Below are 111,178 nucleotides of genomic sequence, written 5' to 3'. Positions count from 1 at the left end.
CCAGCCACCCGCTGTGTGGACAACCCACCTTGAGTTTATCCATTTACCAGTTGGTGGTTATTACAAATAATGCTGACATGAATACTTATGGAAGACTTTTGAAACATACCTGAAAATACATGTTTTCAATATTCTTTTTTTTTTTTTTGGTTTTTTGAGACAGGGTTTCTCTGCGTAGCTTTGCGCCTTTCCTGGAGCTCACTTGGTAGCCCAGGCTGGCCTCGAACCCACAGAGATCCGCCTGGCTCTGCCTCCCGAGTGCTGGGATTAAAGGCGTGCGCCACCACCGCCCGGCTTCAATATTCTTTTTTTTAAGGTTTATTTGTTTTTTCGTGTCAGAGTGTTTTGCCTGCATGTATTTATGTGCCTGGTATCTGTGTAGGCCAGAAGAGGGCACCAGATCTGGAACTGGAGCTACAGATGGTTGTGAGCCACCACGTGGGTGCTGGAAGGGAACTGGACCCAGCTCCTCCAGATGAGCAGCCAGTGTCTCTAGCTTGTTTTCAACATATACTTTGTTTCAGTTTTTGGAGACAGGGTTTCTCTGTGTAGCCCTGGCTGTTCTTAGACGAGGCTGACCCCAAACTCAGAGATCTGCCTGCCCCGGTCTCCTGAATACTGGCATTAAAAACGTGCGCTACTATGCCTGGCCTTGAGTTTTCTCGAGTGGATTTGCTGGGCTACTCTACTATGTTTTGAGGGGTTGCCAACATGATTCCCAGGAGCAACGCACACATCGTAGCTCCTCTACACCCTCACTACCCTCTGTTAGCCCTCCCAGCAGGGACAGGTGTCCTTCATAAGTTTGAGGTAACAGGACACTGTGGCAGGGAGTGTCGAGTGCTGGTCACATGGTATTTGCAGTCTGGATGCACAGAGACAAATGCTGTTCATCTGTTCCTTCATGATGGTTTTGAGCTGCTCGTACTTGGCGATTCCCGAAGACCATCTCAGAAGACACCTCCTTCCTTGCGCGGTGCTCTTTGGGAGTGTCTTCGTTTTGTTGGCTGCTCCCCTTTTGGACACACCTCACTGGTCTGGAATTCACTGTTGCAGCCTTGCTGAGCTCCCTCTAGGGGCAAAATCCTCCTGCCTCTCGAGGGCTGGGGTTCAAGTGCGCCTCACTACAGGTCTTGAAAATGTCCTTCAGAGCACCATTTCTTAGGCTGGTAAAGCCAGCCTGCCTACTCTGCTTTGCTCTTTATTTCCTAAAAAAATGTCATGCCAAAGTAAGGAAAAATTAAGTTTGTGTGTGTTTGTGCAGGTGTGCGCACATCAGGGTCTCGTGTATATCAGGGTAGCTTTGCACTTGGTATGTAGTTCACACAAACTTCTGATTCTCCCGCCTTCAGAGTGCTGGGACTGCAGGTGTCTACCACCACCTGGTTTCATGCAACGCAGGGAATCAAACCCAGAGCTTTGTGCTTCCTAGGCAGGCTCCCTACTGAGTCCTTGCCCAGTCTGTTTTCTTCTAGAGTTCTATAGTTTCTTTTCTTTTTATTTTGATTTCATGAACCTTTGAGTGAATTTCCCCACCCCAACACTGGGACGACTAAGGCAGGAAGACCACAAGTTCAAGGCCAGCTTGTACTAGGTAGTGAGACTGTCTCCAAAACCAGCTTGTGCCTATGGCGTAAGACAGGCGCCTGGGCTTCAATGCCATTCTTAGAAAAGTGTGAATTTCCAGTTTTTCTCAGGACCATCTACTGAAGTCACCCCCCCCCCCTTTCCCCATCAGTGCTGAGGATTCAGCCTAAGACCCTGGGTGTAGTAGACAATCACCCTCTGAGTTTTGTCCTTAGCCCCCCGGGGCTTGAACGTGGTGTGTAGCCAGGGCTGGTTTTGAATATACTGCCTCTCCTGTCCCGTGCTGAAATGCCTGGATTAGAATACTTTTTCTGCTTGCTAGCACTTTGTATTTAAATTTCTGATACTCCCACCCAGGGGCTCAGCCCCTGTATCTCAAACTGGGCCTTGGAAGTTGGCAAGGACACTGATTAACTTGAGCTTATTAGGGATTGTTACCAGGCGAAGGAGTGTGGGGTGACATGTCTCAGGGTCGGGTGCAAGGGACGGCACCAATGGAGTCCTGTGATGACCTTTACAGCTTAGCTACTGTGACATTTCTCCATGTGGTATGTGTGGCCGAGCTCGTGACTCTGTGTGTGTGTGTGTGTGTGTGTGTGTGTGTGTGTGTGCAGGAGCGCACTGGTCCTGCAGCGGGACAATGTCAGAGCTACTTGGTGAGTGTGAGATTTTTAATGACTGTGCATGCGTAGAAACTAGGATCCTGGAATATGTCACTGTCACCCAGAGCAAGGCAGCACTTGAAGTTTTTACTGTGACATGTTAAGGGGGAAGAGGCTTTGAGCGAGATTGAATGTGACAGCAAGACAGATACTGAGTGACAGAAGGGAACGGAGTAGAGGCAGGCAGGCTGTGCCAGGAAAATGTGGGGGCCCAGGAGATGCGGCGGAATGTCAGGCAGGTGTGTGCTGTCTCCCCCTCCCCACACAGGCCCCGGCAGCTTCCCGAAAGCAGAGACGCTTTCTCCATGGCAAGGGGACTTGTGGCTGAGATGGTAGGTCCAGGCTTAGGCCCGCACCAGTGGGAGCCGTGTAAATGGGTGGATGGCGTCTGGACTGGGCTCTCCTCAGCCTGAGCTGCTCGAGTGGCCAATGGAAACAGAGTCAACCTAAACATTTTCCCTCCTCTGTCCCCCGGGGTGAGAAGAGAAAGATGCCACATCCTCCACTTGTACAAGCCTGGGCGGGCAGGCATAATGGGCATGTGCCCAGGGCAGGTAGAAGGCTGCCGAGGGATGCATCCCCGAGTTCTCTGAAACTGCACCCCAGAACTTGAGGGCTGTACCACAGGAGGTGACACGGGGGTTAACAGATGTGGGTTAACACCTGGCTTTATTGAGAGGAGGTTTAGGGGGCAGAAAGGGCAAGGAGCTGGGAAGGGTGGGGCGGACAGAGTGGCAAGGCAGGCCTGCAGATCTATGGGAACCACCCAGAAGTCAGCTCTGAGGTGACAAGATGGTAAGACTGCCTTTGTCCTGCAGAAAGCTGAGACAATGAGCTCTTCCCTGCAGCCAGGAGCTTCCAACTCCCTGCTCCAGCCCCAAGAGACATGAATATAAGGGAGAGGAAAATGGAATGGACATTAGAGGAGGAAACGAGAACTCTTTTTCTGAGTTCAAAAGTGAGAATTAAAACCATGATTAAGGCTACACAACAATCAGGCTGGAATAAATACCCCACGGACACACATAAGAAACAGACCATAAATGGAGGAATGAGATTTGAGGTGAAATGAAAAGACATGAAAGACACCAGCAAATGCTGCCCCCGCGTCACTGGGATGTGAGGAGGAGAGGCTGTGGGGGGCACAGCACAGAGGTCCCGGGCTGCAGGGGACAGCAGTGCCCAGGGCTTATTAACGGGAGGCGGGGCAGACTGCCCGACCCGGCCTTGGAAGTCTGTGGAAAGGAAGGGAGATCGTTTGTTCGGCAGTGCTGCAAAGACCTGCAAATACTGGGATGACCCCTCGAAGGCCTTTCCAGGAACGAGCGCAGGATTCTGGTTCACAGAGACGGGGCCAGATGTGTGGGAAAAGCCACACAGCTGGACCTGGAAGCAAGGCCCACTTCACCTGGGTAGAAACACTAGTGTTTGTAGCCAAGCAGGACAATTCCTCTTGGGCAGGAAGGGTGGGGAACTGTGAGTCAGGAGCAGGCCTGAGCCTGGTCTGCGGGAGCACAGCAGGTTAATGCGAAGGCAAAGCAGCCTGGCAGCTGAGAGGCCGGGCCGGGCAGCACCATGCAGCCATCACTTCCGAAGGAACTTCTTGTTGAGGAGGAAGATGAGAAGATTGACATTGACTTTGGCTTTGTTAAAGAGCTTCATGACAGCCACGCCCTCATACTGCAGCTGCAAGAGGTCCTAGGAGGGAAGGAACAGGGAGAGGGGTTTATGAGCTTCTGGGAGTGGCCCAGGCAGCCTATGAAACACTTGTGGAGAAGCCTTGGAGCTGCCAGGAGCACCGGCCACTGAAGCAGGGCGTGGAAAAGCCCACCCTGCAAAGGAGGAAAACAGGCCCAGTGGCTGGACCAAACGTCAGGCCGAGGGAGCCGGGACTTGAAAGCGGGTTTCTTGTTCACAAGGCAGACAACAGAGATGGGTACTGAAAATCCCTGCTCTGAATCAGGTTGTGCTGGCACACACCTATAACCCCAGCACCTGGGACAAGGAGGCAAGAGGACAGTGACAAGTCCCTGGCCGGCCTGGGGTCTAGAATAGGACCCTTTCTCCAAAGCAAACAAGAGAAAAAACAATAACTAGGTCAGGACAGACGGCTCAGCAGGGAAGAGCACTGGCTGCTCTTGCTGAGAATCTGGGTTTGATCCCAGCACCCACATCCAGGTGGCTCACACCCATCTGTAATTCTAGTTCCAGGGGATCCAACACCCTCTTCTGGGCTTCCTGGGCATCTGAATGAGTGTGCACTGACTGCTCTTCCAGAGGTCCTGAGTTCAATTCCCAGCACCCACATGGTGGCTCACAACCATCTGTAATGAGATCTGGCACCCTCTTCTGTATACATAATAAATAAATAAATCTTTAAGAAATAAATAAATTAAACAAAATAAATCTTAAAAAAAAAAAAAAAAAAAAGCCAAGCAGTAAATAGGCCTGGGCATGGTAGCATATGACTTTAATTCTAGAACTTGGGAGGCAGAGAAGGCAAAGCTCTGTGTGTTTGAGGCTAGCCTGAGCTACAGAGTGAAACCCTATCTTAAAAAAAATAAAGCTAAAGCTAAGCAATGGTGGTGCACGCCTTTAGTCCCAGCACTCAGGAGGCAGAGGCAGGTGGATCTCTGTGAGTTTGAGGCCAGCCTGGTCTACAGAGCGAGATCCAGGACAGCCAGCACTACACAGAGAAACCCTGACTCACCCCCCTCACCCCCCCCTACCCCCCCCCCCCCCCCCCCCCCCCCGCTAAATAAATAAAAATAAGATAAAACCACTGATTCACTGGATGTGGTGGCACAAACCTGTAAGCCAGGAGGCTGAGACAGGAAGGTTACCTAGAGTTTAAGACCAGCCTGACCTACAGAGGGGGAATTCTACCTCAACAAACAAACAACAAAATATGGACTGGAAAGATGGCTCAGCAATCGAGAGTACTTGCTGTTCAGCCGTGAGGAGCAAAGTTCAGATCCCAGCATCCACGTCCCACAAGTGCCTATAACTCCAGCTGCGAGGGATCCGATCTCTCTTCTGGACTCTGCACACACATAGGTGCAGGCACTCATCCACCCACAAATCCGTCAAATATACTTTTAAAAAATAAGGGGGGGGGGCTAAGGGTGTGGCTCAGCAGAGAAAGCGCATGCTGAGTGAGGACCTGAGTTTGGATCTTCAGCACCCGTGGAGATATGTGCTATATAACCCTGGCATGGGAAAGCCGAGACAGGTAGACCCCAGAGGCTCACTGGCTAGCCAACGTACTCAAAACGGTGACCTAGCAGGTTCCAGGTTCAGGACCCCGCCTCTTAAAAAAAAAAAGGAGAGGAAGACTCCAAATGTCATCATCTGGTTCCCACATGTGCATGTGAGTACACCTCCACACATGCACCCCCAAACACCCCAATAACAGCAACAGAAAACAGGGCCGGATATAAGACAGTTGGCAAAGTGCTTGTCAAGGACCTAAGCTGGGTTCCCAGAACCCATGTAAAAATAGCAATTTTTTAAAAACACGGGGTTGGGGCTGTAGCTCAGTTGGAGTAGTACTTGCCTAAAATGTGTGAAGCCCTGGTACCCCAGAAGTCAGGTGCTGTAGTGCACACTGCAATCCTAGCATTTGGGAGGAAGTCAGATAAAGACAGTCATAAATTCAAGGTCACCCTCAGCTAGCGAAGGCCATTCTAGGCTACACGAGACATTTCAAATAAAAATGAAATCACTGCTTCCCTGAACATTAGCTGGGACTGAGGTCAGCTTCTTAACCTTTTAGCCTCAGAGCCCATAAAACGGGTAAACACTGCAGAGTGGCTAGGGATTAAACAAGGCAGCCAGAGCAGAGCACTGTCCCCTAATTAACGCCTGGAGGGCACGCCAGTGGGAGGGGCGTTTTGTTTTTCAGGGTTGGGATTTGACCTAGGGCTTCATGCATGCTAAGCAAGTACTCCACCACTGAGATGTATCCCCAGCTCTCTCTTTAATTTAATTTTTATTTTTTTGGTTTTTTTCTGAGACAGGGTTTCTCTGTGTAGCTTTGGAGCCTGTCCTGGAACTCACTTTGTAGACCAGGCTGGCCTCAAACTCACAGAGATCCTCCTGGCTCTGCCATGCTAAGATTAAAGGCGTGCGCCACCCGCTGCCCGGCTTCTCTTTTTAATTTTAATCTTACACTTGTCTCTTTAGTTTGACAGATTCTCAAGACGTAGTACTGGCTGGCCTGGAACTCACCTGCCTCCGCTCCCCAGAACTGGGATTAAAAGAGTATACCGCCATCCCAGCTTTAGTTTTTGTTTTGAAACAATGTCTCACTAAATTCCCCAGGCTGCTCTCGAACTCTGTGGTTCAAGTTTGGCCTTGAAATGAAAAAAAAATTTTTTTTTTTGTTTTATATTTACTTACTTAATTATATTTGTGTGTGTGCATATATGTGGTTACGCACACCAGAGTACATGTCCAGAGGTCAGAGGACAACCTGCAGGAGTCAGCTCTCTACCTCCACCATGTGGGTGGACCTCAGGGATCAAAAGGCAAGTCACAGGCTTTTTAGGTAAGTGGCATCATGAGCCGAGCCATCGCCAGCCCTGGGCCTTGAACGTTTGACCCCTCTGCCGCAGCCTCCTAGGTGCTTGGATTGCAGACCTCCACCCCCGGGCCGAGCTCCAGCAGGGGCTGCAAGGGTCTCACCTGGTAGTGGAGCTGAAACTGCTCCATGTCCACACCCAGGAACTTGGCATTTACGGCAAACCTTCCTGCCTCATCTCCAGGGGTGATGTCAAAGATGACGTTTCTGAAGCTGTCGGGAACAGGAGTCAACACAGGGCTCCTCTTTTCAGAGCCCCCCACCCCCAGCCGCTCACTGGGTGGGTCCTGTGCACCACTGACAGCCCCGGCTTCTCCTTGCGCCCCTTGCTGGGGCCCGCTCCCTGTCTTCTCCTAGTTTGACTTCTGCCTAATTCATCTCTTCTTACTCGCCTGGCCCTCCCAAGCTGGTCCCACCTCCAGGAAGCTTTCCTGGCGTCCTTCCCAGTGCTTGAACACGTCTACTACCCTCCCCCTCTGCTTGAAGATGTCCCATCTCTCCACCTTTCTTCCAGCAAGCAACATCTCCTTCCTTCCACCCTGGAGTCCCGCTCAGAGCTTCATCCCAGCCTTGTCCCTCCCAGGAGACGGGAAGGGTCTCACATTCTGCCCCCCCCCAAGACACATACTGAGAGACAGGGAGATCTTCAATTTCTACCAAGACGCCCTTTTCCAGGAGCTGGGCGGCTGTATAATGAAGACAGGGCTGCTTCTTCCCCTTCCCAGAACTCCTGTTTAAAAGAAGGCCCCAGACAGTTTGTCTGATAACCTCTCAAGACCGGCTGCCAGCTCTTGGCGGCTGGCAGGAAGATGCCAGGCCCCGAGGAGCCTCTCTGCTGTGGAAGGTGAGGAGGGAGCCACCAATGCCAGAGTTAGCGGCAGGCAGTGCTGTATTGGGGGTGATTCCTAGCCAGGGTTGGGAGGTGGCGGGACCAAGGTGGACAGGTGGTGGTGGTGGAGCCAGGGGTTAAGGTGGGGGTTCACAACACCTACTTGGCTTTGGGGGCCAGGTGGTCGAGGCAGGCCTGGATGTACTGGTTGTAGTAGTCTCCCTGTTCCTCATAGAAGGTGGTTTTTGCATCCAGGCCCTGCAGGGTGGCCCGGAGCCTCAGGATCTCTGCCTTCCGCCGCTGCCGGTGCCTGCGCTGGTTGCAGATGTCCTGCAGATGGGGATGCGGGAGTGGGTCGGCAGCCTTTCCCAAGTCCTAGAACACCTCCCCAGCTCACCCTGAAGATGCTTGAGAAAATAGGAAGAGGGCCTGGGGCCGGAGGGGCTTAGGGTAGAGTGTCTGCCTAGCATGTGTTCCATTCCCAGTACCAGGACGGCTGTTCTACCTAGGAGACAATCCAAGGACACCACACCTAACACCCAGGGCACAAACTCAGCGCTTCTTTCTGGGCTACCATATCTTTTTGTTGCTGTTTTTTTGAGACAGGGTTTCTCTATGTAGCAACCCTGGCTGTCCTGGAACCCAGTGCTGGGATTAAAGGCATACGCTACTACATCTGGCTAAGGCCACCGCGCTTTAGTGGAAGAGAGCTTGGAGGAAATCTGCCCACTTAACCTTGGGACCATTCCTTGAAAAAGAACCCTGGGCCTTCCTCACATTGGTGGCAATTTGGGGTTGGCACCCAGCAGGGAAAAGCCTGCCTTTGCAATGCCAGCACAGTGGCTTTGCATCCGGCCACGTGTAGTCCTGGCCTGGGTTATCACCTTGGCCAGCTCATCCACCAGTCCCTGATAGCAGTCACCGGCCCTGACCAGCCCCAGGCCCTGGAGCCGACGCAGGTTCCGCAGGACGCGCCGCTGCTTCTCCGCCAGGGGCAGGAGGGAGTGTGACATCATCGAGTGGTGTCGTCGAAGGGACTCTGGTTTCTGGGTGTCACAGGCCTGGCGCCAGCACACCAGCCGATGATGGGCCTCTTCCTGGGGAGGGGGCAGAGATGCTGAGGGGGTCCCAGGCCCTACCAGCCCACTGCAAACCAGGACAAACCCCCGAGCCCGGGGGTCCTGTGCACACTCCTGTGTGCTGTCAGAAAAGGTGCCACCTTCCCAGCCTAGCTTCTGGGGTGGGGGGGGGGGGGGAGGTGGAGAACACACAGCGATGACACACGGAAGTGCCTTGTGGACCCCAGGTGGCCCCAGGACACGTACAGACACAGGCTCCTGACAGCCTCCCAAACCCATCACGGCATCCTATGGGCATGAGGTGTGTGTGTGCAGCCTGCCTAGCTGCTTTGGGACATGCCTCTGCATGCCATTGCCACCTTTACTTAGGGGACTCCTGGCTTTGCCCTTATTCCAGACCCAGCAAGGAACCCACCTGTCATCCTTTCTTGCCTCCAGACCCTCCGACACGCCCTGTTTCCAGAGCAGTTCCTTTATGTGGTTCTCAGAACAGCCTGCCCCTCGGCACTATCCGAACCCCAGCATGTGGAGGGGGCAGGAAGAGAGCGGGCTGTCTAGGCTTTCCCCTCAGCCTGTGGCCTCTGGGGTCAAGGTCAGAGGCTCGGCTTTATGAGCCCCAGGGCCTCTGTAGCAGACTGAGAGGAACAGGCAGTGCCCAGGGAGAGGGAGGGTTAAAGACTTAGCTGTTATGGGCTGTCCTGGCTACTCACCTGCTCTCTGGGAGCCGAGGACGACAGGATCTCCTCCAGGGAACCCCCAGGGTGGAACTGGATGAGGTCGGCCAGCATCTGTTTGGTGCTGAGGGAGGGCAGGGTGAGGTTCAGGAAGGGTCCAGACAGGGTGGCCAAAGGACGGAGGGAAGCGGACCCTGCCCCTGGGCTGTTAGGGAGGCCCACGCTGAAGTGTGAGAGGCTCCAGGGGAGGTGCTATCCCCAAGAATACCTTCCCTGAAGCTGGCCTCCGCAGATCCTTCAGCCCAAGTAGTCACCTCCTCCTGCTAGCCCCACGACCGATTCTCAAGGCACCTGACCCCTCCTCTGGGTAGCGTTCTGCTGTGTTACCCACTCTAAGACCTTTGCTGAGGGAACAGGCGCCTCACTGACGTGTGTGACTGAGTGGAGAAGCTGCCGCCGGTGCCGATGCCGGAGCCGCTAACTGGCCCAGGCGACCAGCCCAGCCCTGTGTGGTCTTCCTGACTGGCTTTTGCAGAAATGTGAAGAGTGAGTTCCTGGTCTAGGTTGGTAAGATGGCTGTCGGTAAAGGCCCTTGCTTATGCAAGCCTGCTGATCTGAGTTCTACCCCCAGAACTCATGTGACGATGGAAATCTTTCAAAAGAACTGATTCCACAAAGCTGTCCTAAACTCCATACATGTGCTGGCCTAGTCATGCACATACATACGCAACAATAAGTAAATCAGAGAAAAAAAAAATGCCAGCTTTTCTTCTGACCATCATGAGGGCAGGCATGACCACCTGGTTCCAGCTCCCACGGTCTGTGGACTTTGGGTCGTGGACTTTAGAGGAGGCTTCCATCGGAGCCCCCTCCTTCACCCAAGGTGAAACGCTAACCTAAAAAGCCTTGTGGTCAAGCCAGGCACGGTGGCTCATGTCTGTAATCTCAGCTAAGACAGGAGAGTTACCTGGAGTTTGAGGTCAGCCTGGACTACAGAGCAAATCGGGGCCACGGGAGGCTACAGTGGGAGATCCTGACTCAGAAGGTAAATAAACCAAAGTGCCGGGGCAGCAGCAGAACCTGCAAACCCCAGCTGCTCCAGGATCGGATCCTCCCTGTGCCTTCAGCTAGGACTCCGAGGAAAAGGCTGAGAGGCTGCCAAAGAACAGCTGATGCTATTCTCAGTGAGACCAATGTGACTTAGGCTTCCGGGAGAACTTTTAGCAGAACAGGGGGTGGGTAGGGCAATAAGAAGGTCGGATGGCCGTCTCTGAGTGGGACCACCGTATTGGCAGCAGAGGACACTGAGCCCTGGGAGAGCCGCACACCCACCTCAGAAGCAGGCTTTGGTTGCTGGTGTGGTCGGTATCTGCCTCCAGCCCTTCGAACTTGTTGGCGAGGGTCAGGGACACTTCGAGCCTGCTCAGATCCACCTGCCCATCCGTGGCCATGTTCTCACCTGAGATGGGGAAAGAGATGAGCGGGACAGGCCCACAAAGATGGAGGTCACGGCAGAAGAGGTCCTCTGTACACATCTTTCGGGAAGCCCTCCCACCCTGTCCCGTGGGACCACACCATGCCCTCAACCTTGACACTCGTGGAAGGACTTGAGGTACTCCTACTGGGATTCTGTATGATCTCAACCGGGGTGCCAGCTGGGCCTTGCCGTTTAGAGGGCCTGGCATCCCGCTGACACTGCCAGAGCTCTAGAGCTAGACATCTAGACCTAGCAGGACCCCAGAGGCTCTCTCTCTCTCCCTCCACATCTCTTGTGCACTGGTCATTGTCATAGTTGGGTCTCCTCAAGCATCAGTATCTGTGCACTGTCCACACAAGGCCGCGAGTCTGTGCCCATCAGAGTCACAGAGAACGACAGAGGGGTCCCTATGATGAGCTGCCTGTTGACGGCCATCCTTGAAGGCCTAGCTGGCTCCACATGCCAAGGAGGCACACACCGATGAGGTCAGAGGTGGTGGGTGGCTCCCCGAGGTCCTCCAGGAGCTGGTGCAGAGGGTCTTGGTGATCCGGGGCCAGGTGGTCTTGGTGTTCCAGCAAGAGCTGTGGATGGCAGAAGGAAGGAGGTGCAGGCTTGAACCAGGCCTGGCTCTGGGGGTCAGGCATCTTCTCGGACTGTCAGCCTCGCCCTCCGGTGCTGACCCCTTACCTTGTGCGTGCTGATCAGCTCCCCGACAGTGATGTACACCACAGGTTTGGCCACGGCTACCATATCTGAGTACTCATCTACGGCGAAGCGCTCCTCTGGCTCTGGTACCCGGCAGGCTCTGTAGATGAACTTCCTATCCCAGAGAGAGGGTATGTCAGGGCGGACTAGGCCAGCAGTCCTGGCCCTGTTTTTATCTGGCCCTCCCTCTGTCTCAGTGTGCCATCCAAACTAGCTTTGGAGGGTCTTCTTTGTCCCCAGGGAGGCCTATGGCTGCCCCCACGCTCCCTGTTCCTTGTACCTCTGGGTTTTTCTTCCTCAGACTCTGGAGAGGAGAGCAGGATGTGAACCATGAGGAGTGGAGAGAGGGCCAGGGAGGGGCAGGGTGCCAGGACCCAGACCTGAATTTGAGATGCATGTCCTCCAGGTAGCCATTCAGGACTCGAAGGTGTTGGCTCTCCCCGGAGAAGACCTTGCCGGCAGCAGCATGCTGAAGGAGTTGAGCCACGGCCCCTAGGGCATGGCGCTGTGGGGCGGCCATTGCGCTGCCTGCTGCCATGGCCACAATGTCGAAGGCGTCGGGGGCTACCACAGCTGGGTTCAGGAAGCGGTAGTACAGGAGGTTCCCAACCACCTGAGTGCAGAGGAGAACCTTCTAGAAAGTTCTAGAACCCACCTCGACAGCCATAGCTCCAAAGTCCACAGTGGTAGGCCAGGCTCTATTTACAGGACGGGACCCATTTTTCTTTCTTTCTTTCTTTCTTTCTTTCTTTCTTTCTTTCTTTCTTTCTTTCTTTCTTTCTTTCTTTCTTTCTTTCTTTCTTTCTTTCTTTCTTTCTTTCTTTCTTTCTCTCTCTCTCCCTCCCTCCCTCCCTCCCTCCCTCCCTCCCTCTCTCTCTCTCTCTCTCTCTCTCTCTTTTCTTTTGGTTTTTCGAGACAGGGTTTCTCTGTGTAGCTTTGTGCCTTTCCTGGAACTCACTCTGTAGCCCAGGCTGGCCTCGAACTCACAGAGATCCGCCTGGCTCTGCCTCCCGAGTGCTGGGATTAAAAGGCGTGCGCCACCACCGCCCGGCCCCATTTCTTTCTTTGGATGTTTATAGCATAGTTTGTCATCCTGTCTGTCTGGGCATCACCGGCAAAAATGGGGCAAAGGAGGGTCTTGGAGGTGGTAGAGGAGACACAACACTTGCCTTATAGACTTCGCTCTCCGTGGCACGGGGGAACTTCTTCTCCAGGGTTGTCTTCAGGACTTTGGCCATATACCGCATCCCATACCTCAGGAACAGAACAGCAGGTGTGGCCCTGCCCTTCCCGACCCAGGACTCACCGTATGAGAGCCTGGCTGCCTCTCTCAGCCACACCAGGGCGGAGCCCACACATTCCCTCTTCTTCCTGGTGCTCCCCGCTGCAGTCCTCGCCCCTGGGCCTTTGCCCTTCCCCCACCCTTGTGTCCAGACCAGGTACAGGGCCCTGCTGGGCCCCGGAAGCTCTCCCTGCCTCCAACTCCTTGTTTCTGAGACAGGCTCTTGCAGTGCAGTAGTGCATGCATGCCTCACACTCAGGATCTCAACCTGTGCCTTCCAAGTGCCTCTGCCACCGTTGCGTGCTAGCACATCCCGCTGAGGACCCTTTCCTCTGAGGCCTCTCACTTCCTCACAGACCACCTCTGCTTATAGCATTCTCACCTTCTCTACAGACGCATGCTATTCTGTCTCTTGGGTACCTGACGGCCCAGGAGCCTCCTAGGCAGCCAACTTTGCCGGCTCCCAGAGGTCCTGAGTAGCGTGTCGGGGCTGGGGCAGGGCCGGCCGGCCTGCCAGAGATCGGCGCTCGGCCATTGCTTTGCGATCTGCACATCTGTCCCCTGGCTGGGACGACTGGAGTGAGCTCTGTCTCGCAAGGTTTTTGTGAAAGTAGCAGTGTTATTCCAACGCACTGAACTTCTCTGTCACTCCTGTGATGGGTTTGCTACCGCAAAGCTAACCAGACTCCGTTAAAAGCTATTTCCGCTACCAGCTACCAGCAGATTTATATCTCGCTGTGTATTTCCCTTCTTAGACGTCAGGCAATCTTTTCTTACTCCCAGTTGCCAAGCCTCAGTCCAGCTCTGCAAGTTTGGGTCTGTTTCCCCTTTGGTACCCTCGCTGAGAACCGAGGCTGGTGGCTGGATGCTGGTCTAGATGACACCTACCTGCTCACATTTTCATTAGACAAGGTTTTTTGTTTGTGTGTTTGTTCGTTTTGTTTTGAGGCAGGGTTTCTCTGTGTAGTCCTGGCTGTCCTGGAACTCACTCAATAGACCAGGCTGGCCTTGACCTCAGAGATCTACCCACCTCTGCCTCCCGAGAGCAGGGATTAAAGGTGTGTGCCACCACTACCTGGCTTCATCAAATATTTTTCAACAAAACATTTATTCAACGATTTTTATTTGCTTGTTTGTTGTGATACAGGGTTTCATTAGGCTGGGCTCAAACTGAGAAGTATAAGGCTTGATGCCTCTACCTCCAAGTTAGTGGCCAGTTCTTAAGAAAGAAGAGAACTGGGGGCTGAAGAGGTGGATCAGTGGTTAATAAGCGGCTGCTCTTACAGAGAAAGATTCCCATCGCCCACATGGCAGCTCACAACCACCTGACTCCAGTCTCAGGGGGATCTGTTGTCCTTTTCTGGTCTCTGAGGGCACCCAGCACAAACACAGTGCACAGATATGCATGCATGCAAAACCCTATACACATTTAAAAAAAAAATCTACAATAAAAAAGGGCCAAGCCAGGAGATGGTGGTACACACCTTTAATCCCAGCACTCAGGAGTCAGAGGTAGGTGGATCTCTGAGTTTGAGGCCAGCTTAGTCTCACACAGGAAACCCTGTCCCAAAAAACCCAACCCCCCAAAAAATAAATAGATAGATAGATAGATAGATAGATAGATAGATAGATAGATAGATAGATAGGAAGAAAGAATTAAAAAGGGCCAGGCATGGTGGTGTATCCCTTTAATCCCAGCATTGGGGAGGCTAAAGCAGGTGGGCAGGTGGATCTTTGTGAACAAGTTCCAGGACAGCCAGGGCTATGTAGATAGACCTCGTCTTAAAAAAAAAAAAAAAAGAAAAAAAGAAAAAAGAAAAGAAGAAAAAGAAAAAAAAGAAGAAGAAAGCATGGAGGAAGGACTGTAATTACGAAGTAATTTAGTAGTCTAAAATATTACCCTTTTTTGGCTTTGTGGGCCAAAGAGCCCCATCTTTTCTTCACTTGTTCTCAGACAATAGTATTTGTCACCATTTTGGGTTTCTCTTTGACCAGTGACCAGCCACACAGACCCGCCTGTAGCATCCCAGCTCAGTCCCCTGGCAAGGGCTTCGACACATCTGACCCCGACCGACCTGCACCTCTGTCTCCTCCTTGCTATCCCCCGCCTCAGAGGTCACTTGTCTGCTCTCCCCCTCCAAACTGGTAGCCCTGGGGGAGGCAGGGACACCTACGGGATGTGATCCACAGATGAATTGATGGCGACAAAGAACTTGTCAGTCATGGCGAGGAGATTGCGTAGGGAGATGTCCAGCCGTCTCTGGACTTCAGCGTGGCTCAAAGCCTGCTCAGGAGTGACATCATAGGGGAGAGAGCTGTGGGCAGAGAGAGGTGGCAAAGCTGGCGTCCCCTTCTATTGCCTCCCTTCCCAGACTTGCCTCATCAACTCCTCTCTCACTATACGCTCTTCCACAGCGAGGCTCGAGACACACCCATGCACCAAGAGGGGCCCGAGACACACCCATGCACCAAGAGGGGCCTGACACACCTGTGCACCAAGAGGGGCCTGAGGCACACCTGTGCACCAAGAGGGGCCTGAGGCACACCTGTGCACCAAGAGGGGCCTGAGGCACACCTGTGCACCAAGAGGGGCCTGAGACACACCTGTGCACCAAGAGGGGCCTGACACACCTGTGCACCAAGAGGGGCCCGAGACACACCCATGCACCAAGAGGGGCCCGAGACACCAGAGCACCAAGAGGGGCCTGAGACACCTGTGCACCAAGAGGAAGAGCCAGAGAAAAGGGCAGAACCTGGAGGACTGCAGAGGTGAACACACACGGGGTGGGGGATGGGGGGGTTGGGGGAGGACTGCAGCAGTGAGGACACACAGGGGGAGGAGGGGGGAGGACTGCAGCAGTGAGGACACACAGGGGGAGGACTGCAGCAGTGAGGACACACAGGGGGAGGGGGGAGGACTGCAGCAGTGAGGACACACAGGGGGAGGAGGAGGGAGGACTGCAGCAGTGAGGACACACAGGGGGAGGAGGAGGACTGCAGCAGTGAGGACACACAGGGGGAGGAGGGGGGAGGACTGCAGCAGTGAGGACACACAGGGGGAGGAGGGGGAAGGACTGCAGCAGTGAGGACACACAGGGGGAGGAGGGGGGAGGACTGCAGCAGTGAGGACACACAGGGGGAGGAGGGAGGGAGGACTGCAGCAGTGAGGACACACAGGGGGAGGAGGGGGGAGGACTGCAGCAGTGAGGACACACAGGGGGAGGAGGGGGGAGGACTGCAGCAGTGAGGGCACACAGGGGGAGGAGGGAGGGAGGACTGCAGCAGTGAGGACACACAGGGGGAGGAGGGGGGAGGACTGCAGCAGTGAGGGCACACAGGGGGAGGAGGGAGGGAGGACTGCAGCAGTGAGGACACACAGGGGGAGGAGGGGGAAGGACTGCAGCAGTGAGGACACACAGGGGGAGGAGGAGGACTGCAGCAGTGAGGACACACAGGGGGAGGAGGGGGGAGGACTGCAGCAGTGAGGACACACAGGGGGAGGACTGCAGCAGTGAGGACACACAGGGGGAGGAGGAGGACTGCAGCAGTGAGGACACACAGGGGGAGGAGGAGGACTGCAGCAGTGAGGGCACACAGGGGGAGGAGGAGGGAGGACTGCAGCAGTGAGGACACACAGGGGGAGGAGGGGGGAGGACTGCAGCAGTGAGGACACACAGGGGGAGGAGGGGGAAGGACTGCAGCAGTGAGGACACACAGGGGGAGGAGGGGGGAGGACTGCAGCAGTGAGGACACACAGGGGGAGGAGGGAGGGAGGACTGCAGCAGTGAGGACACACAGGGGGAGGAGGGGGGAGGACTGCAGCAGTGAGGACACACAGGGGGAGGAGGGGGGAGGACTGCAGCAGTGAGGGCACACAGGGGGAGGAGGGAGGGAGGACTGCAGCAGTGAGGACACACAGGGGGAGGAGGGGGGAGGACTGCAGCAGTGAGGGCACACAGGGGGAGGAGGGGGGAGGACTGCAGCAGTGAGGGCACACAGGGGGAGGAGGGAGGGAGGACTGCAGCAGTGAGGACACACAGGGGGAGGAGGGGGAAGGACTGCAGCAGTGAGGACACACAGGGGGAGGAGGAGGACTGCAGCAGTGAGGACACACAGGGGGAGGAGGGGGGAGGACTGCAGCAGTGAGGACACACAGGGGGAGGACTGCAGCAGTGAGGACACACAGGGGGAGGAGGAGGACTGCAGCAGTGAGGACACACAGGGGGAGGAGGAGGACTGCAGCAGTGAGGGCACACAGGGGGAGGAGGAGGGAGGACTGCAGCAGTGAGGACACACAGGGGGAGGAGGAGGACTGCAGCAGTGAGGGCACACAGGGGGAGGAGGAGGGAGGACTGCAGCAGTGAGGACACACAGGGGGAGGAGGAGGACTGCAGCAGTGAGGACACACAGGGGGAGGAGGGGGGAGGACTGCAGCAGTGAGGACACACAGGGGGAGGAGGGGGAGGACTACAGCAGTGAGGACACACAGGGGGAGGAGGAGGACTGCAGCAGTGAGGACACACAGGGGGAGGAGGGGGGAGGACTGCAGCAGTGAGGACACACAGGGGGAGGAGGGGGGAGGACTACAGCAGTGAGGACACACAGGGGGAGGAGGGGGAAGGACTGCAGCAGTGAGGACACACAGGGGGAGGAGGGGGAGGACTGCAGCAGTGAGGACACACAGGGGGAGGAGGAGGACTGCAGCAGTGAGGACACACAGGGGGAGGAGGGGGGAGGACTGCAGCAGTGAGGACACACAGGGGGAGGGGGGAGGACTGCAGCAGTGAGGACACACAGGGGGAGGAGGAGGGAGGACTGCAGCAGTGAGGACACACAGGGGGAGGAGGAGGACTGCAGCAGTGAGGACACACAGGGGGAGGAGGGGGGAGGACTGCAGCAGTGAGGACACACAGGGGGAGGAGGGAGGGAGGACTGCAGCAGTGAGGACACACAGGGGGAGGAGGAGGACTGCAGCAGTGAGGACACACAGGGGGAGGAGGGGGGAGGACTGCAGCAGTGAGGACACACAGGGGGAGGAGGAGGACTGCAGCAGTGAGGACACACAGGGGGAGGAGGGAGGGAGGACTGCAGCAGTGAGGACACACAGGGGGAGGAGGTGGGAGGACTGCAGCAGTGAGGACACACAGGGGGAGGAGGAGGACTGCAGCAGTGAGGACACACAGGGGGAGGAGGGAGGACTACAGCAGTGAGGGCACACAGGGGGAGGAGGGGGGAGGACTGCAGCAGTGAGGACACACAGGGGGAGGAGGGAGGGAGGACTGCAGCAGTGAGGACACACAGGGGGAGGAGGGGGGAGGACTGCAGCAGTGAGGACACACAGGGGGAGGAGGGAGGGAGGACTGCAGCAGTGAGGACACACAGGGGGAGGAGGAGGACTGCAGCAGTGAGGGCACACAGGGGGAGGAGGAGGGAGGACTGCAGCAGTGAGGACACACAGGGGGAGGAGGGGGAGGACTGCAGCAGTGAGGACACACAGGGGGAGGACTGCAGCAGTGAGGACACACAGGGGGAGGAGGGGGAGGACTGCAGCAGTGAGGACACACAGGGGGAGGAGGGGGAGGACTGCAGCAGTGAGGACACACAGGGGGAGGAGGGAGGACTGCAGCAGTGAGGGCACACAGGGGGAGGAGGAGGACTGCAGTAGTGAGGACACACAGGGGGAGGAGGGGGGAGGACTGCAGCAGTGAGGACACACAGGGGGAGGAGGGGGAGGACTACAGCAGTGAGGACACACAGGGGGAGGAGGAGGACTGCAGCAGTGAGGACACACAGGGGGAGGAGGGGGGAGGACTGCAGCAGTGAGGACACACAGGGGGAGGAGGGGGAAGGACTGCAGCAGTGAGGACACACAGGGGGAGGAGGGGGGAGGACTACAGCAGTGAGGACACACAGGGGGAGGAGGGGGAAGGACTGCAGCAGTGAGGACACACAGGGGGAGGAGGGGGGAGGACTACAGCAGTGAGGACACACAGGGGGAGGAGGGGGGAGGACTGCAGCAGTGAGGACACACAGGGGGAGGAGGGGGAGGACTACAGCAGTGAGGGCACACAGGGGGAGGAGGGGGAAGGACTGCAGCAGTGAGGGCACACAGGGGGAGGAGGGAGGGAGGACTGCAGCAGTGAGGACACACGGGGGAGGAGGAGGACTGCAGCAGTGAGGGCACACAGGGGGAGGAGGAGGGAGGACTGCAGCAGTGAGGACACACAGGGGGAGGAGGGGGGAGGACTGCAGCAGTGAGGACACACAGGGGGAGGACTGCAGCAGTGAGGACACACAGGGGGAGGAGGGGGAGGACTGCAGCAGTGAGGACACACAGGGGGACGAGGGGGAGGACTGCAGCAGTGAGGACACACAGGGGGAGGAGGTGGGAGGACTGCAGCAGTGAGGACACACAGGGGGAGGAGGAGGACTGCAGCAGTGAGGACACACAGGGGGAGGAGGAGGACTGCAGCAGTGAGGACACACGGGGGGAGGAGGGAGGGAGGACTGCAGCAGTGAGGACACACAGGGGGAGGAGGGGGGAGGACTCAGGAGCCACAGAGCAGCTGGAAAAGCGCAGGGAGACATGTCAGACTCAGAAGCAGACTCCAAGGTGCTGCTGTCAAATCATCCTTGGCAGCTGGGGGGACAGAGAAAGCCAGGGCCCAAATCTCCCGCAGGACTGCGTCATGTCTGCACAAGTCCTTTGCATGTCACCTTCAAACACACCCAGGCTCCTCTACAGGTCCGCAGAGTGACCCGACCATAGCCTGTGCCCCGCTGCGGGCTCACCTGCGCTGCCCGGTCTGGGCCTCCACCTGGTTGATCCAGCTCTTATAGATGTGGACAGGATCTGTGTGGATGCTGACTGCCCTGTCCTCCAGCACACCCTGGACCACCTCACCCAGGATCTCCCGCAGGGCACTCTGTCCTCGGCCATTGCGGTAGAACCTCACCACCAGCCTCACCACGGTCGGGTTGCCCGTCACCACGTCCTGGGGCTGTTCCACCTTTGACCTGTGGTGCAATAGGTTACTGGCCTCCTACTTTAAGGAGGAGGACGTAGTGTCTTTCCTTTTCTGGAGTTTTGTCTTTTCAAGCCGACTCTAGTGTCCACCCCAAGGGAGGTCCCTGTCCGGGTGTCGTCCAGCTAGGCCAGCCCACCCCCTCCCACCATGCTGTTCCGGAGCCGCCTTACATTCCTCCTATAAGCTGAAGAGGAGAATGGCCTTCCGATGCCATTCTAAGGTGTATACAGCTGCCATCTTTGATGGACCCACCCTCCCCACCCCTACCCCTGCTCCTGAGTCAGGAGAACCCACTTGATTTCCTCCTGGAGCGCCGTCTTGAACAGCTGGAGCAGAAGGTATGCCTCCCGGCGGTTGGAGGCATAGTTGTACAGACTGAAAATCACGGCCTCCATGAACTTGGTGGTTCTGTTCTGAGGCATCTGGAAGATCAGCTTGGCCAGATAGATGGGCTGAGTCTGCGAACAATCGGGGAGACAGAGGGCTGGGAACGCTCTTGGAGAACTAGCGATCTGACCAGTTGCAAAGGTTTTCCTGACATGGAGAAAATATGGCCTTCCCAGGGCGCTGGAAGTAGCCCATACAAATGGGGAGAGGTAGGCTCTGTTCCTGGGGATGGCATGACCCAGGGCATGGAGAAGGGTAAAGAGAAGGCCTCAAGCTCAGGAGGTGATGGAGACTTCTTGGCTTTTTAAATTGCTTTTTTTTCTCTCCCCCACTCCCCCACCCCACCCCCGTGTTGTGTGTACAAGGCAAATGCTCTACCACTGCGCTACCCCCCACCAAGGCCTCTCCTCCTCAGCGAGTCCTGCTCACCTGCAGTAAGTAGAAAAGGTGCTGGTAGGCTTCCAGCTTCTGCCGTTTCTCTCTGCTCAGGGACTTTAATCCCTTCTGTTTGTCCAGGATCATCAGGTCCGACAGTTGCTCCTTATTCTTCTTCGTCAGCTTCTTGCAGTGGGATACCACCTCCTGGATGCGGGAGCAGGGGCAAACCGACCAGTCCAGACTGGTACCAACCATGAGATATATGGTGCAGACTCAGTCTGGAAGAACCAGGGCTCACGAGGGGAGAGCGCCCCTACAACTCCATCTGGCACCTCTGCTTTCAGGGGTGGGTCTTCAAAGAGCTCTGGGTCCCCAGGCAGAGGCACTGTGTCCTACTTGGGTTTGCTACTCATTCTTATTGACTAATGTCCAGTCTTGGGGGTGGAGACACCACAGCATCATTGGCCTGCTACTCTTTATCTGAATGCAATTTATAGAGCTTTCATAGCTGTCTCTGCATTCTGTGTGTGGGGGGTGGGGGTGGGGGTGGGCGATGGTGATAGCAACTCCTTATTCCAGCGAGTTAAAGGGGAAACAGACTTCAAGGTTAATTGACCACCTACAGCCCCTTTGATGGAAGTCAGCAGATCCAGTCACTCCCATTCTCCCCACGGGCTCTGCACTACACACACATCCAGCGGCTGATCACAAGGGCAGAGGGCCACCGTCACGGGGACCTGAGCCAGGTGGAAACTGACACATGTGGAAAGGACTGAATTACTAGTTGGAGAATGGTAGGGATGCTCTCTCAGGAGCAGCTGGATTGGGAAAGGGGCGGCCCAGGGGGCCTCTCACCTGCAGGGTGATCCGGTTCTTGACCAGCAGGCCAATCTTGATGTCCATGAGGTTGAGGTCCTGCTCCAGCTGCTGATTAGACCGGATCTTCCTGACCACTTCTTCCTGAAGCTTCAGCAGCTCCGCTTCGGCGGAGAAGTCCTCCTGACTCTGGTTCAAGAGGTGGGCGAACTTGCGTACCACACAGAGGGGAGGGTGGCGTGCGTGCACTGCCGGGAAGGGAGACGTCGATCAGGGGGGCGTCATAAAGCCTCTTCGCCGGTACCTGCCGCACGAGGACCCCCTGTGCCCGATCCCAGCCTCTTCTAACTGCCAGGTCGATCCCTGGGCTCTTGCCTCCCACCTAGGAGCGACACAGCTGTTCCTCTCTGTGCCTCATGCACCACCATGTGGGCCTCCCAAGTGACGTCCCCCACCAAAACCAGGTCCCCCCCCAACACACACACACTGTTTTCATGCTCTTCAAAGGCATCCTCATTCTATCTCGCCCATTCCTCTTCCTGCTGGGCTGACCTGCCCCTCATGCCCCTGACCTGTCAGTCATAGCCCTGACAGCTTCATGTAGCACTTGTGTGGAGTGTACATGGCTGGGGTGGGGTATAGGTAGCTAAGGTGGTCACTTTTTAATGGAGAAGTCAGAAAAAACAGAAACCCCCAAAGAAGCCTCTGAACTAAGCTTCATGGAAACAAGACAACACATGCAATGCTCACTGAGACAGCCAGGGTTCCTTGTGTCTTGGTTTGGTGCTTCTCGGGCAGTATTGCTATGCAGCCCAGCTGGCCTTGAACTTAGGGTAACGCCACCTCCCCAACCCCGCTTCCCAAGTGCTGGCTTACAGGCAGGTGCCACCAGGCCTGAGTCTGAGTGTTTTTGTTTTGATCTTATTTTATGTGTATGGGTGTTTTGCCTGCATGTATGTCGGTGCACTATACGAAGGCCAAAAGGCATCAGCTCCCTTGGGACTGGAGCTACAGTTGTGCGTTGTCATGTGTGGGTGCTAGGAATCGGACCTGGGTTCGCTTGACGAACAGCTAATACTCTTAATCACTGAGCCATCTCTCCAGCCCCAAACCTAAGTGTTTTTAAAAAAAATTCAATGGGCCAGACACTGTAGTATCCAGCTTACTGACGAGCTTCCAAAGGCGAGAGAGGGTAGGTAACTTGGCCTAGGTTAACTAGCTGGAAATGACTGAAACAGTCAGATTTGGAGGCTGAACGAATCTAGACCCCGTGGCTAGGGGGAATCTAGTGAGGGATCTAGGCAGATGATGGCTGTTGCTTTGAGAGGGACAAGCGTGAGGGAGCTTTGCTCCTACAGGAGAGCAAAGAAACACTGCCAGAGGCTGTGGCCCCGCCTACTACGTGAAGCCCCGCCTACTATGTGAAGCCCCACCCACTACCAGGTGAGAGGTGAGAAAGGGCAACAGCAGAGATCAGGAGAAGCTGAAGGTGCCCCGTGGCTGGAGTACGGCACAATGAAGGCACGCTTGCTTTTTGTAAATTTGACACAAGCTAGAGTCGTCTGAGAAGAAGGAACCTCAACTGAGAAAATGGCCCCATCAGACTGGCCTGTAGGGAAGTCCATGGGGCATTTTCTTGATTAATGACTGATGTGGAAGGGTCCCATCTGCTGTGGGCAGGGCCATCCTTGGGCAGGTGGTCCTGGGGTATATAAGTAACCAAGTGAGCAAGCCAGGAGGAGCAAGCCAGGAAGGAGCCTTCCTCCGTGGCGTCTGCTTTAGTTCCCGCCTCCAGATTTCCTGCCTCAAGTTCCTACAGTGACTTCTCTTAATGCTGGACTGTGGCATGGAAGTGTAAGCCGAAATAAACCCTTTCCTTCCAAGTTGCCTTTGGTGATGGTGTTTATGACAGCCATAGGAGCCTAAGACAAGGTGTGAGAGTTCAGGGCATCGAGGGCGGAGGGGCTGGCGGGTGCTGTGGCTGGACCTCAGGCAATGGGAGCCTCAAGGGGTTAGAGGAAGAGACGAGAAGCAGAACTACTGGGCTGGACAGCCCGCTCCAATCGGCACCGAGGAGCAGGACCCGCTCCCACGGACACCAAGATCAGCCACCGAGAATCGGCTCAGACTCGGGATTCGTAGATAAAAATGGCTGCAGAAATGATGGCAGGTGACCGCGTCTCTCTGATGGGAAGGAATCCTCAACACAGAAGCCACCAAGCCACACAGGAAGTGGCCGATTCTGGGGGCTGAGGAAGTCGGAGGAGGCATTGGAAGAATACTTCCCCCAGAAACACTAAGAACCGAAGGGAAGGAAGGAAGGAAGATAAAGGACAGGCAGAACCGTGAGCTCCGGGTCACAGCAGGGGAGAGGGTGGGAGGGAGGGAGGGAGGGCGGAGAGCAGCCGTGCTGAAGGCCAGAGGCCACTGGCCAGAGGAGGGCTAAGAAGTGAGAAGCTGCTCCAGGAATCCAGAGTAGGAGATGAACATGGAGATGGACCAGTGTGCTAATTCCCACACAAGGCTGGGACTCCGGACTTGCAGGACAAGGACTAGGCTGGGAAAAGGACTCTACTGCACACACAAAAGGACCTGGAATCTCAGCCTTGTCTCAAAAGATAAAGTGGAGAGCAATAGAGGAAGACACCTGACATTAATCTCTGGCTTGCACGCACGCACGCACGCACGCACGCACGCACGCACGCACGCACGCACGCACGCACGCACGCACGCCTCCTTAAGACTTCACATGTGTGCCCAGCTGTGGAAAACAGAGGGCAAGGAAGCTGGTGACCCTCTACTGTTCTAGCAGAAAGATTGCCAGGCTGTGTGTCTGTGCTACAGAGGCCAGGAGGTGGGAGTTCAAGGCAAGTGGCAAGGCTGGAAGCTCAGGGAGGGAACAGAGCCTACCACAGGGGGATGGATACGCTAGGCCTGCTCAGAAAGTACCTGGTGAGAGGAGTCTTCTTATCTATGACAGGACTAGCTGGTACTGGGAGGAGGGGGCTCAGCACACCTCAGACAACTTCTGATGGCCTTGCCCTTGCCTGCATCCCCCAGAGGGATCCCGCGGACCCTTCTGGCTCCAGGTCTCCATCTCCCCAGCTTACCTAACATCCTGTAGTCATCACGGGCTTTCCTGGCTCGGAAAAATGCTTGGATCTTCACAACGGAGTCAACCTGCCATGGACACAAGAGAACAGGGTGGCTGTCCTGGTCACCTGGCTCTGATCTGTGAGTAAAGACCGGTGGGGGCGGGGCAGCACTCACATTCTTCTGGAAGTATCGCAGGCGCCTGAGGTATTGCCTCCGGGCTGCCCACATTCGGGCCCAGGCCTGGATCTGAGAGAAAAGACACTGCGTTCAGGACGTCGTTGGGCTGAGACCCACCCTCAGACCCTGGCCAGCGCAACCAAGTCCAGGGCGAGGTAAGGGAAGATGGCAGTGCTCTGAGGACCATCCCGACCACGGTCGTTACCTTGATTATCGCAGCCAGGTTCGCTTTGAAGTACCGCAGCCGCTGCTGGTAAGTCTTCCGTTGTCTATGACCCCGCCAGTGAGCCTGCCAAGCAGAAGAGGGACGACTCCTCACAACTCCTGTCCCAGGGAAAGCGTTCGAATCCCCCTTCCCTCTCCCCCAATGGTGACGATGATGCCAATAACTGGCGCTCGTGTCCTGCTTTTCTGTACAGAAACACTCTAGACATTGTCTTATAAATTGTCCTCGCTACCCCGTAACGTGGTACTGCCATTCCCATTTTTGGCGGGGAGCAGGGAGTAAACTGAGGCACAAAAAGAAAGGACAGCTTATGAGGCCACATGGCTAACAGGTCAGGGAGTTGGGTTTCTAACCACAGAGGTCTGGCTACAGAGCCCACACCTCTCATCACTATTGCTCAGAGGTCCAAGAATCATCCCAACCCCAGCCAGGGGGAGGGGAGGAGGGTGGACACCCTGTGTTTCCAATCTTCCCAGGCATGGGACAAGCCACGGCTGCCACCTGAATCTTGATGATGGCTGGGAGCAAGGTCCTGAGGAAGTGGGATCGCTCGGCAAACTTCTGGCGGACGAGGAAGCCCCGGAGGCGGGCCTGAAGCCGGATGACAAAGCCAACGTTGGCCTTCCAGAGGAGCTGGCGGTCATGGGCAGCGGCGACCTTGGTGATGACTGACTGTGGAGACAGGGAGTCCTTTGGTGTGAAGAAGCCTCTCCCCACGCACAATCCCCGACCCTGGCAGGAACCCTGCCAACCTGGATCTCCTCCCAGGTTAGATGGGAGGTATTGAGGTGGCAGCTGGGGGGATGCTCCCAAGTCCCCTGGAAGGTCTGCAGATGGAAGTAGTAGGCCGTGCCATCCTTCATGTCTTGTTGGACCCAGAAGGCTGTGTCCCCTGAGGAGAAACTCAGGTAAGCCAAGAGGGCTCCGAGGAGGGGGGAGGCAGCAGAGGAAGGGTGGGCCAGGGCCGTTACCAGGACGTCGCTTCTTCGCCGCGGCTTCTTCCAGGGCCTGCTGGTATCTGTCAGCACAGCCGGGAACTATCCCTCGGAGAGCCACGTTGGGGTTCCTCAACACCCTCTCTGTCTGGGCTGCCTTGCCCTCCTTGATGGCCTGATTGATGGCAGCCACACCCAGGGCTACTGATGGGCATCAGGAGAGAAAAGTCAGTCCTCTGGGGTCCCTCCCATGAGCCCTGTCCTGTCCAGTGGGGTCGGATTCAGAAGACACACACAGCTGCCATGGCTGATGGAGGGCACCGGGAGTGCCAGGGGTGGCACAGCTGTACTTGGGAAGCAGCAGCAGGCAGCTGCCCTGAGGAGAGGGGGCAGTTAGGGACGGGCTCCTGTGGGTATTGCCTGTCCAGCTGTGTGCCAGGAAATCTAGCCTGGGGTCAAAGAACCTTCCTGCTCCAATTCTGACCTGCCCCCCTGTGCTTACTGGTTTCGGTCAACTTGCCATGAATCTAGGCATATCTGGGCAGAGGGAATCTTAATTGAGAACATGCTCCCACTGGATTGGCCTATGGGCAAGCCTGTAGGGCATCTTCTTGATTAATGATTGATGTGGAAACCCATGGTGGACGGTGTTACCTGTGGGCTGGTGGTCCTGGGGTATATAAGAAAACAAACTGAACAAGCCATGAGGAGCAAGCCAGTAAGCAGCGCTCCTCCATGCCCTCGGCTTTGGTTCCTGCCTCCAGGTTCCTGTCTTGAATTCCTGCCCTGGCTTCCCTTGGTGGCGGACGGACTGGGATGTGGAATTGCAAGAATAAATAAGCCCTTTGCCCCCGCAGCAGGGTGCTCTCAGCCACGGTGTTACCCAGCAATAGAGAGCAAGCAAAGACACTTCCTATGGTTACGGACAGACAGGGCTGGGCTCCACTCTGCCCTCCCGGTGCCCGGCTGTTTACTTCTCTGGGCCGTGTCTGTGTCCTCATTGGCCCTGGCCACTCCCTGGCGGATCTCCTCCAGCCACAGTACGGCCTCAGGATCTCCTGTCACCTGGCAAATTGAAAAAGAAGATGAAAAAAAACACAAGACCCCAGACTGGTATCTCCAGGCTCCCACAAGCCCAGCAGGGAACTGAAGTGGAGCAGACACCCGGAAGCGGCTGGCTGGGAAGGCTCTCCTCTCCCTTCCCCGTGGAGTCATGACCCCGTGGCCCCCTCGCCTGGCTGCCAGGCTCAGAGGCTCTTTTCTTACCCTGCTTTCAGAATCTGAGCATCGGCGGCGTGGCGTGGCCGCAGGGCTCTCTCCAGCTTTCGTGCCCTCAGTACCCAGCACCCTCTGACGGCTCTTTTGCCAGCCTCTGTGCCTCAGCCACGCCTGGGGACGCCTACCCTGCAGCCCTCCCCGTCTCCCTCTGCCTCGGTTCACAGCCCTTAGCCGGATCCCGGCTCTGACTCTATGGCTCCTGGCTCCACATTCCTTGTCACCAAAAAGTAGTGGGAAGACTGCGTTCCCAGGTCAGGGAAGCCTGTGCTTGCTGTGGTCAGTCTGAACCTGAGCCAACTCACTGCGCTCCTCTCCTCCTCGGAAATGGACTCTGTAAACCAGCATTTTATTGAGCACTGTGTGTCAGGTGCCTGCCTGTCTTTTTTTTTTTTTTTTTTTTTTTTTTCTCGAGACAGGGTTTCTCTGTGTAGCTTTGCGCCTTTCCTAGAACTCGCTTTGGAGACCAGGCTGGCCTCAAACTCACAGAGATCCGCCTGCCTCTACCTCCCGAGTGCTGGGATTAAAGGCGTGTGCCACCACTGCCCGGCCCTGTCTTTTCTTTCTGAGAGGGTCTGTAGGCCAAGCCAGCGTCAGACTCACTGCAGGTGTGAGCTATCAGGTATTGTTCCTAGAACTTTTCTTGTGAATTCATTTTTTTTAAGAGAATTTTATTTTTAGTTAGGTATATATGTATACATCTGTGTGGAGGTGTGTACATGTGAATGAAGTGTCCTGGAGAGGGGATCAGATAGATCCTCAGATCCCCTGTATTCTGGGGTTGTGAGCCACCTGAGGTGGGTGTAGGGAACTGAACTCAGACCCTCTGGAGCAGGATCAAGCACTCTTAACCACTGAGCTCTCCAGCCTCATGAATCAGTACCTGTGTGGCACATCAAGCAACACCAGGCACAGAGTGCAAACTCAATCAATGCCGGCTGGCACTCCTGCCATGGCACCTTACTCAAACCCAACAGCCATGAGAGAAGCTTGTCCCGTCACGGGTTTGCGGGGGTGGGGTGGGGTGGGGTGGGGTGGGGGACGGCAGCACAGGGAGGCTCCGTGATGCTGCAGCGTGAGCCTGCAGGATGCGAGCTCAGTCATCAGGTCTCAGCCTCATTCTGCTGCCACACAACCCAGGGGTGTGTCAGTTCGAATTCCCTGCTCCACTGTTAGCTCATGGGATTCGCAGCACTGGGTGCAAGGGCAGAGCATGTAGGAATCTTACAGATAAGTACACACCCCCCAGGGATACTGAGGGACTGCTCAAGATGAGGCGATCACTGGGGATCAGAGTGGGGACTCCCGTCACCTGATCTCTAGGCCTGCTCTTTTCCCTCACTGTCCTGGAATGAAGTCCCACTCTTTCCCATGACAGTCAAATCCTGCCTGGGCCTCACCTGGTTCAGAGTCTGTATTCACGAGGCTGAAACAGTTTCAGCGTACATACATGCCGGGCAGTGCCCGAGGCTGATCCCCTTACTATAGTGTCTAACCCAGCCATCTATCCCTAACCTTACCTTGGCTTTCTTCCTCTTGGCTGCCACGAGGAGGAGATGATACCGAGGTGCGACATGAAGGCTGACGTCTTCCAGGCCAGCTGCTGGAAGCAGCAGGGCAGACAGAGTTTTTTCAGGATAGCCTTGGTCCAGAGCCTCATTGATGAGGCTGATGGCGAGGACCTCTGTGGAAGACATCTAGATGAACAGCAGTCCCAGACTCAAGACTGAGGGCAAGGTTGTCTGAGGGGGACACTCACGATCTGTTTCCTCCTGGACCTGTGCATTGACCTGGCACACGGCGGCCTGCAGGTCATTCCAGCTCAGGAAGGCTCTATCCAGTCCTCGCAGCTGCTGCACCTTGACCAGGGCGTCGAAGTAACTAGCAGCAGAGAAGAGGAGTGATGTGAGCAGCCATGTGAGTGGTGTGGAACAGCCACAAGTGGAGAGAGCTTTGAGTAGGCTCCTCCCCAGGCCACCATCATTTCCAGGGTGTCTTCTCCCTTCACAGGCTGTTCTGAGCCCCCTGTGTGGAGCATGGAGTTCCTCAAACTTCCGTCCTCTCTTCCCTCTGTGCCCTCATGCCAGATCTCGGCCTTTCACCAGGCCTTTCATAACTTACACTAACGAATCCCCAAAGCATACGTACATCCCTCATAGGCCCTCGGGACTGCTGAGGATCTCCCCCTGGATGCCAGACAGGGTCTTAAACACCCCAGCTCATATCTGAACCCCCCACCCCCTCCGTCTATCTTTGTGCCTCGGCCTGTCCCTTCTGGATAAACATCTGTTGACTCATCTCCCCCTTGTTCCCTCTGCTTTCAGAACACATTCACATTGCCGCCTTCTTCCCATTCCCGCGACTTTCCCCTTGGGTCTAGCAGCGCTCCTAAAAGGCATCCCTGCTGCTCTGCCCTGGCCCGGGCCCTGTGGTGGAGTCTCAGCACACAGCCAGAACCATCTTGGTAAGCAGGGCCCATGGGCTCCTTCACTGCTGCACACCCCTTGGCTTCCTTCCATGCTTGAGGACATGGGCTCGTCTCTGCTAGTCCACTCCCTTCCTGCGGCACTCCATTTGGCCACTCTGGCTCCCTGGTAGTCTTTGTTTTTAGTTTTCTGGAACTTTGGGAAGTTAAACCATGGGACACAAGCACCCAACCACTGAGCCATGCCCAGGCTCTTCCTCAGGTCCTGTGAGTGCATCAAGGATCCTCTCCTGTCCTGACGAGCATCCCGGGAATAACTCAGGCTCCGCAGGTCCTTCTCCATGAACCTCTCTCAAAAGCCATCTATCACCACCTTATGTGAGGAGGAAAACTGCCCCTCCCCCACTCTGCCCTCTTTCCATCATGACTCCTGCTTGTGTGTGCGCTTGCCAAGAGCAGGGGTTTGGTTTAGTCACTGTTTTCCACACCTAGGGTGGCATCTGGCAGTGTGTGGGCACTCAAACGTTTGCTCTGAAAAAGTGGAGAGGAAACGGGGTGACCACGTGCTCCCCCACTGGGGATGAAGCACAGGAGGGGCAACTGTGAACAGGGCCAGGGGCTGGGGCCAGAACGGGTGCCGGACCGGAGGCTGCCGTCCAGTGCCGGCCGCACTCAGGCTAGCCCTCACTTCTTCTGACATGCGGCTCACCGTTGAGCATTTTCTTCTTCGACCTGGGCCAAGCCGGTAGCGGGGTTCACCAGATTGGCCCAGAAGGCACAGGCATCTCTAGTTTCCAGAGCACGGTTAATCAGAACCACAGCTGAGAGCATCTCCACAGCCACAAAGAGCTCCTCCTGGCCCAGCTCCTGTAGAGGGAGAGAGCTGAAGGGAGTTGGGGGCGGGGGGGGGGGGGGGGGGGGGGCTGCTGGAGCCAGCCTACCCCAAACTCTCCAATATCCCATCTCCATTCCCAAGTTCCAGGAGCTCCATTTACTCCACACCACCACTCATGTCAACACCTGGGACACATCTGGGCCACATTCAAGCAATGACACTACTCATGCTCAACACCTAGGATGCATTCACTCACCAACATTTATTCTTTACACCGGGGGATGGACGTTTACCGTGAACACAACCATGAAGACCACACACAGTGTCATTTTAATTTCCATAACTAAACCAAACGAGGTACATACCATTGAGAGTCCCGTTTCCCAGCCCAGCTCATAGCTAGTAATGTGGGTTAAATGGGGGCTGCCTGACTACAGAGCCCACCCTCAACGTGTGACCTCTGCCAACAGCCTTCTGGTCCCATGTCATATCAAGAACTACATGAAACCAGTTGTGGGGATGAACGCCTGTGGTTCCAGTACTCAGGAGGCAGAGGCAGAATAATCAGCTCCACAACAAGTTCAAGGCCTGGAAAAGCCTATCTCTCGAAAAGCCAAAAAGGACCCAGAGAGAGAGAGTCAGGCAGTCAGACAGAGACAGACCCGCACAGGGCCCTGGGCAGAGGCGACCAAGCGGCCCATCTCACACTGTGCTGCACACCATGAGGCCCTGGCCCCATTTTCCAACCCACTTTCTTTCTGGCTTCCCTTCAAATATCTGCTTAGACTGCTCCCTTTTTCTGGAGCATTCTTCCTGCATTCTACAAGGAGAGCTGCAAACAATAACGATGGCTGCTAAAACTTACTTCTCTAAGGAATTTCTCTGAGGAACATAGGCTAACTCAGAGTCCTTGAACCAATCCCGTGAGGTTGGTACCATTTATGAAGAAACTGAGAAGCAGAGGAAGTAATGACCCGCCAGTGTCACCTATCTAAGAAGCAGCAGAGCTAGATCTGAACTCAGGCCTCTCAGGCCAACCTTCAGTACGATGCCTTCACCCCGTATCTCTGTGGTGCTGTCCTGTTCCCTTGCTGAAGACACTGCTGTGTGCGGCTCATGTCTGAAGTTAAGTGTTCTATAAACACCTGCTGTTGGGGGAATTCACTACGGAGTCTCTTCCAGGAAGCCTTCCCAGACTTCCCCCAGCACGGCTTGCTCCATTTTCCTGGTCACTGCTGTATACAGTCTTCTTCCACCTACATCTTCTGCTCTTCTCTCCACCTCTGCCCGGCCCCTCCCTCGGGTGGACCCGAAGCAAGGCTCGTGCCTCACTCTCAGAAGGAGCTGAGTGGGCAGGAGTGAGGTGGGGCAGCCTCGTGGTTAGAGCATGTCCTGCAGTGTACTCAGCTCTGAATTCAGCCACAGCACTGCCAGTCAGCTGAGCAGGCAAGCACTCAACGTCCGCGACCCTCTTCTTACCTCTGAAGTGGAAACCCAGCACTTACCTGGCAGGGCTGCCGCCCACGCCAAGTGTGTGTGGCGCTACTGGCCGCCGTGATGCTCCTAAGGAAGCGGCCCTGCCCATCCCACTGTCTGGCCACCCCCACCCCACCCCCCTGAGCTGCTTGGGGGCCCCAGGACTCACCCCCTGCTGCTGCTTCTGGAGCACAGCCAGCTCCTGCTGGTACACAGCAGAGGCAAAGGGGAACACTTGGGGCAGCTGGGCTTCTGGGCACATGAGCTCCTTCACGGTGTCTGCGGCCACCCCCCTCTGGATGGCTCTGTTGATTCTCCACACCGCCTGGAGCACTGCAGAGGAGGACAGCAAGAAATCCCACAGGCTGAGTGCTCCCTGTCATCTCTGCTCTCCTTATTAACCAGGCTCTGCTGGGATCTCTGAGGGAAGTGGCTCTGTAACGCTTCTAGACCGCCATTCTGCTGCTAGATTCAAAATGCATTTCTAAGTGTTCCGGAGGAAAGGCGGAGGGGGTACTTTAAAAGAGAGGCTCTGGCCAGGCAGTGGCACACGCCTTTATCCCAGTACTCGGGAGGCAGGGGCAGGCAGAGCTCTGTGAGTTGGAGGCCAGCCTGGGCTACAGAATGAGTTCCAGGATAGCCAGGGTTACACAGTGAAATCCTGTCCTGCAAAACGGGGAGAGAGAGAGAGACAGAGAGAGACAGAGAGATAGAGACAGAGAAAGAGAGAGAGAGACAGAGAGAGACAGAGAGAGAGAGAGAGAGAGAGAGAGAGAGAGAGAGAGAGAGAGAGAGAGAGAGAGAGAGAGGTGCTCTGTGAAAGGCAATGTGTGTCGGGCCCAGAAGTCGCGTAGGTTAGAACACAGCAGGAAGTTCCCAAGGCAGCGGGCGCAGACTGACAGGTGGTAATGGTGCATAACTAAGATGAAGTAAGTCAAAGGGCCCTGGGGACCAAGCCTTGGTGACAGTGCAGAGACACAGAGCCAGCTCCATTTATACCAGAGCGAAGCTAAGGGGCCACAGCACACAGTGTGGTGAGTGGACGTACTCTGGGGCCAGTGAAGTGCCAGCAGAAATGGACACCCGCTCTGAGGAGCACGGAATCGTGTGGGGAGGAATAAGGACTCGCGAGGACCTGCTGTGCCCAGCCGACGACGAGGCCACGCTGGAAGTGGGCCCACCCCAGCTCTGGCCGCGCTGAGGCGGGGCTTCTGACTGGGAGCAAGCAGACAGTTTTACAGAGAAGCCCTGGAGACAGCTCTGCAGACATTTCCACCCGCTTCTGACAGGTGAAATGTGGGAGGAATGTCACTCGCAGGCCTGGAGGCCAGGGGCTGGGAAGGGAGCGAGGAACAGCAGCCTGTGTGGCTCAGCTGCACTGGGTGAAATGTGAGCTGAAAAGCAAGGGGGGGGGATCACCCGGAAGGCCTCACCTGCCAGGCCCAGGGGGTGGACCCAAAGTGTGAGATAAAGAATGAAAGAGCCAGGGCTGGAGAGATGGCTCAGCCACTAAGAACACTCGCTGCTCTTGTGAGGGCCGGTTCAGTTCCTAGCACCCACACAGTGGCACACAGTCACCCATAATTCCAGTCCCAGGCCTCCACTTCTGGTCTCCATGGACAATGTATGCATATGGTGCAGACATACATGCAGGCAAATCACTCATGGACTTAAAATTAAAAAAAAAAAAAAAAAAAAAGAGCAAATCTTTGTTGTTTGTTTTTCAAGACAGGATTTCTTTGTATAGCCCCAGCTCTGTAGACCAGGCTGGCCTCAAACTCACAGAAATCCACCTGTCTCTGTCTCCTGAGTGCTGGGATTAAAGGCGTGTGCCACCACTACCCAGTGTAAAGAAATCTTCAAAAAAGAAGGAAGAGCCAGTTGGGTGTGGTGGCGCACATCCGTGACAGAATCACTCAGGGTTACCCCTGGGAAGCTAAGTAACTATCACATTGTGCTCTGGGCCAGCTTGAGCTACACAGTAAGACCCTATCTCAAAAGACAAAAACAAACCAAGAGTGGAGAGCCGAAGCTTTTCTACTAAGAGATCTGCACCAAACTCGCTCTGGCAACAACAATCAGAAATGAAGTGGGCTCCCAGGGCGGGCAGGCAGGCAGGCAGCAGCCGGGGGAGGCTGTGAACTGACATTTGAAGGCTGTTACTCAGAGGTAAATGGTGACTGAGTGACTTCAAACCTGACGTGGAGGCCAGACTACAGACCTGGTAGCTGCTGCCCCAGGACTCTGCCTTCATCCACACCCTGAATACACGGTTATAGTTGCATATCATTTTGTTTTGTTTTGTTTTAAGTTTCTTTTATCGTCCATGTAGGGATTGTTCTGCCTGCATGTGTGTGTACCACATATGTCTCATGCCTGCAGATCCAGTTTGGATCCCCTGGAACTGGAGTTACAGATGATTATGAACTACTATGTGGGTACTAAGAACTGAACCCGGGTCCTCTGCAAGAGCAACAAGTATTCTTAACCACTGAACCATAACAGACCTACATATAATATTTTGTTTTGTGATTTTTCGAGACAGGGTTTCTCTGTGTAGCCCTAGCTGTTCTGGAACTCAGTCTATAGACCAGGCTGGTCTCGAACTCACAGAGATGAATCTGCCTCTGCTTCACAAGTGCTGGGATTAAAGGCATGCGCCACCACTGCCTGGCTCATATAATGTTTAAGACACTGAATTAGAATGTGTTTTGTCCTTACCTGAGAAATCATATTTCAGAAGCCAAAGAAATATAAACAGGAAGCAACAAAATTACAGGCAAACTTCCCAGAAGGAGCCTGGTCCTGAGTGGCAACAGGACATCATTATCTTTCCTTTGATTCGTCCCTCTGGGGGAGCAGAGCGCAGAGAATGTGAAGGGTAAAGTTCCTTGTTAGGCCTGGGACTGGACGGCCATTTGCCCCATCCAATACATATGCCAGTAAAGGAGCCGGCAGACCCCCCCCCCCCCCCCCCCCCCCGCCCCCGCCTGGAGATGACTTACTGGCTTGCTCTTGATCGCCCTTCTCATTGGCTGCAGCCACCCCAGCCTGGACCTCCTCCTTTTCTAGAAGCCTCACCAGACCCAGCTCCTGCAAGAGGGCAGAGGTGCAGTAGAGGAGAGTCCCCAGGCCATGGACGTGCATCAGGAGCTGCCAGGACTCAGTCCTGCCTCTCCCTTCAGGTGGAAGGACCTGGCCTACCTTTCTACCTCTCTCTCTCTTTTTTTAAAGCCAGCATATGTCTAAAATAACAACAGACTAGAGTATAAATAACATCAAACAGAAAGGCAGCGCATTAAGGGCTAGAGATGGCTCCCTGGTTAAAGTGCTTCCCATGTAAGCACAAGGACTAGAGATTGGATCTGCAGAACCCATGCAAGTCTTCCTGTAATTCCAGCCTTAGATGTAGAGACAGGATTCCCAGATCAGCCTGGCTAGTGAGACTAGCCACATTGGTGAGCTCTGGGTTCAGTTAAGAGAACCTGCCTCAGTGAATAAGGCGGAGTGGTTTCGGATGATTCTTGACATCAAAGTTGGACCTCTTATACACGCGCCCACACATCCGCCCTCCCCTGTGTGAACACACATAGAGACATACACTTATTCCACAGACATCTATGCGTGAAAAATGTGGGAGGAGAGGGTCAAAGCATTGAAAATAAAGTTGATAAATCAAGACCCCGATTCAGCAATGAGAAGCATATTGTTACCTAATGGACTGGCCTGGTCCTTCCCTCCCAGTCTGAGACTCTAAGCAGAGCAGACAGCCTGGTCCACTATGCTTTGGGAGATGATTCCGCCATTTAAACATGGAGTCAGTGATGATATGCACATAAAAGGCATTTCCTACCCTACGGGCAGACAGGTGCTAGTCAGAGCCTGACCTGTGACTTCTGCTCTCTGTCCGAACTCAGCTGTTCCAGGTACCAGTCAGCCAAATCTCTTCTCACCCCTTGCAGGGCCAGGACAGGATCTTGAAGGGCCTCAAGCAAGGCCCCAGGGCTTTGTCTCTCCAGAGCATCATCAACAACTTCTAGAGCCCCCTGGACTGAAAAACAGCAAAACTCCAAGTGTGTGAAAGCTACCTCGTACCATCCCCAGCCAATCCTGGGAATTTGCCTTCTTCTTGCCTCCCAAAAGTTGCCTCTATCCTTGACAGCTGATACAGTGAGCTCCTGTGGTCCAGCCTACATCTTCCTCTTGGTCTTCATAGCCTTCCCATCTCACTGTTCCAGACCCTGTGCACACCCTGATCCTAACAGGCAAACGGACTCTCGTTGTGAGCCTTCAGATTGCTCCTCTGCCCACCACCTTCCCTCTTCCATCTATCCCCTTACTTCCTTCTATTCTTCCTGCTTCCTTTTCTTTTGAGAAAGTCTCACAACATGGCCCTGTGAGTCTTTGAACTCTTAATCTTCCTGCCTTAGACAGCTGGGATCACAGGTGTGTGGTATTACTCCCAGCTACACTTCCTTCTTGAGGGACCCTAATCCAAACATCCACCCCCAGCACTGGGAGCTGAAAGGCCTGTCCATTTGCCTCTGTCTTAATAATTTTCCATTCCCATAGGAGCTCCCTGGTATGAACCTCTTTGCTGTGGCCAGAGAGCAGGGCATAGAATCCCTGGCCTGTGAGTTTTCCCTAGGGCAGGCTCTAGCTCACACAAGGTCATGGGGCTTATTAAAGCAGCCATCTCCCAGCTTCCCGGGCTCTCCCAGTCATCTCTTACCATTGGCAAGGTTGATGTGGCCCTGGATCTCGGCCTGGGTGAGGCAGGACTCATAGATGTCCTGTTCTTGACCATCATCCTGCAAAAGCAAGATGGAGAGACTTGGAGACACTGCGAAATCTGCCTCCCTATCCTTGCCACACTCACTTGGGTAGACCAATGGCCAGGCCAAAGACCAGTCTGCTTAGGCCTCTGAGGAGAACCTGGGGGCTAAGCCCTGGCACCAACAGTTACGCCAATCAGCCTGTGGACTCCCCAGGCTAGGCTCATCTCGTGCTTCATTCCAGAGCCAATTCAGCCATCCAGACTCTTCTCCAGCCTTCTTGCGCGACAGACATCACTCCAGGCTCCTCCCCTGCTTCTCTAAGTCATGGGCATATCTTTGGAACTCGAGGCAGGACAAACTGAGTCCTCACTCTGCTTAAGACCCCCCAGGCCTCTCAACTTATGCCCCCCTGCATCCCAAGGCTTCTCCTTACGTGGTTCCTGGCATTAGCAGCCTTCTCCATCTTGGCTAGGGCCAGCAGCTCTTGGTAGACAGCTGCCAGAGGTTCCCGAAGATTCCCCAGAAGAGCATTAGGATTCTTCAAGGCAGTCAGAGTGTCCTCCACCACCCCTCGCTCCACGGCATCGTTGATGGCAAGAACAGCTGCGTGGACTTGGAGGGGCGGGAGAAGAAGGTCAAGAAGCCAGAAAGGACCCAGGCCAGAGCATGGCTAGCTGTAGCACCAGGAGGCCTGACCCTTCTGCCTGTGGATATAGGAGATGCCAAAGCCCAGCCAAGGGCTACGAGGTTGCTGTCGTCCCATCCCATGTCCTCACCCCCACCCCACCCCATGCTCCCATGTCCTACTCTAGGGCAAAGTCCTACCTGCAGCCTCATCGGCTGAAAATTCATTGGCTAGGATGCCCCCGATCTTGCTGAAGGCTGGTAACTGGAGGCCATATTTGGCCAGTTCAGAGGCGATGTTGCTGAGTTCCTCAGCTGCAATGGTACCAGAGGTGTTCTTCATTAGGCTCAGAATCCCCGTGCCCCTGCTTAGTCAGTCTATGGACCAGAGGAAGGAGCTGGCTTCTTACCTGTGAATTTCACCTTCCCATACAGGTCATGGATCTGAGGGGCCAATCCCAGCCGGAAGAGGAAGAGACTGGGAAGAACGGAAGGCATAAGGACACACTGGGATCTACTGATTTCCACACCCTGTCCACAATAGGTATGTAAAATTGCAATGGAGGCCGAGAGGTGAAGAGCACTTAGCACTTGGCCCCGAGTCACTCTGGCATACAGGGATAACCAGCCAAGACAAGAAAGAGCTACAGAACGGAAACTTATTTCCACAGGGAGCCTCTGTCACTGGGATGGCTCCACAGAGGACACACTGCAGTGGAATGTCACAGGTGGACAAGAGGAAGATACAGCAAACAAAGCTGCTGAAGCCAGGGATGGAGGCAAAGAAGGGCATGGGAAGGAGAGGCATAAAGAGATGACACAGTGGACACAGGCACTGGACGGTCCCATTCTATGATTCAGCCAACTGGTATACCTGCCTGTGAGTAGAACCCAGTGGCCTTCCCTGCTTGTAATACGTGGCTTGCATGTGATGCTCTTGATGGGTCTTGGTTCTGATTCATTCATGTCCCAGTCACAAACTAAGGACTTTATCCTGCTGGTCCTTCATTTCCAAGGCTCACACATGAATGTGCCCACATACATATGAATGTAAACACCCATGCAGGCCTAAACTCTCACCCTCCCCAATACTGCCCTTTTGGCTATCCTCCCTCCTTTCTATTATATTTATTGCTATTGATTGATCCATCTATTGATCTGCCTAGAGCAGTGGTTCGCAACCTGTGTGTTGCGACCCCTTTAGGGGTTGAATGACCTTCTCCCTAGGTCACCTAAGATGATCAGAAAACACAGATATTTATAATTCATAACAGTAGCAAAATTACAGTTATGAAATAGCAACAAAATAATATTATGTTGGGGGTCACCACAGCATGAGGAACTGTATTAAAGGGCCGCAGCATTAGGAAGATTGAGAACCAGTGACCTAGAGGAACCTGGCTGACTAAAGTTGGGGGTGTCTCACCTGAGAGCATGAATGCAATAGATCACCCGAGGCATATTCTTCTTGTCGTAGATGTCTGTGGTCTCTGGGAGGAAGATCTAGAGGAGAAACCGGACAGTTGAGGTACAGGGAAGGTAGTGCAGTAAGGCTCCCAAGCTGGTGCGGGACAGGTTTGGGCTGAGCAATGCACCTCTCTCTCTCTCTAACCAGAGCAGTGAGCACCACAGCCCAGGCTTCTCAGTCAGTTTCTATAACCATCCCCATTCAGTCCAGTGTGGAAAAGGCTTACCAAACCAGTGACATAGTCAGTGTCTAGGGTTAGCTGACCTCAGGGCTAGAGTATGCAGGCCATAGCCTCCAGGAAACACAGGCCCCAGGCACTCGGTCTCCATGAGCCCGGTCCTTGACCTGAGATTTCCACCACATACATGATGTGCTGGGGAGTTGACCATGCTCCCAGGGAAGGCCCAACGAGGCATTGATTGCCAAGGCAGAGGCCTCTGATCTGTAGAAGCCCCTTTAAGAAGTGAAACCTAGCCGGGCGGTGGTGGCGCACGCCTTTAATCCCAGCACTCGGGAGGCAGAGCCAGGTGGATCTCTGTGAGTTCGAGGCCAGCCTGGACTACCAAGTGAGTCCCAGGAAAGGCGCAAAGCTACACAGAGAAACCCTGTCTCGAAAAACCAAAAAAAAAAAAAAAAAAAAAAAAGAAGTGAAACCTAAACTCAGCACATCCTACGATACATTCAGCTTCTTCTTCTTCTTCTTCTTCTTCTTCTTCTTCTTCTTCTTCTTCTTCTTCTTCTTCTTCTTCTTCTTCTTCTTCTTCTTCTTCTTCTTCTTGGTTTTTCGAGACAGGGTTTCTCTGTGTAACTTTGGAGCCTGTCCTGTATCTCACTAGATAATGCAGCTGGCCGCAATCACAATTATAGATTTGCATCACTACACCCACCAAAATGTCCTGGCTACTATTTCCACGTACATGCATGCAAGCATGCGCAGTGTGTGTGTGTGTGTGTGTGTGTGTGTGTGTGTGTGTGTGTGTGTGTGTGTGTGTAAGGACAACCTGCAGGAGCTGATTCTCTTCTTCCACCATGTGGCAACTGGGGATCAAACTCAGCTTGTCAGGTATAGGGGCAAGTTCCTTGACCTGATGAGCCAACAAACCTCATCTTTTTGTTTTTGGTTTTTGTTTGTTTGTTTGTTTTCAAGACAGAGTTTCTCTGTGTAGCCTTGACTGTCCTGGAACTCACTCTGTAGACCAGGCTGTCCTCAAACTCAGAGATCCGCCTGCCTCTGCCTCCCGAGTGCTGGGATTAAAGGTGTGAGCCACCACCACCCAGCTCACCTCATTTTTATAGTTACCGTCTACAGGGAAGGAACACAGAGAAGGACCCCCACACTGCAGAATCCTGCCTAGCCTTAGTTGGTTTAGTGCTTTACAAGGGGAATTTACATAGGCCCTGCAATTCTCCTACCAACATCATAGGTGGGAAGTATCACACCTACTTTACAGGTGAGAAACAAGCTGGGCTTCACAGAGGGAAAGGACATGTAATATGAATACAGAGGGTCTCGGACCTAAGGCTCCAGTCGGAAGTCCCACACCTGGGGATGGGGCAGGTTCTTGCTTCTCTCTGAAATTCTGGTGCCTGGCTGACATGCGCCCCTCCCACACTACACAGGCGCTCCACTACAGGACAGTGCTGATACCCTCAGCCCAGGATCCACGGGAGGTGAGGGCGGAGCCCGAGCAGCCTGGTTCAAGGGCACAGAGCCCCAAGGAACGGGGCCCTTACATAATCATCTTGGCACCCCGTTTTACCGAAGGCAGGCCGATGTGCGCCACCGCAGAAAGCCAAAAGTTGATGTTGTCTGTGTGCCGGAAATGCAAGCCCGTTGCCTGAAGAGAGAAAAGAGAATGTTTCTACAGTTCTCAGGGTGCCCTACAGGTGGAGCCCAGATGCCAGCTTAAAGATTCATGGGGGAAGGGTAGACAGAGCCCAAGGACCCCACCCTGTGGATCCCCGGCCCCACGGAACAGAAAAACAGCTGAGACCACCAGGAATGGGTGAGCCAGCTGGACAATGGGAAGGCTGGCATAGGGGAGGGGCCGTGCAGTAAGGCTTCCAAGCTGGCACAGGACAGGAGGCTTGGGCTGGCTAGAATGCAGAAAAGGGACACATGCCCAGAAAGGCCCTTCAGGGTGGCAAAGCCCATGAGCCTTGGAGTGTGCACCATTTGCACCTTGGGGACATCTTAAGGCCCATGCAGCGGTACCTCCCGCTGCCAGCAGAGACCCACCCGGCAGAGTGGCACTGGCGAACACGTACTGCCCTAGTACCATTCCTTGTACTTCTTTTCAGCCTCAAAAGTGGTCATGTGTGGACTCTCATGTTACAGGGTCACTACACCCTCACAGCTGTGACAAGGAGCGTCTTGGGAGGGGAAGGGGGCAGACGGATTAACCCCACTGCGCCCACCTGGTACCGCAGCTGTTCCACGTCATAGATCTTCTTCAGGGGGACCACAGAGGGTGCAAAACAGTGGCCCAGCTTGGCCAGCAGCACTCCATTCCGGAGGCTCTCCTCCAGCTCCACCGGGGCAGGAAGCTCCTCCTTCAAGCACACCTCCATCCAGCTGTGAGCAGGAGAGCAGTTCTTACCCACCGGCAGGCCACACTTGTAGGATCCGCCCATCCCTCAAGAGCCCAGATGCACCATTCCTTCCCTACCCAAAATTCCCCTCTCTCCCTGTTGCTTCGCTGTTCCCCACTCCCTCAAGCTGCCACAGATGCCTAAACTAGCCAACCTTGGCCTCATTCATCCTGAAAAGTCTCCCTGAGTGGCTCCCACACCTGCCCGTCTTCAAGGAGGTGTAGCCTCAACCCCAAAGGAATCTGCCACCTCTCACTCTGCATGGTTCTGCAAACTTAGGCGCAGAAAGCCCGTGTCTGATGCAATGATCTCCATAGTTCACAGTTCAGTTCTGAGGATAATAGGGGGGCATTAGGGGCCCTGTGGGTTGATGGAACAGCACACGGGACAGAAAGGCCAGACCTCTAGGAATCAGACTTTCCAACCCATCTCCCTCACTTCGACTCTGAAACTCAATTGCATTCAGCAAAATGAGGCCGATATCACTGGTCCTGCCGGCTTCAGTGAGCTGGCGATTCTGAGCACACTTTATGACTCCTTGGGTAGAAGCTCCAGACATTGAGGACTACAGATATGTTTCCAAAGAGAGCCAAGTATACCTTGCTTCACACTATCACTGCTGGACACCCGATTTATTTATTTGGTTGGTTGGTTTTTCTTTTTCTTTTTTTAATTTTTTTAAAGATTTATTTATTTATTATGTATACAGTGTTCTGTCTGCAGGCCAGAAGAGGGCACCAGATCTCATTACAGATGGTTGTGAGCCACCATGTGGTTGCTGGGAATTGAACTCAGGACCTCTGGAAGAGCAGCCAGTGCTCTTAACCTCTGAGCCATCTCTCCAGCCTGGTTGGTTGGTTTTTCAAGACAGGGTTTCTCTGTGTAGCCCTGGCTGTTCTGGAACTTGCTCAGCCACAGGAAAAAAAAAAAAAAAAAGGGCGGTGGTGTCACATGCCTTTAATCCCAGCACTTGAAAGGCAGGGGCAGGAGAATCTCTGTGAGTTCAAGGCCAGCCTGATCTACAAAGCAAGTTCCAGGACAGCCAGGACTCTTAAAGAGAGAAACCCTGTCTCAAAACAAACAAACAAACACTCATAATAATAATAATAAATAAAAATAAATTTAAAACATTTTTAAAGGAAAGAAAAAGGGACTGGGGAAATGACTCAGTAGGTCAGAGTGCTTGCCACACAGGCCTGAGCTCATAAAAGCCCAGAAGGTGGCTGGGGTATGCTGGCCAGTAGCCTAGCTCCAGGTTTAGTGAGAGACCTTGTCTCAGGGAAATAAAGTGGAGACAGACACATCAGGACATTTGACATCCTCTTCTGATGTCTATACACGCCTCACATACATACACCAAACACACACACACACACTGCATTTGTCATGCCCTTCCTTGGTAAAATGAATCATAAGGTAACCAAATAGCTCTCAGATGATGAAAGAATAAAGCTGCATGTGTGCTCTGTGTGGTATTTAAGTGAGTGCAGGGATGCATAATGCAAATCTCTACATACGCAGAGGCCAGGAGGAAACTGGGTGTCTTCCTTTATTGCTCTCTGCCCTATTGCCTGGAGCCAGTGTCTCTCACTGAACCTGAAGCTGACTCTTTCGACTAAGCAGCCAGGCCAGTGAGCTCCTGGGATCCACCCACCTCCAATTCCTCATTTCTGAGGCTAAGGCACGCATAGCTAGGTCTGACTTTTTATATGCTGGTTCCTCGTGTCTTCACAGCAAGTGTTCTTACCCACTGACCTATCACCCCAGCCTGGGAAGTCATTGCTCAAGAAAAAATTTCAGCTAATTAATGAAGAAGACATGATAGCGTTGGAAAATAGTCATTTTGTTTTGCATAAAGCCCTGGATTCCATCTCAAGCACTGGGGGAAACAAAACAAACAAAAAAACCAAGCAGGCATCTTTTTTTTTGGTTTTTCGAGTCAGGGTTTCTCTGTGTAGCTTTGCACCTTTCCTGGAACTCACTCTGTAGCCCAGGCTGGCCTCGAACTCACAGAGATCCGCCTGCCTCTGCCTCCCGAGTGCTGGGATTAAAGGCATGCGCCGCCACCACCGCCCAGCCAAGCAGGCATCTTGCATCCTCAATAACAGGTTCCAATGAGGGACAACAAGAAGTCACGTGGTAAAAGCTAATGGGGAGATTTGTGAGATAGAGACTACCATCACACGAACTCTCACATCAGACTTAGAATTGCTAGAGGCAGCTTTATAGGCAGCATAAGGAGATGCCATATTCCTCCTGTGAGGTGTGAGGTGAAGCACATGCTACCACCAAGAAGTCCTCCACTGACCCTGACACTAATCAAGCCTTTAAGAGTCAACATCCATCATAGGAAATACAGGGCTTGGGGGCACGGGCTGAATGACGTAGGAAGCTAATGAAGCCAGAGTGTCAGTGGTCCAGTTTCCTAAAAAGGTCAAGGACATAAAAAAGCGAAAAAGGGAGAGGTGCTCCTGGCTAAAGAAGGCCTAAGAGGCAAGTGTCATGTGCAAACTTTTAGATTCTTCTTCTTTTTGGGGGGTTGGGTGCTATGGGATGTCTTTCTGGATGCTGTGAATATGTATTGCTCCCATACAAGAAAATCCAAGGGAGAGAGTGAGAGGAGAAAGGCAGAGTGGGAGAGGCGAGCCAGCTGCCCGAGGAGCAACATGGAGCGGGATGCAGGTAAAGCCATGGAACACGTGGCCATATAGAGATTAAGAGTTATGGGTTGGCCGGGCGGTGGTGGCGCACGCCTTTAATCCCAGCACTAGGGAGGCAGAGCCAGGAGGATCTCTGTGAGTTCGAGGCCAGCCTGGGCTACCAAGTTGAGTTCCAGGAAAGGTGCAAAGCTACACAGAGAAACCCTGTCTCAAAAAAACTAAAAAAAAAAAAAAAAAAAAAAAAAAAAAAAAAAAAAAAAAGTTATGGGTTGAGTTAAATTATAAGAACTAACTAGTAAGAAGCCTGAGTCATAGGCCATATAATTCCCAATTAATATTAAGCCTCTGAATGATTGTTTTATAAATGTCTTCGGAACTGTGGTGCAGGCGGGGGCAGGGCAGGGCAGGGACCAGAGAAACAGGGACCCCAGGACCGGGTAGGACTGGAGAAACTTCTAATACAGGTGGGGGTGGGTTTCGAGACTGGGTTTCTCTGTGTAGCCCTGGCTGTCCCGGATCTCACTCTGTAGCCCAGGCTGGCCTCGAACTCAGAGATTCTCCTGCCTCTGCTTCCCAAGTGCTGGGATTAAATGGGTGTGCCACCATTGCCTGGCTAGACTCTTCTTTTTAATTAGACAGATTTACTTGTTTTTAATTTAAAAACTCCACTATACGTAGTCATTGTACATGGTACTTTATTATAGAAAGACAGATTTTTCTTTTTAGACAATGAATGAAGCTGGATAATGGCCTGGTTCCTGATTTCCCGGGCATTCACAGGTAATTTAGTTGGGCATTATGACAGTGTGGTAGGTAAAGAGGTACCCAAAGACTACAGAGCTATAGATGAAGGATATGGGGGAAGAATGCCTTAAAAAAACAGAAAATGCTATTTTTCTTTTCTGTCTTGTTTTGAGACAGGGTCTCATGAAGTCCAGACTGGCCTCAGGCTTGCTATGTAGTAGAGGCAAACTTTGAACTCTGTGTATGTGTGTGGGGTGGGGGGTGCCTGTTCACACGGGTAAACACCTGCAAGTGTGTACATATTCATGCAGAGGCCAGAGGTTGATATAAGGCATCTTCCATGATTGCTTCCCATCCTGTTTTTTGAGGTAGGGTTTCTCATTTCTCTCATTTGAACCTAGAGCTCACTAATGGGTTGGGCTGGCCAGCCAATGAACGCTGTGGATCTGCCTGCCTCTGCCCCCCAAGCCCTGGGATTACAGGTACTTTTTAATGTGTACTGCGGGTCTGAGTTCAGGTCTTCATGCTTGCACAGCAGCATTTGCCAACTGAGGCATCCCCCTTGCCGCTGGCCGTGAACTTTTTATTCTCTTACCCTCTAAGCACTGAGATTAAGGTGTGCACCATCATGCCTGGCATGACAAAATGTTTTAACGTGCCCTTCCCCACAGAATGGCCCCTTGTCTGTTTGCATTTGCTTTGGAGACCGGTGCCTGGAATAGGAGAGGTAGGAAAGGGGGACCAAAAGGAGCCCATCTTTCTGGACCCTGCTTACCGCTTGGCTTCTTCCAGCCGGCACAGGTACTGATAGGCAACATTCTGTCGCCTCTGCTCGTCCATCTCCTCGGCCGTGAGGCGTTCATCTAAAGTGTGAGGGGACACAGTCAAGGAATGCAGCCTCAGCTAGGGGTCTCAGCACCCACCCCGGGCAGCTCACAGCTTTCTGTAACCAACCAGCTTCAGAAGAGCCAATGCCCTCTTCTGGCTTCTGTGGGCACCCCCACACACAGGGCATGCCCATAAATGAAAAGATAAATCTTTTTTTTTTTAAAGATATTTTTATTTATTTTGTATACAGCATGTATGACCAGAAGAGGGCACCAGATCTCATTACAGATGGTTGTGAGCCACCATGTGGTTGCTGGGAATTGAACTCAGGACCTCTGGAAGAGCAGTCAGTGCTCTTAACCACTGAGCCATCTCTCCAGCACCGAAAAAATAAATCTTAAAGAGCAAAAAATCAACAGGAATCTGAGCTCTGCAGCTGTTTTTTTTTTTTTTTTTTTTTTTTAAATGCAGCTGTTTTTGAACAGGCATGAGCACAGAAACACTCTCCACGTCCCAGTTCACCCATTATCAGGAAACATCCTTCTTTACCAGAGACACCTCCTTCTTTCCTCTGCAGCCATCTTCCTGTCTTTCTCCTCTTTCCCAAGTCTGCCTCAAGAATGCCCTCCAGTGCCACCAGCAGAGCTATCCAAAGCCCTCCTCAGCTGGGACCAGCAGGGCTATCCAAAGCCCTCCTCAGCTGGGACCAGCAGGGCTATCCAAAGCCCTCCTCAGCTGGGACCTTAGTTTCGAGTCTTACCCTTCATTATGTGCCAACCCATCAAAGACATGCTGTCCCAGGGGCTCCCTTGGAAGCATGGCTGACAGAGTCAACAATTAAGTGCGGTCACTCAATATCTTTCTGTCCGGCCCTGGGCTAGTGAACCTCTACTCTTAAAAAAATACAAGCCTGGCGTGGTGGCACACAAGCCTTTAATCCCAGCTCTGGGGAGACAGAAGCAGCCAGATCTCTGTGAGTTCAAGGCCAGTCTGGTCGACAGAATGAGATCCAAGGACAGGAACCAAAACTACAGAGAAACTCTGTCTTGAAAAAACAAAAAATAAACAAACAAAAACAAAGGAAGAAAAAGACTGCTCTTGCAGAGAATTTGGGTTAAAATTCTCCACACCAATGTGGTGTCTCACAACTGTCTGTAATGCCAGTTCCAGGGACCTGATGCCTTCTTATTGCCTCCACTGGCCCCAGGCATTCTTGCAATATAAAAGACATGCATGCAAGTAAAACATAATACTTACTGAGAGAGAGAGAAAGAGAGATGGAGGAAGGAGAGGAAGGGAGGGAGGGAGGGAGAGAGAGAAAGAGAACACAGAGACAATTATGAGAAGAGAAAACCATGTAAGTGAATAACTCCAACCCGAAGTGAGGGGTGCAGTTATAGCCATGAGTAAGATCTCGGGCTAGCAAAGGAAGCAAACTGTTCTGAGCTTCGTAGCATGACAAGCAGGTTGAAGAAGAACAGCTGGCCCAACAGAGGGATCCACACTATTCACAAGATTAAAGGGAAGGACAAAGGGAATGTTAAAAGATCACACAGGTATCATCACTCTCCTTTTTTCTAGAGCTCACCCGAGGAGGAAAGCAATCTTCAAGCAGAACAAAATGTAGATAACACTCTGACCTCCAAACTCAAGAACAGGGAATGCCTTAAATGGGATAGCACTCCCCTTCTGCCTTAGCCACAGTCTCTATCTCTCTGTTTCTCGTGGGGGACACAACACACAATTCAACAGGGTGAGGAAGAGCTGCGTGCATGCACGACAAAGGAGCCCCGAGAGCATTCAGGCGACAGCGTGGTCGGTTTGGCTTCGCCTGGGCAGCCGTCATTTTCACTCCTTATCCTAGGTCCTCATCTTGGAGAGTCTGCTGTGTGATGTCAGGAAGGGCTGGGCGTGTTTGGATTGGCAGTTATAAAAAGTCCAACCCCACAGACACACACTTCCAAATACAGATTTGAAAGTACTGGCCAACGGCAGAAAACTCATGGGTTCCTCTGAGGGAATTTACAAGGAACAAGAGTTGGCTGTTCAAGAATGGAAAATAAACCCCGTAAAGTGAGTGACATCACCTCAGAGCTATGAGTTGGGGACTCAGAGGGATGGAATGGGCGGGGCCTAGAGCGCGGACGAGCACACGCACAGTATCTCAAAAAACCAATAACAACGACAACAACAAAAAAGCCCTCCCACCCCCAAATCAAAAACAACAGCCACCACAAAAATGGTTTTTCTGAAGCTAGCATTCCCTCATGAGGTGAGTGGACACCGATTTTGCTCTTTATGTCCCAGTGGTGATGGGGTAAAGAAAGCAAGTTTTGTTTTTCATTCCGCTGATCCTTCCCAGAAACCTGGGTTTCTCTCCAAGAAAGCGGCGTTTCAGGTAGCCCGCGCCGTCCTCCAAGTACTAGGTGGCCAAGAATGACCATGAACTCTGGACCTCCTGCCTCCACTTTCCAACTGCTGGAATCACCGGAGGGAGTGCGCCACCAAGCCCGCCCTCCAGGTTCTGCATTTTCAACAAGTGGCCAGGTGATCGGGAACCCAGAAGTTTGAGAGGGGGTGTCTCCGTGCGGAATTCCTTCCCGTGACACCCTTTGGCGAGTATGGTAACTGCAGAATTTTAAGGGGCCATCTAGATCGTCTGCATCCCCCGACCCTGGGAATAAGGGAGAGCACCCTAGGAAGGTTCGGCAGCGCGGTTACCCTGCGCACACCGGCCCACTCCCCACCGAGCCGAGCTCCGGGCAGCCCCGCCCGCGAAGGCCAAGCCCCACCAGCAGCACCCCCGTTCCACTCCCCTCAGATCCCTCTCGAACTCACAGGCTGTCCGAGCCCGGCCTGCCGCACACGGCTCCATGTTCCTTCTCCTGCCAGTTTTGAATCTCCCGCCTCTGGGACACCACCCCTCACCGCGGTCACACCGGGATGGGATGCTTCCGGTTGTGCCGCAGGGAATCCTGGGTTTCGTAGTTTCTCCCAGGTAGGGACACTAGGGATCGCTTTGGGGCAGTTCTTTGATTTGCTCTGTCTACAAGGCCCCTTCTCTGCTCAGTTGGCTTTATCAAATAGTCCCTGCCGCCGCCCTTCCTTTTTAGGTGACAATTATAGGTGTATACATGCTCTCTAGAGAGTGCTGTTGTAACAAGTGTTAGACGCAGAGTCAAAAAGCTTGGAGGTCAGTGCTGCACTGAGGGAGAGAACCACTGAGCGGAGGGCAGGGACCTTCCTAGTGGAGGCTTCAGCTGATCTTGAGGCAAGATAGAAAAACAGATCTCTGCCGGGCGGTGGTGGCACACGCCTTTAATCCCAGCGCTCGGGAGGCAGAGGCAAGCGGATCTCTGTGAGTTTGAGGCCAGCCCGGTCTCGAAAAACCAAAAAGAAAAACAGATCTAATTAAAAGGGCATGGGTAGGGAATGGTGTTGTGGAATATTAGTTGAAGATGTGTTACATTTATTTATGCTGTGGAACGTTTGTTTAATGATGCAAAGATGTGTTGCATTCTTTTCTGTTGCATTTGTTTAACTCTGTGAAGCTGTGTTACTGTGCCTGTCTAAAACACCTGATGGTCTAATAAAGAGCTGAAGGCCAATAACAAGGCAGGAGAAAGAATAGGCGGGGCTGGCAGGCAGAGAGAATGAATAGGAGAAATCTGGGAAGAGAAGATCAAGGAGTGGGACTGGAGAGATGGCTCAGAGGTAAAGAGCACTGGCTGCTCTTCCAGATGTCCTGAGTTCAATTCCCAGCACCCACGTGGTGGTTCACAACCATCTGTAATGAGATCTGATATTCTCTTCTAAATAAATAAATAATCTTAAAAAAAAAGGATTTATTAAAAAAAAAAAAAGATCAAGGAGCAAGAGAAGGAGAGAAGGATGTTGGGGGTCAGCCACCCAACTACACAGCCATGGAGGAAGAAGTAATGAAAGGTATATAGAAGATGAAGGGGAAAGCCCAGAGACAAAAGGCTGACAGAATAATTTAAGAAAAGCTGGCTAGAAATAAGCCAAGCTAAGGCCAGGCATTCATAAGTAAGAATAAGCCTCTATGTATTAATTTGGGAGCTGGATGGCAGGCCCCAAAGATCCAAAAGAGTAAAAAAAAAAAATTAAAGTTAAAAACTACAAATGGGGCCCCTCACCATGGAGTCTGGTTGAAATCTCTTCACCTAAGAGTAAAGACTTCCTACCTGGAGCTGAAGAGATGGGTCAGCAGTTAAAACCACTATCTGCTCTTCAAGAGGATCTGGGTTCAATTCCCAGCATCCACATGGCAGCTCACAACTGTCTGTAACTCCAGTTCCAGGGGATCTGACACCTTCACACAGACACACACACAAGCAAAACACCAATGCATATAAAATGAAACTAAATAAATCATTTTTTAAAAAAACTTTCTACACAACTAACAAAATTGATGTGAAGACTGCCTACAGAGAAAATATGGAGATAATATTCTTTTTTTTTTTTTGGATGTATTTATTTATTATGCACACAGTGTTCTGCAGGAGTGTACACCTGCAGGCCAGAAGAAGGCACCAGATCTCATTACAGATGGTTGTGAGCCACCATGTGGTTGCTGGGAATTGAACTCAGGACCTCAGGAAGAATATAGCCAGTGTTCTTAACCTTTGAGCGATCCCTCCAGCCCCAATAATATTCTTTTTATACAGAAATATTTCAAGTAAGAATGATACAATATGAGGAATGAACTGATCACAACCCATTATATACATATATGAAATTGCCAAATGGAAAAAAAGGAAAGAAAAACATCTTCAAGTTCCAGTGAGCCATGCAAGATTAAGACCTAAGCACAGGTGGGTCTTCCAATCTGGCCTTGCTCCTTCTTTTCCAGATATGGACCTGCAATGTGGAGTGAAGGCCTAAGTGTTCCCCAAGTCCCTATGGGATCCCATCCTGTGGCGTCTTTGGTAAGTGGTGAATTGTAAGGGGCCATCTAAGTCACCTACATTCTCCTGACCCTGGAGCCCCAGAACCTGGGGATGCAGGAGAGTGCCCTTTGAAGGCTCTGCAGTGCAAGACAGAAGGCAGGTTTGCCTGCTTGCCGGTGTACTTCTGCAGACTCCCACGGAGCAGTGCTCTGGGCAGCCCCTGCCACAAAGGCCAAGCCCCTTTTCTGGGAATCTCACAAATAAGAATATGATCATTGTTTACAGTAAAAAACATAGTTCAGCTGTCTTGTGCAATCTTCATGCCTGCCTACGGCTTTCCCTGCTCCATGTGACCTTGTCCCATGCACCTTGACAACCAACCAATGATCCCTTAGGTTCCCTGGCAACCTTAGATGTAACTTCAGAAGCCGTCGAAATCTGATATATGGTTATTACAAAGGCACAAAAAGCATGAGTCACGGCAGAAGCCCACACCCATGCTTGGGTGTGTAGTCTCTCTCTTTCCCCTGTTAACAGCTGTGCTTAAAGCTATGCTCAAAGCTCCTATTAATAAAACTCCAATTCTGCTTCATTCTGACTTGTCCTGAAATTCCTTTCTGCAGCAAAATCAGAATCCTGGCTTCACCTGGCAGAGGTCTCTGAAACAAACTCAGGCTGCTACAGTGGCGGCAGGGAGCTGTGCCTCTGGCCCCTGATAATCAAAGCTGAAATTGGAGGAATTTACCAGATTCAAGGTGAGGGGCGCCCCACACAGTGGGAACAGCATGGGTAACAATATTTAGGGACCTTCAGCTTGTCTTAGTGATGTGGAGAAAAGGTCAGCGAGGGAGATGGACATGGTCCGTAGGCACCTTGCCAAGGCACGGAGACCGCAGCTGGTGAGCAACTACCAACCCTTTAGACGCAGGTCAGAGCAGCCTTGCGCTTTAGAAAAGATGACAGCAGGGGCCTGGAGAGAGAGAGAGACTGGGTACAGACTAATTGGGAAGCCACTTCAGTGGCACAGAGGACCGATAATACGGCTTCACTAATAAAGACAATTATAACAACTATGGTGAGAAAAGGAGCGGGCGGGCGGGCATAGTGTGGGCTAGTCTTCTCTGACCTATATTTTCTCCCTTCTCCACATGTCATGCAAGCAGCGGTGGCCAAGGCTCAAAGCCTCATGGCAGACATTTGAAAAGGCTCTAAGATAGTTATTGTTAAATGTCAACCCGGTAGAATCACCTGGAAGACAGGCCTCTCGCCGTGCGTGGGGGCGTTGTGTTGGTTATGTTAACTGATGTAGGAAGACCTTTTAAAATCGTGGGTGGGACCATTCCCTGGCCAGGGGCTCCTGGACTGCATAAAGTGGGGTTGAGCAGACAGCCCTGCATTTGGCTCTTGCTGTTTCCTGATTGTAGATGCAGCTAGTTCAAGATCCTGCTGCTCTGATTTCAGACCAGGATGAACTGTACCTTGAACTATGAGCTCATATAAATCCTTTCTCTCTTCAGTTGCTTTTCTAAAAAGTCATGTATATGAATGCTGTTTTGAGATTATGATCACATTCCTCCCTTCCCTTTCCTCCCTCCAAAGCCTTCCATATACCCCCTTACTCTCTTTCAAATTCGTGGCCTCTTCTTTTACTAATTGTCAGTGCATTCATATATGCTTATGTACACGCACGTATATTCCTAAATATAACCCACTTAGTCTGTATAATGTTATCTGTGTGCATGTTTTCAGGACTGACCATTTGGCACTGCACGACCGATTGGTGAGCTCTTCCCTGGGGAAGACTGTCTCTTGCTCTAAGCTTTTCTCAGTTGCCTACAGTTCTTTGTGTAAGGGTGAGGCCTCATGGGCTTTTCCCCCATCCATTTTGCCATGGCCATTGGTGTCGTCCTTGTTCAGCTCATGTTTGAACAGCTACATTGGTGAGATGTTATGGGTGTAGCTTCTGACATTCCTAGGAGACCCAATCTGACAGAACAGTCTCTGAACTTCTGGCTCTTACAACCTTTCTATTCCTTCTTCCACAGGGTCCCCTGGACCTCATCCCAACTTCTCCTGTATCCCCCCCATCCCCGAAGAGCCTCCTCTTTCATTTCCCTGGTCAGGTCACATGTACCCTGCTGTTCCCCTCTCTCAACCCCACATCCCCACCTCCTATCCAGGCAATGGTCCTGTTTTACTCTCCAGGTTTCTGCAATCACTTCAAGTGATGTACTCACATCTGAAGATTTGGAGCCAGGAGCCTCCGGTGAGAGAGAACATAATACATTTGTCCTTCTGGGTCTCAGTTACCTCCCTCAATAAGATCTTTTCTTGCTCCATCCATTTACCTGCAAAATTCATGATTTCATTTTTCTTCACTGCTGAGTAGTAGTGTGTATTCCATAGTGTGTATGCGCCACATTTTCATTATCCATTCGTCAGTTGAAGGACAATAAGGTAGTTTCCATTTCAGCCACTGTGAATAGAGCAGCAATAAACATGGCTGAGGAATCATATCTGGAGAGTATGATGTTGAGTCATGTGGGCATATGCCAAGGAGTTGTATAGCTCTGTCATATGGTAGATTTAATTTTAGCTTTTTGAGAATTCTCCATGCTGATTTTCATGGTGGCTGTGGCAGTTTACAATCTTGACAACAGTGAATGAGGACTGCCTCTCCCGTCCTGCTCTCCAGGGTTTATTGCTTTGTTGATATTTGCCATTCTGACCAAGGTAAGACGACATCTCAGAGTTGTTTTGATTTGCATTTCCCTGATTACTAGGGACAAGGAACATCTTTGAGATATTTCCTGGACAGTTGTTTTCCTTCTTTTTAGAACTCTGTACTCAAGTTCCAGGTCTGTTTCTTGAGAATGGGTCATTTGGGTTTTTCACTCTTGTTTTTTGAGTTCTTGGTATATTCTAGATATTAATCCTCCGTCTTAGCTGCAAAGCTTCTCTCCAATTCTGTGGGATTCTTTCCTTAGTTGTGAGATGTTTCTTGGCCTTAGCTTCCTAACTTGTCTGCTGTTGACTTTAATTCCTGGGTAAACGGAGTCCTCTTCAGAAGCCTTTCCTAGGCCTCTATCATGTAGTACCGCCTATGTTTTCTTCTATCAGTTTCAGGTTCCACATCAAGGAATTTGATTCATTTGTAATTAATTTTTGTGCAAGGTGATAGATATGAGTCTAATTTCATTCTCTGCGTGTGGGAATTCAGGTTTCCCAGCATCTTTCATTGAAGACGCTCTCTTTTCTCTAGTGTGTGATTTTGACATCTTTATCAAATACTAAATGGCTGAAGTTACCTGTACCATGCTTGGGTCTTCAACTTTTCTCCATTGGTCTATGTATCTGTTTTTGTGCCAGCACCATACTGTTTTTATTATTATAACTCTGTAATATATCTTAAGATCTAGAATGGCGACCCTCCCAGAATTGTTCTTTTTGCTTAGGATTGTTTAGGCTGTCTGGGGTCTTCTGTGGTTCCATATAAATTTTAGTATAGTGGGCAGTAGTGGCACACGCCTTTAATCCCAGCACTCTGGAGGCAGAGACAATCAAATCTCTGTGAATTTAAGGCCAGCTTGGTCTACAGAGCGAGTTCCAGGACAGCCAGCACTGTTACACAGAGAAACCTTGCCTCAAAAAAAAATTAGGATAGTTTTATTTTCTATTTCTGTTAAGAACAAGATGGGAATTTTGACTGATATTGCATTGAATCTATAGATAGTTTTTGGTAGAATGGTCATTTTCATAATATTAATTCTATAAATCTGTGAGCATGGAATGTCTTTCCATTTTCTAGTGTCTATCTCTTTCGTCAGAGTTTAAATTTTTCATTGGCGAGGTCTTCCACTCCCTCAGTTAGGTTTTTTCCTAGATCCTTTGCTTTCTTTGAGGCTATTGTGAACGGGAGTGTGTCCACGATCTCCTTCTCTATATGTTTGTTGTTGGTATGTAGAAAAGCTATTGATGCCAGGCGGTGGTGGCGCACGCCTCTAATCCCAGCACTCGGGAGGCAGAGCCAGGCGGATCTCTGTGAGTTCGAGGCCAGCCTGGGCTACCAAGTGAGTTCCAGGAAATGCGCAAAGCTACACAGAAAAACCCTATCTCAAAAAAACCAAAAAAAAAAAAAAAAAAAAAAAAAAAAGAAAAGAAAAAGAAAAGAAAAGCTATTGATTTGTGCGAGATGATTCTGCATCCTGCCACATTGCTAAATTTGTTTATCATTTCTAGAAGTTTTCTGGTAGAATTTTGGGATCTCTAATGTATAGTATCATATCATCTGCAAATAGGGATGGTCTGGCTTCTTCTTTTCCCCTTTTATCCCTTTCGTTTCCTTCTCTCTCCTGGTCACTCCAGCTCGTACTTCTCGCGATGCTGAAAAGGAGTGGGGAAGTGGGCAGCCCTGTCTCACCCCTCACTTCAGTGGATTGCTGTACACATTGCTCCATTTAGGATGGTGCTGGCCGTGGGTTTCTCATATACAGCTTTAACTGTGTTGAGATGCGTTCCCTCTAGCCCTGCATTCTCTAGGACTTTTGTCGTGAGACGTGTTGGATTTTGTCAGGAGACCATTTTTTTCTTTAAGTCCATTTATGTGACTTGTTACATTTATGGACTTGCATGTGTTGAACCATCCCTGCATTCATTTTAGGGATAAAGCCAACATGGTCTTGGTATATAGTCTTTCTATATATGTCTGTATTCTGTTTGTAAGTATTTCTTGAGTACTTTTGAGTCTGTGTTTGTCGAGGATATTGGCCTGTAGTTTTCTTTTTTTAATTGTGTTTTTGCCTGGTTTGGATATGAGAGTGATATTGGGTTTATAGAAGTTTGGGAGCGCTCCTTCTGTTTATTCATTTCTTTTTTGTTTATTTGCTTTAATATTGAAGAAGGACTGGCTGTAGATCTTCTTTGAGTGTAGTAGTATCTTTTGGTAGTATCTGCTGGGAATCCATTTGGCCTTGGACTTTTAAATTTTTCTTAGCTCTTCTTACCTTTCTAGCTTTTGGGGCTGCATTAAGAAGCCATTTATTTGTGCTCTTTCTGATTCTTTATTTTGCCTGCACTTGGAGCTGTAATTCCCCTCGTAGGGCTGCTTTCAATGTGTCCCAGAGGTTTCATTGGTTGTGTTTTCATTTTCATTTAGTTTCAGGAAGTTGCTTTTTTGTTGTTGTTGTTGTTTTGTTTTTGTTTTTTTGGTTTTTCGAGACAGGGTTTCTCTATGTAGCTTTGGAGCCTGTTCTGGATCTTGCTCTGTAGACCAGGTTGGCCTCGAACTCACAGAGATCCGCCTGGCTCTGCCTCCTGAGTGCTGGGGTTAAAGGCGTGCGCCACCACCAGTCCTAGTTCCAGGAAGTTTATTTCTTTCTTGATTTCTTCTTTGACCCACTGATCATTCAATAATGAGCTATTTAGTCTCTATGAGTTTGTATATTGACTAGAGAATTTTTTTTTGCTGTCAATTTCAAGTTTCATTGCGTTGTGTTCAGATAGGATACAAGGAGTTATTTCAAGCTTCTTGAATTTGTAAAGGTTTGTTTTGTGTCCCAGATGTGGTCTACTTTAGAAAAGATTTCATGTACTGCTACTCTTGTATTTTCTTTGATGTTTGGGTGAAATAGACTGTAGATATTTGTTAAGTCCACTTGATATATGATGTCAATTAATGACGATGTTTCTCTTTTTATTTCTTGTCCAGATGACCTGTTTATTGGAGAAAGTAGGGTACTGAAATCACCAACTATTAATGGATTGAAGTTAATTTGTGTCTTTAAGTCCAGTAGTAGATTTCTTATGAAATTGGACATCCCAGAATTTGATGCATACATGTTTAGGATAGTAATGCCTTCTTGGTTAACCATTCCTTTGATTAGAATGAAATGTCCCTCTTTATCTCTTTTGACTTGTTTTAGTTTGAAGTCTGTTTTGTCAGATATTAGGACAGTGATGCCTGCTTATTTCCTGTTCTATTTGATTAGAGTACTTTTGTCTGTCCTTTTACCCTAAGTTGGTATCCATCTTTAAAGCTGTGTTTCTTGGCGGTAACAGATAGCCGGATTTTTTTCTTGGTGAATTCAGTCAGTCTGTGTCTTTTGATCGGAGCACTGAGGCCGCTGGTATTTAAATTATTGCTGAAATGAACTTGTTGATTGTGATCATCCTGCTGTTTATCTTCTCGGTGGTATTCTGTGTTTAAGTAATTACAGAGGGAGTTGCAAGGATGTGGTGGGCAAGACAGAGAAGGAAGTGGACAATGGTTTGGAAATGACCTTGGTTACGGGCAGCTCCTTTGGCTAAGAGCACTTTCAGGCCCTGCCCCTCCCCAGATTATCTTCCTGAAGGGAAGCCTGCTGCATATGGGACTTGTTGGCCTAACGGGCCTGCACTGGCTGGGCTAGCACCTCTGAAAGCCCAGGCCAGAGCAGAGGCTTCAGCCGTCTGGAGCACAGATACGGCAGCGGGTACCAGGCCTGCGTCAAACGCCGCATCGCAACTGTGCTCGGCGCAACTACTTCCTGAGTTTGCTTCTGGCCATGGCCTTTCTTCTCCAAGAGGGCTTTTCCCTAGGCAGTGAGGACATCTCCTTTCAGATGCAGCCATCGATGGTGGGTTAGGGGTTGGTGGGTTCTGGTTATTGTGGGGCCTCCTGTCATCTCATTAAACAGAACCTGGAGGTTCAAGAGTCCAGGGACAAGGAAGTTCTTCTACTCTGCAGGCTTCTTATGAGCATCACCTGCCATCCTGTTACCAACCGTAAACATGCCATTCAGTGCACATTTATGTATGCATGTGAGTGTGCATGCATGTATGCATGCATGTGAGTGTGCGTGTATGTGCATATGCACGTGTGTATGCAATTATGTATGCAAGGTAGTATGTGTACACATGGAAAGGTCCACTTCTGGAATGGTCTATGTCTCACTAATGCTTACAGTCACTCTGTAGCAGATGAAACTCTTTGGCCTGTCACCTCCCCTTTGAAAGGGAGAGACTGAGCAGGGCAGGGTGACAGATATCTTGTAATCCCAGCACTCAGGAGGCTGAGCAAAGAGGATCATGTGAACCTACTTTAAAATTAAAAATAAATATAAATTAAAAAGAAGAAATGGGAAGAAGGGATAGATAATCTTTGCGGATATAATTGATTAATAGTCCCCCGACGCTTGATTATTTGAGGGAACTCAAGGATGCGTCTGCAGAAGTGGAGCAGCAGCTGAGCAGGAGGAGTAGACCTCAGCTGGCTGAGCCTGAGCACCAAGGTTCTGCACTAAGATAGGCCGCCACAGCTGTCCTTCAGAGGATAGCCCGGGAGCAGAGAGCGGTGCCCCGGTGTCTGGTAACAGAGCTCTGAGCTAAAAGCTACTAAGAAGTAACCCAAGCCAGAGGAACCATTCCAGAAAGCCAACCGCAGAGGAAAAAGCGCAGAGGTGAGAAATCCTGTGATGGGGTCCCCAGGACTGTATAGGCACAGCGGGAATGCCTCAAGCCTGGGGAGTCTGCCAAGTCAGGCTTTCATGTGTTTTAAAAGCAATGCCCCCTCATCCCCCCCCCAATCCCATCCTCTCTCCCTCCCCCCCTCAATCCTTCCCTCCCTCCCTTTCTCCACCACTCAGCTAAATCCCCAATCCTGGAGACAATTTCTTTGAAAAGAGGCCTGCCTTCTGCCTCCTCTCTGAAAAGACCATGAGATGGCAGCTGTGTGCATGGGTGCAGTGAAAAGGAGGTGAGAGGGTAGCCCTGTGCCTGCTGTTTGGCTTTTAGTTGGCTGGGTTTTGTATTTTGAGAGTGTCTTTATATGTAGCAACACTGTGCAAACCAGGCTGGCCTCAAACTCACATGGATCTGCCTGTCTTTAACCTCCTGAGTGCTGGAATTAAAGATGTGGGCTGCCATGACATCATTTGGTTTTAATGGAAATGCTGGGGTTCAAACCCTGGACCTCAAGACTACTAGGCCAGGAGGCTGAAAAGACAATTCAGAGTACTTTCTGCTCTTGCAGAGACCTGAGTTCAGTTCCCAGCATCCACATCGGGCAGCTCATAACCACCTATAACTTTAGCTCCAGGGCAGTTAAAGCCTCTGGTGCACCTACCCACATGCACACACATATACATAATTCAAAATAACAAACACAAATTCTTTCGAAGTTGACCAAAGGAGATGAAAGTCCCCTAGGAATGTCGGGTGATGGCTGCACAGTTGAATTCATGTAATGTCATTGAACTGGACCCTTAAAGATGCTTTTAAATTGCACATATATTGGTTTTTCAAGATAGAGTTTTTCTGTGTAGCCCTGGCTATTCTGGAAGACCAGGCTAGCCTTGTCCTCAAGAGATCTGCCTGTCTCTGCCTCCCGAGTGCTAGGATTAAAGGCATGCACCATCATACCCAGCTTAAAATATTTATTTTTAAAGTGTGTGTGTGTGTGTGTGTGTGTGTGTGTGTGTGTGTGTGTGTGTGAGTGAGTGCCTGCAGAAGCCGAAGAGGGAGTCACAGAAGTGACTAAACTTTGAAAGGTTAGGAAGCTTTAAAAGATAGGGGTGTGTTGTGTATGTACGTGTCCCGGAGGCTTTGGTTGTCAGTCACCATGTGGGTGCTGGGAACCAAACCTCAGCCCCCTGCAGGAACAGCAAGTGCTCTTAACTGCTGGGCCGTTGCTCCAGCCCCAACCCTTCAGTACCCTTTAATTGAAATCTAATTGCCTTCCACTTGTTCCCTGGCTAGTGGAAGACAAGAGTGTAGGTGAACTGTCTTGTTAAACAAGAAACACAGAGCCAATGCAGAGATGAAAGCCCAAGAGGTCAGAGCTAAAAACCTTACCCTTCACTGCTGCTGTTGTCCTCTTCAGCAAGAGACCTACTTCCTGTCTGTTTGTCCTTTTTATTGACTTTCTATTCTGCTTTCTCATTGGTTGTAAACCCAACCACATGACCTCCTCATCACTGCCCATCTATACAGACCTCCAGGTCTTCTATGGTTGGTATTGAGATTAAAGGCGTGTCTCTCCATGCTGGCTGTATCTGTGAACACACAGAGATCCGCCTGGCTCTGCCTCCCAAGAGCTGGGATTAAAGGCGTGTACCACCACCGCCCAGCTTCTGCTATGGCTTGCTATTAGCTCTGACCCCCAGGCAACTTTATTTATTAACATACAAATAAAATCACAATTCATTACAATTAAAATATCCCCATACAAGAGGGTCCACCTTGCTAACCCTGTGTGATAAATGAGGCCAGTGGCACAGCTCAGAGGCAGAGTGCTTGTCTGGAAGGCTGGGTGCAATCCCCAGTACTGGGGCTGGGGTTTGGGGGAAAGCTTGGGGAGAAAAATCCTATGAGATTACAGAAGTTTGCAAGGACTTTTGTTTGTCTGGTGTTTGGTCTTTGTAGCACGGGGGATTGAATTCACGGAAGGGGGCTTTCAGGAAGCGGCCTTCACTTGATCTGTGTGCTGACAAAGAACCAGGAAGAGTTCTTTAAAAAGTGGGAGTCAAAATGCTGCCCGGTAGGACACAGGACGGAAGGTAAGAGAGGTCAGAGGGAAATTCTTGGTGCCCTGAGGTCAAATTTCCCTTAAGGGATCTTCCTGGAGGGGTGGAGGGGGAGAGCAAAGGCTGACATGCTGACTCCTCTGTATCAACCTTAGGTCTTCCCCTGTCCCCGAGGATAGCCACCTGAAGCTCAAGCCTGTGCCCAAACCTTCAAACTACAGGAAGAAAAGGGAGACAAGGAATCGGCTGCAGCAAGAAGCCGACATCCAGACCCTCACCAGGGCTGGCCTCAGGGCCCTGAAGGCCGGGCAGACTCAGGAGGCCTTGGGCCACTTCCAGAAGGCCTTCTTGCTGGCCTCCAAGGTTCCATCCACCAGAGATAGCCCTGTTCTTCGAGCCTGTGCCTTCAACCTGGGGGCTGCCTACGTGGAGACTGGGGACCCGGCCACAGGACTTGAGCTACTTCTGAGAGCCCGTCCTGAAGGGACGTCCAAAGGCTGGTGTCGGGGTGACCAGTGCTTCAATGTAGCTTTGGCCTATCATGCCCTTGGTGAACTGACCCAAGCTTTGGACTGGTACCGCAGGGCTCTGGGCCATTACCAGCCACAGGGTGACCATGGGGAAGCGCAGGCAAAAATGGGAGCCTGCTACCAGGCCCTGGGATGGCCTAAGCAAGCAGCCGATAGTTTACAGGAAGCAAGCCGGGCCTTTGCCCAGGCAGGCCAGCTCTGGGATGCAGCCCTGGCCCAGGTGGCTGCAGTAAGATGCATGCTGAGCAGCGGGCAGCATGGACTGAGTGATGTGCTGCAGGCCCTGGAGGAGGCCCGTAAGCTTGCCGATGCTGACCGGAGCACTGACCGCAGACTGCTGGGTGAGCCTTAGTAAAGAAGGCGTAGGGTCTGGGGAGGTGCTGAGCCTGAGTCTGGTGGTGCCCTGAGTGCTGGGAGGGGACTGGAAGCTGAAGGAGCGGGTCAGGTGCTGTACCTGTACAGCCTTCGTTATGGTTCCTTTGACCACCGGTGACCGTCTGTCCTCTCCAGGGCCGCTCTACAATGATCTGGGCGTGGGTTACTTCCAACTTCAACTCTTCCCTTTGGCAGTAGAGGCCTTCCTGCAGGCCCTGCCCGTGTGTCGACAGCCGGCAGAGCAAGCCACAGTGCTTCAAAACCTTGGAATGACCTACAACGTCCTGGGCAACCATCAGGAAGCCCAGGAGTTCCACCAGAAGGCTGCCAATCTGCATGGTGGGTGCCTGGGGCTGGGGAGTGGAGCCAGACTAAAGGGTTAAGAAGAGGTTTCAGGACTGGGGAGAGATACAGCTGGAGTGCTTGCCTAGCGTACACAAAGCCCTGGTTTGATTCCCAGCATGACCAAGTGTAGCAGTGCACATCTGTGGATTTGGTACTCAGTCGGTGGAGGCAAGAGACTCAGAAGCTTAAAGTCATCCTTGGCCACACATCACATTCAAGGCCAGCTTGGGTTACATGGTATCCTGTTAAAAAAGAAAAAGACTAAAATGTTTCCAATGGCCCTGAGGGTTGGGCGGGGCCTGGGGAACCTGGAGGAGAGGAGAGGGGTCAGGAGCTGTATCTGTGCAGCTGTACACCCAGTGGCCGTGGGTGGATGGATCTTCGGGGTCAGTTATTGCGCTGGGACACCTGAAGTGGGAGAAGGGACGGAGCAGAAGGTTGTGGGCTCATTGGCCTGGGACTGGAGTTTAAGAGAGCAGAAGTAGCTGGGCGGCGGTGGTGGCGCACGCCTTTAATCTCAGTGCTCGGGAGGCAGAGTCAGAAGGATCTCTGTGAGTTCGAGGCCAGCCTGGTCTACAGAGTGAGTTCCAGAACAGGCTCCAAAGCTATACAGAGAAACAATGCCTTGAAAAGAGAGAGAGAGAGAAAGAGAGAGAGAGAGAGAGAGAGAGAGAGAGAGAGAGAGAGAGAATAAGTGCTGCCCTGAATCTCCTCCATTGAGTGTGACCTTCAATAGTAAACCACTTTCTATCTCTGAGCTTCAGATTCCAAACATAAAAATGAGACTATGAGGGGCTAGCGAGATGGCTCAGCAGGTAAGGGGACTTGCTGCCAAGCGTGCTGGCCTGAGTTCAATGCCCAGAACCCGTGTGGATGAAGGAGAGCACACCTATTCCCGGAAGTTGTCCATGCACACTCATCTACTTACAAAACTGAATGTGGAAAGAAATTAAGACAGCAGCTAGCTGGGGGCATGGCCCGGTGATAAAGTGCTGGCCTGGCTTACACAGGACCCTGGCTTCCATTCCCAGCGCTACAAAAACAAATAAAAAAAAATCAAACAGCATCCACATCACATAAGCCGGACTGTAACTATGACCTGGGTGCCTCGCCCTAACTAGTTTTTTCCTGCTGGGTATAGAGGTAGAGACAGATCTCTGTGAATTCCACCAGACAGTCCTATATAGTAAGAATTAACCCCCCTCCCCCCAAACTAGTAATCTAACCTTGACTGACTCACTGGCTCCAACGGGCCAGGGAGGCATTTGGGGTAAAACTTGAGGTGAGAGAGGATAACCTGGACAGTTTAGGCCTTTGTGGGTCGCCTAGAGGCACTGAGGCTGGGCTCTGGGACACCTGGGACCCTCCCTTGTTGGGGGCAGGGTCATCATGCCCCAGCAACCAAGTCCCCATACAAATAGATGTGTTCTGGGTTTTCAGGCTCTGTGGGCCAGCGGTTGGAGCAAGGGCGGAGCTTTGGTGGTCTGGCATTTTCACTGAGCCAGCTGGGGGACCACAGGGCTGCTTCGGACAGCTATTTGCATGCCCTGCAGGCTGCCCAAGACACTGGTAAGAAGGAAGGGGGTTAGCTTGGAACTTGGGGGCCGGGCGCAAGGGCGCACAGTGCCGGAAGGGCCTGGAACAGGAAGATATCTTCCAAGCTCTCTTCCTTAGGGGACACAAAGGGACAGTGGCAGGCCTGTGAGGGCCTTGGGGCGGCGGCAGCCAGACTGGGACAACATGACCAGGCCTTGAAATACTATAAGCAAGCGCTGGTTCAGTGTCAGGTGAGACCCTCCATGACGCCGCTGACTCTTCCTGCCCTCCCCTCCCCCAGAAGCCTTCTCTGGCTGACACTGCCGCCCTTGTTCCTTGCTCCACCTCTTAGTTACTGACTAGAAACCCCATCCATCCCAGGTCCTGGGCAGTTACTTGGAGGAAGAGGCAGTCTCCTACAGTTCTGGGCTCCGTGGCATGGGGGCGTGGGGGCATGGGGGCATGGGGCAGGGCACAAAAAGAGGCAAGTGGAGTTCTTTCTTGCCCTTTCCTTCTGTCCCTTTTTCTTTCTGTAGACTGCACAGCCCAGTCCGTTCTCATTCCCCCCACACACACTGTGCCCCTCCCTCCAGCATGAACCAGGTTCTGTACGAGAGCGGCTTGTGGCCAAGCTGGCGGATGCCATGCGGACCTTCTTGGCTCAGGAGAGGCTAGCCCAGGCTCCTATCCTGGTAATATGACACCCGAGACCAGGAAGTGTGAGTGGGAGCAAGTTCCCTAAAAAGGATGTTCTCAGGGATACCACACTTAACTGTTTCTTGTGTTCATCTGCCTCTGGGCTTGCATGAGGGATGCATGTATATCAGGTTGGGGGGTGGGGTGGACAGGGAGGTGGGCGGAAATTGTGTTTGTACAAGGGCTGTCCCACAACTTTGGCTGAGTGCCAAAGCTTTTTAGCCATTTAATGTGAATAAGTGGATCCTTGGATGCAGTTCCCTAAATGGCCACAGGAGGGGGGTGGTGCTCCAAGAAAGTTCCAAGAGCCGTATTGTTGGTAGGGGATGCGCCAGGTCCCCCTAGATTTTGCCTCCAGCTCATATGGCTTCCTAGTCTCTGTCCACAGGTCATCGGCCCTCCGAATGCTTTCCTCTGTAGGAAACTTCCTCTCACCCCAAGAATTGCAGTGTATGCTTTATTATAGGGACTGAATGGGTTGAATGCCCTCTTGTTTTAAAGACCAGGACACTGTGTAATCTTTGAGCACAATTAAATTCACCTGAAGCAGGGGGTGTAGCGCAGTGGAGAATGCTCACAGCTTGTGAGACCTGTTGTTTTTCCATCGGCACAGAGACTGTGCTTTAATCTGCTGCTGTTTCAGCCAGCAAGTGTGGCTGTGTAGTTACTGGCCTGCTTCTCTGGTGGCGGCCTGGCCGCTCAGGCTGTGGCCTGGTGGGAATTCTGCTCCCACAGGCACTGGCTGGGTCACCACTGCCAAATCCAGCTTTTTAATTAAATCTCTATTGTTCTGTTTGTCAGCAAGACTCAGGAGTCAGAGGCTGGGGTGAAAACCTGCTAGCTCAGAGAGGCTGAGTAGCAACTAGCTGACCTTCTCTCTTTCCCAATGTCTCCGAAAAAGGGTGTCCTCCTGCTCTGCCAAAACAGAGCTGCAGTAAGTCCCTCCCTCTGCTTTTACAGACACCCTATGACTCCCTATGATTACTTTCTGTCAATCAGTTGCTAACTCCGCCTCCTGACCCAAGGTTGATTTAATTAACGCAAACACAAACTCAGGGTTCACGGTGTGATCTAATACCCCACAGCAGAGGCCCTAAGTTCAGTTACCACACTTCAGGGTAGGGGTCGTTATCCTGAAACAGGCAGGGGCTTGGACTGAAAGTCAAAAGTCTTGGGCTCAGCCAAGGTCCTCCACAGACTCTGACAGAACCAGAGAGGCTCACAGAGTGTGACAGGGGAGCACTCGGGTTATGGTCCGGTCAGCAAACCCAGTTTGCAGCCTAAGATTTAGAAGATGGACCTTTATAGAGCAAAGGGCCTCACTGCAGCGTTTGATTCTCAGAACCCTCCTGGGCTGTCTCCAGCAGGAAGTCTGTGCACCCTGAAGGCAGCTGGAAGGACAGTGTGATAACTAGGTGTTCATTTTCCCCATGCCACACTCTGTACCACCCCCCATTCCCAGCCCTCTGCTCCTGGAAGGCTCCAGGCCAAGTGGAAGGCCTCCCTGGTGGCAAGGACCTCTGCCAGGGTACAAAGCAGTGCAGGAGATGCCCCGGACAGGTGAGCCAAGCAGGCCTGGGTAGCTGGAAGACCAGGGTTCACTGGTCGGGGGTGGGGAGCTGGCCACTGGGGTGTCCCACAGCTGGGCCACATTCAGTCCTCTGTGCCTGAAAACCTTTCAGTAGTTGGGAAGATGACGAACCAGAAGAGGGCCACGAGGAGAAAGAGACGGAGGGGCTGGTGAACATGACCGCTTCGGTAGGACCTCAGAGACAGGACCGTGAGTGGAGGGGGAGGAACATGCCCCACTCCTGGAGTCAGAACTCTCCTCTCTCTCCCAGTCCCCCACCCATGCCTGCCACCCACCCCCTGCCTCCCCAGGCTGCTGCCCCCTGCTTGTCTCTTGAGGGCCTGGTCTGTCTCCTCCAAGCCCTTCCCGGGTGTGTGTGTCCCCTCCTATTCCGTGGTTTTCATTTCCTAACACCTTAAACTCCGTGTGGGCGCTCCACAAACCCTGTGCCCTATGTCCAGGCACTGTGCTAGGCCTTGATTCTGATTAGGCTGTCCCAAAGGCCTTGCTGCTCGGTGAGCTGGCTTGAATCACTGACACGTTCTTTTCAGTGTGTTCCCTCCTGGCACAGGAGCTCATACCACTGCCACTGGGTACTCCGTGTTTGCCGAACACTTGGCCTGTACAAGGCATCCTTCACGAAGTGACCAGTCCATGCCTGGACGTCCACCCCACTTGTCCCCGCCCCTTTTTCCTCTTTCCCACTGTGTTGTCCTGGTTATGAAGAGGCCTGTGATAAAGGTATCCAACCCTCTCCATCCAGGCTTAGGAGCCACAGTTCACCTTCCATCTGGAGGCCTCAGTCCCAATGGAGTGGAGCACCCGGTCATCACAGCACCCCCCCACCAGCTCCAAGTCAGTAGGTAGGTCCTAGGGGAGGGCCAGAGGCCTGCAGGACAGACAGTGCAGGTAACAGACGTAGCTTGTGGTGGTTTGGGGTGAGCCTGACCACTATTAGGTTGAGGGAAGAAAGGCTCCTGCTGTATCCCTGCAGGCCTGGGAAAAGCAGGGTCCTAAAGAAAACAGGGATGAGAAGCTGTAAACAGAGAGACTGCCTCCTATGCTTCCCCAGTTGCCCATGGCAACCCCTCTGCCTCTTTTAGGCCATCCACGTGGACCAAGGAAGCCCTCAGGAGGAACCCCCAGAGGATGTGCACCCACTCTGGCTTCTGCACGATCATGTGACCTGTACCTGCCGGCCACAGCCCTTACCTCTGCAGGAACTTCCCAATAGATGCATTTAGGGGCTTTGGGGGAGGGGCCTCTTCAGCTGGGTGTGGACATAGCACTCCTGGGCAGGCCAAGGGCTGTGCTGGCTCAGAGTTGAGATTCTCTTTGCTCCTCTTTGGGAGGACAGTAGACCAAAGACTGGAAAGTGAATGGCGAACACTGACCTTTGCTCTCTGGATTGGGATGTCATTACTGCTAAGGCCTTTGCTAGTTCTAAAAATGACTCCCCAGCTCAGGTGACTTTGGGACCACTGACCTTCTCCATGTGGGAGACAGGAATGTCATACGTACAACAGAAGATATGAAAGAACAGACATTACCGCCCCTTACAGGACACTACAGGTCACAGCAGCAATAATGATGTGACATTAAGCCTACTCCAAACCCTAAGCACTTTACAGGTATTTCCTTACAAGAGCATGTGAGGAGAAGAGAGAGATGGGCATGTTGACACAGGCCTACGGTCCTGACACACAGAAGAAGGCAGGAAGATCCCTTTAAGGCCAGCCTGGGCTACATAGTGAGATTTATCTTAAAAAACAACTAGGGTGTAGCAGGCTTTCTTGGACTGCCAGCCCCTAAATCATGACATGGAGACTTACTATTAATTATGAATGCTCAGCCTTAGCTTAAAACGTGAATTCAGAACCTAAGTGTGAAAAGAAGCTTTGTTCTACAAAGCTGATTTGGATCCTTAAAAGACTCATTCAACTTAAGTCACTGCTCTGGTTGCTTCTGTTTATTTCCGTTGCAGTTAGGGATGGGGGGGGGGGGGGCCTAACCGGGCATGTGCTAAGCAAGTGCTCCAGCACCAGCTCCAGGTCAAGGTTCATCATTTTAAAAACCTTTGTTGAATTGGATATAAGCAAGGAGGGTTTTACAAAGTGACCCAAATCCTAAGAGTCCAGAGTAATCTGACACCCCGATTGCAAACTGGGGGTAGAGAGCAGTTGGGGAGATGGTTAAGAACATTTGTTGGGGGCTGGGGGGATGGCTCAGTGGTTAAGAGCACTGGCTGCTCTTCCAGAGGACCTGGGTTCAATTCCCAGCACCCACATGGCAGCTCACAACCATCTGTAACTCCAGTTCCAGAGGATCTAACACCCTCACGCAGCCATAAAAAAAAAAAGAACATTTGTTGTTCTTCTTGAGGACCGGGGTTCAATTCCCAGCACCCACATGGTGACTCACAACCATCCATAATTCTAGTTCCAGGGAATCTGAGGCCTTCTTCTGACCTGAGGGCACCAGGCACACATGTGATTCACAGATATAAATGTAGGCAAAACACTCATACACTTAAAGAAATAAATCTAAAAAATTTATTTTTAAAAGAAGCAAACTGGAAATTGTGGGTGACAGGTAACTGTTAAGTGCTGCGGGCCGCAGGAATCTATCATAAGAACTCAGCTGGTTATGGCAAAGTCACCACCTGGAGAGAGCAAGGATTTTCTCCAGAGGAAGCCAAATCCCAAGGAGTTTTTGGAGTTACTTGGCTTGTTATATATCAGCTGTCTTCTGTTATGAAAATCATGTGTGCCTTCATAGTTTTCCCAATTGACTTTTCCCTAAGAAGGGCTAACAGTGTGGACTGATCACTCTCTGGACATACACATTCCAGGTATTCGGAGAACAGCCTCAAGAAAGGCTTCCTCTGGAATCAGATATCTCCCTTGGCCACTTTCAAGGACTAACAGTAATAACAGTCCACATGCAAGTCTCCTGATTAAAGGTAAATTACACAAGGAGACACCGCCTAGGTCAGGTGGATGTTAAGTAATAGCTTTACACAATTTAGCTCTGGCCCTCCTTTCTTACAGCCTTACTAACTTTATAGACCTTTAACTCCTTACCTAACCACTTCTAGAAACCTTTAGATAACGTTCTGTGCTGACAGCTATGCTCAGCTAGAACCCCAGTTCAAGCCTTCCTGTAATTATCATCATTGGCAGCATCCGGCCAGGTCCATCCCCAGATGGAGGAAAGTACCTTATCAGAGATACCTCTGTACTCTCTAAGAACAGACTTAAGCATCCAGGCTACATGTTTGAGAAGGCCTGGCGGATGTGCCAATTAAGCTTTACTTCCTCCTTTCCCAAACCTTACCTCCATTTTCAGATCTCCCTTTAACTATCACCAGAGGCATCTAGCTGTACACAGGTTGCCTAGCGACGGAGCACACTTTCCCCCACCCTGCAGAAAAATGGCAGATAGCTTGGACAGATATGAGCCACAGGAAAAAAGAAGGCAGTTTTATTTTCTCCCATTGACCTAGCAACTTAACATTCTTAACATTTTCTACTAATCACGTTTAAGACTATAGTTGAGCACATAAGACCCCTCTTCTTAGATATTACCCGAATTTAGCCTTTAGTTAATCCATTTCCCCATTGGTCACTTCCCTTTGGGGTTGCAAATGATAATTAACAATTACTGCCCCTCTATGTGATTCTTATCACCCCTCCGTTTGACCCTGGAAGCCTGGCTTTGCACTGCTAAGGGATGACTGCTTGTAAGTGTATATATACTGGGACTTCCAGGGGACTGGAGGACGGAGAAGAGAAAAGAGAATGGAAGAACTAGATGGGTAAGAACTTGAGAGGAACAAACTGAGATGAGGAAGAACTAGGTTGAAGGACTAAAAGAGAGGACTAGAGGAACGAGATGGAAGGTGAGGAAGAGCCAGATGGGGAAGAACAAGATGAGGAAGACACAGATGAGAGCAAAGGAGATGGGAGAGGAGCTGATATGGGAAAGAACAAGATGGATGAGAACCTAGAAGGGGCAGAACTAGATGAAGGAATTAAGATAGAACCTGGAGGGGACAACAGATAAATGTAAAGAGAAATTGGGCACGATAGGAGCTAAAAATGAGAGCAGAGTATAAGCTTGTAGAGAGAAAAAACCGACACAAAATAATAAAGTGTATGGACTAAGGAGTTTCATGTACATAGGTTCATTTCTTTTCTTCAAAGATTAATTATCACCTGGTTGTAGATTCTTCCCGGACCCTGGGAGGGGACTATCGAGGGGCTGGACCCCCCTAGTCCCCGATAGTTAATGTTTATATTTTTTAAAAAATGAAGAATATGACTGGGTGGACATCATCCCAGCACAATTTCATTGAGAAAAATCACATTTATCTTATTTTTCACCCTAAGACAGGATCTCTCTTTGTGGCCTTCGCTGATCTGGAACTCAATGTAGACAAGGCTGTCCTCAAACTCACAGTTATCTGCCTCTGCCTCCTGAGTGCCGGGATTAAAGGCATGTGTCACCATGTCCAGGTTTTTTTTGTTTTGTTTTGTTTTGTTTTTGAGACAGGGTTTCTCTGTGTAGCTTTGCGCCTTTCCTGGGACTCACTTGGTAGCCCAGTCTGGCCTCGAACTCACAGACATCCGCCTGGCTCTGCCTCCCGAGTACTGGGGTTAAAGGCGTGCGCCACCACTGCCCGGCTAGAGCTTTTTTTTTTTTTAATTCATACAATATTTTCTGGTCACGGTTTCCCATTCCCACTCCCCCATCCTTCTTCCAGACCCTCACCACCCATTCAACTCTGTACCTTCTTTCTCTCCCAAATAGTCAAAAAACAAAACACAAACAAAAACAAAAAACATGCATGCACACAAGCCCCATAAAAACACAAAATTGGAAACCATAATTTACAGGCAAAAGACCAGCAAGATGAAAAAAAATGCCCAAACAAAGCAATGTAAGACAAAAAGTCTACAAAAACACCATGGAGTTTATTTTGTGTTGGCCATCTACTGCTGGGCATGAGGCCTGCCATTAAGTGTGGTTAATATGCCCAGTGAGACTCCATCGGAGAAAACTAATTTTTCCTTTGCAAGTGTGGGAGCCCACAGAGGTTTCCTAGTGATATCTGAGCTTGCTTTACCAAACAGGACTGCCTAAGAGGATGACTGAACCACCGGCCTGGGTACCAGGTGTTTGGAAGGGTCTACACTTGGTTTTATCTCACAAGGGGGAGGTCTTTTTCCTCGCCCCTTGGCATTGTTATAAAAAGCCCCTTTGAATAAAGTTCTGGCCTGTTGGGTATTGATTGACCCAGGTCCTCCCGAAGCTATCCTGTGTTTCTGTCTTTCCTCTCATTGGATAAGCCTGTCATTCTATCTACAAGTTCCTTATTCCTCGCTCCTCCCGGTAGGAACCCTGAAAAAAGGTGGGGGCTGGTCCCCCACATGCAAGTAGTTGTCAATGGGAGACAACAGCATCTTGATGGGGGGGGGAGATCATGTCCACTTCCCCTCTCAGCACTGAGACCCTATCCGACTTGAACCTGCGCTGCACGCTGCCAGTCTCTGTGAGTTCACACACGCAACAGTCCTGCTGTGTCAGGAAGACACTGTTTTCCCTGGGGTCCTCCATCAACTCTGGCTCTCACCATCCTCCTGCCTCTTCTGCATAGGCCCTGAGGAGCGGGGGCGTGTGTGTGTGTGTGTGTGTGTGTGTGTGTGTGTGTGTGTGTGTGTGTGTGTGATGAAGACATCCTATTTAGGACTGAGTGTTCCAAGGTCTCCCACTCTCTGCACATTGTCCCGTTGTGGGTCGCTGTGTTTGCTCCCGTCTACCACACAAGGGGAAGCCTCTCTGATGATGACTGAGCAAGACACTGATCTAAGGCTGTAGCAGAATGTCATCAGGAGGCATCTTATTACTGTGTTCCTTAAACAGTATGACAGTATTTGGTTTTCACCTACAGACATGGCCTATCTAGTCTCAGGTTCTTGGTCTGAGCAGTGTCAAACGTGGGTTCCATCTCATGAATTGGGCCTTAAATTCGGTCAGACAGTGTGGTTGGTGACTCCCACAATGTTTGTGCCACTGTGACATCCGAGTGCCATGCAGGGAGGTCAGCACTGTGGATGGACAGTTTTGTAACTGTTTTTTGGTGGTTACCTTTCTCCTCTGGTAGCATACACAGCACCTTCTAGTACCATGAACACTAGTCAGTAGGGGTGAATGTTCTAGCAAGGCACCCAGCATCTAGTTCAGCTTCTCTGTGTTCAATGAAATATGTAAATGTTGTGTTCAGCAATAGGTCCTTACCATCAACTGTGGAGAGCAACTAATAGCCTTGATGACAGCCCAGGTTGTTTGGGGGTTTCCATGGGCTTTGGCCAACAAGTCAGTTGGATGTAACCCACTCCTGGTGCTGAAGGTTTCATTTGATGATGCAAGGTGTCTGGCTGGGGCTTTGTCTCCCCTTCTATTCGGTGATTCCATTTAGACTTCTTTCATATATGTATGTATTTAAGAAGCTTCTGCTGTAATTAGGTACCATATGACCACTCACGTGACCCCTGGGTTAGCTGTCCCTCCCTAGTCTCTCCCTTCGTCTCTCCTACTCTGTTTAATCCTCCTGTTCCTCCCCACCCCCCAGTCTCCCTCTTACTATATATTCTATTTCCCCTTCCTTGGGAGATCGTTCCAAGAAGTACCTCCCCTCCTGATTAGTTGCTTACTCTATGCCTAACCTCTGTGGTTATACTGATACTTACTGAAGGCTTAAAAGCTATTACCCACATGTAAGAGAACACATATGTGGTGGTTTGAAAGAATACAGCCCCCAAAGGGAGTGGCGCTATTAGGAGGTGTGGACTTGTTGAAGAAGGAGGTATGTCACTGTGGGGCAGGCTTTGAGGTTTCGTTCTCAAGCTTCCCTCAGTGTGTCAGTCAACTTCCTGTTGCCTGGAAGATATAGATAGCATTCTCAGCTCCAGCACCATGATGCCATGCTCTCCTTCATGATCATAATGGACTGAACCTCTGAAACTGTAAATGAGCCACCTTCGATGAAATGTTTTCTTTAAGCCGGGTGGTGGTAGCGCACACCTTTAATCCCAGCACTTGGGAGGCAGAGCCAGGAGGATCTCTGTGAGTTTGAGGCCAGCCTGGGCTACAGAGCTACAGAGTGAGTCCCAGGAAAGGCGCCAAAGCTACACAGAGAAACCCTGTCTCAGAAAACAAAACAAACAAAAAACAAAAACAAAAAAAAAGAAATGTTTTCTTTATAAGAGTTGCAGTGGTCATGGTGTCTCGTTGGTTGTTTTTGGCTCTTTTGGGGGGCCCGCCACCCAGATCCCACATAAATCACACATGGAAGCTTATTCTTATTTATAAATGCCAGCCTTAGCTTGGCTTGTTTTTAGCCAGCTTTTCTTAATTTTAAATTATCCTGCTTATCTTTTGCCACTGGACTTTTATCTTTCTCTATTCCTGCATACATTTCATTCTCTCTCACTCCGTGGCTTGCTGTGTAGCTGGGTGGCTGGGCCTTGATGCCCTCCTCTCCTTGTTCTCTCATTTCTTCTCCCTTTCTCCCAGATTTCTCCTATTCCTTCTCCTGCCTCGCCACCACCAAATGTTTTAGACAGGCACAGCAACACAGCTTCACAGAGTTAAACAAATGCAACATAAACAAAAGTAACACACCTTAAAATAGTATTCTCCGGGGCTGGAGAGATGGCTCAGAGGTTAAGAGCACTGACTGCTCTTCCAGAGGTCCTGAGTTCAATTCCCAGCAACCACATGGTGGCTCACAACCATCCATAATGAGATCTGGTGCCCTCTTCTGGCCTGCAGTCATATATGCTGTATACAAAATAAATAAATAAATCTTAAAAAAAAAAATAGTATTCTCCAACAGTGTCTCTTGACAGCAATAGTAAACTAAGACAATATACGATGTTTGTCTTTTTGGGTCTGGGTTATCCCACTCAGCATGAGTCTTTTCTATCTCTGTCCATTTACCTTCAAATTTCATATTTTAAACAGCTGAATAATATTCCATTGTGTAAATGTACACTTTCATTTTCCATTCATCTGCTGATGGACATCTAGGCTGTTTCCATTTTGGGGCTATTATGAGTAAAGCAGCAATGAACATAGGTGAGCAAGTGTCTCTTTAGTCGGATGTAGAGTCCTTTGGGTATATACCTGAGAGAAGGATTAAGCCATTATTTACATGTTTCTGTAACTGGTGAATACAGAATAAGTCTTCTGTATAGACTGTAGGTCCACCTGCTGAGATCCCAGCTCCCACCATCACTATCACTGGGCAGGTCACATTTTCTTACCTTTGAAATGGGAATAATAGGTTTGCTGTGAAATGAGGTGGTTCATGCTAGCACCTGGCACGTGTAAGTGGCCAACATGCTATGTATGTCAAATAAAAATGTTTCATGTTGTGTTTTCGAAATGAATCTTCAGAATCACGTAACTTCAAGCCAGCCATAGTGACCCAGACCCAGAATCTCAGCGAATGAGAGGTGAAGTCAGGATCAGGAATTTATGTCCATTTTGGCAGCATCAGTTCAAGGGCAGTCTAGGCCACATGATACAGCTTGTAGCTCCAGAGCTCATGTGCACATACCCACACTCAGAAACACTCGGGGGAAAAACAAAACAAAACAAACCAACCGGCTGAAAATCAGCCACAGACCAAATTAATTTTCTTCAGCAATTCTGTGAGGAGTCGAGTAACATGTAAAAGTGAGCCCCCTTACATGCTTTGTGAAGTCAGAAGATAAAGCTAGTGAGGTTCTAAATAAGACCCCTGAACCTTGCACTTTAAGTAAAATTAGATGAATTTTCTAAATCCAGCCACTATCACTGCCTTAGAAATTCTATTTCCTACATCAAATAAGTAAAATAGGCATGGCAGGGGCCCACAAAACTACTCGGAGGGCAAGGGCTGCCAAGCCTGACAACCCGAGTTTGATCCCTGTATCCCACATGGAGGAAAGAGAGAATGGATACCCACAAATTGTCCTCTGAATTCTACATGTGCACCAGGGCATGTGCATGCCTCCTCACCTCCACCCCCATATTTTCAAATGTTTAAAAATAAGAAATAGGCATAGCGGAAGGTCAAAGATAAGCCCTAGAAGAGATATTTATTATTTAAAAAGAACTGGGCATGACGGTACGTGCGTGTGATCTCAGCCTCCCACGAAGGAGGCTTGAAGGTAGAACTGCCTGGGTTCGAGGCCAGCCTGGGCTACGTAGTGAGCAAAGCCTATCTGTAGAGAAGTAAGAAGGCTTGCTTGCTTGCAGCGCTGGGGAAAGGCGGGAATGCAAGGCGGAACCAAGGTGCGCGGGACGCCGGGGACTCCGGAACCTAAGGCTCGTTGCAAGCGGCGCTGGGGGCCCGGACGGGCCCTGCGCATGCGCCGGGCGGGCGGGCGGCGCTCTGCGTGCCGAATGTCCGGGCTGCGGGCGCTGCTTGGGCTCGGGCTGCTGGTTGCGGGCTCGCGCCTGCCCCGGCTCGCAGGCCGGCCGAGGGTGTGCCGTGCAGGGCCGACCTGGTGGGGGACGCCGCGCCGGGGCTCGGAGACCATGGCGAGCACGCCGGTGAAGTACCTGAGGTACGGCCGCGCTCTCCCCCGGGGGCGGGGCGGGGCGGGCCGCGCCCCCCGGCACCCCGGCGGCGGACTCAGGCCGGGACTTCCCTCAGCCAGGAGGAGGCGCGGGCCGTGGACGAGGAGCTCTTTAACGAGTACCAGTTCAGCGTGGATCAACTCATGGAGCTGGCCGGGCTGAGCTGCGCCACGGCCATCGCCAAGGTAGGCGGACCCAGTGCAGAGCCTTCGTGGGGAGCGGGCGGGGAGGGCCGCCCGCGGTGGAGCCGACGGCGGTGACGGCCGGACCCTCTGCGCCTCTGCCTGCAGGCTTATCCCCCCACGTCCATGTCCAGGAGCCCCCCCACCGTCTTGGTCATCTGTGGCCCCGGCAATAACGGAGGGGACGGCCTGGTCTGCGCGCGACACCTCAAACTTTTTGTGAGTATATGAGCGGAGTCTTCGTGGGAAAGGTACGGGGCGTTTGGGATCAGAAACTGAATGGCTGCTTTCCTTTTCAATTAGGGTTACCAGCCAACTATCTATTACCCCAAAAGACCTAACAAACCACTCTTCACTGGGCTAGTGACTCAGTGTCAGAAAATGGACATTCCTTTCCTTAGTGAAATGCCCCCAGAGGTAGGTGGCTTGATCCTTCATCTCCCCAGTAAGTACTGCCTCTGACCTTCCCCTCATGTTTTCGGACCAAGCTAGCCTGCCTAGTGTCTGCCTGCCATAAAAGTTGCTCTCTGAGTAGCAGTGGTACAGGAGCGCCTCCATATTGAGTGCTTCACGGCTTCCCAACACTAGCAGCTCTAGGTACCCCTATTCTGCAGACAGCTGTCTCCCCTAGCATGCATTTAACACTCATCTGGTCCTCAGTGAGACCCCCCCAACCCTTTTCTGTAGCTGCACGGATTTGGGGGTGGGAAATCTGAAATTTAAAAAGAGAATTAACTTATTCTGTAGATGAAGATACCGACCTGCAGAGAGATGGTTTGCCCTGAATCACAGAATTGGAGCAAGGCAAAGCTAAGACAGAATGGGTCCCTTCTGGCTTCCAGTCTCAGGCTCCTCTACCATGTCAGTCCCTTTCTCCCCAGCGGCAGGAAGGTGGGCAGGCAGGCACTCAGAACAGGAATGACCTTACTCTTTACCTTAGGAAGCAGTTATATCCATGCCCCTGTGGTCTGTGGGTGCAGGGACAGCTCTCCCTAGGTAACAGCAGCTCCTGACATTCTTCCTGCCCCTCCCACAGCCCATGATGGTTGATGAGCTGTATGAGCTGGTGGTGGATGCCATCTTTGGCTTCAGCTTCAAGGGTGATGTTCGGGAGCCATTCCACAGCATTCTGAGCGTCCTGAGTGGACTTACCGTGCCCATTGCTAGCATCGACATTCCCTCAGGTGCCGGGACCCAGATGGTCGGGGGACTGGAACCCAGGGGACTGGATTCTTTTTTTTTTTGGTTTTTCGAGACAGGGTTTCTCTGTGTAGCTTTGCGCCTTTCCTGGAACTCACTTGGTAGCCCAGGCTGGCCTCGAACTCACAGAGATCCGCCTGGCTCTGCCTCCCGAGTGCTGGGATTAAAGGCGTGCGCCACCACCGCCCGGCGGGACTGGATTCTTGATCCACAGTATAGACCAGGTCTAACATAATCTGAATGGACCTTTCCATGTCCCACACTAGGGCCGGGGATCGAGGTTCATGTTGGCCCTGTGGGAAAACCCGAGCCTGATAGTACTGGGACTGGGAGTTTCCCCCTTCTCTAGGACTAGGCCTTCTGTACTTCCTCACACTACTTTCTCTCTTCAGGATGGGATGTAGAGAAGGGAAACCCGGGAGGAATCCAACCAGACTTACTCATCTCACTGACAGCACCCAAGAAGTCTGCAGCCCAGTTTACTGGACGATATCATTACCTGGGGGGTCGTTTTGTACCACCTGCTCTAGAAAAGAAGTACCAGCTGAATCTGCCAGCCTACCCTGACACAGAGTGTGTCTACCGTCTACAGTAAGGGAGGTGGGCAGGCAGGTTTCTAATAAAGACTTGGTACCTTCTCTCTGCAAACTGGAATTTTCTGGCCTTAATTATCAGTGGGGAAACAGACCAGGCATTTGTAAGCAATAGGAAATAACTCCATCGCTACATCAGGTGTGATAGCCTTTACCCAGGAATGATGCTTCCTTATTTGTGATAGAGACACAGAGAGGTAGATGGTACCTCCAAACAAACTCAGCTTAGCATTGTAGCAAGACCTCAAAGGGCTAACAGAAAGAACTTCTTCAAAAGTCTTCAAAGGCTAAGTTGTGTTTAGACCTTCTCAAGCTAGAAATATTGTCAACTGGGAATGACCTATAGCCCAAGCTCTCATCTAATCATGATTAGAAACAGGCAGTCTGGCTAACCCAGACCACACATCTAAATGTATGTTTTTCTCGATCTTCACAGTATTTTAAAATGAAGACATTATGCAGGGTATGGTAATACAGGCCTTTTATTCCAGCACTCTTGAGGTACAGGCAGGTGGATCTCTGTATAACTTAGAGCTATATTAGAGAAATCCTGTCTCAAAAAAAAAAAAAAAGTCTTTTCACATAAGTCTACACTTTCAGACTTAGCAGACACTTCTTCAAATGAACACTCCTCTGCTAGGCACAGCAGGGTTTATATTTTTTGGACAGGCAGTTGTACAGGGGACGTCCACCCCCTCAGCCAGCACTGAATGCTTTGCTCTCCTCAGCAGACCGGTGCTCCTGAGCCACTTGCAGAGGGGATGGAGAAACCCTGCCCAAACCCAGGCCAACCCTGAAAAGGAGTCAGCAGAGCTACACTGCAGGCCTTCAGTCCCTCTTCCGCTTCTTCTTTTTGGCTCTCTCCTTTGGGTGTGGCTGGCTTCTCTCGACTTCATCCTCAACCTCCCAAGTCCTGCCATCATCATCCTTACTGCTTACATCCAAGACCACCTCCTCACGACACCGCTGTCTTTTCTTCTTGCCTCGTCTGACCTTTCTCTCTCCTCCTGTTAGGCCATCCTTCCCTTCTTCGTCTTGGGTGTCCAAGTCCTCCCCACACTGCCATGGCTTCTTGCTGCTTCTCCATGGGTGTGTGCCTGCTCCACTGTCCGCTGCCTTTGGCCTGCCTCGCACATCTCGGCCTCCTTTATCACAGACTTCCATCTTCCCCTCTTCCGGGTGCTGCCTCCTCTTTTTCTTCCTTTTCCTGGGAGACTGATCCGATTGCTCTGTGCTCAGTTCTGCAGGCCCACTTGCTCCTTCAGCCTCTTCCTCCCCACTTCCTCCAGCCTTTCCCTCTCTCTCATCTTTCCGCCTCCTTTTCTTCTTCTTGCTTTTCCTAACGCTCTGGTCAGTGTGTTCTAGAAGCTCCTCAGCTACATTCTTTTCAGTTGTTGCAGCCTCTTCCTCCTCCTTCTGCTTCCTCTTCTTTTCCTTGTTTTTGGAGGGCTCCCTGTCAGTCTGTGGTTGAGGGGTTCCCACATCCTTTGCGCCTTTGAGCCGAGCCAGGAAGGCCTGCTCTTGGGCCTCCAGGCGAGCAAGCTTAGCCTTCATTGTGATTCCAGCCCGAGCAGCCCTAAGAGATGGGTCAAATCAGTACGGGTATTTCATAGCAAGTTGGGAACAGAGGGAGGGGAGCTGCCTGGCTTCAACCCAAATGTGTCACCAACAGGGTTATTCCCCTGGAATATTGAAAACAAGTGGGAGGTGGCACCGGTGTTCTAACGCACAGGCAGAGAAGATGGGAGACCCAGAAAGCCACCACAACTTACTTGTGTGCAGTTCGCCCCTCACAAGCTTTGAGTAGCATCTCATCGGTCAGACTGTAAGGGCAGATGACAAGTCACAAGGTGATGAAAAGGCTTGATTGTTTTTTCTGTCTAAAAAATGTACATCTTCACTATTTCTTGTTCACAACCTGGCACTGTCTGAAGTTCTAAGAATCTAATTAATTCTACAACCCCCTCTGAAGAGCCCAGTCAGGCATTAGATTTCCTTGTTCATTCTCTGAAGAGCCCAAGGCATCTCCTCCCACATGCCCTCACTTCAGAATCAAGTCTCACATCTTTGGAGGCGTGGGCTCACGGTCGTCATCATCACTGCTGTTCTCTGAGTCTCTGTCCGGCTTCTCTTCGCCTGAGGTTAGTGTGGCTGTCTGGAGGAAGAGGATCATGGAGATGGACAAAGCCAACCCAACCCCGCTGCCACCTCTCCTCCCTTTCAGAAGCCCCTCGGAACTCACTGCCCAAGGCACGAATCTGACAGCCTCCACCACTGTTCCCGCCCAGCCATGCAGCCTGCATGGTTCAGTTTGGGCAGGAGATGGGCCAGGTATAGGGAGTGGAGAGCCAGGGCTTCTCTGGCTCACAGCTGGCTGATTGTAGAACAAGCGGGGAAAAGGGTTCCGAGTTAAGTTTTCTTAGTGGAGCGGGTGCCAGTAACTGACAATAGAGGCAGCACTCCTAGTCCCAGTGTCTGTTTAACTAGATGTACAGAACTCAGGAGACAGGAGAAGGACAGACAGTGAAATGGCCAGGGGGGGAGACAGCTGAGCTGGTAACAACACTTGTGCAAGCTTGTGGACCTCAGTGCAGATCTCCAGCACCACAGAAATGCTGGGCAGGCATGGCTGCCCACCTGTTATCCTAGCATGCAAGAGGTGGAGGGGGAAGCAGGCTAGCTAGGTAGCTAAACTAGACAAGTCGGCAAGTGGATTCAAGTGAGAGACCCTAGTTCAGTATATAAGGTGGAGATCAAGAAAGGTACCTAATGTCAACCTCTGGCCTCTATATGCATACACATGCATGAGCATCTGCACACATGTGTACCATATATGTGAACATGTGTACACACACACACACAAGAAGAATGAGATGGGTCCAGTCTAGATGTAAGTACATGGGCAGTTAGGATGAATGTTACCTTTCCAACAGATAACTCAGGCCAGGATTTGGGAGTGATTTCTAGAAGGTGCTTATGTATAATCTCAATCTGAAAGTCAAGAAATGGTTGGCAGGTAAAGGGCAGAGAGAAAGTGCTGTGGGATGGTCTGTATGTCAAAATGCTCTGATTGGTCATTAAATAAAATACTGATTGGCCAGTGGCTAGGCAGGAAGTAGGTGGGACAAGGAGAGAGGAGAATTCTGGGAAGCGGAAGGCTGAGGCAGAGAGACACTGCCAGCTGCCGCCATGACCAGCAGCATGTGAAGACACCGGTAAGCCACTAGCCACGTGGCAAGGTATAGATTTATGGAAATGGATTAATTTAAGCTATAAGAACAGCTAGCAAAAAGCCTGCCACGGCCATACAGTTTGTATGCAATATAAGTCTCTGTGTTTACTTGGTTGGGTCTGAGCAGCTGTGGGACTGGCGGGTGACAAAGATTTGTCCTGACTGTGGGCAAGGCAGGAAAACTCTAGCAACAAGAAAGGGCAGGTGGGAAAGCACAGCCTTTTTTTTTTTTTTTTTGTAAGATTTATTTATTTGTGCCGGGCAGTGGTGGCGCACGCCTTTAATCCCAGCACTCGGGAGGCAGAGCCAGGCGGATCTCTGTGAGTTCGAGGCCAGCCTGGGCTACCAAGTGAGCTCCAGGAAAAGGCGCAAAGCTACGCAGAGAAACCCTGTCTCGAAAAACCAAAAAAAAAAAAAAAAAAAAAGATTTATTTATTTATTACAGATACAGTGTTCTGCTTGCATGATGCCTGCACTCTGGAAGAGGGCACCAGATCTCATTACAGATGGTTGTGAGCCACCATGTGGTTGCTGGGAATTGAACTCAGGACCTCTGGAAAAGCAGTCAGTGCCCTTAACCTCTGAGCCATCTCTCCAGCCCAGAACACAGCTTCTTGAAGGAGAAGAAAGTGACCTGCTTCTGTCCCAGAGAGAAGAGGTAGAAGTGAGACAAGAAGCTTAAAGGGCCATGGAAGCCAATCTCATTAGAAATGGGTGGAGCCAGACACTAGTATTGCACATCTTTAATCCCAGCACTTGGGAGGCAGAGGCAGGTGGATCTCTGATTTGAGGCCAGCCTGGTTTACAGAGTGAATTCCAGGACAGCCAGGGCTACACAGAGAATCCATCTCGAAAAACAAAACAACAACAAAAAAGGATCATGATACAATTGGTTTCAGAGAGAAGAAGAAAATGGCTGTTTTGTAGGTCAGCTGACTATGGTGGGGAATGAGAGCAGAGGCAAAGAGTTCCTGAACGAGGCAAGGACTGCCTGAACTAAAAGAGTAGATGCCAACAAATGGAGGAACCGGGAAGGGTTGCTAGGTAACTTGGAAAGCCCCAGGCACAGAACCTGCGCTCACTAAGTGCTGGCTTTCTGTACTGGAGTGGAAGAAGCTGGAAAGCCTGGGTTCTATTCTTTTTCCTTTCCTAGCCAGCTGTGGGTTCTTTAGTGGCCCGTTTTCACCCTTTGGTTCACATATGTAAAGACAGACGAGGTAACCTCTCAGGACTCTTCTGGCTTCTAAACCTTTTTGAATTAGACACCAACACATCTCACTCCAGCAGCTCCTAATTAAGTGATGGCCTCCCGCCACTGTTCAGTGCTGCCGCCCCAGCAGATGGCAGGGTCCCTGGGACCTTCACATCTCAATTCAGGATGGGGGCATGGGCCTTAGTTTAAGCACAGCACAGTTGGACACAGGATCTCCATGTGCTAGGATATCCTGAGAATTAGTTGAGCACACAAGGCAATTGATCAGGACCTGGGGAAATAAGGAAGCAATAAAGAGCTGGATCTCTCACTCTGGTACCTTCACAAACTTCTGATACAGCAAATTGGGCTTGGGGTGGTTACGCTGGGTGGTCTCCTTGGAAAGGCGCCTTATCTGCACTCCATCCTGTTGGAAAGCATGAGTGAGAAAGCTGAACCTCCCTGCCCTATCCCAGACATACACCGACTCATCAATCTACCTGATGAGAAGCTCATACCTTCCCTGAGTCCACTACCAAGCTGGCTGCAGTCTTGTTGAAGAGATCACTCCACCAGTGGTTTGTAAACTCCTTGGCAGGGTCGTGTCCTACCTTCAGGTAAATAATAAATGAAAGTCACAGCTGAGCACCGCCCACTGGCCCTCATGGGTGCCCTGTCCCATTCATGCTGATCACTTCCCAGGCTTACCCCATGGGTATCTTGCTTCAGTGTCACCTTGAGGGCCTGAGTGATGCCATTCTCTCTCCGGCCCAGGCCCTTGCCTGTAGAGGACAGGGAGTGATTTATTTTGTAGCCTGCCCTGAGCCCTCACCAAGTCTTCCTGGGCTAACTGCCATTTCTTTCAGTGATCACTGGGTAGACCATGTACCTTTCAGAAGTCTACCTCACTCTATTCTTTCTCGTACTGCTCCACAAGTCTGACCCAGAATGGTCCTTTTTGTTACATTTCCTCCTGACTGCCTCCTCCAGTCTGCCCAACTACTTGTCCCTCTTACCCCCATTGTCCCCCATTACCCAAGAATGAGGATTTTACCCATTCTTCCCTTTTCCAGATAGAGCAGAAAATTCATGCTTCTAAAGCTTTCTCTTTAGTTTCTCCGCTGGTTGAACTGACATAGGGCAGAGGAAAAGAGGGGATTGGGAGGATATGGAAGAGGCCCTAGAACACCTTGAGTCCATCCATATTTTAGCAGCTGCTTTTCAGCAAACTTCATCCCACGACTCTTGACCTCTGGGGTGACACTCATGGTGGTCGGAGAGACTCTGTCCTCAGGTTCTCACCAGGGAAGAAGATGTGGCATCATCCTTTGAATAAGGAAAGGAAGTCCTGGAGATGCACCTTAGACAAGAGAGTGCCTGTGTAATACACATAAAGCCCCAGGTTTCAACCCCCAGCATCGTGGAGCACACACGTGTAATCCTAGCATTTGGAACATGGAGGCAAGAGGATCAGAAGTTCCTATCATCCACAACTGTATAGAAAGGTTGAAGCCAGTCTGTGCTATATGAGATCCTAAGTGAGTGAAAAAGAAAAGGGAGGTAAGTGTGGGTCTATGGCTATCTTAGTAGGCAGAATGCTTGCCTAGCCTCATGAGGCCCTGGGTTCAATCCCCAGCACCGTTCACTGGCCTTGGCTCCTAAAGTATAGGAAGTTATGGCTAGAGAGAGAGCTGAGTGTAAAGGTGCTTCCTGCCAAACCCATGACCTGTGCCAAACCCATGATCCTAGAGACGTACTTAGTAGGAGAGAACTGACTTCCATGGGCTGTCTTCAGACCTTCATACTCATGCGCACGCGTGAGCACACACACACATTAAAATGTAAGCTATCATGAGTAGCTTGCTAGAGGTCACACAACTGACATGGAGAACTTTTTTTTTTTTTTTTTTTTTTTTTGGTTTTTCGAGACAGGGTTTCTCTGTGCAGTTTTGCGCCTTTCCTGGAACTCACTTGGTAGCCCAGGCTGGCCTCAAACTCACAGAGATCCACTTGCCTCTGCCTCCCGAGTGCTGGGACTAGAGGCGTGCACCACCACCGCCCGGCTAACATGGAGAACTTAAACCAGGAAGCCTGTCTGCAGCATCTGTACGATCTCCCCAAATACATTACCATGTAGAAAAGGATATGTGGTATTTGGTAACTTGAGCTAGCAACTATTACTTAAGAGAGTCTATCATCTACACCTATGCTCCAGCATTCGTACTGTCTTGGTGTGGGAACCAACCTCCCTCCCACATCACTGCTGTGGGATGTCCTTCTGTACACTGCGAATATGTGATTCTCTCTTTGGTTGGTCATACAGTTGTTTTGGTCTATAGCTAGACAGAATAAGGCTGGGCTGGAAAGCCAAACTGAGGATGGGAGGAAGGAGGGTGGAGTCAGACACAGACACAGCCAGACACAGAGGAAGCAAGATGAGAATGCCCTACTAAGAAAAGGTAACAAGCCACAAGGCTAAACACAGATAAGAATTATGGGTTAATTTAAGTGTAAGAATTAGTAACAAGCCTGAGCTAATGGCCAAGCATTTATAAATAATATTAAGCCTCTGAGTGATTATTTGTAAGCAGCTGTGGAATGGAGCATGACAGAGAAAACCCTCCGTTTACACATTACCGGTGAAGTTCACTTTCAAAAGCTTCCCTTTAAACTGTCCATCTTAGGAAGGGGATGCTAACTGAACACTAAAGAAACAAAGATGAGTATTCTTGTTGTTTGTTTTTTTACTCTTTTGGGGGGGCCTGCCACCCAGCTCCCAAATAAATCACACACAGAGGCTTATTCTTACTTATAAATGCCCAGCCTTAGCTTGGCTTGTTTTTTGCCAGCTTTTCTTAAATTATCTTCCGGGCTTTTCCTGTTCTCTTACTTCTGTAAATCTTACTCTTACTTCATGGCTTGCTGTGTAGCTGGGTATCTCCCTGGAGTCCTCCTCTTTCTCCGGCTACTTCTTTCTTTCCTCCCAGATTTCTCCTTCTATATATTCTCTCTGCCTGCCAGCCCTGACTATACTTTCTCCTGCCTCACTATTATTGGCTGTTCAGATCTTTGTTAGACCATCAGGTGTTTTAGACAGGCACAGTAACACAGCTTCACAGAGTTAAACAAATGCAGCATAAACAAAAGTAACACACCTTAAAATAATATTCTACAACAGGGTGTCACACACTATCACCTCATTTATTATATCAAACCACCTCATTATACTTCATAGATAGTCCTGTCCAATAGGTAGTATCCTCATCCGACAAGTAAAGAAAAAAGGACCTGGGTTTCTTGTCTAGAGAACTATTTAGGCAATTTGAACACAAGCCCAAATTGAATGACTTGAAGTAACTGCATTTCTTTACAATAACTTACACATACTTCCTTTTGGACCCAACTTGTATGCTAAAGAATGGCAAATATTCAACTTGTACACTAAATTGCCTCCAAAACAGTTAAGATGGCACATCACACCGAAAACACAGACTACCAGTATCAATCTGTGCTAAGATCATTTGTTATGGGCATAGGAGACCACTGCTTTTTGTTTTTGTTTTGAGACTATGTATCCCTCATTAGCCTGAAACTCTCTATGTAGACCAGATTGGCCTCAAACTCACAGAGATCTGCTTGCCTACCAAGTGCTGGGAACAATGCTGTATGCCTCCATCCTGACTACGGAAAACTGTCAAAACTCACTAAGGACTACTGGAGTAAATCTGGAGCTTCTAAAATATTATATATTAGGTTTAAGAATGATGAGCAGAATTTCTACCCAACAGAAGGTGACAGGTGACATCCAGGCACAGGCTGTCCAAGTCTCCCAAGGAATAAGCTGGAGAAAGGGCTCTTACAGCTTGCTGTGCTCTCTGTAAGATCTCCCACATCCTATTCCTCCACACAGTAATTCAAAACCACACTCCCCAGAAGCCGGAAACAAGTTTTATTTCCCAGCCCTTGACAATTACAACAAGAATGCGTTCAGCGTTTCGGGGTGGAACTGAGTGACACAGTAGAAATCGCTTTCAACGCACTTGCAAAGGGCAGGCGTGGGCAGCCGCAGCCAGATGTGTGAAGGCTGCAAGCACACTCTGCGGCGCTGTCTCCACTCCGGCCCGTTTGCCGTTTGCAGCTGGCTCCAGGGCTGGCCGCCGCCGCCTTCTCCTCCTGCTATAAATCCAAGCCCCACAGCCGCAGTCAGCAGCGTGGAACTACTGGCGGATCCTCGCCTTTGCTCCCGCCCCTGAGGAAAACAAAGCCCTTACCTTCAGTCCGCGGTCCTCTCCGTGAAAGCACGTGTCACATCAGACTTGGGTGTCTCCATCTTCCCGGAAGTGCGCTTCGGTCCTTCTAGGATGCGGAAACCATAGAGATGCCGAGACAGAGGCAACGCTCCCGGATGGTTGCTACGGAAACTAGGTTCCTGGCTGAGTGTAAGCTTCCTCCTCTCTCAGTCGCTGGAAGCGAGGCTCGATTCTAACCTCCGTTTCGGAAGCACCCTCCTTAGGTCTTAGAGGCTCAGGGGAGGACCCCTCTGTCTCATCTTAAGATTTGCCAAGTCGATGGTTCCTAGAGCTTCCCATACACCCGCAAACCTGGCTCAATCGAGAGTCCCGGGACTAATGGCTAGCTCCACATTCTGATCTTCAGGCAAGCTTTATTTGTCAGAACACAAACAAAATATCACCACACTAAAATAGCTCAAAAATTGTAACATAAAATTCTAATCCTATGATAATTCCTGAAGATGATTAAGACAAAAGTTAATGGTCAGTTACCTTATAAAGGATCAAATTCTTTAATATGCTCAGAACTATGTTTGTAGTCATGTTAAATACGAATGGAATTCATTTACAGAGACAGCTTGGAGGGAGTGGTGGCTATTCTTGGTTGTCAACTTGACCATCTAGAATTAAGTGAAACCCAAGCTGCTGGTACACCTGTGATGGATTTTCCTTGATTGGATCATCTGAGGTGGGATTTAAAGGGGAAGACCCACCTTATGCTGGACCTTCCTTCTGGAGCCAGTTACATAAGGGACGTGGAAGAAGAAAGCTCTTGCCCTCCTGCTTGCTCCCACGCTTACTGGAAAGTTCATTCCTTCACTGGCATTGGTGCCTACTTCTCTGGCATACACTGAAGAGCAGCTGAGATGTCCAGCCTCATGGACAAAACCACTAATGGATTCTTGGACTTTCCATCAGGAGACGGCCATTGTTGGAATAGTCAGACCACAGCCTGTAAGCAACTTTAACACACACACACACACACACACACACACACACACACACACACACACACACTCATTTATATATTCATTCCATCAGTCTGTTTCTCTAGAGAACCCTGACTGATACAGGTTATTTTGACTCACAGTTCCAGTTGCAAAGGGTGAAATACATCGCGGTGGTAAGTGAAGTCAGCAGGAGCGTGACGCAGCTGCTCACATTGCACCCACAGTTAGGAACCGAGACTGGCCGGGCGGTGGTGGCGCACACCTTTATTTAATCTCAGCACTCGGGAGGCAGAGGCAGGCGATCTCTGTGAGTTCGAGGCCAGCCTGGCTACAGAGTGAGTTCCAAGAAAGGTGCAAAGCTACACAGAGAAACCCTGTCTCGAAAAAACAACAACAACAAAAGAAAACCGAGACTGGAGAATATATATATTAAGACAGTCCCCCCACAGCCACACCCAGAGGCCCATCTTCCAGCTCATTGATTCTAGATCACACCAAGTTGTCAACTAAGATTAATTAATCACAGGCACCCTCACCCCAATCTGCTAGATTAAACCCATTCTTCAATGCCCAAATAAGTTCCATGACCCTATTCTCCACAGACCTTTGGAAACAAGCAAAATATAAGTGAGTCTCCAAGCAGGTCTCTGGGATGAGATCGGGGGTTCCAGGTTTACTGGAGTTCTGTGTTAAAATTGGGCAGGTTCCTTCCTCTGCAGGGCTTCTCAGGGTGTTCCGCCCACTCATGCTCATTAGGAATCCTCTAGAAGAAACATGGCAGCTCAGCATGGCTGTTCCTTAGGAGCACCCATCCCACTTTGCTATCTGGATGGAATAAGTTGCATGTGAACCTCATTACAGGACAAAGATGCGTGGGGAAATCAGACCTTCCAAAAGTCTAACCACATCTGGCTGTATAGGCAAAGCCATGAACACTTCCTCCCCATCTATAAGGAAGATGAATTGTCTCTCATGACGGGGATGGATTCTCTTGCCCAGTGGAGGATCTCAGAGTCTGCACTCACATCTCTGTCTCAAACAACAGAGAAACAAAATTACTCTGTCCTCGGTGTCTCCTAAACTGACATATGGGGATGCTGTGAACAAAGGAACCCTGTACAGAAGCCTACCACCTGACTGGTGTGCTTGTTCAGTAAGGTGAAATGCATTATACAACTGGCTGGACCGTGCACCAGAGTTCCCTAGAAGGATAAGGTAACTAATTAGCAGTTAGACTCCGGCATAAGAAACAAACACCCAGAAGCTCTGTCAGACTGGCATGCTAGCTCAGTTGGTCACACCCTTTACCCTGGCTTTCAGTTCTTCCTATTACCACAACCTAATTCCAGGGTTCACACTAACCACCCAGGGTCCCTTATTAAAGGAGGCTGCCAGGTGCTCCATCATTAAACTCACAGCTTTTGAAAATTATTCAGAATATCCAAGTGGTGTTTTTGGAATCTTTGCTAGCTAGTCCTATAAAACTGACTCAAGAAGATTGTATTTCTCTTTTAAACTGTCAGATGCTGAATTTAGCTGACTTCCTTTACAAAGCTTCTGGATGTTTGTTCCTTATGCAGGAGTCTAGCAGCCAGTTACCTTTCTTATGTTTTCCACAAGGTTGTAACAGAGAAGACCCAGTAGATGGTTCTGAACTGTGCTGGCTAGTGAAAACTGTCTCAGGCTCTTCCACCAAACCAATGGCCTTGCATCTTGTGATGGGCAGTGACAAAAATCATCAGTCTTGCTATCGCCTGTGACAAAGCCTGTCAAAGATTGCTGGGGTGGTTTTCTTGCTGTTCTTTTCCTCCACTAAGGACAAAACTGCCCTACTTTCTTAACTATATGCTCAGTAAAAATTATAATAGTACCAACAGTTCTGGACATCAGTCCTGTGTTTTCTCCTGTTTCCTTCCTTCCATTCTCTGTAGCCCTGGATGCTTCTGCCAGCTCAATAACTGCATTTCAGTACAACAGCATGGACCAGCCACTGTCACTCTTGAAGTCACTGTGCTACAGGTCTGCATAAAAGTGATCACCAATAACCACACAGCAGAGTCAATACTAAGCTGTCTTGAAATCTCCTCTGCCAATGCCATTAGTCAAAACTCTTCAATTTATCCTCAGACAGATTTTTTTTTTTTTTTTTTTTTTTTGTGATATATATTTTTTATTTTACAATACCATTCAGTTCTACATATCAGCCATGGGTTCCCCTATTCTCCCCCCTCCCACGCCCTCCCCTTACCCCCAGCCCACCCTCCATTCCCATCTCCTCCAGGACAAGTCCTCCCCCGAGGACTGTGATCGACTTGGTAGACTCAGTCCAGGGAGGTCCAGTCCCTTCCTCCCAGACTGAGCCAAGTGCCTCAGACAGATTTTTATCACAAGGGCAGAAAGCAGCCACATTCTTCACCAAATACCAGAGCTGTCTCTAGGCCACTGACTAATATTCTCCTCTGGAACCTCTTGAGCTGAGCTGTCACAGTCTACACTGTTTTCAGACCCACTGTCTCCCTGCTGGTATGGCCCATGTAGCCCCACTTAAAGTGTGCAACTGCTTTCCTAACCCAAAGTCTCAAAGTCCACATTCCATCAACCAACAGCAGGTCAGGCCTGTCACACAATACCCCGGTCCCTGCTACCAACTTCTGTCTTAGGGTTTCTATTACTGTGAAGACACACCATGACCACGGCAACTCTTATAAAAGAAAGCATTTAATTGGGGCTTGCTCACAGTTTCAGTCCACAATCATCATGGCAGGGAGCACAGTGGTACACAGGCAGACATGGTGCTGGAGAAGTAACTGAGCATTCTACATCCAGATCTGCAGGAAGGAAGGTCCACGGGGCCTGGCCTGGGCTTTTGAAACCTCAAAGCCCACTCCCAATGACACACTTTGTTAATCCCATCAAATGAAAGTAAAGGTCACTGATCCTAATTTTTGGTTAAGTTAAGCAAGCTTTATTCTGACATACAGGCTATTTCCCTAAAATGGGGCTTGAGAAGCCGGGCGGTGGTGGCGCACGCCTTTAATCCCAGCACTCGGGAGGCAGAGCCAGGCGGATCTCTGTGAGTTCGAGACCAGCCTGGTCTACCAAGTGAGTTCCAGGAGAGGCGCAAAGCTACACAGAGAAACCCTGTCTCGAAAAACCAAAAAAAAAAAAAAAATGGGGCTTGAGATAATAGCCCTAAACACAGAAGAAATGGGGTTTTTATAGCCCCCAAACTGCAAGGCTAGGGGCTTTCCAAGAGTTTCTGATTATGTAGAAGCTTGGCAGAACGTCTAATCTCCTCAGGGTGGAGGTCAGGGTGGAGGATTCGATGTCAAATTCCAGAAAAATGTGTCAAGATATGGTCAAATTTAAGTTTTTACAGAAAACAGCAATGAATTTATTTTGACCTTGTAACAAGATGGCTTCTAATCCTAAAATGGAGTTACACTGTTCCATCAACTTCCTCCAACAAGGTCACACCTACTCCAACAAGGCCACACCTCTCAATCCTTCTCATGTAGTACCAGTCCCTGATGACTAAGCATCTAAATATATATGCCTATGGGGGCCATTCTTTTTTTTTTTTTTTTTTTTTTTTTTTTTTTTTTTTTGGTTTTTCGAGACAGGGTTTCTCTGTGTAGCTTTGCGCCTTTCCTGGAGCTCACTTGGTAGCCCAGGCTGGCCTCGAACTCACAGAGATCCTCCTGCCTCTGCCTCCCAAGTGCTGGGATTAAAGGCGTGCGCCACCAATGCCCGGCGAGGGGCCATTCTTATTCAGACCACCACACCCTGAATCAACTCTATACCCACTTCCACAGACCCACTCCATCTCTCCCACCTCTACCCCTCCCCTCCCTCCCTCTTCCTGGCAGACTCTGACCAGAGCCTTGTTGACACTCCAGGCCCTCCCTCCTCCTGCCACTGCCATTGTCTAACTCAGTCACCCACTGTCACCTGCATCCTGACAACCAAGGCAGTTTCTGAAGGAAACTTCAGGCTTACACCTTAACCCCATCAGCTACCTTAATTTCCCATTCTCCAAGCCCCCTATATAAACTCCAAGTATCCCCTTCCCTCTTTGCAGGTAGCCCTTTCCCAATGCATTAGTCAGGATTCTCTAGAGAAACAAAACCGATAGAATAAATCGTATACATACATATATATGATTTATTATTATTTGTCATACTTATATTATTTATCATATTATTGTTTATATTATTTGTCATACATATATATTTTTATTATATTATTATTTATTATATTATTTGCCATACGTATATATGATTTATTAGAGTGGCTTACAGGCTGTGGTCCAGCTAGCCCAACAATGGCTGTCTCCAGTGTAAAGTCCAAGAATCCAGTAGTTGTTCAGTCCACGAGGCTGGATGTCTCCGCTGGTCTTCAGTCTACATAGGTCCTAATACCAATGAAGCAAAATCAAGAGCAAGCAGGCAGAGAGCAAAAGCTTCCTTCTTCCATGTCCTTATATAGGCTGCCACCAGAAGGTGTGGCCCAGATTTAAGGGCTCTTCCCACTTCAGAAGATCCAGATTTCAGATGGGTCTTTGTAGGAGAGTGCAGGCATGTCCTGGTGGTCAGCCTACTGGCACATGGTGCTTCTAAGTAAGAAGCGTGCACGCCATGCTCCTGAGTACTCCCAGAAGTCAGAACACTGAATTATGAAGTGGTGTGAGTAGCCGGTAGCTGGCCAGCGGATGAGTCTGCACGCTCCATGTCTCCTTTATGTGCTTCTTCCCACAGAGACCCTGGTGACATGAACTCTCGCTGTCCAATCCGAGGCAATGTGCTCACCAATGTGCTCACGGTCTATAGGCTTCCCCTAAATAACTTGTTGTTCATGTGCAATAAAGCAGACACTGTTCCCTGAAACCGTCTCCGTGGGTCATCTCTGTGCTCTTTACTGACCCACGAGCATTGCAGGTCTTCCCACTTTAAATGATTCAATCAAAAAGCCTCTCAAAAGTGTACTCAGCTGTCTGGGTTTTAGTTAATTCCACATGTAATCAAGTGACAAGAATAGCCATCGCCCCTGTGTCCACCCCTCACAGCTGTGAAATAAACATCCCGCTTGCTGAGCTGGATTTGCCTCTGCCAAAGAATGTAGCGACAGAGAAAACCAACGGGGTCTGCTTGTTTCCTTTAGCCGTTCGGTCTGGCCCGAGAATGAGGACACCACACTGGCAGACCTCACTTCTGGGTGTAGGACTGACCCATGTGCCCCTGGCCCCACGTGCACTGACAGACAGGAAAGCCAGCAGGGGCCTGAGGTGGCAAGGCAGGGGCAGCCTCAAGCCTGCAGCCCAGCCACGCCGGAGCCTGCACTAGGAGGATTTGGAGGAGAAGGCCTGCCAAGCCACAGAAAGAGCCAGCTTTGAGGCCCAGGAAAACAAGGTGCTCTGAAGCGTAAATCGAATTAATCTTACCAATAGAAACCAGGGGTCAGATATCGGAGTGATAACCTGAAAGATCAAGAAACAGAGGAGCAGCCACTAGTGACCTCTCGCCTCTCTGGATCCTCCAACCAAAAGGACCGAGGTCCTGTCTCCACCCCGCCTTATTACTTCCTGTCTCCACTTCCCAAGTGCTGGGATTAAAGGTGTGGGCCACCACCGCCCAGCTTCTATGGTTAACTAGTGGCTAGCTCTGCTCTCTGATCTCCAGGCAAGCTTTATTTGTCAGAACACAAACAAAATGTCACACAACAGTAGTCTAACAGAACAAGGAGTCAAGATCTTAAATTATCTACAGGGGCAGTTGGGCAAAAATTTGCTTTAAGGGCCCACTTTAACACAGCAGTGGACTGTTGCAATCAGATGGTGGGGGACATGATTGTTCAGGAACAAAATTCAGTCATTAAATCTTCAACAGCCCTGGAGAAGAGCTCCTGGGCTTCTCGGGCCTTTGCTCATTTGGGGTGAGGGCATGATGTCAGAAAGGCGCCCCTGTCAGGGAGCTCTTTCCTCCCACGGCCTCCTTCCGGTTCCAGGTTCTGGGCGGGTATTGGGGGACTCCTGCTCAAGGGGTCGGAGTGGAGAGCAGGTTGCTGGACCCCAGCCAGGACTCCTAGGCCGGCAGGGCAGCAGAGGAGGCGCAGTAGCTTCTGCGTAGACTGCAAACGGAGTCTGCAAAGGGAGCCTGAGGCCTGGCTGGCTGTGCTGTCTTTCGCCTTCTCTCCCTTCCTTCCCTCCTTCTTTCCACCTGAGGAGGTGTCACTGCTGCAGACTACTGGTCTCAAATCTCTCCATCATGGTGTCCGTCCCTCCCCCCATTCCCCACCCCCCCTTCTCTTTTTCCTATTTGAACCCACGCTTTAACCCGCCTAGGGCTTTTTTTTTTTTTTTTGGTTTTTCGAGACAGGGTTTCTCTGCGTAGCTTTGCGCCTTTCCTGGAGCTCACTTGGTAGCCCAGGCTGGCCTCGAACTCACGGAGATCCGCCTGGCTCTGCCTCCCGAGTGCTGGGATTAAAGGCGTGCGCCACCACCGCCCGGCCCGCCTAGGGCTTTTAAGAGTGGAAGTGTGATGTCCTCAGGGCTCATTCTCAGGTCCACCCCTTAGTGTGGTGAGATCCTGCCACCTTGAGAGGACCCTGGATGCAACTGAGTGACGGTCCCTGAAGAGGAGGGGAGCCCTGCCAGTCACACCCACCCCTCTCTCAAACCCCTACAGAAGCATCCTGCCAGCCTCTCCAGCAATTCGTGTGACCACCTGGGGGTAAACTGGGACCAAGCCTGACTTGACCACGGCCACCAAGTTGGGAGCTGTAGACAGGGAGTGGAGGAGGCCTGAGGCCAAGCCTCTCGGGGAAGCCGCTAGACCTGGGAAGAGATGCTAACTCAAACCGGAGCGCTTGCCTGCTTCCTCTTCACAGGGTCCAGAGAACAGAGCTGAAAGGAGCCTTGAACACACAACCCAGCGGCTCACCGGGTGTTCTTTCCTCAGAGGCCTCCTTCTGCAGCTGTAGAAGGTCTGAGGGCCCAAGCTCAGACCTTCCATGCTGGAGAAACTCGGGGCACAGCTGGAGAGGAGCCAGCCTGCTCCCGGGAGGAGGAGCATCTCCCATGCTCTAGACTCAATTCCTCTCCTGTTTGCCTTGGGAGGAAGCCAGTCAGATGCACAGGACCGGGCTGCCCTGAACTCTGAGACAGCAGGGCTAGTTTGTCCCCTCACTGGGGGGTGGGGTGAGGGGTAGGTCCCAGGAGGGGTGAAGGGTTGAGCAGCAGGACGGGGTGGAGGGTGGGGTGGCTTAGAAAAGGACCTGGCCCTGAGGAGTTTAACCCACTGGGCCTCTTGTCAGATCTTCCCAAGGACCATTCTGGGGGGCTCATCAGGCTTAGGGAGATCAAGAGAGGAGCAGAAGGGTTAGCAGAAAAATTGGAGGGCTGGAGAGATGGCTCCATGGTCCAGAGCACTGGCTGCTCTTCCAGAGGACCTGGGTTTGATTCCCAGCACCCACATGGAGGCTCACCACTGTCTGTAACTCCAGTTCCAGGGGTCTGACGCCCTCCACTGACCTGAGCAGGCAGCAGACATGCATGTGGTGCGCACATGCAAGCAAGTGAAACACCCACCCACAGTTAAGAGGGGTGGGGTGGGGTGGCTGGCGGTGGTGGCGCACGCCTTTAAACCCAGCACACAGGAGGCAGAGGCAGGCGGATCTCTGTGAGGTCAAGGCCAGCCTGGGCTACAGAGTGAGATCCAGGCCAGGCAAGGTTACGTAATCAGATCCTGTCTCAAACACCAAACACCAAAAAGGCAGAAAGTTTAGTCATAACTCAGCTTTGGTGGGCAGCGTCGGCTTTCTCGTCTCTTCAGTGTCTGGGCCCCTGTTCTAAAAGGACGCTAAGCTCTTGAAACTACCAGGTGTAGTTTGACCAGCAGAGAAAAAGATGGCTAAGAAGCAATCCGAAGGGACTAGAAAGATGGCTCAGCTGGGAGCCTGAGCTGCTCATTCAGAGAACTTGAGTTCAGTTCCCAACACCCACATCCGGGAGCTCACAACTGCTTGTAACTCTAGCCCCAGAGGACCTGACTTCTGGCCGCCTCAGGAGCTCACCTGCACTTACCTATACACAGACACATGCATGACTAAATAATAAAACATCTTTTATTTTTATTCTGAGACAGGGTTCTGGAACTTACTGTGTAGAGCAGATTGGCTTCGAGCTCCAGGAGAACCGACTGCTTCTGCCTTGAGTGCTGAAATTAAAGACATACACTACCACTCCCAGCTAAAAATAATAAAACCTTGAAAAAGAAAAAAGGAGGAGGAGAAGCAATTTGAAACTTCAAAGGCTTCCAAATAAATGTCTTGGGGCAGGTCCTCTGCACTGAGAGAAGCCAAAATCTTAGTCTTAATCTGAATTGTTGATGGGGCACCTGTTTACATGGTATACACGGGTGAAAACCACACCAGGTGTACACCTCAGCTTTGTGTGTCTGTATGTGAACTGTAATTCTGTCTATGGGAGTGGACTTCAGCAGGAGGAAAGGCCGGGGAGACTGTAGAGGAAGTAAATTCCCACCCAAGAGATTAAAGATCTTCCTCTTCGGAAATTTCTTGTTATCTTATTATTTCATATGTGTGAGTGTTTGTCTGCATGTGTGTCCTGTCCGTGCATCATATGTGTGCCTGGTGCCTACAGTGGCCAGAAGAGGGTGTCAGATCCCCTGGGACTGGAGTTACGGTTCTGAGCTGCCATGTGGGTGCTGGGAATAGAACCCAGGTCCTCTGGAAGAGCAGCCAGTGATCTTAACCTCTCTAGCCCTCTCTCTGGCCCTATTTTTTTTTTTTTTTTTTTGGTTTTTTTCGAGACAGGGTTTCTCTGTGTAGCTTTGTGCCTTTCCTGAAACTCACTTGGTAGCCCAGGCTGGCCTCGAACTCACAATGATCCACCTGGCTCTGCCTCCCGAGTGCTGGGATTAAAGGCGTGCGCCACCACCGCCCGGCATCTGGTCCTATTTTTATTTGTTTTTGAGAAAGATTTTACTCTGTAGCCCAAGCTGGTCTCAAACTCATGGCAATTCTCCTGCCTCAGCATTTCAAGTGCTTGCATTAGAGATGTGAACCAAGACACTCTACCTCTTCAGAATTTCACATCTTTATTGCATTACTGTGTGTGAGGGGCTGCAGGTTGAATCTGGGTGTGGGGGTCAGAGGACAACCTTTGGGAGGTCAGTTTTCTCTTTCTGCTGTGGGTTCCGCTGATTGAATTCAGGTTGCCAGGTTTGTGTGGCTAGTGCTTTTCCCTGCCGAGCGTCTCACCAGCCCTCCTGAAGGAAGGAGAAAGGGCCGATCAGATGACCTCTGTTTTAGGGAGCTTCCTGAGGAGCTGAAGCGCTGCCCCACTGGTTAGGAGAACCTGTTGCTCTTGCAAAGGTTTCATTCTCAGCACCCAAGTGTGGCGGCCGCACACAGTCCGTAACTTCATTCCCGTGTATCTGATGCCCTCTTCTGGCCTTTTAGAGTACTGCAGGCTCCGCGGGAGCACAGCCGTGCACCACCACACCTCCAAAAGCGACACTCACACATCTAAAATAATACAATGAAATGAAAACACTAGAGAGAGAGCTTCCACAGTTCCTCCTTGCTAGGAGTTGCATGTCCGTTCCCAGGGACAGAGAATTTTCATGTGATTTCTACCTCTCCAACAGTAATCCTAGCTGTTCCTCCCGTCCCGTCCCGTTCCCCCGCCCCCACCCGCCCCCATCCCCGCGCCCGCCTGAATGAGGTGGTTCCCCAGCATCACACATACTCTATAATTCCCGAGTCTGGAGTACTGAGGGTGCCCATTTCAGCCTTCCCCTGTACTCTTCCCCTTGGATGTCAGTTTCTGCTCGGAGCCGATTTCACCCACCCAGGCCCTTTTCCGGTGCGTTGTGCCAGCCGGTCCTGCATCCCACATCCCCAGCTGTTGACATTTCCACGCGATTGCCCGAGGGATGAATAAAAGGGCCCTGTTGTCCAACAATGGGGGAAAGACAGAGACAATGGGAAATTGTGTTTCCAGTGGGTGGGGACAGAAAAGAAAAGGACAGACAGACAGAAAGGGTCAGGGTCCTGAAGCATCCGGACATCCTGGAAGTCTGATTCCTACCTTGAGAGCCTCTTCCAAAAGGCCATATGTAGCCTGACACCGAGGGTACAGGTGAGGGCTTTGGTGGGGGGAGGGGCAATTTTGTTTTTTGGATGAGGTCCATATGGAAATACAGGGCTGGATTCACACTTAGGGCGCGTTCCCATCCCGCCCGGCCCAAACCCTCATACTAGCAGTTGGTCTGTCCCACCCCTGGTCTAAGAACAGGAGAAGTAGCAGGGCCTGCCCTCTGCTCTCTTCTAGGTGATCCGGGTCACTTGCTTTACTCTGTCCTCTGTCATCCCAACCCTGTGTCTTGCCCTGGCCCCAGGACATCAAGTGCCACCGATCCAATCATGGCTGGCTTAGCGTGAGCTGGAGAACAGGTCTCAACACCTGGCTTCTTTGAGCACAGGAAACAGGCCTTCCTGGAAAAGTGTCAAAGGAGCCAGAACATTGACCAGGCACCCAAGCTCTGAGGCCTTAGGGTGCTTTGGACCCCCAGGATCCTCAACAGCACCTCCACTGGAACTTCTTCCTTCACCAGGACAGGAAGCTTCTAAGCACCGGTCTCTTTGTCTCTGAGGAGAGGTCATCTTTTCAGGTAGGCACCAGGCTGCAGGCTACTGTGTTGGTTTCTTTCTGCAAGGGGTATGGAAATGGTATGTGTGTGCTTCTCTTAACCACAGAACTCTAGATCAGTGGCTAAGAGCTCAAGCTGGTCAGGTCTGGAATCAAACCCAGGCAAATTCTTTCACAGCTCTGTGGCAGCACCTGTGGCCTTTATCATTGCCTCCCTGGATCTCCAAAGGCATGAACACACAAGTATAGAGTGAAGTGCCTTGATCAGATTGCACTTTAAATATGCCGATGGTAGCTATCCTGGACCACTCTTGGTCCATTATTTTAAAAACATTTTATTGCATTTTATTTATTTTTAAGATTTATTATGTATACAGTGTTCTGTCTGCATATACACCTGCAGGCCAGAAGAGGGCACCGGATCTCATTACAGATGGTTGTGAGCCACCATGTGGTTGCTGGGAATTGAACTCAGGACCTCTGGAAGAACAGCCAGTGCTCCCAAGCTCTGAGCCATCTTAGTGTAACTACCTGTTTCTCCAGCTACAAACTGGTCTTCGGAGCCCAGTGCTTCAGACACTCTTTGAGGCCTTTCTTTACCCTAACCTGGTGTTCCCATCCCTGCTTCCCATAACTGTTTAGTGTTAGTTCATCGCAGTGCACATCCAGCTTGGCCCTACTCTGTACTATACAGCGCTTGTTCCACGTCAGACGCCGTTCTAAGTGGTTTACACATCCATGACTAATTCACCTAATTCTTGCAACTGCTAAGTGTAGTGTGTTGGTTATGCTTAATGTTGCCACGACCAAAATATGCAACAGAAGCAGCTTTAGGAAAGACTAATTTTGGCTCACAGGTTTTTTTCCTTCTATTCTGTCTGGTGCTCCTGCCCGCCGGGTACTGTTGCCCACACTCAGAGTCGGCCTCCTCCTCGGTTAATCCTCTCTGGCTAGATCCTCACAGTCATGCCCAGAGGTTTGCTCCAGAGTCTACTAGGTAATTCTAAAGCCACTCAGGTTGACAATGGGACTAGCCAGGTAGGATGCTCCAATTAGCACCTTCCTAATCAAGACACTTGGTTAAGGTTATGCAATTAACACATGGAAGAGCACAATTTGAAAAGAGAATAAAAACAAGTCAAGGGTCATCGGTCCACCATTTGTTTAAAAAAAAAAAGTTCCAAGTGATAAGAATAGAAACTACAACAACAACAACAACAACAAAAAAAAAAAAAAAAAAAAAAAAAAGGAGGAGAATCCACGGCCCAGACGGACAGCTGCACTTGAATCTGTTTTCATAACTTTACAATGTTATGCACTGTAACTTCTAGAAAATCCTGGGGACACAGCCTGCCAGTGCATGTACAGTGCTTTCAAGTCCAGTTAGTTTAGCCAGCAATGAGGGCATGAGGAAAAAGTTCCTTGTCCAGTCCAGCAGACTTCATATCCACAGTGAGACAGATTGGAGGATGAGGGAAGGTTGTCCAGACCTAAGGCCCAATTCTGATGTCTCTTAAGTTCATTGTGTCTGGACTCCAGTGCAGAGCCAGGCTGGGATAGGGGAGACATTGACTCCCTGCAAGGGGAGCCTGGAGCCTGGAGCCTTGGAAACTGTGACGAAGGTTCAACTTCATCGGCAGCGTGAGTGAGAGCCACGCTTTCAAGCAGGAGAAATCCTATTTACTTTGGCTTTGGGATAGAAAGTGATGCGGTCAATACAGACAATGAGGGGACCCGGGAGCAGTGCTGAGGTGGGACTTGCTGGCTGAGATAACCTGTCACTAGCCTCTCGCCTCCCAGCTGCAAAAATGCCTCCATATTACCCAGCAGGAAGCTGATCCTCATTCCCCCCCGCCCCGCCCCCATTTTTTCCTTCAGTACTAAGGAGTGTCCACCATTTGTGACCACCAACGGCGCTTGCTGACACCATCATGCCGCGTCGGACCCCTCTCTCTGCACTCTGCTGCTTCCTTCTCCCCTGGGCGTTCACCATCCTTCACCAAGCCCTGGGGAACTCGGGTAAGACCCTAGCCCAGCCCCCAACCTGGACACTGGGGGAGGGGGTCAAGGGATGGAGGGCTAGGAAGAGCAGCTGCTGAAAGGACCTAGGGAGGGAGAATCCGTGCGGAGAGGCGAGGGTGGTGCCAGTGAGCCCGAGGAAAGCTTCCGGGGACCAGGTCTGAGCGGGCACTTGGGGCAGGGAGGATAAGAGGCCTGCCACTGTGGCCCCTCTGCTCAGCCCCCCATCCGGGTCCCCACTACCTCCTGCCCCCCATCCACGAGGTCATTCACTCTCGTCGTGGGGCCACGGCCACACTGCCCTGCGTCCTGGGCACCTCGCCTCCCAGCTACAAGGTGCGCTGGAGCAAAGTGGAGCCCGGGGAGCTCCGGGAAACGCTAATCCTCATCACCAACGGACTGCACGCCCGGGGCTATGGGCCCCTGGGAGGGCGCGCCAGCATGCGGAGGGGGCATCGGCTGGACGCCACCCTGGTCATCAAGAACGTGCGCCTGGAGGACGAGGGCCGGTACCGCTGCGAGCTCATCAATGGCATCGAGGACGAGAGCGTGGCGCTGACCCTGCGCCTGGAGGGTGAGCTATGTGGTTCCCGCACCGCTGTTCACTAGCTGTGCCCGGCCACCTCGCCTCTACTGGGGTCTCCCCTGCTGGCGCTCCCCCCGGCACCCAGCTGTCCTGCCCAAGCTCTCCCCGCTCCCAGGTGTGGTGTTTCCGTACCAACCCAGCCGCGGCCGCTACCAGTTCAATTACTTCGAGGCGAAGCAGGCGTGCGAGGAGCAGGACGGACGCCTAGCCACTTACGGCCAACTGTACCAGGGTGAGCGCCGGATCCCCTGACTGGTGACCCCGGGGTGCACACCGGTCCCCGCAAGCTGGCAGCGGCGGAGGAGGGGGGAGCTCGAGTCTGGCTTGCGCCGGTGACCCCCGTCCTCTCCGGCCCCTCCTCCGCCAGCGTGGACCGAGGGGCTGGACTGGTGCAACGCCGGCTGGCTGCTCGAGGGCTCGGTGCGCTACCCGGTGCTCAACGCGCGCGCCCCGTGTGGCGGTCAAGGGCGGCCAGGCATCCGCAGCTACGGGCCCCGCGACCGCAGCCGCGACCGCTACGACGCCTTCTGCTTCACCTCGGCGCTGGCAGGTGAGCCAACCGCGGGCAGGCGGTGCCCGGCCTGGGCACCCCGCCTGGAGGAAGGGCAGGGTTGGGCCAGGGCCAGGAGGAAGGACTTGACCCGGCCGAGTGCAAGGACCTGGCAGGAGCAGGACCTGTAGACCCGGCCTGCGCCCGTCTGCGCCCAGGATCGTGGGCGGGGCCTGAAGGGCGGGGGCGGGTCTGGGGCGGGGCCTAGTGCTACAGGACCAGGGGAGAGGCAGGATGTGGGCGGGGTCTGATGTCAGGGACAGCTGTCCTCCGGACTCCCGCCAGCACAGTCCGGCCATTTCCGGGGCTTCGCGGTCGCGTCCCCTTCCCAGACCGGCTGCTTGGGGCGATCGGTCACCCGCTCACCTTCCCAGGCCAGGTGTTCTTCGTGCCCGGGCGGCTGACGCTGTCTGAAGCCCATGCGGCTTGCCGGCGGCGCGGAGCTGTAGTAGCCAAGGTCGGGCACCTCTACGCCGCCTGGAAGTTCTCAGGGCTGGATCGGTGCGACGGAGGCTGGCTGGCGGACGGCAGCGTTCGCTTCCCCATCACCACGCCGCGGCCGCGCTGCGGGGGTCTCCCTGACCCCGGGGTGCGCAGCTTCGGCTTCCCCCGGCCCCAGCAGGCGGCCTACGGGACCTACTGCTACACCGAGAAGTAGGAGCGCACTGTCCTGCCACGCACGTGACGGAGTGGCGGGTCCCCTCTCGGCAGACGAGGACTGAGCCCCACACCTGCCTGCCCAGCCCAGCTCAGCTCACCGGGCTCCCGGGCAGAGGGGCGTCCCGGGCATTAACTGACCAATAAAATAACATGGCACCTTCTCTGTTCGATAAGCTGTAGGGTTTGGAGTCTTGGAAGTACGAGTGTGAAAGGATCTGGCCCTGGACCCAAAGCACGTCTACAGTCTAGAGGAAAGGCTCTATTGCTTCCGTGGCCCAGCAAAATAAAGGGTTTGTGATGAGAGGGCGTCACGAGCCAGGACAGAGGAGAGGAAAGCTCGCAGGCCTGGCCATCCTCGTGGGAGAACTCAGGCTGCTATTATGTCTAGTCAGCCACCCAAGGGATTCTCACTCAAATTTGCAAACTTACAGAACTGTTTAGGCCCTAAAGAACAAATATTCAATAATTCTAAACGCATTTTTAAATTACTTAGAAGCGTTTCCAAGATCTGCTTTAATTAATTAATTTTGAGACAAGGTCTCTCAATTTAGCCCTGGCTGTCCTGGAAGTCACTATGTAGACTAGGCTATCCTTGAATTCACACCGATCAGTCTACCTCTGTCTCTTGAGTGCTGGGATCAGACCCAGCTAAAGTCTACAATTAAAGGTAGTAAAGTCTGGGTGGATAGCTCAGCAGTTAAGACAACTTGCTGCTCTTTCAGAGGACCAGAACCCAGAACCATCTGTAACTCCAGTTCCAGGGAATCCAACACCCTCTTCTGACCTCCTTAGGTACCAGACAGGCACATGCTGCACATATATACTATAATAAATCCATTCAAGAGAGATACAGACAACCATGCAGATTAAGACAATTAAAGCAAATGCGTCCTTTGTTCCTGGCCTGTGATCAAGAGCGGGTTCGTGCCTCAGTCCATGTCTCTTGGAGTGGGAGCTCAGGGGTCCAGCATTTTTAAAGATACAAACCGCATTAATGGTAGATGAGAGTTAGGGTAACTCTACAACATCTGGTTTTGGCAGACCATAGTAGTTATTTCATGCATAACATGGCAACCATTTTTGACTTATACCTTCTTCATTTATTGTAGACATTAATTATTTTGGTTAATGCATCTGGACCATGGTCAGAGGCATGGAAATCTCAAGTGTGTAGTCAGGTTAGATGTGACCGTTGGAGGTGGTGGGATAGGGGACTAAGCGTCCAAGCGGACACAAAATGGAGCCAGGTCAAGATGGCCTCACCTCGGTCACTTCACTCATTTATTTAAGTTACATTTACATCGTTGGTTTTTTTTTTTTTAAATGAAGGAGCGGGTGCTGGGTAACAACCAGTGAACTAGGTAGAGTCTGATTATTAGATCTAGGAGAACAAGGGCAAGCAGACCCGTGGGGCCATGAGTAAGGTGGTTGGTCATAGATTCCAATGAAACCAGCTATGGAACCAGGGATTATTGGTCTCCTTTATTTATTATTTGTAAGGATCAATTGTTATTTGGGTGTATAGTCAGGCATGAGTAATTAAAGAAATCAGATAAAAAATCTAAACCTATTATTTTTAGATACAGCCGAGGTAATAAAATTTTGTCAGAGTCTGGTCCTGGGGAGCTGTCAGTGCCCTATAGGAAGCACTGTGGCTAATTTTATGACAAGTTCAGAGGGAGAAAGGGGCATCATAATCCCTGAAGGAATAAACCGTGAACAACCTCTTCTGGGCCCTGACCAAGGAGCTTTCAGCTGCCCTAAGATTTGCTGAAATCCCGTCCCTGTGTTGACACTCCAGCCCCTCCCCCTCCACTGCCATTGGCTAACTCAGTCACCCACTATCACCCGCATCCTGACGTCACGGCAAGACGGTTTCTAAAGGTAAAACAGCCTGGTCTGGACAAACTGTTCCAGGAAATAGAGACAGCAGAATGGCAGACATCTCCCTGCAGCTGCATTTAACTTCTGCGTTCCCCAGGCCCCCTACATAAGCTCCAAGTGCTCCCTTTCCCTCAGGAGAATGTCCGTCCTTTGCTGTTTGAAATAAATGGTCTTCTGCCGGTCAGCCTGCTCACTTTCCACCTCTGTCTCTTTATCCTGCCTCAGAAATCTAACAACACCTGTCTCCAAATGTCCACTCTTGAATTCCGTAAGCTTTACCATGGGAAGGCCCCCTGGCTTCCGGCTTTCCACAGGAGCAGGCTGGAGAGCTAGCTGGTCCCAGCTGTCGTCTCTGGAAAGAGACTCTGCGAGGCTGGTCTGGGTGAACTTTCACAGTCCAGGATTTCCCTCCTCCGGCTGTGCTGTTTTCTTTGCCCAGTCACGGTGGGTCCAGATGACACCTATAACTTAATGCTTGGATGAGTGTCCACAGTGGACCTGCTGTGCCGGCTGGCCGTGGCAGAGCCTCTGTCTTAGTCTTACGTTATTTGAAACTCTCTGGGGACTTCTAACAGAATCAAGGAATTTCCTGTCAGCTCAGAGGATAATTGAAAGCCAGGGTAGGGTAGAAGGCATGACCAATCGAAGTAGCATGCAGGTTCCCTTCCCAGTCAGGTGGCAGGCTTAGGTACAAGCTTCCCCTGTCCACAGTAGCTCATATGTCAGTTTGGGAGACACTGAGAGCAGAGTAATTGCTGTTTGTCTCTGTTGCTGGAGACCCTTAGGATGTGGATGCAGACTCTGAGAACCTCTGCTGGGTGAGTGAATCCATCCCCCTGTCATGTGAGGCATCAAGAGTAGTTCATCTGCTACAGATTCCTCCCTACAGATAAGGAGGAAGGTTTCCAGGTCTGGCCTGCCCAGCCAGAGACGAGAGCAGCAGACTTCCAGTGAGTGTAATTTCCCTACATACTTCTTCTCTACTGGGGCTAGCATGCAATTTACTCTGCTGGGGTCTGTGTCCTGTCCAAGGAAAGGGGTATTACTTGAGTCTAGGGATGTCCTGCTGTGCAAGCATATTGTAATTTAACCCATTTTAATCAAGCATTCATTTTTCATAACCAATTTTTAAAACATACATGATTTTGAGTATTAGTTTATATTAAAGAAACTTTACATTTACTTGAAACTTGTTTTGAGTTACATGTTTTAGGCTTAACTGACAACATATCCAGAAGACTAGACAATGGGAGATATAAATTGGTCTCTCCTTCCACACTTGTCTCTGTAAGTGAATTACCTTTGTACTTAGCTGGACTACAAACACAAATCGGGGCACACTAAAGATATTTGGTCATTTATAAGATCGCTATCTTTTGGGAGGGTTTCTCTGTGTAGCCCTGGCTGTCCTGGAACTCTCTCGGTAGACCCGGCTGGTCTCAAACTCATATCTGCTTGCCTCTGCCTCCTGAGTGCTGGGATTAAAGGCTTGTGCCACCATGCATGTCTTTTATGTCTTAAGTACCTTTAATAATTTACAATAAGTTAGTTATTCTCATAGGATAAGGATTTTATAATTTTATCCTCAAGATTTTTGAGCCTTAAACATCACAATTTTGAATTAAAGCTCACTCAGCACCAAAATACACTTTAAAACTCTGTGGAGAAACTGGGAACTTCATTTTCATGATCCTTGTATAGTGTGCTTTTATAAGACATCACAGTTCTTTTATATGACTTAATTTCTTCAAAAAAAAAAAAAAAACCTAAAGCTTAACAAAGCTAGCAAAGACATGGTGATTAGACATCCAGGCTGGCCTCAAACTCACAGAGATCTGTTGTGGAATAATCTTCTTGTACACTGTGAAGATGTATTGCTCTCCTTGGTTTAATAAAAAGCTAGATGGCCAATAGCTAGGCAGGAAGAGGTGAGGCAGGACTTGTGGATAGGGAGAGATCTCTAGAAGGAAGAAGGATGGAGTCGCCATATGAAGGGAGAAGCAAGATGAACATGCCATGCTGAGAAAAGGTACTGAGCCATGTGGTAGGACATAGATAAGAAATATGTGTTAATTTAAGTTGTAAGAGCTAGTTAGTAACAAGTCTAAGCTTTGGCCGATCATTTATAGTTAATAATAATAAGTCTCTGGGTGGTTATTTGGGAGCTGGCAGGCAGGACAGAAAATTCCACCTACAGAAATCTGCCTACCTCTGCCTCCTGAGTGCTGGGACTAAAGTTATGTGCCACCACTGCTCTGGTGAGTTTATGAATCTATTTTTTTTAAGATTTATTTATTATGTATACAGTGTTCTGTCTTCATGTACCCCTGCCCTCCAGAAGAAGGTACCAGATCTCATTTCAGATGGTTGAGAGCCACCATGTGGTTGCTGGGAACTGAACTTAGGACCTCTGGAAGAACAGCCAGTGCTCACGGTCAGGCTAGCCTGTTCTACATTGCAAAGTTCAGGGCCAGCTCCAGCTATATAGGAAGACCTTGCCAAAAAACAAACAATGCAAAACCTCAGATTTGACAGGTAATTAATCCTGTGGAAAGAGGAAAACACCACTGAGGAGTGACTGAACCAGAACATTCTAAATGTATAGCTATCCAGGCATGGTAGTTCACGCCTTTAATCCCAGCACTCAGGAGGCAGAGGCAGGAGGATCTCTATCAGTTCAAGACTAGCCTGGTCTCCAGCCTGGGCTACATAGAGACCATATCTCAAAACAAAAGAGGAATACAGCTAAAGGAAATATACTAGTGTCCCAAAAGACAAGACTGCAGTGGTATTACTTATTCATAGATATTTGCAGATTTTATACACACAGTGAGTTGCTGAACAGGGCCAATATGCTGTGAGAAATGTCTCAGGTGATTTTCTTTCTGCATGAACATGGCAGGATTTATTTCCACAGCCCAGCTGATACAGTCTCTCACACAGAGCTACATGGGGTGGACTGGTGCTCCTAGGCTGTGAGTCGGACACCACTATACTCAATTCTACAGGCTCTGGGGACACGATGACATTTGTCTCTAAATGCTACAGTGCAAACCTGGCCCATCTGTTCAGGACTCTCACTCTGAATGGAACATCCAGGGATGGGAACTGTCCTTAGTAAGCCAGGGGGTGAGCAAGGAAGGGGTTGGAAGGCCCAGGACTCACTCTAGGACTCCACCCAGGCTACACTAAGTTGATAAAGTCAGTGCCTTCGGCAGCTGAGATGGCCCTTCAGGTAAAGGCCCTTGCTGAGGACCCGAGTGTGATCTCTGGGACCTACATAAAAGGAGAGTGAGTGCCTCATCCCCTAAGTTTTCCTCTGACCTCTTCAGGAATGCTATTCATGGTACATCAGCCCACACATGAATAAATATAACGAGAAAATCTCGTTTTGTTTTTGCTTTTCAGGTTTTCTGAGACAGGGTTTCACTGTTTAGCCTTGACTGTCCTGGAACTCATGCTGTAGACCAGGCTGGTCTTGAACTCACAGATCTGCCTGCCTCTGCTTCCTGAGTGCTGGGATTGAGGCATGTGACACCACTGCCTGTGGAAGAAAATTTTAAATATTTTCTTTCAATAATAAATGAACCTTAGCTCACTACCCCTCTTCCCCGCCCCCCCCAGACTCTCACTGAGTAGCCCTGGCTGGACTGGAACTCACTATTGGGACCAGGCTGGCCTAAAGGTGTGTATCACCATGCCTGGCCTCTAGGCTAGCCTTTTTACACCTTCATAACGCTTGGGTTACAACACAAATGCATGATATAGCTGTACAAGAATATTTTATATCCTGTTCTATTTTATTTATTTATATTTATTATATATTACTATATAAATATTTTTTTCCTTTTGATGTTGTTATTCTTTAAACTTTTTGTTTAAGACTAAGACATAATTACGTATTAGCCAGGGCCCACCTGGGGTCAAGTTCATCTCCATTCTTGCCTTACTTACATTTGTCCCTGGGAAGGTCTTCGGGGCGATTGGGCAGTGTGCATCTCCTGTGGTCACAGTGCCCTCTTCTGGAGGCCCTGATTATTAACTGAAATTTATTTTAATTAGCTTTTTGCCTTGCTTTGCTCTTTTTTGTTTTGGTTTTTTTGTTTTGAGACAGTCTCACGATGTAGCCTTGGCTGGCCTAGAGCTCTCTAGGTAGACTAGGCTAGCCTCAAACTCACAGAGGTCCACCTGCCTCTGCCTCCCGAGTGACTGAGGCTCTTAAGGAGAGCAGCTGTTTTCAGAAATGCTCTCATGATCATTTTTTCCCCATCTCTCTTTCTCATCATAAATTTGGCTGTGGCCAGGTACAGTGCCCAGGCCTGCAACCCCAGAATTTGAAGGACTGAGGCAGGAGTCGGAGGCCAGCCTACTAGTGAGACCTTGGTGTGAGACTTCCTGCAGAGACGTGAACAAGCCCTTCTTCATCCCAGGTGGGTCACCAAGAACAGACCAGAACCAACCTTCCACTAAGGCCTCCTGGGCAAGCCAATGAACTGGTTGTGGTTACTTACAGGAGTAGGGCCAGCCCATGGCAGCTGCATCATCGAAAAGCCCAGGATGTGTGGCAAGTCACAGAGGCTGTGCCAGGATGTGTGGCAAGACAGCAGCTCTGTCCGTGATCCTCCTCCTCCTCTTCCCAGGCTTCTTCACCATTACTGTAACCTGGGGAGGAGCCTTGTGAAGGGTTTATGAGCTGTGTTTACTGCCTGTGTCTCAGGAACCTCAGAATAGCTCAGTTCAGACTTCTCAAAACAAAACCAAACAAATGAACAGACAATGCACAGTCCCATTTCTCCCTATTAGGGCCCAGCCTTGGTGGTGCTTGCCTTTAATCTCAGCAGAGGCAGGTCAGTCAGGGCTACATAGTGAGACCCTGTCTCAAACAAAACAAAACCCAACAAAAATCAAAACCCTTTTCTATTACGGAGACCCTTCTGTGTTAGAAAAAGTATTTTCAATATTTTTTAGACAAGTTGTTTGCTTCTTTGGTTTTCTTTTTTGTTTTGTTTTGCCTTTTTGTAGGTCAGGCTGTCCTCAAACTGACTGACTGTATAGCTGAAGCCGGCCTTAAACTCCTGTCTCACCTCCTGAGTGCTAGGTTGCAGATGTGTGTCGCTGTGCCTGTGCCTAATCAATGTTTTCAACTTTTGTGCATTGTTTGTAGAATTTTTTTTTTTTTTTGGTTTTTTGAGACAGGGTTTCTCTTGTGTAGCTTTGTGCCTTTTCTGGAACTCACTTGGTAGCCCAGACTGGCCTCGAACTCACGGAGATCCGCCTGGCTCTGCCTCCCGAGTGCTGGGATTAAAGGCGTGCGCCACCACCGCCCGGCTGTTTGTAGAAATGTAACATGATGTGGTAGCTGTGGAAACAGTGAGGCAGTCCCTTCAGAAATGAAAAAGAGATAGGTTTGGAGGTGTAGCTCAATTGGTAGAATGTTTCCCTAACATGCATGAAACCCTGGGTTGCATACCCAGCACCATAGAAATCAGGCAGTGTGGTACACAACTGTAATTCCAAATGGTGGAGATGCAGACAGGGGGACCAGAAGTTCGAGGCCATCCTTGACTATGTAGCTGGTTTGAAGCCAGCATGGGTTATCCGAGACCCTAGTTCCAGTTTGATTGATGTGTTGGTGTTAGATTTGTGCTTGGCCAGTTTCTTCTCCACTGCGCTTATATTCTACCAAAAAGTTTTCTGCTGCACCGAATCCTGCCATTTCTGAGCTCTGAGAGCCGAGTGAAGGAGCTTACTGAGGTCTGCAAACTTCTGCTGAGTGCTTCTTGGATTTTCTTTTTCTTCTGTAGATTCTGATTCTCTTCAGCTCCAGCAGAATCTTATGAGACCATTGCATTTACAGTATGCATGGCCTGTCACTGATGAAAACGTTGCTCTGTGGTCCAAGAATGTACTTGCTGTTCGAGCAGTGACGCTCCACCACAGGCACCTGGCTGGAGAAAGGCACTAGGTAAGGCAAGTGAGGGGAGGTCTCTAAAGGTGCTTGAGATGTCTTGTAAAACTGCTGTGTGGATGAAGAGACGGCTCAGAGGTTAAGAACACCTGCTGTCTTTGCAAAGGACCTGAGTTTGGCTCCCAACATCCACATGGCAGCTTCCAACTGTCCTTGACTCCAGTTTCAGGGGATCTGGTGCCCTCTTCTGGCCCCTGAGGGCACCAGACACACACAAAGTGCAAATGGACAAACCATGCATACACATAAAATACAAATGATAAATAAATCATTTAAAATTGCTTTTCAAGGCTATAACTGCTAAATCATTTTGCTATAATTACTAAAAAGAATTCATCCTGCAGGCAGTGGTGGCACACGCCTTTAATCCCAGCACTCGGGAGGCAGAAGCAGACAAATCTCTGTGAGTTTAAGGCCAGCCTGGTCTACAAAACGAGTTCCAGGACAGCCAGGGCTACACAGAGAAACTCTGTCTAGAAAACAAACAAACAAACAAAAACAAAAAACCTCGGGGCTGGAGAGATGGCTCAGCGGTTAAGAGCACTCACTGGCTGCTCTTCCAAAGGTCCTGAGTTCAATTCCCAGCAACCACAAGGTGGCTCACAACCATCGGTAATGAGATCTGGTGCCCTCTTCTGGCCTGCAGGGATATATGTAGGCAGAACACTGTATACATAATAAATAAATAAATCTTTAAAAAAAAAATTCATCCCTTGGGACACCGTGTAAGGGACAGGGAGTGAGCAGATAGACAGTACCTCCAGTAGTCATCATACAGCAAATGGGACACTTGGGCTCAATGGCCAGGCTTTGGTCTCCTGGACATGTGGGTCTCGAGACATTGCATGCCCTGGATAGTAAGGGTCTGGTGCACATAATCGCCTGTAGCAATTAATGACTACTGACAATAGCACACCAACAATCATCCTCATCATCATTTTTCAGGTTCTGGGTCATGCCCATCAGGGTCAGCTAGACCACCCAGGACTTAAATCCCAAAGGTAAACCCAGGCTTTCAGCTTCCTCATGAGTGATACATCTCACTTTAGCCATTCAGGGCCTCAGGCTGCAACAGAAGTTACCATCTCAAATGTAATTGATGGTGTGTTGTCTCAGCCTGGAATCCCAACATTCTGGAGTCTGAAGAGGAAGATTTCCTGGAGTCGGAGTCCAGCCTAAGCTGCATAATTAGTTCTGTGCTAGCCTGGGCTACAATGTCAGGTGCTGTCTCGGGGGGGGGGGGGCGGGGGAGATAATCAAATGTCATCAGTCATCCAGGCAGAAGAAAGGAAGGACAGGGCACTGGGGGGCTGGATGGGGGTGTTCTCCCACCCGTGTCTCCCTGAGGTTCTCCTGGCCACTAGGGGGCAGGAGAGAACAACCTTACTTTGTCTGGAGATCCCTCCCAAACACTTTGATAAACAGCACCAGCTCCCAGGCCAGCATTCAGCACCTGGGAGGGTAGTCTGGATTCTGGGACACACTAAAAGCCTCCCCTTTACGTAACCTGATTCCAAAATTCTGGTCTATGGTGAAGTTATACCCCAGAAAGCCAAGATTTCTGGACTCTAGCATTGAACCACTTTCCTTCAGGACAACAGCATCGGCAACAGCATCAGTACTGGTCAAGAGATCATATCATGGGCGGCGGTGGCGCACGCCTTTAATCCCAGCACTCGGGAGGCAGAGGCAGGCGGATCTCTGTGAGTTTGAGGCCAGCCTGGTCTATAGAGTAAGTTCCAGGAAAGGTGCAAAGCTACACAGAGAAACTGTCTCAAAGGAAAAAAAAAGAGAGAGAGAGAGAAATCATATCAAACACTGGATGTGGTGGCAGAGACAGATACAGGCAGATCTCTGTCCCAGGCCAGCCAGTGCTTCTTCTTCTTCTTTTTTCTTTCTTTCTTTTCTTTTAAATTTATTTAATGTACATTGATGTTTTGTCTGCATATATTTCTGTGTGAAGTTGTTGGATCTCACAGTTACAGACAGTTGTGAGCTGCCATATAGGTACTGGGAATTGAACCTGGGTCCTCTGGGAGAGCAGTCAGTGCTCTTAACCACTGAGCCATCTCTCCAGCCCCAGCCAGTGCTTCTTAATGAGACCCTATATTTCTGTTTTGTTTTGTTTTGGTTTTTTTTTTTTTTTTTTTTTTTTGAGACAGGGTTTCTTTGGTAGCCTTGGCTGTCCTAGAACTCACTCTGTAGACCAGGCTAACCTCAAACTCAAGTTTTGAGGTCTCACAAGTACTGGGATTAAAGGTGTGTGCCACTACTATCTGGCCCTATATTAAAATTTTAATTTAATTTTCTAAAAAGGAGGAGGAGAAAAGAAAAGTTGAATGTGGTGCACACTTGTAATCCCAGCACTTGGGAGGGGAGGCAGGATCAGAATCCAAGGCCACCCTTGGACGCAGAGCAAGTTCAAAGCCAGGATGGACTATAGACAACCCTATCTAAACAGGCAGCAGGAATTGGTGG

General features: G+C 50.9%; 5 protein-coding genes across 15 annotated transcripts; 3 read left to right on the top strand and 2 right to left on the bottom strand.

Annotated features, from left to right (window-relative positions):
- Positions 1-2,899: 2,899 nt before the first annotated feature.
- On the bottom strand, positions 2,900-48,568 carry Iqgap3 (IQ motif containing GTPase activating protein 3). The gene is made up of 38 exons (XM_006976397.4): positions 48,464-48,568; positions 45,573-45,660; positions 41,220-41,376; positions 40,562-40,639; positions 38,760-38,836; positions 37,744-37,811; positions 37,535-37,648; positions 37,143-37,321; positions 36,664-36,742; positions 35,819-35,982; positions 34,937-35,024; positions 32,101-32,264; positions 30,330-30,487; positions 28,955-29,076; positions 28,716-28,879; positions 26,895-26,985; positions 25,957-26,124; positions 25,738-25,877; positions 25,487-25,657; positions 24,965-25,048; positions 24,757-24,828; positions 24,597-24,666; positions 21,526-21,734; positions 20,722-20,874; positions 20,200-20,363; positions 19,670-19,894; positions 15,052-15,192; positions 12,765-12,849; positions 11,976-12,208; positions 11,578-11,710; positions 11,369-11,471; positions 10,746-10,872; positions 9,450-9,537; positions 8,545-8,757; positions 7,824-7,990; positions 7,460-7,561; positions 6,936-7,044; positions 2,900-3,947 (listed from the first exon to the last, which is right to left on the bottom strand). Exons 1-38 carry the CDS (start codon positions 48,498-48,500, stop codon positions 3,834-3,836), a joined length of 4,899 nt encoding a protein of 1,632 aa, XP_006976459.1. The 5' UTR covers positions 48,501-48,568; the 3' UTR covers positions 2,900-3,833.
- A 1,926-nt stretch (positions 48,569-50,494) lies between these two features.
- Positions 50,495-67,033, top strand: Ttc24 (tetratricopeptide repeat domain 24). The gene is made up of 13 exons (XM_006976398.4): positions 50,495-50,574; positions 51,159-51,290; positions 57,721-57,971; positions 59,935-60,068; positions 60,191-60,906; positions 61,076-61,279; positions 62,726-62,854; positions 62,960-63,072; positions 63,415-63,513; positions 64,980-65,077; positions 65,200-65,297; positions 65,851-65,950; positions 66,191-67,033. Exons 4-13 carry the CDS (start codon positions 60,040-60,042, stop codon positions 66,270-66,272), a joined length of 1,668 nt encoding a protein of 555 aa, XP_006976460.1. The 5' UTR covers positions 50,495-50,574; positions 51,159-51,290; positions 57,721-57,971; positions 59,935-60,039; the 3' UTR covers positions 66,273-67,033.
- Positions 67,034-74,497: 7,464 nt separating this feature from the next.
- On the top strand, positions 74,498-76,750 carry Naxe (NAD(P)HX epimerase). Of its 4 annotated transcripts, XM_076574400.1 has the most exons (7): positions 74,506-74,707; positions 74,797-74,905; positions 75,011-75,121; positions 75,206-75,319; positions 75,939-76,137; positions 76,308-76,326; positions 76,495-76,603. In XM_076574400.1, coding segments are annotated over exons 1-6 (735 nt in total). In that variant the 5' UTR covers positions 74,506-74,507; the 3' UTR covers positions 76,310-76,326; positions 76,495-76,603. The 4 variants fall into 4 exon arrangements, with proteins under 4 accessions (XP_076430513.1, XP_076430516.1, XP_076430515.1 ...); XM_076574398.1 differs by lacking the exon at positions 76,308-76,326 and having other exon boundaries at positions 74,498-74,707; positions 75,939-76,086; positions 76,495-76,750; XM_076574401.1 differs by lacking the exons at positions 75,939-76,137; positions 76,308-76,326 and having other exon boundaries at positions 74,505-74,707; positions 76,495-76,750.
- A 409-nt stretch (positions 76,751-77,159) lies between these two features.
- On the bottom strand, positions 77,160-85,505 carry Gpatch4 (G-patch domain containing 4). Of its 6 annotated transcripts, none has more exons than XM_076574395.1 (9): positions 85,391-85,492; positions 85,160-85,295; positions 82,309-82,445; positions 81,828-81,901; positions 81,638-81,730; positions 81,460-81,546; positions 78,759-78,850; positions 78,468-78,518; positions 77,160-78,271 (listed from the first exon to the last, which is right to left on the bottom strand). In XM_076574395.1, exons 3-9 carry the CDS (start codon positions 82,385-82,387, stop codon positions 77,524-77,526), a joined length of 1,224 nt encoding a protein of 407 aa, XP_076430510.1. In that variant the 5' UTR covers positions 82,388-82,445; positions 85,160-85,295; positions 85,391-85,492; the 3' UTR covers positions 77,160-77,523. The 6 variants fall into 6 exon arrangements, with proteins under 6 accessions (XP_076430510.1, XP_076430511.1, XP_006976463.1 ...); XM_076574396.1 differs by lacking the exon at positions 85,160-85,295 and having other exon boundaries at positions 77,160-77,792; positions 77,838-78,271; positions 82,309-82,496; positions 85,391-85,483; XM_006976401.4 differs by lacking the exon at positions 85,160-85,295 and having other exon boundaries at positions 85,391-85,505.
- Positions 85,506-96,381: 10,876 nt separating this feature from the next.
- Positions 96,382-101,021, top strand: Hapln2 (hyaluronan and proteoglycan link protein 2). 3 transcript variants are annotated; one of them, XM_042279280.2, is made up of 7 exons: positions 96,382-96,523; positions 96,783-97,055; positions 98,912-99,052; positions 99,273-99,626; positions 99,754-99,870; positions 100,006-100,188; positions 100,563-101,021. In XM_042279280.2, the coding sequence occupies exons 3-7, from the start codon at positions 98,965-98,967 to the stop codon at positions 100,844-100,846; spliced, it is 1,026 nt and encodes a 341-aa protein (XP_042135214.1). In that variant the 5' UTR covers positions 96,382-96,523; positions 96,783-97,055; positions 98,912-98,964; the 3' UTR covers positions 100,847-101,021. The 3 variants fall into 3 exon arrangements, with proteins under 3 accessions (XP_042135214.1, XP_076430506.1, XP_076430507.1); XM_076574391.1 differs by having other exon boundaries at positions 96,397-96,523; positions 96,716-97,055; XM_076574392.1 differs by having other exon boundaries at positions 96,420-96,523; positions 96,999-97,055.
- The last annotated feature ends 10,157 nt before the right edge of the window (positions 101,022-111,178 follow it).

This window comes from Peromyscus maniculatus, chromosome 6 (genome assembly GCF_049852395.1).
Source record: "Peromyscus maniculatus bairdii isolate BWxNUB_F1_BW_parent chromosome 6, HU_Pman_BW_mat_3.1, whole genome shotgun sequence".
Taxonomy (NCBI): domain Eukaryota; kingdom Metazoa; phylum Chordata; class Mammalia; order Rodentia; family Cricetidae; genus Peromyscus; species Peromyscus maniculatus.
This window is presented reverse-complemented; position numbering and strand designations above follow the sequence as displayed.

Bases quoted from the DNA above. Each gene is read 5' to 3' on its own strand.
- Iqgap3 (XM_006976397.4), bottom strand. From the start codon at position 48,500: ATGGAGCCGTGTGCGGCAGGCCGGGCTCGGACAGCCT. The intron at 37,812-38,759 runs GTGAGACACCCC...CGTTCTTCCCAG, and splicing joins TATTGCATTCATGCTCTCAG to TCTCTTCCTCTTCCGGCTGG. The intron at 19,895-20,199 runs GTGGGTTCTCCT...ATTGCACCACAG, and splicing joins GCGCTCCAGGAGGAAATCAA to GTCAAAGGTGGAACAGCCCC.
- Ttc24 (XM_006976398.4), top strand. From the start codon at position 60,040: ATGCTGCCCGGTAGGACACAGGACGGAAG. The intron at 61,280-62,725 runs GTGGGTGCCTGG...CTGGGTTTTCAG, and splicing joins GAAGGCTGCCAATCTGCATG to GCTCTGTGGGCCAGCGGTTG. The intron at 63,073-63,414 runs GTGAGACCCTCC...CCCTCCCTCCAG, and splicing joins AAGCGCTGGTTCAGTGTCAG to CATGAACCAGGTTCTGTACG.
- Naxe (XM_076574398.1), top strand. From the start codon at position 74,508: ATGCGCCGGGCGGGCGGGCGGCGCTCTGCGTGCCGAATGTCCGGGCTG. The intron at 75,320-75,938 runs GTAGGTGGCTTG...CCCCTCCCACAG, and splicing joins TTAGTGAAATGCCCCCAGAG to CCCATGATGGTTGATGAGCT. The intron at 76,087-76,494 runs GTGCCGGGACCC...TTCTCTCTTCAG, and splicing joins TAGCATCGACATTCCCTCAG to GATGGGATGTAGAGAAGGGA.
- Gpatch4 (XM_006976401.4), bottom strand. From the start codon at position 82,387: ATGAGTGTCACCCCAGAGGTCAAGAGTCGTGGGATGAAGTTTGCTGAA. The intron at 81,731-81,827 runs GTAAGCCTGGGA...ATTTACCTGAAG, and splicing joins TGAAGCAAGATACCCATGGG to GTAGGACACGACCCTGCCAA. The intron at 78,272-78,467 runs GTAAGTTGTGGT...CCCATCTCTTAG, and splicing joins GAGGGGCGAACTGCACACAA to GGCTGCTCGGGCTGGAATCA.
- Hapln2 (XM_042279280.2), top strand. From the start codon at position 98,965: ATGCCGCGTCGGACCCCTCTCTCTGCACTCTGCTGCTTCCTTCTCCCC. The intron at 99,627-99,753 runs GTGAGCTATGTG...CCCCGCTCCCAG, and splicing joins GCTGACCCTGCGCCTGGAGG to GTGTGGTGTTTCCGTACCAA. The intron at 100,189-100,562 runs GTGAGCCAACCG...TCACCTTCCCAG, and splicing joins CTTCACCTCGGCGCTGGCAG to GCCAGGTGTTCTTCGTGCCC.